The sequence below is a fragment of the Vigna angularis genome, chromosome 1, assembly GCF_016808095.1.
Source record: "Vigna angularis cultivar LongXiaoDou No.4 chromosome 1, ASM1680809v1, whole genome shotgun sequence".
Taxonomy (NCBI): Eukaryota; Viridiplantae; Streptophyta; class Magnoliopsida; order Fabales; family Fabaceae; genus Vigna; species Vigna angularis.
Window position 1 is genome coordinate 6,573,553 of NC_068970.1, and position 141,857 is coordinate 6,715,409.

A 141,857-nucleotide genomic window follows, 5' to 3' on the forward strand; every position below is an offset into this window, starting at 1 on the left:
TATAGTTTAGTAATAAATCTTATCAATAAATTTTATTAGCAAATTAATTATCGCTAAAAATATCCATCAATAATTAAATCCTAAAATTTGTTGGTAAATGTAATGGTCTGAAGATCTTATAAAGCCATTGGGCCCTAATTTGACAAGCCAGACCCATTGACCCAAGGACACTTGAACCTTGGGATGGGCTCTTTCCTTGCAAGTCAGATTTCATTTCACAGATTCCTCTCTCTCTAGAACAGAAACCTTGCCCTAACTCAAGTGCTCTGACTTCTCTCTAGGTTTCCAGCCATTTCCACCGATTGAATCCTAATTTGGTGGTGTTTTCTTGTTCCTGGAGTCAAGAGCTACGAAACCATCCGATTGGTTTTGCGTTCCAGCGGGTAAGTAGATTTTCCCTCTTTCCCTTCACTGTTCTTGTCCTAGGTTGTACCATTTTCTGATTTCCTGTGCCCTGTGTGATTTTGTCTTTCATTCTCGGTTTATTCCGACTCAAAGAGCTAAAGTCTAGCACCTATTTGGTGATTTATAGGTTCTGTACAGTTTCGCACGGTGTAGGGGGTACTGTTAGAGCATCTGTGAACTGTGTTGAGCAACCCACCAGGTGAGGGGAGCTAATTATTTTTCTTTGAATTTATTGCTTGAATCTGATTTGTAAATGTATGCATGTTGAATTTTGGACTGTCGTGCGATTTTGTACGGTATTTTGGATTTTTAGTATATAGGATGGTTTGAATTGAACTGGTGTACTCTTGTGAAACTGTGTTATAACTTTTATTGTATTGGGTGTTATAATTGAAACTGTGGAATTGTGCATGTTGTGATTGTTGGAACAATCGGTACCGTTATAGAGTCGCGCAGCGGAATAAAATACTTAGAAAACGTGTTACGGTCACAAATCAAGTTTAATGGTCCGTTTTAGAAAAACAATTTTCTTAGAGAAAATTTATCAAACAGTTGATGTACGTACAATAAAATGAGTGTAGGGAATAAGAAGATCAACACATAATTTTTATCCTGGTTCGAATCAAAAGATTCTACGTCCAGTCGTTAATCACTATAAATAGTGATTAACCTTTTTCACTAAAAATGGTTTCACAGATTACAACAAATAGTGAATAAAGCAGATAAATAAACCTTCCTTCGACGAACGAACCGGAAGAAGAACACTCTGCCAACTCGAAGAGAACCGCTCCGACTATCGACAAACGAAACGCGAGCTTCTCCTATTCACGAGACCAGGCAAAGCACCTTGCTAACTCGAAGAGAGCTTGCTCCGACTATCGACACACGACACACGAGCCTCTCCTGTTCACGAGACCAAGCAAGGGAACTTGAACTATAGCTTCTGAGAACTTCCTCTGACAAACAGTATTCTGCAAGAGCTTCTGTTCAACAACTTTTTTTCCTGATTTCTCCAAATCAAAATATATAGCCAAGTACACTGAATGCCAAAGGTCAGCTCCCAACTGCCATGAATAATCGATTATTGTAAGTGATAATCGATTATTCAAGTCCGTTACAGGGTTTTCAAAATGTGATAATCGATTATATGAAGAGATAATCGATTATTCCTGTATGACTTTGTGATAATCGATTATTGTCATTCCATAATCGATTATTTCAGTTAAAAATGCAAGTTTACAAGGTTTACAAGAATTTCCTACTACATTTAATTTCTACAAATTGCTTTTAACTAATTCTAATATCTTCTTCAACTAAAACTTCTTGTAGCATCATCAAAACAAATTTCTTCAAGATTTACCAATACTCCTTATTGGTAACAATCTCCCCCTTTTTGATGATGATCAAAAATTCAATTTTAAAAGCAAGTTTGGCTTACCTGCAAAACATACAAGCTAACAAACAACAACAAGGTTAGCAATACCTGTAATAATTTATACTTCTCCCCTTGTATTATTCTTCTCCCCATTTTTGATCAGAAGCAAAAAGATCGGATGTTGAAGGCTCCCCCTAAATATGATCTCCCCCTCAATTAATCAAAGGATGCATATAATCAAGAGATCATTTTATTTATGAAAATAAATATTACATTATAAGAAGAATGGACAAACTAGCCGTTTATGGTCGTTTATAGCCGTTATGGGATGCTCCAACGGCTCTATTTTTGAACCTGTCAGTGTGATAATCGATTATGGCTTGTGATAATCGATTATCAGTTCAATAATTACTGCCCAGAATTGCATGATAATCGATTATGCATAATGATAATCGATTATCTGCTCAAGATTTTCCAGAATTGATTTTAATGCATGAATAATCGATTATAACTTAGAGATAATCGATTATGAAGCGTTAAGTTTACGAAAAATGCAAAAATTTGCATAGATTTTGATTCTAAGATATGTCTAACACTCCTAACTCTCTTCTAAGCTCAAAAAATCTATCTCCAGGTTTAACAAGAAAGCATTTCAGCTAGCACAATCAGTTCAGAAACTAATTTTGACAACACAAATTTCAACTTCCCAAACACCAACTATGATTCATGCACTCTCATATCCCAATTTGTTCAACTTCATATATTCAACTATGCATATCAAAACAACATATGAAAAAATTCAATCACAAGAGCTGATTCAGGTGCTATCTTTCAACATTTTTTAAACAAAATAATTTACATCAAAATTATGCAAATTTGATAAGTTCATTTTCTGCATCCAGGCTCTCAATGTATATTATCATAGCTCATTCGTTATGCATTTGAACTTAAAAATAAATCTCCACAGAACCAACTTTGAAATAGAAATGACAATTTAATTTTCACATATCTTAATCATTAAAAATTGCTAATGAAAATCTATCGGCCAACTCATTTAAATGACTTTTTCATAGTTTTTGATGCTTGACAGAGATTACACCAAAGTAACTTCAAAGTACTCATGAAATTGAATACTAAGCCAGTTAAACACAAATTCAATAGATAATTATCAACAAAGCACTGAAATAACAATGCACATGGCTTTACATGACATGAATGAAATTCAACACCTGAATATTTTAAATAAATGAATTCACTTGATCAAAATGTGTAAACAGACACGAACATACCACAGGATGAATGAAACAGTGATCAACATATCATTTTCTCAACCAGGCATGAATATAACAGTAACTAAATAATGGAAGATCAAGTAAATACAGGATGCAACACCACAGTTTAAACAACACTTAGCTCAATTACTTGGTGCTTGAATGAAGGCTTTTGGATACCACTTGATGGAGTTACATCCTGGTTTGTAGCATCACTTCAAAGAGCATAATACCATAGAGCTCTCTTATCCTTTTGAAAACTTAACCTGCAAAGTAAAAACAATAGAGTTTTGGTCCCCATAATCTCATTTGGGTCCTTTGAGGTTAGAGACAATTTACTTTATAACAGGAATCCAAGCATATTTTCCATTTGGAACATCAAAATGTTTAATTTTACATTTGTTAGAAGTATGTCCCTTTTTCATACAATAAAAACAACAAACATCATGCACCTTGTTTTTCACAAAAGTCCCTTTCTCAACCCAAACTCTACGAGTTCTCTTAACTTTAGACTTTTTATGAAGATGCATGTTTATATTTCTAAGATTGCTCTTCCTAAAAACATTTTGAACATGTGAGATAGGCTTGATTTCTTTAGAAAGTAAATTTTCCAATATGTCAATGTCAAACATGTGACTTTTACAAGATAAACACTCAACAGGTTTTTCATTTGAATTAGATTCAGACAATTTTGTTTCAAGATTACTAACTTTGTTTCTTAATATGACTTCCTCATCTAATGCATTATCATACTTAATTTGCAATTGTTTAAATTCCTTTTTCAAATTTTTATGATCAACATTCAATTTTTCAGATTCATCAAGCAATTCAAGAAAAGCCTTTTGTACATCAAATTCACTAGATTCAAAGCTGGAATCACTTACTTGGCTTCCAGTATCTTCTGATTCAGCCATTAGACAAATATTGGCTTCTTCATCTGAATCACTTGAGCTTGTTGAGCTAGATGCATTGTCTTCCCAAGCTATGTAAGCTTTCTTCTTCTTTGGGAATTTCCTTTCTTTCTTTTCTTCACTTTTCTTGTTCTTTGGACATTTAGTTTTCATGTGTCCTTTTTCTCCACATCCATAGCATTTAACACTTGAAGAAGATTCTTGATTTTCTCTCCTTTCTTTATGAAATTTGTCCTTACCTTTTGCCTTCATAAACTTGGCAAATTTCTTTATCATGAGGCTCATGTTCTCCTCATCATCAAAATCATCATCTTCAATCCTATTAGATTTCTTTACTTTGGAGATTTCGGACTTGAAGGCTAGTGTCTTTCTTTTGCCTTGATCTTCTTCAGCCGTCAATCTTCTCAACTCAAGCTCATGCTCACGGAGTTTCCCAAACAAAATTGGCATTGACATTTGAGTGAGATTTTGAGACTCAAAGATGGAAGTTACCTTTGGTTGCCACGACCTGTCCAATGATTTCAAAATTTTTACATTCAATTCATCAGTATCAAAAGTCTTACCCAACCCTGTCAAGTGGTTCACTATGTGAGTGAAACGCTTTTGGACATCAGAAATTGTTTCTCCAGGTTGCATTCTGAACATCTCATATTCCTGAATGAGAGTGTTCTTCCTTGCACGTTTCACATCCTCTGTTCCTTCATGTGTGACTCTCAGAACTTCCCACATTTCCTGTGCTGTCTTACACACAGAAATTCTATAAAATTCATCAAGCACAACAGCAGATGAAATAATATTACGAGCCTTAATATCAAATTGAGCTCTTCTATTTTCCTCTGGAGTCCAGTTAAAGTATGGTTTTTCTACTTCTACACCATCAATAGTTCTTTTTGGAATATAGGGACCATTTAGTACAGCTTCCCAGATGCCTCTGTCAACAGACCCCATAAAAATTTCCATTCTGACTTTCCAGAATGCATAGTTATCACCAGTAAAGAGTGGTGGTCTGTTGATGGAAGCACCCTCGGCATATACTTGAGTTTGATGACCGGCCATTTTCGAAAAAAATTTGAAAAAATATCAAAGCAAGCTCTGATACCAATAGTTGGAACAATCGGTACCGTTATAGAGTCGCGCAGCGGAATAAAATACTTAGAAAACGTGTTACGGTCACAAATCAAGTTTAATGGTCCGTTTTAGAAAAACAATTTTCTTAGAGAAAATTTATCAAACAGTTGATGTACGTACAATAAAATGAGTGTAGGGAATAAGAAGATCAACACATAATTTTTATCCTGGTTCGAATCAAAAGATTCTACGTCCAGTCGTTAATCACTATAAATAGTGATTAACCTTTTTCACTAAAAATGGTTTCACAGATTACAACAAATAGTGAATAAAGCAGATAAATAAACCTTCCTTCGACGAACGAACCGGAAGAAGAACACTCTGCCAACTCGAAGAGAACCGCTCCGACTATCGACAAACGAAACGCGAGCTTCTCCTATTCACGAGACCAGGCAAAGCACCTTGCTAACTCGAAGAGAGCTTGCTCCGACTATCGACACACGACACACGAGCCTCTCCTGTTCACGAGACCAAGCAAGGGAACTTGAACTATAGCTTCTGAGAACTTCCTCTGACAAACAGTATTCTGCAAGAGCTTCTGTTCAACAACTTTTTTTCCTGATTTCTCCAAATCAAAATATATAGCCAAGTACACTGAATGCCAAAGGTCAGCTCCCAACTGCCATGAATAATCGATTATTGTAAGTGATAATCGATTATTCAAGTCCGTTACAGGGTTTTCAAAATGTGATAATCGATTATATGAAGAGATAATCGATTATTCCTGTATGACTTTGTGATAATCGATTATTGCCATTCCATAATCGATTATTTCAGTTAAAAATGCAAGTTTACAAGGTTTACAAGAATTTCCTACTACATTTAATTTCTACAAATTGCTTTTAACTAATTCTAATATCTTCTTCAACTAAAACTTCTTGTAGCATCATCAAAACAAATTTCTTCAAGATTTACCAATACTCCTTATTGGTAACAGTGATATGATTATTTTAATCTGTTTCGAATGAGTTGGTTGGCTGAAATTGTTCTGGTTTGAGGGTTTGGAGTAAGATTCTGTAATGGCATTGATATGGGTAGTAAGTAGGTATACAAACATTGTTTTAGATTACCGTGAGAGGAAATAATATATATATATATATATATATATAATTGGCAATTGAGGTTTAGAGCACAACAGATTAGTTTAGGTAACTTAAATAAATTAATTAAAATTGGTTGAGAGTCTTTCTTTGTTGGTAGGATAGAGGGGACTTAAAAACCTGAGTTGGCACATCCCTGATCATAGAGCAGCCTTGGCCTGACCCAGTCAGTTGTGACTAGTCATATGTGCTAGCACCGAAGGTGAGTCTGATGCGTTCAGACATCTGAACCCTCTCCGGTGACCAATTGGGTAGCGATGTGAAGTGGAGAACAAGTATTTTGTGGTAATGAAAAATTTAGCAAGCAGTTTCATAATTAAGGGAACATTGTAAATTATTTAGAGATAATACGTATGATATTATATTATATTATTAATGTATAGATTATATATATATAAATATATATATATATATGTATATATATTAGTTTAATATTATAAATATAAATATTTATAGTAACGTAATATATATATAATATAGATAGGTAACGTTATATATATAATGTATTATAACTAACATAATATATATAATATATATAGGTAACTTAATATATATATATATATATATATATATATTATATTTTTATGAATCTATCAAAAGAATAAGATGCAAGCCGTTTTCTTTTTTTTATTTATTATTTCATTCAGTATATTAAATTTGCAGTGATAAAATTGTTTTAGTTTTCAGAGATTATGCTATTATTATTTTTACATATAATTCATAATTTTTATCTTACTGTTTGGTATATATTACTGTTTGGTAATAACATGACAATATCGTCTATTAGAGATGATTGAAATTGGTTGTGGAGCATGTTTTGTTATATATGATTTGATATTTAAGGCTTAAATATGTGGTTTGATTATAATTCAAAGGTGTGTGAATTGGGAAAGACTGAAACATGATTTCATGGTTGCTTATGATAGTTTCAAATGTAGAATCTCTTGGTGAGATTCTTAGTGTTTTAAAATGAAAAGTAGGGGCTCAGCCTTGGGAGTCATTTTGACGCTCCAATGGTCAATCATACTCACTTAGAGAGGTTGAACCATGTGGTGAGGAGTAGCAGGAGGTCCTTAGTCTTGGGGGCTCTCAGTATGCCTCAAGGCGCGGAACGAACTAACCTCGTGAGTGTGGCAGGGTGGGGAACCCAAGTTTCATAAGTCACCACGGGTGCAAGACTCGCCATAGCCCGACTATCATTTTAAAGTTCGGACGAGTCAAGTCTAGAAATTAACATGCTTAGGTTGTATTTCTGAAATTATTTGGTGTGAGTTATTTCTTGTATGTATATGCTTAAATTGAGTTGCATGATTTTATATAATTAGCTCACCCTTGCTTGTTTGTGTTTGTGTTTGTTGCATGCTTTTTCTTTTGCAATGATCATCCACTTGGATGTGAGCAGAGGAGAATGAGGCCTCAGTGGAGAATGTCCTGGAGGGGAAGGAGGAAGCAACTTCTTAGTCTCTCTAGGAATTCCATAGCTTTCCATGTATCTGAACAATTCCAGTTCTTGTATTTTGAAGTACTTTGGTATTCCACGTTTTAAAATTTCTTCTACATTCCGGATTACTGTAATCCTTAAATTTTAATTTCTTAGAACCTTATTTGCTATTTTATTATTCTAACTGTTTTCTATTATCATCTATGTTGACGTCTTAATTTTTATACCTGCATGAAGTATAATATTGGAATGTCACAGTAAATACTGTCAACAAATTTATATTTGTCAAAAAAATCTACTTGCATGGTAAAAATTAGTTAATAATTATAAAAATTTATGTAATCTTAATTTATAAAAAAAGCTCTATTTTTTTTTTAATTTTTTTATAAAAAAAACAAAGAGATCTTAAATAACAAGTACCTAACAAATATCAAGATATGATATATGCTAATAAGTAAAAGAAAATATAGCAATAGTTATTTTCTTAAAATTAGAAATATACAAGTGTGGAAACTACTATTTTTTATATTTCTGGATCAGATAGATAATTATGATATTTAAGTATGTTATCAAAATGCTTGATTCCAACTATATATAAATAAGATTTTATTGATAGAAACAAAACATCTTTCACTTTAAAAAGATCACTTAGCTTTAAATTATATTCCAATAGAAACAGTCTTAATGTTTGTGCATATAATGTGACTCTTTTTTCTATATCAATTAAACACATTTGACAATATGACACCAAATTAACAACTGGTGAGTGGGAAACATCGATAACAAGACTAGCCTTATGTTATTGTTAATTTTACGGGAAATTAAATTAAATTAAATTTATAATTCACAAAAATTGTTAATTTTTTAAAGGGAATTAAATTATATTTAATTTAATTTATAATTCATATTGAAATTAAAAGTATTTTTAATAATTATAATTTTGACACGTTTTTGATAAATTCAAATGCAAAAATCTAACCCTTTACTAGTGTTCACCGTGTGAGTTGGTAGAATACCATTTCAGTGTCTAAAATTTAAATGATCTTCATCGGCCATCTGTATCCAGCTCTTCTAATGATGTCAAGAACCCCACATTAATTTGGAAACTACCTTTCATCTCTTTCTCTAGAATATTCTCATGCTTACCTACAGAAGTCTTCAAAAATATATCTATTCATAATAAATTAAATTAAATATAATTTATGGAATTAAATTAAATAGAATTATTTGAATTAAACTAGATAATATAATTTATGGAATTAAAAATATATTATTAATTGATAATAACTTATATTAAAATAATTTAAATTTAATTAATTTCATTTGTATGTTTTCGACCTAGTTTTAATCTATCTGCACATTATGCTGGGTGTTTGGGATTGCGATATCGCTGTTTGAATTCTCTATAGCTGTCAAAATAAAATTATGCTCACTGTTTTGGGAATGGAGTATTGTCAAAATAGATTTGGTAAAAAATGAATTTTAAAACAGATCAAGTTGAGGTAAGGAAGATTATAATAAACTGAATCAAGTATTTTTATTTAATTCATTTCACCCGCAATTTAAATTTGATTTAAGTAGGACTGATTCATACATTTATGAACCAATTTACTTTTATAAAATAATAATTCTATTTTAAAAATATTAAAATTGAAGTTGTATCTTTTAAATACATACATGCATTATTATTTATATCAATTTATTATACCTAATTTCTAATTTAATAACATAACTTCAATTTTAAAAATGTATGTTTTTTTATTTTTATTTATTTATTTTTTCTTTTAAATTTTAATTTTAAAGTTAGTTGAAGTGACCTCACCCTTAGACTAAAAGAAGGAGTTCAACAAACCCTGTATAAAATTGTTAGGTAAGTTGGTCTGGAGACTGGGTTGGTTTTACCAGCTCTGTTTCTATTCAACAAAAAATAAAATAGAATAGAAAACATTTTTTTTTCTTAAAACCAAATAATTCATAAACCACTAACATAGGGGTACCTTATTATTATTTTTTTCTTTATAATGGAGTGTATGGTTAAAAATAATGAGGAAAGGTAATATAAATATATGCCATTTTTTATTAGTAAAATTCATCACTGCATTTTTTTTTTGTAATTATATTTTATCTACTATCTTAGCAATTTATATATTCTTTAAAAGATGTATATAATCTAAATCAGTATCAAAGTTTTCTGTTAAAAGATCAAAGTAAATAAATACTCAAAACGAACTCAAAATCCAAATAGGTAAAGTCCTTATTTAAAATTTTAAAAAAATCTCAAAGTTTATGTTAGTATTAATTACATTAAACATAAAAAAATGTCTTAAAAAATTTAAAAAGAAATTTTAAATAAGATCATGATAAAAAAGTTTTTCATTTTCAAATTTATTTTAGATCTCTCGATAGTTCTAGAAAGAGTGTCAAATTTAGTTTTAGTTTCATTTGCTATTAATTTTTATTTTATTTTTCAGTTTTATGAATTAAGTTATTGTCAACAATAACTTCTCAGATAATATGTTGATTATATAATTGAAATTGGTATAACTACTCCTAGTGTTAGAATTCAGAAAATAATTATACTAAATGTTCTAGAAGCAGGAAACTAAAATAGCCCAGGAAATCGAGAATCGAGAAATGAGAATTTCCAGGTCACCAACCTGTGAAAATTGTTTTTGATCTTCGATAAAAGTATTAGTTAATTAAAAAAACACAAGATTGTTGAAAATATTAAATAATAGAAACCATGTACTGTGTATGGCGGTGTCTCCTTATATAAATTTCATGCAGAAACGCGTGAAATGATTGGTGTGGGCGTCCATTTACAACAACAAAACTTACTACTTTTTCATTCTTCACCAGCTGTCTACAACTAATTCAAAAGTTCACAACCTACCTTTTTCTCACTTTCCTCTTATCTACCAATCTCTCTTTTTTTCTCCTATAAATACCATTCTTTGCAGTATCAACCAACATTCTCACAAATAACCAAAAACAATTTCACTCAGTTTCACACAAAACAATTCTGCATGGCATTTTCAAGACTTTTACTGTTAACATGCATTGTTGGGTATTTTCTGATTGCCTCTGCATCCAATTTCTATCAAGATTTTGAAATAACCTGGGGAGATGGTCGTGCCAAGACACTAAACAATGGCGACCTTCTTACTTTGTCTCTTGACAAAGCCTCTGGCTCCGGCTTTCAGTCAAAGAATGAATACCTTTTTGGCAAAATTGACATGCAACTCAAACTAGTCCCCGGCAACTCTGCTGGCACCGTCACTGCCTACTATGTAATAAGCCTACGATTTATCATTCATATTGTTTCTAAGTTTTATCTTTTTAGAAATGCTAATGGGAAATACTTGTGGTGCTTAATTTCAGCTGTCTTCAAAAGGAGCAACGTGGGATGAGATTGACTTTGAATTCTTGGGGAATTTGAGCGGTGATCCTTACATTCTCCACACCAACGTGTTTAGCCAAGGCAAGGGTAATAGGGAGCAACAATTCTACCTCTGGTTTGACCCAACTGCTGATTTTCACACCTATTCCATCCTCTGGAACCCTCAACGTATTGTGTAAGTTTTTTTTCTAGATGGTTTCACCCAACTACATGTTTTGTTCTGTTTTGCTTTGGTTTCAAACTTGTGATAAAAGCAACGCGTTGAGTCTGTTTGTCAATTTTGTTCGATTTCAGATTCTCTGTGGATGGAACTCCAATAAGGGAGTTCAAGAACATGGAGTCAAAGGGTGTTCCATTCCCCAAAAACCAAGCAATGAGGATATACTCAAGCCTTTGGAATGCAGATGATTGGGCCACAAGGGGAGGGCTTGTTAAAACCGATTGGAGCCAAGCTCCATTCACGGCTTCATACAGAAACTTCAATGCCAATGCTTGCACTGTGTCCTCTGGAACTTCTTCTTGTTCAAACTCTGTCTCTTCTCCCAATGCTTGGCTCTCGGAAGAATTGGACTCTACTAACCAGGAGAGGCTGAAGTGGGTACAGAAGAATTACATGATCTACAACTATTGCACCGACGCCAAAAGATTTCCACAGGGCCTTCCTACAGAGTGCAACACTGCCTAATTTTTCTTATCAATCCTTTCCATGCTCCACTTTCTTTTTTATTTCTTCTGTTGTACTTTCCATCATGATCAATTCTTTTATTCATTGTAAAACATTGCTATCATGATAAGTTTTCTTAAATATTTGCATAAGAAACTTGCCATATAAATCGTCTATTTAAAAACGTTATATCTTTATAGAAGTCATGTTAAAATACAATTAATTACTATAAAACGTTCAATAATTAGAATTAATGTTGTTAAGATGGGTTACAACCTCTACATCAATTTGGTCTATCACAAGTTCGGGTCAGGTTTGAAAAAAATGAATTTTTTTATACGGATTAATTTTCAATCCGGTTCACTTAGAACTCGACTCGCCTGGAGAACTAGGTTGACTCACCAACTCACTTAATTTAATTAACACTTATTTTCATTGTATTATAGATGGTAATAAAGAAAAAGATGTTTCAAGAGAACAAAATATTATGAATTTATCCATTATTCAATATTATGTACAAGTGACACAAAAATAATCAAACTTATTTGTTTGTTTTTTGTTTTTGCTTTTGAATTATATTTGGATTGTATGATAATTTTTTTTGAATTGTTTTTCAAGTTTCACATATGAAATTTATTTATATTTAAATTACAAAAAAAATGTAAATTTTTTATTAAAAAAATTGTAATTAATGAGTCAATAAACGAAGTTTAACCCACCAATCCATGATAGATATGGTAGTGTTTATATTTTTTTAACTCGCTATAAGTAAATCAGATTGAGTTTGACTCACTAGGTGACCAACTTATGGTGAATCGGGTCGAATTGAACTGAGTTACCAGTTTTAACAAATAATTAATCACCTTAACACAGGTTAATGTATAATTTGCACACATTACCTTATTAAAACATAATTAATATGTTTTTCGTTATCTCTTTAGATTTTAAGTTTATTGAGATAATATGAGTAGATTAATTTTACATTATTCAGACTTTTATACAATGTGACTATTCAAATACCAAGTTTTCGATCAAAAGCTATTACACACGGTGTTAATTGAATAATATTATTAAGATTAATATTTAAGATATTTATAAAAATGTTGTTGAACATTGACTGAATACTAATATTCTTTGAACTTTTATCGAATTATATATTATTATAAAATAAAAACTGGTTAGAGGGAGTTCTAAGTGTTGACATATTCTTTTTCCAAATTAAAATGCATGGAACCTATATTAAGTAGACATAAAGTCAGTTTTTCGATAAATTGACATCGAAAAAGGATATAAAGTTTTACCTTATATAATTCCATTATGTAAAATTGAATTAAGTTTTAAATTTATCTTAAGACTATAAAAAATTGTCTTTATGAAACATTTGATATATTTTTTTTTATGTAAGAGAATGTGTTAAATATTTCATATTAATTAAATATAATATCAATTTATGGTATATAAATAAATAAATTTTTTATTTTAAGAATCAATTTTATAAAATTAATTTAAACTTAAATCTATTTTATAAAATTATATTCCGAAGAGTTGTTCAAATAAAACACATTTTCTATCTGTCAAAAGCTTATTGTATTACTAGGAAAATTTCTGAATAGTTTCCAAACAATATTATTACAATCCTTTATTTATGATAAGGGATAATAAGAAAATAATAATAATAATAATATAATAATAATGAAATAATACACGAGAATCAACGCAAAATCTAAAATTTAAAGTATTGATACTTGTATTTGTGATTGCTAATAACTTTTAACACACGAGAATCAATGCAAAATCTAAAATTTAATGTAAAACTAATTAATTGTGGTAGTTAAAAATTATCACGAGGTTAAAGATAATTTACTTTAAACACTTTGTCATATTTAAAAAAGAAAAAATTAATATCTTTTATAACTTAAAAAGTTTTTTATTTCTCTCAATATTTAAAAGGTTTATTTGATGTTATTTAATATTTTAATTTTTTTCTTACTCACTTCCTATTTTATTTAGGAAAAGTCAATATAGTGTTAAATTAGTATTGACACACATATTTAAGTAATTTTAAGCTTCTTTAACTTTAATGTTTTTACTTTTATTTATGTATTTATTTTTTACTTCCTTCAAAGATATTATAAAATACAATAAATAAAAATAAAAATAACGGTAGAATGACACACATTTATATTCATTTAATATATATTATAAAAAAAGTTATTTTTTGTATTTAAAAAATAAATAAAATGTTAAAAAGAATAGTATCAAAGAAAAAAAAATATAGTATCAAAATATTACTTCTAGTAAAAATAAGAAAACAAGAGTTAAAATATCCAAAATTATTGACACATGTCATGATCTAAACAATATAAATATTAATTTAATAAGTTTATCACCACTCATTTTAAATAAAATGATAATTAAACTAAAGAAAAAAATGATGAAATCAGATTGAATAATCCTATAATGTTTAATGATCCTCAAATATTGAAAAAAAAAGTATTATTTATGCAATTGAAATAAAAGATTAAAAAGGGGAAGTGATTAACACAAATCAACGCAAGGGCTTGGTGGCGGTGCTGGGAACATTCTGTGGAAACCCACATGCCCACTTTACACCAACTTTGCAAGCTGGTGACTCCTTATAAAACCAAAAGCGCGTCCTATGATGCAACCAAACCACTCCACTTTCTCACACAAAACGAGTATGACACTCCATTTCTAATACTTTAATGTTTTCTTTCAACTATTCTTTTAATGCTTGCACCTTCCTCTGTTGCTTCCACATCTTTCAACTTATAAATACCAATCCCACTTCTCTTCTCTGCCACAGACATTCCTTCATCCTTCCCTCATTCTTATTTTCAAATCAACCATGTCATCTTCAACAATAATTATCCTTTCTGCATTCCTATTCTCCTTTTCCATTGCAGCTTCTGCTGCCAACTTCTATCAGGATTTTGAAATAACATGGGGAGATGGCCGAGCCAAGATACTCAACAACGGCGACCTTCTCACTCTTTCTCTTGACCAAGCCTCTGGCTCAGGCTTTCAGTCCAAAAACGAATATCTGTTTGGCAAGATTGATATGCAACTCAAGCTTGTACCTGGAAACTCTGCTGGAACTGTTACTGCCTATTATGTAAGTACACATCCAAAAACATGTTGAAGTTTTGTGCTAATGCATTCCTTCATGCTAGTCCTCTTAAAATCCCATGATTTTTATTCTAATTTGGTTTTGTGTGATGTAATACAGTTATCATCAAAAGGGTCAACCTGGGATGAGATCGACTTTGAATTCTTGGGGAATCTGAGTGGTGACCCATACATCCTTCACACCAATGTGTTTAGTCAGGGAAAAGGCAACAGGGAGCAACAGTTCTATCTTTGGTTTGACCCAACAGCAGATTTCCATACATATTCCATTCTCTGGAATCCTCAGCGCATAATGTAAGCATTTCTCAATGATCATACATCCCTGACAACGTCATATTTTAGTTTCTCAAAAGGTTTGCCTTGAATTATGTTACTGAATGTATGGTGGTTGACACATGTTTCAGCTTCTCGGTAGATGGGACTCCCATAAGAGAATTCAAGAACATGGAATCAAAAGGAGTTGCATTCCCTAAGAATCAACCGATGAGGATATACTCTAGCCTTTGGAATGCTGATGACTGGGCAACGAGAGGTGGTCTTGTGAAAACTGATTGGAGCCAAGCTCCTTTCACAGCTTCTTACAGGAATTTCAATGCAGATGCCTGTGTCCATTGGGGATCATCATCTTCTTGCAGTTCCAATTCTGGCTCCTCCAATACCTGGTATTCGCAAGAACTGGATTCAACAAACCAAGATAGACTGAGTTGGGTGCAGAAGAATTACATGATTTACAATTATTGCACTGACACCAACAGATTTCCTCAAGGCCTTCCCCCAGAGTGCCAATCATCATGATTTCCTACTAATAATTCTGCTGCAAACAAGTACCACCACACAGTTCTTCATTCTTCCTAAGCCTATTATTGAATTCATTTTCACTTGTATGAACGTTGATTCTTTGATTCTTTGGTACATGTCCATTCTTTTACAAGAATAGGAAAGAAGCATCAATAATACTTTTCTTCAATCCTTTACACTCTGCAAATTCTAAAGTAACACGTTTGTCCTAGTTAATATTCTTTTGTCGATTCTTTAATGGAGTAATTGTCAACTGACTTGAAAACGGCCAACAAATTAACCAACAACTGCCTAACTATACATAACCATGAAATAAGATATTAATGTCAAAATTTTAGACGTATTCCTTAAGTGCTACTGTAAGCATACAAATAGTTTTAAAAGTTGAAACAATAATTATTTTGAATACCATCTTCAATTTCTTATGTTATTTATTTTTCCCTTATAGTTATTGTATTTTTTTAATAATATTTTTTTACTTCATCATTAGTTCCTGTTTGCGACTTCTTCTTTTCACTCTTCAATGATATCTTTTTCATCTGTACCCTTAGACATATGTTTAGTGAAAATATTGCACAAAAAATTGATTTAGGAGGAGCATGGCAATGTTGACTATGTTGTGACAAATTTGGTGGAGATCATTTACAATCCAAGGATCAATTTATGACTCAAAGAAATCATAGGTTAAAAGGGAATGAGTCAATAATCAAATATCTAGGTCTTAAATTTGTTGAAATGCCTAGATATTAAAAAAGTTCTTTTTAGAAAGATGGAGTGACACACTTTTTGTAATCAGCATAAAATCTTGTGAACCATTCTAAAAAAGCCAAAATATTTAATCAACTATTGAATATGGCGAGAGGAAATGTTTAACCACTATAAATTCAAATATAGAGTAAAGAATTCATCCCATATTAAATAGAGATAAGTGTGATAAATAACAAGCAAAAGAAAATTTCACAAACTCATTTTGAATTGAAGATGATATTATATCTCTTATACGTGAGGTAATTCACGACTCGAATCATTGTTCACAACACTTAATTTATTTAGATTGGAAAAATCATAGGATTTTATGAAATTGTATAGTGTTACTTAAATTCATGGTCTATCGTATTTATGAAGAAGCAAATAAAAATTGAATCCCAACTCTTTGCAAAATTTGTGTAAGTCAACAGTGTGAAAAGAAGTAACGACTAAATTGTTAAAGAATATTAAGTGGTAAAAATATCATTAATTATATATGTAAAATCATTTTACTTGACAATGCTTTAATTAAAACTCCAAATTTATTTTCTTAAAAAATTTTATCATCTAATCAAAAAGTGAACTTGACTTACTTGTTATCTAACCCCTTTTTACAGTACCAGGAACCAACCCATGTGAAAATTTTATTGTTCCATAATACATTATCCTTGTGCACATTAACTCTTTAAAAACTATAAACTAAAGATAAAGAAATGAAGAGATGTTACGCTCACTATAACAAAACCGTTATTTTATTGTAGATATTTTTACATCATAAAAGAGCACGAACGGCGAAGAAACATAGAGATATGAAGAAAAAAGTAATAAAAGAATGGTTTTTTTTGTATCACTTGTTGTGGGTATTGGAAGATCGAAATCCAGTTCTAGGAGTGTGTGCATTCAAGTGGAAGGCCTTGAGGGAATCTCTTCCTATCCTTACAGTAATTGTAAATCATGTAATTGTTCTGCACCCAGTTCATCCTCTTCTGGGCAGTTGAATCCAGCTCTTGTGATAGCCATGCATTAGTGGCAGGAGCAGCAGAGGAAGGAGAATTTGATTTACATGAGGATTTTCCTGCATTCCAAACACAAGCATTGGCATTGAAGTTCCTGTAGGAAGCAGTGAAAGGAGCTTTCGACCAATCAGTTTTGATGAGTCCACCCCTTGTGGCCCAATCATCAGCGTTCCAAAGGCTCGAGTATATCCTCATGGGTTGGCTCTTCGGAAAAGGAATCCCAATTGATTCCAAATTCTTGTACTCTCTGATGGGGGTTCCATCCACAGAAAATCTGCAACACACAGTTATAGGAGACAGAAATTAGTGACTGAAACAAATGATGTGCATCGAAGAATTGTAGTAGCTTGCAATTTTATATGTGAAGAAGATTTGTGTTTTTTTTTTTTTTTCCATCGGCTTGTAGAAGATTGGATTGGGTGCTGAGTGCTTACACAATGCGCTGGGGATTCCAGAGAATCGAATATGTGTGGAAATCTGCAGTTGGGTCAAACCAGAGATAGAATTGCTGCTCTCTGTTACCCTTGCCTTGTGTGAACACATTAGTATGAACAATGTAAGGATCACCGCTCAGATTTCCCAGGAACTCAAAGTCTATCTCATCCCAAGATGACCCTTCTGAACGCAACTGAAAAGAGAAAAACAAACAATATTATAAGTCTCTGTCATTGTTAGGTAAGAACAAATCATGCAAATGCGGTCTCCATGATTTATGAAATGGAACTTACATAATAAGCAGTGACAGTGCCAGCAGAGTTTCCAGGAACGAGCTTGAGCTGCATGTCGATCTTTCCAAACAAGTATTCGTTCTTGGACTGGAAGCCAGAGCCAGAGGCTCTGTCAAGAGACAGAGTGAGAAGATTGGCGTTGTTGAGAATTTTGGCACGACCATCTCCCCACGTAATCTGAAAGTCTTGGTTGAAGTTAGCAGCAGCACTGAGAAGAAAGTAAGCACTTAGAAGGATAGGAAGAAGTGGTAGGCTAGGAGAATTGGTTGAAGCCATTTGAGAAATGAACAGGGAAGGTTTGCAATGTTTAGTGGGAAATGAAGCGTTGATGTTTGCGGTGTGATGAGACGATGGAAGAGAGAAGAAGGTATATATAGTGAGTGAAAGTGAGGGTGGTTGAGATTTGGAGCAAGTGGGAGAGGAAAAGGACACGTGGATAGATAGTTGTATTATGGTAAGAAGAAAGCTGTGAAAAGGTTGTTATGAAAGCAAGTTGTGTCGTGTTTTGATTAATTTAATAATTTGAGAAGGTGATATTGGTGGCAGGGGATCACGCGGGTTTACGTTGCTTTTCCCGAGAGTTGATAAAGTAAGTGTAAAATAATAAGATAGGGTCTGACCCTAAACCCAACACACGCACATCTTTAAGGAACCGCCATCATGCTTCATTTATTTTTTTATTCTTTTGTTTGCATATATCAAATGTCACTCACCTAATCCGAATACCACCGGATTAGCTTCCCAGGTGCTCACTGCTAACCAGATTTACATTTTATTTTCCTTACATGGATTCTTCTTTAACTTTATTTTCTGGATTATAGGGCAATCGACTCATTGGTATCTTCACCCACAACTAACAAATTTTGAAATTTGCCATGAATTTAGATTCTTCCTCTGTCTCACAAGATGAATAAAATTTGAAATATTGAGAGAAAAAAATAATGAAAACTCAAGAAATATAATTTATATTAACGTACTTTGTATCAAAAAAGTATTTTAATTTATTATGAATGTGAATAATTTTTATTTATTACGTTGAATTTGATATATTTTTTGTTAACAGTAATTTAAATAATAATATACTAACTATTATTTAAAAAATATATTTCAAATTTATTCCTACAAATTAATTTTAAAAATTTAATTTTCATTTTCATTTTAATATAATTTTCACTATTTAAATTTATATTTATATCAAATTTTTACAAAAATAAATTAATAATCATTTATTTTATTAATTAAAACATTTTTTAACATACCTATTACATCATTTTCAAAGTATTAAAAAAAAATCTTTAAAATTTTTCAAATCCTAATCCAAACAATACCAAAATTCCATTTCCATTTCCATCTCCAAAGTCCATTCACTCAATTTCTCTCACATTCACTCTCGGATCTAAACACAAGTTTTCATTTGGATTAAGATGTTAGCAATTGGTGGTTAGATTTTGGAAGAGTTCAAATGGCGGTGGAGAGTGTATGATCCTTAAAATTTAGGACACTGTTATTATTATTAGTTTAGCTGTAAAAGCGTTTGCCTTGGCTGTCACTTGGCGGTGTCTCTCTTCCAAAAGGAAACAACAAAATGAGATAGGGTTTGTGCAGCTAACTCTGTCAAGTGCAATGTTTCAGACTCTCTCTCACCATGTCCCAAACTTAGGGGAGAGGGACCAACCGCGTCTCTTCCAACAATATCTAATCTTTTTGTTTCTGGATAATAGCGAGCACCATCTGTGAACTTTCTTATTCACAAAAGCTACCCAACTGTGTCCAGCTTTGCTTTACAAATTGCATTTTGGCATGCAGTGCCTCACATTGTCCTCACCTCACCAACCAACATACTTATAAATAACATCATCAACCATTTTTCATACACATACTTATCCATTCAATCACTACCAATTGCTGAACATCTTTCACTCACTACACACTATAACTGCTTTTGGAGATGGCTTTAACTTCTTCTTACATGCTTTTATTCCCCCTTCTAGTGATGATTGCCTTTGCTGGTGACTTCAACAAAGACTTTGATCTCACTTGGGGAGATGGCCGAGCCAAGATACTAAACAATGGAGAGTTGCTCACTCTGACACTGGACCAAGCGTCTGGTTCGGGATTCCAATCAAAGAATGAGTATCTCTTTGGGAAGATTGACATGCAGCTCAAGCTTGTCCCTGGAAACTCTGCTGGCACTGTCACCGCCTATTATGTAAGTTCTTCCTTTCACTTTGTTATATCATGCAACAATAATAGAAATAATAATTCGTTTATACACTCAGAGTTAATGATCTGAGTTTGCCTTTTTGTTTTGCAGTTATCTTCAAAAGGATCAACTTGGGATGAGATAGATTATGAATTTCTGGGGAATCTAAGCGGTGACCCCTACATTCTTCACACAAACGTTTTCAGCCAAGGCAAAGGGAACAGGGAACAACAATTCTATCTATGGTTTGATCCAACTGCTGATTTCCATACTTACTCTATCACGTGGAACCCCCAGCGGATTATGTAATTCTCACCACTTTGTTTCCTTTTTCTTCTCTATCCTATGGTCCTGTCCTTAACATGATTTCTTATGTTCATTATTCAGATTCTCCGTTGATGGCACTCCCATTAGAGAGTTCAAGAACTCAGAGGCTATTGGGGTCCCCTTCCCAAAGAATCAGCCCATGAGGATATACTCGAGTTTGTGGAATGCTGATGACTGGGCAACAAGAGGTGGACTTGTGAAGACAGATTGGACACAAGCTCCATTCACAGCTTCCTACAGAAACTTCAATGCTCAAGCTTGCATATGGTCTTCTGGAGCATCGTCTTGTGGTTCGAGTGCTTCTGAATCCACCAGTGGTTCTTCGTGGCTTTCGCAGGAGCTGGACTCTGCAGGCCAACAGAGGTTGAAATGGGTGCAGAGGAACTACATGATATACAACTATTGCACAGATGCGAAGCGTTTTCCACTGGGTTTTCCTCCCGAATGCAACATCTCTTGAGAGAAACACAAAGCGATGCATACTTTTATCTTATGTTCTTCTAGGATCAGAGTGTCATTCCTATATTTGTGTATTTATGTAGCTATTATACCTAAATTCTTTCATTTGTTCGTTCCCCTGGTGGTCTTCACTGTATTAACAGCCATTTTTATAATAGAAAATACGTTCTTTTCTATAATACTTTAGAGCTCGTATCGTGGTAGCTACTAAAATCAGCATAGCATCTTCTAGAAGTTCAAATTTGTTTTCATTAAATTTTCATTCAATAAAAAGGTTAATATGAATATAGATAATCTTTTTTACTTCTACATAATTTTAGAAATAAATGTTGAATTTAATCGACTTACAAAAACTATCAAATTGCACTACCGATAGGTTATATAGTAAGAAGAATGATAAATTTAGTTCTGAATGGTTATCATAACTAGAATGTTTGACTGGATTAATCTCAAATATAAATTTCAAATTAGTGATTTTTTTTATAAAGTAAGCAAAATTAACTTAATGAAATTATAAACCATCACCAGTAACCAAGTAGATATAATTAAATTGGTTTCAACTGTTAAGTTACATTAAAATATAATTCTCATTATAGAAATAGTTTCCATTGCCAAATTAATGGTGTGGGGATGAAGTTATCCAAGCCTCAATTCCGCTACCGGTGCAACGAATCAAAGAAAGACTGGATACGGATATGGTTGGATGAAACGATAAACATGCATAACTAAGGTGATACGTGCCCGTGGATATACTGTAAGAATCTCTAGATGCCCAATCAACTTAAAGTAAAAGGAGCACCCAATGCAACAGCACAATAAGATAATAAGTGATAATACAACCAGAAATCAAGTTGCTCAAAAATATACAATGATCAGTCTTAGTTATCGTCTCAAATATGAGGTATTGCGTAAATACATCATCCCTAAAAACCCAAAGCCAATAGAAAGTCAAGAGCATAAACATAAAATGAAAAACAAATGACAATCACGGTTTTTCCTAAGCATCAACAAACTGTACAAGATACCGGGACAGACGTACGGTCAAATCAGATACAGAGGTGCATAAATTAAATATTAACACCGTGGACTGCACAACTTGGTTGGCAACTGATAAAGACTACTAAATCTGCAGAATATCAGTATGATCTTAAGGCTAACTGTTAAGCCTGCAACCATTGTCCAAACAACCTATTCATCTAACTCCTCTATCTGTGCCCGTTTCTCAGCTGCTATCTTCCTGATAAAGAACCCCCACCTCATTGCTGCCTTGATCTTCAACCATCCCACAACAGCTCTGCCTGGGCGAGAACGGTCCTCATCATAGTTTGGTATATTGGGAGATGGCATATATGTTGGGAATGAAAAGCCATCCTCCGCACTCATGGACCCATGGCCTCCCATGCTGAAGAGCCGAAGCAAGTGCTGCATATCTTCATTCTCTAACATTTCGTGACTTCTGAGGCGGATTTCTTCTTCTGAAAAGAATTCATCAACCCCCTTGTCCCTGTTGTGTGACCAATCATCAAAAGGGTTTAGAGTAGATGGCTGAATAGAAGAGCTACCAGCATGGAACCCTGACGTCGATGATTGAGGAGGTCCTAGAGCTAACCCAACTGTCCCATGATCGTTTCTAGCGTTTGGGGAGTGGTGAGTATTGGTAATTAATTGGTCATTAGACAGATATAATGAGCTATCGAACTGACTCCGGGAGCTTGAGTTTGAAATCAATGACTGGGTTGGATATCGTGTTACCTCATTATCGTTATAACCTGAAAAGAGATTGAATAAGCATACATTTGCATCCCAAGATTACCATTGCACAGTTGCAGCCTCAACATTTTCTTATTAACAGAATTATAGAAAAGATCTCATTTGAATAATTATTATCGCTGAAAGTTGTATTCAGAATCATGAGACACAAAAGTAACTGAATATGACAACCCCAGTTCAAACGAAAAGGAAGAGCGGTTAGGAACAGAAAAAGAGGATATCATTTGAGAGTTAAGGAAACAGCAATCCTTACCCCCAACTGACATCCCAGAATTCATTTGATGTTCAGAAGGAACGGACACTGGAAGTCCCGGCAGTTGCAGCTGATGATCTAAACCAGAACCATAATCAATTGACTCAACACGAAGTTCATTTTCAGATGCAATAGAACTGGTATTTTGGTTGCCATTAACAAGTGATTTGCCATCATAATCTACAACCTGTTCCCAATTTTCGTATGCTTTCTTCACCAACGAATCTACATAAACCTGGATTTGCAAAAGCATTTTAAAGATACCATAAGCTTATACTACTCCCAACAGAAACTTTGGAGAAAACTGCTAACTCTAAGCTTTAGCAAATTTTTAATGCTAAGTCTGATCATATGCTCAACTTTTGAAGAAGGACAACCAACTATCGTACATAACATAACTACAAAATCTCATCAAACCTTAAAGTAGTAACTTTCTGCCTATTAATATCAGTAGAAGAAACACATGCCGTAGACTAACCTTCTGGGTATCAGTGAGAGAATCCGCAGAAAAGAATTGTTCTCCTGATATAAGACCACGCAGCTCATAGATATTGTTAAAAATAACACCAACATTTCTTGCATCTTCTGGATAATAAACATGGAGCTTCCCACTTAGAACACATGTTTTTGCATGCTCTAAAAGAGCCTCCCACATCTTGTTCGACATACCACTTCCAAGGATCTACAGTTGAATGGTATAAGAAAATAAACCGTAAAAAGACCTAACCTAAAGATTAAGACGCAAAACCCAAACTTACATTCCGCAATTTCTGTTGATCTTTAACCACGAGCCGAAGAAAGTCTTCAACTGTGACTATTCCTGCATTATTCAGCTTCTTGTGAAATGATCCATCCTTGCCTATCTTCTCCAATCTCCACACTTCATCAGTCAATGCAGGAGGGTAGTGCTTCTTATATACTGAGAAAAAGGACAAAATATTGAATAAAAAAGATGGTGTTACACAGTAGGAGAAGGGAGAGCACTAGTGCTAGAGAAAGACAATGATGCAGAAGCATAACCCTACATTCTCCTCTATGATCTTTAACATTAAAAGCCACTGTCTTAGCTTCACGAATGCGTACGGACTCACAAAAGCCTGAGGCAACCTTCAGGCCAAGCCGGAATTTGCGGCTCCGTATCCAGCTTGAATTATCAGTAAAGGTCAGTTCCCCTAATGTTCCAACTCCTTCCTTGAGTGTTACTTGCAGGTCCCCAGTTAATAAAGGTCTCTTTCCTTCACGTTCTTTTACCACATGGCTTTCAAAATGCTCTTGGGTCCAATCTTCATCATCTTCATTGTTAAAATCACCTTCAAGGACAACAACATCAAGCTTAACAGAGGATTCAGGTCCAGATGTTACAACGCTTCCACTGTTGGCATCAATCAGAACAACATGTATTGGAGCCCCCCGCTCGCCTTCTACTTTTCCTCCTGTGAAGAGGGGAAGAGACAGCCGGGACTTAAATTGCAGCTGCAAGTTTCTACCTTCAGGGCCTTCAATCATTTTAGGTGGAGACCTGGAAATATTAGACTGTTAAAAGAAATACTAATCGAACTGAGGTAGAAAATTTAAATATAACAAATGTTATGTTGCCATTGAAGTTGTTACACGTATATTTGAAAGAATGGACATAGTACAGCACTAAAACGGGAAAACAGGCAAAATGGCATTGCTATCATGCAACTTAATGATTAAAAACACCAAATCACACAACAGTAACCATTCTCCAATTTGAAGTACTTGCCTACTTCAAGGGGCAACGTAAGTCAATATTATTTATGTTAAGAAACTTGGTCAGTATCTCAATGCACATACTGTTTACAAATTAATGCCTATATGCAAGAACCTAATTTAGACAATTAACTATATTTCTATTTTCAACCCAAGAAAGAGGCTTTACCTCTGAATTTTAAATCACGATAGTTCACGTCAGTACCTTGATTACTCAAAATGCTTACTACAAATAGGAGTCAATGAAAGAACCACAACGTAAAAGCTAGTCATTGTAGCTGGATATAAACCATAAAATAGAATCTCATACTTCAAATGTGAATAGTATTTTATTAGAGTTTAACACTAGGATCTTTAGCAATATACTCCCTGCCACATCATATCTTGAGATAAGTTTACTTTCATAGTTTTATATTTAATCGGTTTCCTTGAGAGAATTCTTAATCCTCTGACATATTTTCTTTTCTTTTCCACTCATTAGTCATCCTACCTAAACAAAAAACAAAACAATCTTCCTTATTTTCAAAACACCAACCAGAAGAAAAAAATACTTCTGAAATGAGTTTAATCATATACACAGCCATGTTCTTTCTTATGGCATACCAACACCAGTCTTATGGAATGCAGTCATCTGTCACAAGATAACTTCCAGAGAGCATATCTTTTTCACCCAAAAACCAAGAAAATTGTTACATAAAAAGCACCCAATTTATACTGCAAAATCCAAATCTGCTAAAAAGAATGCCTCAAAACTAAAAAGTGAACAATGAAATGATAATTATTATGTCCCCATTATCTGATTATAGTTATAATTCAAGGGATATAATGAAAACTACATGTTCAAATTAATTTCCAAAATTTATAAAGAATTTCTTATACCTTCCACCAATTCTTGCAGGACCTAACTTTGCCAAAGCACGCTCCACCTCTTCACTCACCTGTTCACATCAGCACTACTGAATCAAGAACCAAATGCGGAAACTTACAGGTAAAACAAAATAAGTCTTAACAGCATAATTTCTTCTATGAATACAAAGTTGTCAATTTTTTCAATCATGAGCCAAACACATACGTTCGAACTAATATGGCATACCAAAAAAAGAAGAATACTGATGGAACATTGAAATCAAATGTTTGTGAGGTATACTATATATTGTCATTCTGTAAACAACATAGTTATTGATCTTTACAGGAAGAAACATAAATCAAAACGGAGGTGACCTTTTGAGGAATGACCAAAAAAGAGGGATTTCAAAGTGTTATGTTTCTGAAGAAAAAAATACCATAAAGTAGGGGAGAGATCACAATTATACAGTAGCACTAAACAGGGTTGTTTGAAGGGTAAAAAAGAATTATTGAAGCCTATATTACAGTAGCACTGCTAGCACCCAAAAAGGTAATAGTTTTGCCACAATGACTTGTTGAGATATTTTAGGAAGTTTTAGATTTTATTCTGTCAAGATATTTTAGGAAGTTTAAGATTTTATTCCTATTGGTTTTTTAATTTTGTATATTGGCACTATCTTGGATTTATTACTAGCATATTCCCAAATCTCAGGGAGTTATTTCCTAGAATAGGCTGTGCTAGTTTCCTAAATTATGCAATCAATGTATGTATATATATATATATATATATATCAAATGTATGTAATGTAATGAGACTGAATAAGACAACTTATTCTCTTCTAATTTTGATATGACTGCTGTTGAAAACTAAAATGCCATAGCAGCTCAGACCCCTCCTATCTGCTACACCACTGTAGTATGACGAGCAATAGGTCTTCTTAGGCAAGCAAGAATAGTATACATTTTAATTCTTTCATTAAAGAATAAGACATTTTGATGGGTAGAAGAATGTCCACAGTCAAGTAGAAATAATCCATTCTCAAAAAGCATATCAGATGACACAAATTTGAAGAATAGCTGTAATGTGTACAAAATGGCTTGTAGTTGGAGTAAAAGGAAAAATAACTTCGTAGAACGTATAGCCACTGTGCCCCCAACCAAACAATAAACATGTCAAAAAGAAAAGTATATAACAAAATTAGGGTGAGAAAGTAGTATGAAGCCAACTGTCTTACAACTCTACGTAGAATAGGCTCTAAAGATGAGCAAAGCTTCTGCAAACTGTCCACCTTAAGAGCTTCAACAATTACACTGCATAGTATATAACAACCAATTATAGGAAACTAACAAAAAATATGATATAAATTACAAAAATGTAGCATATGAATTATGATTAACAAAATCTTGTTTTGCTTAAAAGATAAGTGTGTATATATTGATTTACTTGAAATAAACACACATTTCATTTGTTATTAAGAATTTACTGAATACTCGTTTAATCATCTCATCTTAAGTCCCAAAAAGCTGTGAGTGTGCATTTGAGCAAACAAAAAAACAAACAATTGAAAACATGGAAGATAAGCAAAAAGTGAGGAAATTTCTATAGACAGAGTCTAGATTGTGCAGTGAGAGATACTTCCCTCTTATGCCCTTCATAATATCAAGCCAACAATCTCCACTGCGAAGGAAGCAAGTTTAACAGTTTTTGAAGAGTTTAATATACATTTTATAGACCATAAGAAAATTTATACAATCTCAGAAGTCACAATTTTGACTATTTTTCATGTGAAAACCTTTTACAAGAGAATTTTGAATAAAGAAGAGAGAATTTTAGTGAAGAAAAATTCTGAGATACACAATCAAATATTAAGGATTCCTCCTGACAGAAAAAGAGTAGAAAAAAACAGAAAGCATAAAAAATAAAATAACTAACTGTTTAAACCTTAGTGGCTTGGCCATTCAAATAACTGTTTTGACCACTAGGACGATTTGGAAATTTCAGAAAGAATCTTTCAAATATATGACACAATGATACCCAAAATGGAATCAAAACGATCAAGAAGAAAACTTTCGCATGAGCCACTATAATGAAAAGATGAAACCGAGCTATCTCAAACACTGGTAACAAGTAATATTCCATCCCAAAACGACAATTGATGACAAAAAGTTCAATTACAACAGCACTTTAAGAAATATCCACACTTATCCAACTCGAGTAGCAAAATAAAGTTAAGGGTAGAAAATTAGGAATAGTGTGACATAATTAGCCAACATGAAAAATATCTTCCGAAGTAAGCACATAGTACGATTAGAGTGACATCGACATTCCTTTCACTTGCTTCCAACTGGGAATCAGTACTAAAACGCCTTGCATGTTTAATTAGTACTAGCACTCACCCCGCACCCCAAAAATATGACCAAGTAAGAATTAAAATCCCCCATCCCCAAACTTATAAGGTGGTTTACATAGGAATTCAAGAAAGCAAACGAATGAAATCAATGAGCAATTAATTTACCTGGCGAGAGCAGGCCTCTTTCGTTCAGGCTGATCATCTTCTCCACCCTCCAGGCTCCTTTTTCCCATACTAATTGCGTCGGTAGATGGTTTCTGCATTTACACTCTCTCCTCCAACAATAGCCTAAATCACCCAATCTACAAACACTCCAAAACCACAAAAAGTCGTCGCCATCATCTACTCTAAAAAATTAACAAGCAGCAAAACCCTAGATGCTACAGTACCCAAAAAGAAGAAACTCGCAACAGATCTCGAATACAACAACGAAACAAATTGAACTCGAATTCCATGAAACACCAACAAATTGCACATGGTGCGTACCTCAAATATCAACCTCTACCAGCGAATTTTCGAAGAACGGATGAAAACGAATAGAACACACTGGAGTGAGAGAAAACGTAATTGGTTCTTGGAGCTGAAAAATTGAATAAGAGATATATAGCAGAGTGAAAAACAAAACAAGAAAACGAAGGTTTCAGTACCTGAGAGAGAAAAGTTGAGAGTGTTTGGTGAGAGAGAGAAAGAGAGATTGAATTACACGAAACTAGCTTTGGTTTGGCCTTAGTTGCAAGTCCAACAGTGTCAGTTCATTAGTTACGGTCTACTCTGGCGACTTTCAACTTGAGAGAGAGAGGATTAATCGCCTACTTTGCGGAACAATGTTCCTTACTATTTAACGGTTATGATGATCCTGATGTTTTATTTAATAACGATGTCCTTTTTGCATGGTTTTGATGGATTTTAGTAGAATTGTTAAGTTTGAGACAGTACCATGTTTGTGTGTTTTTATTGCTCGTAGTTATTTATGTAAGACGACCCTTGTCGTTTAATGGAAAACCAAAGATTCAATCGTGACCGTGTGTTTGGTGATGAGATTAGAAAAGAAGAGGAAAAGGGCAATTGCTGCGTCACTGTATACAGCGTGTACTCTCCCCGATCACGTCACTGCCTGACCAACACCTAACATCATCACTCCTTTTGTTGTGGTTAACAGCATGCCACAACAACACTAACATCTAAGTGTATTAAGGAGTTCAAATATCATGTTTTTACTATTATTTTAATAAAAGTTGCTAATGATGAAATTAATGCCTTAGGCAATTTCTATTTGAACTATATCTGTCATAACATTCGAACTATATTTTAATAAAAAATATCATATTTTTTTCTATTTTCTATGTTTTTAATTGATAAATTTTAATCCTTTTAGAAAATATCTAAATTTATGGCATGTTTGACATATTTTCACCAACTTCATTTGTTTTGAAGAAAAAACTGTTTATAAAATAGTTTATACATTTTATGAAAAAAGGAAAAAAAATAAATTAGAGAAGTCAACATAAATTTAGATATATATATATATATATATAAATGTTTTCGTTAATTTGGAAATTTGTGAGTAATAATTATTTAAATAGGTTTTTATTTCGGTTTCTTACATTCTTTTAGTTTAAAAGCTTATTTTTTATTTAAAAAAAATTAATTATTTTGTAATCACTTCACAACAAAGTTGTAAAAATCATTATAATTTAAATAATTTAATTGTCACAATTATCCGAAACTCATCTCTTAAGTTGCCTTTCAACTTTATAAATTAGAGCAAAAAAATTAGTCCCTAAATATCATGTGTGTATTGTGTAAAATTACATATTTTTAAGTCAAAAGATATATTTATCAATGAAAAAAATATAAGAGGTGGAAATAAATTTGACTAAAAGTACTAGTTTCATTATCTAAATTATAATGTTACTAGTTAGTGTGTTCAAGATACTGGTTAAAAAAATTATTAGAAAGCCTTTATTTGGTGTTTTAATTAAAGCTTTTTAATTCCTGTCAGAGATTAAAACTTTGACTTTTTGTTATTGAAATTGAAACGATAAACATGCGGCTGGCGGGGAGCACAGGAGAATATGGATTTTTTGCACTGTAAGGATACAATAATTTAATAATTCATTACCATGCTGATAGTGTCACCACCAGCAAAGGATTCGGTTATACAGATAAATTGAGAGACTTTGGTTTTGCAATTAATGAATCCTTATTAAGAAATTTCAAATCCTAAATTGAGAGGTGAGAAACTAGATTAGTCAACATATTTAGGTTTATTTCAATTAAAAAGGAAATGATAAGAAAAGTGAGCTGGCAAGTTTGAAAGCTGTTGACTGGGAGTCAATGTGAGTTTGCCAACTCCAGCAAGATTGTGAAACTTATTTCAATAAGTAAACAATTAATTCCCATGTTGTTCCTATTTTCGATTTACTACTGGATGCTTATTTGCTTTTCTAAAAAGATAATTTCATTAAATAATTAGATGTTACTTGAATAATTTTTCATGAATACTAGTATACAAACATAAAAACAAACAAAAAATCAAGTTTCTCTTTTAATCTAAAATCAATTGTTAAAAACTTCGTAAAATAAAATCATCGATCTGCTGTAAAAATGAATATCAATTGAGAGGTAAACTACACATCACACATGATGTTTAGAATATAATGTTAAAAAATAAAACTCCATCAATTTATTGATGCTCTAATTAAAAGGATCTGGGCCTATATTGACATCAGTTGTGGAAAATAGTCCCCCTGATTACGAAATTTGAAAACAACCATTATTACTTTTACTGGTAATAATTATCCGATGATAAAACAACACGGTGCCAAAATCTATTTGGGATGGAAACTAAACTATCTTATCATTCGACGCGTCATGGTTATTCTTGCAAACAAAAAGATACCTACTTATATTTCTTTAGTCCAAAATAATATCAGAAAGTATTTATTTATTTTTTTAAAAAAAATCTGGAATTGAGGAACCTTTTCATTCAGATCTCCCCATAACTGACCTTAACCATTTTATTCATAAGATCGTAGAAATAAGAGGGGAGTTGATAAGAAGATGGTATTTTTGTATTCATAAATAAAATACAACTGAAAATTGAAAAACCAAGCCAATTGCAACTCTTACCCCGTCTCTGCTTCTTTGTGTTAGTGTTCGTTAACTCCCCCGTCCCCAAACAGGAATAAACTTACCTAAACTTCGTAGCAGGAATCTTAGACTTGTCCGTTTGGCAACTCATTATTCTCAATTCTTATATCCGTCAAATTCGTCAAGCTGCCGATGAAGTTTGGCCAGCAATTTATTGCAAACTTCCGGAGATGTGCAGGGTCCACACAAGAGATAAATGACGTTACCGAGAGGCCTCATGTATATACCATCTTCCCTAAGCTTCTCAAGTAATGGTCTTGCATATAACGATCCATACCTGTGTAAAACTTTATTTAGAAGAAAACCTCGTGAAGAATCAAATGCACGTTGTTTCCTTCTCTCTCTAATTAGGTAAGTGCTCAAAATTAATGATTTATTTGAAACTTTTACGAATAAAAAGTTACAAGTTTTCGTAACAAAACAATAACTTGAAAATAAGAAACTACAGGTAACAGAAGGATGGATGACCAATTACTATAAACACAATGGGCTGTAGTTCACAGCCCACGTTAAGTCTGGCATATCTTAGCACCAAGACATTTTGACTATCTATACACGTTAAAATCAAACCCATTTTTTTCGTGAACTTCTTATTACCTCCTGTAATAATATTTTGGGGCAAGTCAATGTCATAGCTACTAAAACTACACTGGTAGAAAAGCAGAATCTACACTTTCAGATACCACTTGCAACTTCATCCGAAACATACCAACTTTTGTATGACACATATATGATGCTCATTAAGCTTTTCGAACAAAGGAATTCTAGAACATAAGGTGCACAAAAATATTAAAAAGGGGAAAGGATGAAGTTGAAAAATGTATACCCGGCACTAGTGCCTTCTGCTTTTAATTCCACAGCACACAATGTTCCCAACGTCACTACTCTTTGAATTGCAGGGTGTGATGAAATCCGGCGAACCATTTTATCATCCCATAACTGCAAATGCACAATTAATGTTTGATCAAATGAACATTAAACATTAATCTATAATGAACAATTAAGGAAGCCGGTAGCCATGAAGAATTTAATATGAAAACTTCCAACGCTAATTTGGCCAAGTCCCATAATTATTGCAAAAACCAAGTCAAATGTCCATTGAAACTAAAATATGAAAACTAATAAAACTTAAAAAACTGGTGAGCAGACCAAGGCTGTTAGGAATCTCAGTGAAAAATCCTAACAGACTCTCTCACTCACTGTTATAAACTCTCCACCGAAAAGATGAATCAAAGAATGGGTATATTATTTACAGTATTGACATGTGTAAAACAGTGTCTATCGAGAGCCTAACCTCCCTCCACCGAGTCTAATACCGGCCTATACAAAGTATGTAATTCTCTGAATCAAAACAATACAATGCTTATTTCCTTTTATACCCATATTCCCCGCATATTCCTAACTGCTGATGCAGTTAAGAATTCTACTCCTCTACTCTCTCTTCTTCCTTCTCACATAAACCTTCCCGCCTCTAACATTACTCCACCCCTCAAAATCAACCTTGTCCTCAAGGTTGAAGTCAAGGAACTGTTATTTGATGTAATGCTCCTCTTCAAAGGTGGCGCCCTCGAATTCAGGTCTGGAGGCTTGGGTGGTGGCAAATCCTCCTCTAATGTCTTCCATTCTTCCTGGATTCTCTTAACTTCCAGCATTCTGCACATCAAATCCTCCACAGATATCTTCCATTCTTCCTGCTCAATCTTCATGCTCAACTGCCACCAATCTACTTTCATTTTTCCCAGGGATGCCAAACAGGTAACTCCTAATATCACATCCACACCTCCCAACTCAAAGAGATAAAGTTTATCTCTGATTTTATGCTCCATCCCACATTCTGAAGGTAACCCGTGAGGCTCTTGGAACACCTGCTGGAATTCTGACAGCGTCTCTTCCAACTCTTCTCGCTGCCTCACCGTCAACTCTTGTTCCTTTTCTCCTCTTTCAGCCACATCCAACTGTCTTAATCCCCACATTACTGCCACTGTCTCAACTTCAGTTATCTTGAGCATGGCCGCAGGGGCTATCACTTCCCGTGCTAATGTTGGATCTCCTCTAATTATTACTTCCCTTCCTCCCTGTTTAAAGGACATGGTTAGCTTGCCCCAATTGGTCACTACTTCTCCCAACCTTGCCAGCCAATCCACTCCCAGAATCCCGTCGATACCTCCCAATTCGAACACGTGATACTGCTATGCAATCTCAACTCCACCCAGCTGTAACACTACCCCTTGGCAGCATCCTTGTGTCTGTTTCGTTGTCCATCACCCAAGCAAACTGGATGTGTCTGGCCTTTGTTCACCTCCAGTTGGAGCTCCTCAACCAACGCCTTTGATATAAAGTTGTGGTTGGCACCACTGTCAACCATGATCAACACCACCTTGTCCCCTAAGCTCCCTTGAAGTTTCATGGTTCTCGGTTGAGTCATCCCTCCCGCAGAGAGCGATGATAATTCTAATCGCTCATTCTCCAACTCCTCCTTGGTTTCTCCATTGTCTTCCTCCTCATCTTCCCCTAAAACCATCACTCGCAAACTCCGTTCCGGACAACGATGTCCAGGTCTGAACTGGCCGCCACATCTGAAACAACGGCCTTGTTCACATCTCTTGAGATACTCGTGATAGGGAAGGTTTCGCACCCCTCTGTCTATAGTTTTGTTCCCCACTGCACTCGCACCTCTTCCCGCACCATTCCCCGAGTTACCTTCTCTTCCCCCAGATCCCACACTCTCTGTACTCGTCGTCCGCCCTCCTTGGTTACGTATCGGGTCAACTCGAACTATCGTCCCCGCAGTTTGCCCCCCGATATTTTTGGCCGACTGGCACTACAACCCCCGGTCTTCGCTCCTCCCGGTATGATCTCCACATCTCTTGCGATTCGCATCGCTGCCAGCAGTTCTTGCGGATCGTGTGGGCGTACTCGATCTGTAATCCGGCCAGGAAATAGCCCAGAAGTTGCTCGTCCGTCACTCCCCTCATTTGCCCCACCAGGATTTCGAAGTCGTGGATATACTCCTCAACCGTATCGGTTTGACGGTTCGCCGCCAGCCTTTCGAAAATCGTACCTTTGCTCCGCTCCCCAAACCTTCCGATCATCGCACATTTGAGCCCTTCCCATGTGCGGTCTCTCGCCTTCTCTCTCCAAAATCGATACCAATAGCCAGCGCTCCCTTCCATGCTTACGTATGCGATTCGAACTTTCTCTTCCTCCGTCACTCCCTGTAGTTCGAAAAAACGTTCCGCTCTGTTGATCCAGTTCAGTGGATCCACCCCTTCGAATACGAGAAGTTCTACTCTCTTTCGCCAATTAAACTGTCCCTCTGATCGTTCCGTCTCTCGTCCTCCATTCTCCTCCTCTCGCCTCCCTCTCCGATCACCATTCACAGACGATTGGCTCCCGTCTGATGCCCCCTCGTGGTCGCGATTGCGACCTCCTAACATGCGCATGACTTCTTGAAGGTCTTGGCGAATGGCCGCTGAGTCTTGTCTCATCGCTGCCGTTTCGGCCTTCAACCCATATACTGTAATCCCCAAAGCTTCGAGTTGGTTCTCCACCACTTTAAGGCGTCCTTCATTTTTTCCCTCCATAACTCCGATCACTCGCCACCCGAATCCGGCAGGTCGGACCACTTGTTAGGAATCTCAGTGAAAAATCCTAACAGACTCTCTCACTCACTGTTATAAACTCTCCACCGAAAAGATGAATCAAAGAATGGGTATATTATTTACTGTATTGACATGTGTAAAACAGTGTCTATCGTAATTCTCTGAATCAAAACAATACAATGCTTATTTCCTTTTATACCCATATTCCCCGCATATTCCTAACTGCATCAGCAGTTAGGAATTCTACTCCTCTACTCTCTCTTCTTCCTTCTCACACAAACCTTCCAGCCTCTAACAAAGGCTCTAAGTCCGGCCCTGGCCATTTTTGGAGGACAATGGCAGGGTGATACAAAGACGGCTCAGCTGTTTTGTCACCCCTAATTACGATTATCATATCTTTTTCATTTAAATGCTGGATTATTTCAATTTATTTTGTTTACTTATATGTTCCTCCTGTCTTGATAAGATTAGTATATCACTAGTTTATTTGTTGGCTCATTTCTATAATTAACAAAAACATAGACACACTCACGCAAATGCAGAATTACATGATAGACAATAATAACAAGTCAACAACATATTTCACATTCCTCCTTGTTTTCTTTGGATCACAAGAAATGCATTAGGAATACGATTTGTGTATTTCACTGATAGACATATACCCTTGAAAATATTACAATTAAATATACGCTTTTTTTCGTTTTTTTTATTACGTGGAGCAAGAAGCAAATATAATAAGTTCAGGGGGGAAAATCAAAGTAATCATACCTCCCTTAGTAATCTTCCTTCAGAAGTGATATTAGGGTTGGAACAAGGGTCTTTAAACCATTGGATTGACTTAACAGCAGCAGCGCAGCCCATAGCATGTGCAGAGTAAGAATGTCCATGCAAAAGGGCCTTGAGCTAACCAAAGCAAGAGTATATTTGTATTATGTCATCAAAATACTATCCAGGAACTTTGGTTCGTAAGAACACAATACCAGTAGGACAAAAAATTATGAACAGACTAATAGGAACTAGGCATTTTATTAGAAAGAGTAAGGGACCTCCCACTTGTGCCTAGCTTATAGAACTTGTAAGTAATATCAATATGATAATCAATCCATTCCATCGGTACTAAAACCAAATATAACAGAAATTTCAGACTGCCAGTGTCTACCCAACCCATAAAAGAAAGTCTTCCAAAAAAATGACAATACCTTTGAGTCTCCAATAAATGAATCAAAAACAGCACTTGTTGCCAAGGTGACAGCCAATGGTATAATTCCGCCAGTCAACAGCTTCCCAAAGCAGGCTATGTCTGGTACACAATGGATTAGCTCCGCTGCAGTCTGTGGGAAAAAAATATAAACTGCTAATCAAACATGTGAACTAATGAAGAATATGAAATACAATTTTGAAAATAAGAGAATAGCCTTCATTCAGAGGAATCACCTCCACTCCCAAACGCCAAAAACCAGTGAAAACCTCATCAAAGATCACTGGAATTTTTCTACTCCGACACTCATTAACAAGCACACGCTGAAAAAGTGGATCAACCATGTGCATTCCACCAGCGCCTTGTATAACTAAATAACAATTCAGGCCCCAAATGAGATGATCAATATTGAGAAAAGGTTAAAATAAGTTAAATTAAAATTTCTAGAGGGCCACTAAAACAATTTTAGAGGAACCTAGAAAAATAAGCTTTTGTGTGAAAGACCAAGAACCACTAAAATGCAGTATTTCATTCAAACTGCACACAAGTAATTGTCCTACTATGGGCATAATTTAGATATACAATTTGATGTATTATCATTTTGACGTGTCTAAATTAAGAAACTTTTTTCTTCTAAATATCATGTACCGGACAAATATATGATCAACATAATTACTTCATTGGGTACAGGAGAAGGTAGCAAAAATAAAATGGAACTATAATCTTCTAAAGAAAAATCTCAAATATCTTGCCTGGTTCCATTATCAAGGCTCCAACATTTTTTGACCCTTTAAATCGAGATAATACTTCTGATATATAAGACGAATAAACTGTAGCAAGCTCGGACTTATCCCTGCCCTTGTGAAATACTTCATCGCATGAGGAAAAGGCTGTCAAAGCACCAACAAGTAAAACAATTATATTCTAAACAGTGACCAATAAAAGAATTGAAGTTGGAAATTTTGAACTTACCGATACTTTCACCTTTCAAATTCTCCCAATTGTACCCTTCAGGTATGGAAATATTCCATGTATTGTTGTGCATAAACACAGAAGGAGGATCCAGAAAAAGACCTCTTCCAGTGTACCTGTGAAACTGAATTCAAACTTAGACGGGTGTCATGAGTATTTATCTAGGTTAGTAAACTAACATCAATTCACAGGCAGTAATATGGAAAATAGGCTTCAAAAAACAAAGACGAACAACATCAAGCTATTAAACTATCAAAACACACGAACAAAATAGAACATTGCTTCTTACAAGGCTTTTAAACAAAAGTATACTATGCATGAAGAATATGTTTTTTAAAATAAAATAAAACTACTAATCTGACTTATGCTGAACAGAAACTCACAAACCAAAACTTTTTTGTCTGTTCTTTGTCTATCTTCCAACACCTTTTTGTTATAATGTTTTACATGGAGAGATTATAAACTCTAGTGTTGGCTAAATCCCAATTCAAATCTTACCAATTGAATGGGAGCACTTTTAGAAAATATTAATCGCGTATTACTTTGATTGCAATATATTGCTAAATTGCATTATTCAAAAGATTAAACAAATCAGAAAAATTCTGTTGGGAAGTCCCACATAACAGATTCAATTTCACAAGTATGCACTAGAGGGCAATGTCTATAACCATGGTTGCTGAAGGAAGCCTGTATAAGAAGATGGTGCCTGTGCTTCCATGGCACCCAGTGTATCACCATGGTAAGATCTCTGAAGTGCAAGGACCTGAAATAATGAAATCCACAAGTATTAAGTTACATGTGAATTTCAAAGGAAGAAATGCAATTAAATAAAAAGGATTAAATATTTTACATGTTTGAAGAATGTAAAGTTACACAAACAACTACATGAAAAACAAAGTTTAAATTCTAACAAGTGCCATTACGGGATTGGTTAAGGAATCAAAAGTGGAAAATTATTTATGGAAAGTGTCACTAGCATGACTTTCTATTTGTTTAATTCCTTAACCAATTCCTTTAGGATGTTTGTTAGCAGAACCCTGTTACAGAAAACGAATTCGTAGGTTTATAGTTTAGGAATAAATAACCACTTGACTAATTAACAACGTAGGAAAAGTGGTGAAAAAGAAACTGCCTAATAACTTAATCAACAACTTGAACAGTTAGCTGTTCTTGAAATACAAATGTTCTTTTTGCATCTTCCATAAAAAAATAATAAAGAAAATCAATGCATATTATCCTCCTCCAAAAAGGTAACACATAAAACAAGATTTTGAAAACACAGAGGGAATGCGGTAAAATTTTGAAAACAAGACCTTTTACTCAAAGTACTTATAGAAAAATGCATAATAAAAATTGCTAGATATGTTGCATATCCTAGCTGTACTGTCCAAACTTCTGACACTTCGTGCATACAATACAAAATATTCAATAAAAATTGAAACAGTCCTGACAACATTGTGGTTTTTGCTTTCTAGCAGTTACTTTGCTTTACCCAAGAATAAAAAAGATTTGACTGATATTAATTGCCAATATGCCCCCACCCCCGCCAGCCTTTCTACTTTGAACAGCAAATTATAGCATTAGTTTTACAGAATTCAATCTTCATAAGTCAAAATTGAACATTATACACAAAGAGAAAAAGAATATCACAGATTGATTAAAAGGACTGAGGGAGCTAACCATAAGCTCAGTGGGCCTTTCATTTGTGGTATCCTCATGACAATCCACAATAATCCCATGATCAACAGAAAATTTACGAAATGCCATCTTGAGAGCTATTTCAATTGCTGTAGATCCATTGTCCGAAAAATATGTTCGTGAAGCCCAGCCTGCACGACAAATGAGTCAGCAACTGTACAGAGAACTGAAAGCTACTTATCCGTGGATAACAATGACCATTGGCAAACATCTCTAAAAATCAGTGTTATCAAACTGAAACGTATATTTTTAACTAAAGTATCAAATAGCACTGAGATCAGAATTCAGATATGTTAAATACAATACTACAAATAGCCAGTAGGAAATTTTTATTAGTTTTTATGAGAATTTAGGCTTAAGTCCTAACTCAATCCAATAAAACCAACTTTTAAATAAAGAATTGCTCAAGCCTTATAAGGCTTACATTGGTCACATATAGACTCTAGTCAATGTGAGATCCTAGCATGACCACTCATCCTGAACAGAACTGGACATTTCAAGTGTGGATAAATACAAGCAGTCCAATAACAATACCCCTTCATGGCTAGTAGTATTCATCTAGAGCATAAACAAAACAAATATAGGTTTCCCAATAACAAATAGGCTTTGATCATATATTAGAGTTTGGGATTAGGGTTTAATTTAACCACATAAAACCAGATTTTAAAATGAGGCCAACTCTGACCTTATAAGAACTGCATGGATCATATTTCTTGTTGATGTAGAATTTTGATAGTTTAATACACACGTGCATATAATGTGAAATTAATAAAAGAACATACTAACCTTTCCCCACGCCTTGAAGCAAGAGTTCAGCACAATTTAAGGCTGGCTCATGAACATTCTCAGGGAACATTACATGCCCAAATCTAGCAGCAGTATACCCCATTTCCCTAGCAAGCTCAGCCTGAAATCACCTAAATGGAAAGATGGCATTAAAGCAAAACTAGGTATGATAGCTTGAAGGGGCGTAAGTTTAAATATGCCAAACACGATTGGTATCAAATAACAATATGCTAAATTGTATAGTAGCTCCATGTCAAGAAGATTCTTTAACACTAAAAGTTATTCAAGTCTGCTTTTTATTTGGGTTTCGAATTGACTATGCAAAGTCCAGAGCCTTGAGGAATTAGAATTCAAAAAGATTGAGAGAACACTTTTTCATAAGCATAAATATTCAACAGTAAAAGACAGGAAGAACAGTGTCAGAGGCAGAATTGTTTTAGAATGGTGACCAATAGGGTGCCAAAAAGTACTTTTACATACAAAATTTAAGAAAAAAAAATTAAAACTTTTGGGGCTGACCATGGCATCCCCAATCGCCCAGCTGGGCTTCGGGAAGAATGGGATATGTAAGTAAATGTAGTGCTGTCCCTGGGACATGCATTTGATATTACTAGTTTGATTAACAGAACTAATAACTTAAAAAAGTTATGAGAATGACCTGCATTATAGCATCAGGTCCTTGAGTCCACCAACTAGCACATGCATCAAATTGTGGTGCTATGACTTCTGTCTTCTGAACCTTACAAAAAATATCGTGATGTCAAATCTAGGTATCATCAATATGTTAAAAAAAAGGAAGTAATCCCAAAAAATTATTCCAAAGTAAGCAATAAGGTTGTTTGGATAAGTGTTTCTAAAAACACTTATAAGAGAAGAAAAAATTTAAAAAAAAAATGAAATAAGTTTTTCTATAAGCTAAAATAAGCTTATGCATCACAAGTTAATTTGTTTTCTCACATGTATAAGCTAATTTTAGTTTATATAAACTTAGTTCACGTTTCCTTCTCATATTTGTTTTTCCTTACAATTATTCATGAAGAAGTTTATCCAAACAGATCTAGATGCAGTAAGTTAAGCTCAACAAAGTGCATCAACCCACTAAAGTTTGTATTGCAAAGCTTAACAAATCAAAAAATTAATAATATAAATAAAGATTTCACAGAAACAAACCTTGAAGATAGAAAAATTCTCACCACAGCGTGAATCAATTACTGTGACCCCTCCATCAGGAACAAGTTGGTGTTGAGTGAAAGGCCACCAGATGATATCCCTTGCTTCTCTTGGCATGTCTTGCAGCTTTTTAATTCTCTCAAAATAAGCTGATAGCATTATTTCCTTAAGATTACTAAATATATGATGAGAATTTTCAAACCATTCAATCAAGTCATTTGATAGATCTCTTGGAATGGGTGGTAGCACTAGGACAGGGACCCTGAATGAAGAAGGCAACAGTTGTATATAGAGCAACAATAATACCGCAAAATGGCAGAAAAATCAATAAAAAAAACAACTGATTAAGTTAAATAGTAAATACAACTACCAAGGAGTATGCAAATAAAATTTAGACGGTGGGCTGGCCTTTCTATAAAGCTCAATACAGAGCAGAAAATTCCAGTTTCAAACCCATATTTAGCGACCTATTGGCAGAATGATTCTGTATTGGAACTTGAAAGCCTCAAACCCACATTAGCGCAGGTGATAGGTTGTTACTTTTGTAAAGAATATTATTCTGAAATATAACTGAATATTGATTTTACCAAATTATGACCACCAACATTATTCAAGAAACACATGCAGTTTAAGTTAATTCTATTGAAAATACAATCTAATGTTCTACCCGTTGGTAAAGTTGTGTAAATTGTCCAAACAATATTTTAGTGGTGCTCGTTCAATATCTACCACAAATGAACTAAAGTTAAATATAAATAAGGCTGAAACCATTCAGCATGCTTGAGGCCATTAATGCATTCACCAAAAAACCCTAACCATTTTCTTGTTTAACCAACTAAATTACATCCATTTCCTTTCTTGTAGAGACTGATTTGTTTAACTAATTTCCAACACATGGCTTTACCTTTGCTGAAGACTAGTCTGCTCAATAAGAAATTAGTGCTTAAAAAATGTTTTTAAAAATCAAGATCGAGTGCTCACTGCTCAGTGCTTAACCTTCTCAATCTAAATTTTGCAGTTTTACAAAAACAAGCTGGGAAAGAGGAAGAGCAACAAAAATTCTCTGGTTTTCGAGTTACAATAGAAAGGGAATGTAATTACAATAATCAGGCTTACTTGTTTCGCATATAAGACATCAGTGGACCCTCATTTAGAAGACCATGATCTTCGAAAGCAACAGCAACAACATCATAACCTCGAAGAGTCAAGCTTTCATAAGCTGAGATTGTTCCAGAAATACCTCCTAGCCGCCCATCCCCAACAAGAACTGCAGGAATACGGAATGGCCTGACAGGAAATGAAAGAACAAACATATTTAACCAAAAGATAATAAGAACAGCATATATATATATATATATATATATATATATATATATATATATATATATATATATATATATATATATATATATATATATATATATATATATATAATCTAACGATGCATACAACATATTTACTTGTTATCCACAGAATTCATGTGACTAAGCTCCTACTAAGAGTAGTAGCAAGGATCAAACAGTGCATGAATTGTTATCATTAAAATTAAATGCGACCTTAACCTGCAATTGTAATTACCAAACCTAACAAAATCTGAGCCACTTAGATACACATCTACTCATATAAATTAGAATACAAAACTTGCATGACGAGACTCTCGTTTTCTCTAGTCTCAGAGTCCAAAACTATCCAGAGCTTTTATCTTTTCTCTTTGAAATAGTATTTTCACACTATCTCCACAACTAAAAGAATCTCTCTCAACCATCTCAAACTACTATCTTTTTATTTTTGTATATTATATACTAAATCATCTTAACAATCCAGTTATTATATACTAAACCACCTTTTATCTTTACTTCAAAAAAAGTTTTTCTTAGAAAGTGGACTTTAAATTTAACCTAACCTTAGAAAAATAATTTAAAGTCCTCTTTCTAAAATGAGATTGGAACATATCAAAACCTATTTTGGAGAGATTTGTTGTATCTATCCAGTGATCCACTATTGGGACCCTTCTATTCCAACACTAGATGTCTTCTATGAGAGGGACTATGTTGGACCTCACGTTGACTAGAGATATACCGAAACTATACTATATAGATGGTGTAAATCTCACCTTATTAAACTAATATTGTAAAATTCAGGCTTAAAGTCCACTTTCTAATATTTATCAAGGTTTATTAGGCCTCCACCACACACTTCCTACAAATATTTAGTCTCAAGTATCTAAAATTTGATTAACAGTTATCACTGTAAACTGATTGTATAACCATTAAACTCTTCAAAATATTTATTAATTATGAATTTTATTCATATAAACGTATGCAATAATCAACCTGCTAAAACACTAGTGGTAAATAAAATTTACCCTGAAAATTGAATCCGCACAGGATTTTCTCAAGATTAAACCACGCACCTATACAAGTCACATTGAAGTGTCCCAGAAGGACCTGGACTGGCAACTCCACCAGCTGTCTCCACCACGCACAGAACATCCGATCTCTCCCTACCAGCCCCGCGTTCCACTACCTCCTCGAAACACTCGCCCAGAGTTTCCAACACAACCGAGTCTTTTACAGCTAAACCCTCCCTCTCCGCGGCCAAGTGTGGCGACACGGCCTCTTCCCACGCGTACAGAGTCTTGCAATGCAGTTCCGAGGGGCCACGTCCTTCCTCTCCGACGAGCGGATTTGTCTCCAGTACGGCGGGGGAGACGTTGAGAACACGGTGCGAGGTGGAGAGATGGACGCTAGGGTTGCGGAGGACGGAGAGTTGGCGGAGCTTGTTGAGGACGAAGCGGGAGTCTGAGTCGGCGGGGAAGCCGGTTTGGAGGGGCTTGAGGTAATGGAATTGGGAGGAAGTGGTGGCGGAGGAGAGGAGGGAGGCGGCAGCGATGCCGGCGGAGACTAGGGTTTTGCCGACGCCGGTATTGGAGCCCCAAATGAGATATATCGGGTGGGATAGAGGGAGGGAGGGAGGACGCGAGGGGGTGGTGGAGAGTTTGCGGCGGTGAAGGCGGCAGTAGAGAAGCCCGGAGGGGAAACGGAACATAGCTTTTGGAGGGTGGAGAGTGAACGGTAAGAGGGTCACTGTCAGAGTAGCGAAGTGGGAAGGAGGGAAGAAAAGGAGGGAAATGAAGATGAGTCACTGTTTGAACAAGTTGGAATGTCAACAAAAACTAACTACTCCTAACAAACCGTTAAATTTGGGTTTATAAGCATTTGTCCGGGTCTTGATTACTCCATGAAAGATACTACTCTATGCTATACACTGAAACATATTTATCTACTTTCGGTTGGGAGCAAACAGAAAAACAGGTGTTATAAAATAGAAAGGGAAACTACAACAAACATTAATAAAAGCCTAAAATGTTTTAGGGTTTAAGTAGTCATAATATCTCAATTAGTAGAAATATTTCAAATTAGTTTTTTTAATTTTTATAGTCGTCAATTTTTTAAAATTTAATACAATTTGGTCTTTTATATCAATATTGTATCAAAGGAGGAGATAGGTCTCATTTTATTTTCTTTTTTAACATTTATTTCATTTTAAAAAAGATTATCATATTCCACACATGATATATATATATATATATATATGACATTGTTAGTGTTATGTAATAATAATTGTCACGCATAAATGTGAAATGTAATGTAACTTTTATATTTATTATTTTGATTTAATTCAGTCTTAATTATTTAAAAATAAAATAATTATATATTTTTTAAAATTAAAGTTAAATTAAATTTTTATATAAATATTGGAAGAATTAAAAAATATAGTATTTGAGTTGATGGGTATTTTAAATTAATAAGACCATAAAAATAATATTAAAATAATTCGATAATATAAATAGAATTTTATAAATATGTCTTGTTATCTAAAACAATTATTATCTTTCTAAAATATTTTCTCTAGACTTTCTCTTCCTTCTTTCTAAGTTTTCTAGTTCCAGATTATCTCATTGACAATCAAAATGTGCTTAATAAGATCTACAACTTCATCCGATCAATTTCTTTAATATAGTAAATTAGTTTCTATTATTTTCTTTGGTCGTATTTGTTTTTCTTTTATGCTAGCTCTGTTTGTTTTATTATTTTATGTTTCTTATAGATAGAAATGTAATGATAATGTGAGGCTTGTTTAGTAACATCAATAAAGTTTGTATGAGGTTTTTTTTTGCATGAAGTTATGTATATTTTCAAGTATCGTTTAGAAAGAAATTTCAAGGAGGAAATTCTTAATGGTTGTTTCAAGTAGTAGTGTATGTATTATATAGAAGCTCACTTTTGGAGGTTTTTTGACACTTTAATGGTCATCAATTCTCAAGTAGAGACGGGTCATGTGGCGAGAGTAGTATGAGGTCTTAGTTTGGGGGCCAATACCATTGGCAAAGGGCGTTGATTAATAAATTAATCTTGTGTGGTAGCTTCAGTTAAACAACTATTCTGTCACTACAAGTGTGCAACTAGTCATAACTCGACAATAACACATGTATATAGATATTTGAGTCTATATGTTATATTATATTTAGGTATTGTGCTTAAGTTTTAAAGTAAAATATAATATATGATAGTTTCATGAATTCCATTTTATTCTTTTGATATTAGCATACTCTTTTGTATTTGTCTATTTGTGTGTTTTTTTTTTCAATGATCACTTTAAATGGTATGAACTTTGAGACGTCTTTCGAGTTGATCCAATGTGAGGTTGAGAGTGAAACAGTCTCATAATTAGATATTAACTATCCTAATGGTGTAAGTCTTCTTTTGTAGAAACTTTCATATTTTCTTATAATTATGATGTCTTGTAACACCTTATTCTAGTAGTTTTGTACTAGTAAAATAGAATGTTGCAAATACTATATTGATATTATTATTAAAATGAAAATATATTTATAAATTAATGTTCACTATATTATTAAATATAATAATTAAATTTATGTTTGATTTTTCTTTGTCTCACAGTGACTTGATTTTATTGTCCTACTTATTATTAATTAACACATCCCATTAAAAAAAGTAATAAAAGTATTCGAATCACAAAAAAAAGTGATAAATAAATAATGCACTTTGTAAATTTATATTTTTATTTAAATTTATGAATCTTTTATTAGCAATTTTATAAATTTAAAAGTATTTTTAAGAAGATCAAATTTATTTAAATTTATATTTTACAATAAACTTTATTTAAATTTAGTTTTAAAGTTTTAAATTTATTTGTATTGTTACTTTATTACATCATACTCTACTATTGTTTTTTATTTAAAGTTATATTTAAAATAATTAAATATCAATTTATAAAAAAGAATCTATTAATATAACATATAATAATTTTTATATAAATGTTAAAATTGGTTTAAAAATAATTTTAGAAGCATTTAATAAAAATGTCAAATTTAACAAAATTAGAGTATAACATTTATATTAATATTAAATTTTATTTCAATATGGAAAAAACAAAATTTCTCGATTTAAAAAAAATTGAATTTAATTAAAATAATAAATATAGAGATTAAATTGAATATAAGAGAAGTGACGCTAATATGTGGTATTGATATTATGTAAACTTCATGTGTGAATAATGTTTTTAAAACTAAATTAAAATTAGAAAAAAAAAATAAAGTAACCATAAAGTGATATCTAACATATATTTAACGTTATTAATATAATACTAATAAAAAACTAAATTGTATTGAATTTTATAATTATGAAATTAAAAAAAATTGAAGACCAATTTAAAATATTTTGATAAAAATTAAAAGTAAATAAACATTTAAACCAAGTTTTAGTTAAAAAAAAAGAAAACATGTTTGTCATGGCCAAAAAGAAAATAATATAAAATACGGAAGAACTCACCAGGAATGAATTACAATGAATTTCTTCCTCGTAAATGCATAAATTCACAGTATTAAAGGTATTAGAAGGTTTCACTATCCAATTGTAATAGTGATTAGTATATCAAACTTGTATGTATATTTTTAGTAGAAGTGTAATTGTTGTTTTAATATTTACATTCATTTTGCTTTTATAGAGCTATTTTTGTCTTAACATAGTTAAGTAATTGTAATAAGGTTTTCCATCATTTTTGAGATGCATAATTACCTGTTTCACACATATATTACAAAATTAAATAAATGAAAAAAAAAATCTCTTTCTTACTGTTTTTTCTCAATGGTTTTTACTTTCATCTTTCTTTTTCTTTTTACTTTGTATGGTTGAAATATTTTTTGGATTTTTAACATATATTTTTAGGCTTAATTAAATATTAAATTACATATATAAACTGTGTAAAGTGTGTAATCAGCTATTTAAAAACATCTGTTCTAAATGAAAAAAAAGTTGATAATAAAAGTTACAGTAAAAGAAAGACTTATGAAAATTTATTATGTATTATTTGAAGTGAAATAAGATTTTTATTTAAAGTAAAATAAAAATTTCAATATATTATTTATAGAAGGACGTTAATAGATTTATTATATATTTTTTTACAATTCAACTTTTTTTTTGTTAATGAGGAATTTAATCATGGTATCAATATATTTAATAAATACATCTTATTTTTTATTAAAGTCTCATGTTCGGGTAATCACAGATGTTCCAGGAACTCACAGATGATTGAATTTTGCTTGTGTAAAAAGTTGAAATAATTAGAGGATTTTTGATAAATTAAAACTACTATACGCATTATTAAAAAAAGTTACAACATTGTTATAAATTTAAAATATTATATTAAATTGTTATAAAATAAGTCGTTAATGATTTTAGTAAATAAATCAAATTGATTTTTAAATTAAAGAAATTAAAAAAAAAAAAAACAAAAGTTTATAAGAAAAAAATGTGAAAAGGTTATTTTAGACTGTTTCTTACCGCTGTCCAATCTGCGACCATACCGCGGAGGAGATTACTCGTAATCAGAACCAGTGATGATCCATGAATGCTGACAATCGATATTCGAAATATCTGACAAGGAAAGAAGGCAAATCAGAACAAAGATAAATAGAGACAAAGATAAAGCTATCTATAAATCCGGCACAAGAAGGGTTTCTTCCTAGACACAATATCTCCCCTTAGAAATGGCCGCTGCTTCCTCTCCCGACAAGCCTTCTCGTTCGGTATTCCTCGGCGTCGACGTTGGCACCGGCAGCGCTCGTGCAGGTTCGCTTCCACCACACACGTCGCGAATTTTTTTCTTGGAATTTTATGTTGAAATGAATTGTGAATTATAATGTTTTGACGCATTGGATGTTTGACGATGTTCTTTTCTCAACTTGCACGTTACTATCTGTTCAGTTGCTAAACAGTGACGGGTGGCTACTGAGGATGAAACTAGCAATAGGAGCAATGAGCACTTAAACCCTGTACTCTTATTGTCCTTTTCTTTAACGCGTCCACTTACTTGATTGAAATTTTGACAAAGTAGAAAAAATGAAATTAGCTTCTTCATAACTTAAAATAATTAGTTTATGTATGTAAGCTCTTTTATAACTAACTTCTCGAAATTTTAATTTTAGGTTATAGAGAAACTCATTTAATTATTTTTCTTTCTATTTTTCTCTCTTAAAAAGTATTTATGAAAAAGCTTGTCCAGATCTCTAGAAGTGGGGTAGTTCTGTTACTTCAAATGGTCATTCAGTTCAGAACTTTTGATCATAAATAACTTAATCCTCATTTTATTGGTGTACAGCTCTATCGAGATTGGAACCCAGGATTCCATGCAAATTAACCATTTTCAATTTTTAATTATTTCTTGTTGGAAGTTACGTTCACGTAGATGACCTCACCGATCGGGCAGGGCTTTGGCTGTTGTTGTATTTTTGAAAGTTATATCACTCCTGCCTTTTCATTTTCCTGTTGTTTGCAACTTTCATATGATTAGCTACCAATTTACATGTTTACCTTCATCATTTGAATAAAAGTGGTAGCTTTTGTTAAGTCCGCCATGCTTATGTAGTTTTGTGCTGCAAGCATATGTGTATGGTAATAAACTATTAAGTCGTTTGATATGACAAGATAGTATAAATGACCCGGTCATTTTACTGGTGATGCTATTGCTAATACAGGTCTTTTTGACAAGAAAGGAAAGCTTCTTGGTTTGTCAAGCAGTCCGATTCAGATATGGAAAGATGGTGCCTTTGTTGAGGTAATTGTTTTTCGGAAAATAGACTCAGTCGATCCAATTACCTGAAGGCTGAAGCCAGTGTAATAGTAGTTGTTAAAAGAACTAGTGGCAAAACAAGTCACAGAAAATGGTACCGCTATGTTACCATGTTGAGAAGAGATAGAAAAGGATATAATGAATACCTTGTTTTGGGTACACACATGGGTTTTCTTATAGGTAATGAAAAAGATATACAATAGTTAGGGACAAAATCAATATCTAATAATGATAAATATTAGGTAAGATATTTCCCTATTAAATCATATCATATCTTCCTATTTAATGTAATCAGATCATATCTCTAACATAATCATTTCATATTTAACACTCCCCCTTTGGTTGGAGTATATGTAAATCATATGAGACAAACTTATTACAAATATCATCAACATAAGACCCCTTGAGAGACTTGGTAAATGTATTAGCCAGGTGGTTGCTGAAGCTGAGACAAAGTAATAACGATAAACCTAGTATATATTTTCCGGAACTGACCTATCTGTCAAGGTGACAATCAATATTCAATAAATTTCATTCTTTCAATCATATATTTAACAGTAATCAATTACAGCCTTTGAAAGAAATAGCATGGCATATTTGCTTCATAAATATAGGACAGGAATTCTCTTCCCTACCTTGTTTAGTTGGTTGTGAAAATCTAAGGGAAAGTGCTCAAGGATTTGTTTACTCTTACTTATTGGCCAATTGCAAGGATGCTTATTAACAGTCCCAAATTTGTGTATCTGGTGTTCAGTGCTCTTGAGGCTATATTTTATACTAACGTTTCTGGATCACTTGAGTTTCACATTGGAACCTTGTTTCTCTAAGTTATAATCAACCGTATTCACCTTTCACTTAATTTCTATTAGAGGAGCTGCTTATATGTTATGTTGATTTTGGAAGTGGGGAAGAGATGATCTATAAGTTTACACTTAGTTCCTGTTGAATTGGATATGTATAGGTTGTTTCCACTTTCAATGATTTAATGTATATATATTTTATAATGTAGATTCATCTTTTTGTTCTAAACAGCAATCCTCTACAGATATATGGCTTGCGGTTTGTGCAGCTGTAAAAGCAGCTTGCTCTAAAGCTAAAGTTGCACCAACAGAAGTACAGGGTCTGGGATTTGCAGCTACCTGTTCTCTTGGTATGATATAGTTTTGAAATTGTTGCCCCCTCTCCCTTTTACAGAACGGGTTATTTTGTTTAATTTTGAATGTAACACTGTTCATATATTACAACAGTTGCTGTGGATTCTGACAGCTCACCTGTTTCGGTTTCTTTGAGTGGTGATTCAAGAAGAAATGTTATTGTATGGATGGATCATAGAGCCGTGGAACAAGCTGAAAGGATCAATTCCTCTAAATCACCTGTATTGGAGTATTGTGGTGGAGCTGTTTCACCAGAAATGGAGCCTCCAAAGGTACTATCTGAACCAGTTCCATAATTTCACTACTGGTCACTGTACACAATATATGTCTAGTAAGTTTTATTTTAAGCATTCTTTGGCTTACATGGTGTCTCGCTGTAAAAAAAAATTAACTGCAGACTATGGGAATGAATGCATATTTGTTGATGGCAATGATTTCTGAAAGTGTTAAATGGAACTTCTGAAACTGGGATAGGTCCTTTGTATTCCACACTGGATTAAGTTTAGGAACATCATAATTAATTTGAGTGGGTCGCCTGCCAGACAAAATTTATAAGCTTATTTTTAACAATTTCTTTTGCTCTTCAAACTTTTTGTTTTGTTAATTCCCTGACATAAACTTGTATAGTCGAGTTATTGTTTTAACTTTTGGACTTTAATGTTTAAATAAACTTGTCTGGAAAAAGTTGTATTGCATATAATTTACCTTTTGAAAGTTGAAACGACTAAACTGTTTCGTCGAGCAAAATCCAGCTTGTTCATATAATATATTATTTCTCTTAAAATTTAAATTCTTTATTGATTCAATTATGGCTTTATTAAATCTTGGTTGTATTTTCTCACATCGTAAGTTGTTAATTGGAACATAGTTACGTGACTTAGGACACCAAAAATATTATGAAAGGTCTGTAGCATTTTTCTCGTGATGGCATTTTTTCATCAACATAGTTCACTTGAATGCCTTAGATTTGCTAGATTCGTAAGATATGATCCTTCCTTCCTCTTTTTAAACTTCATTGGTAAGTGTATGTAGATCATAAGTCTCTACCATATGTGCCAAGACATTTATATATAGAGAAAGTGGAGAGTGGACCTTCCTTTTCTTGAGGGCTTCCACTGGTCCGTTTAGGACTTTTCATCCAGAGACATGTCCATTTAAATAACACTTTTTCATTAAGAGTTGAAGGTGTTTCAACCTTCACGATTCCATTCAATTATAGACTACACCATTCAACTACACTCACCATGTGATGTCTAATATTCATTGATCTCATTATGAATATTGCAAGACACATCAAAAACCACTCAACCAATGTTTTAATAAATTAATGGATGGCCAACAGTTAGAAATGTAATTTTCTAACAAATTTTATTTATTACTAATATAATTTAACTTTTCAGCTTCTATGGGTTAAAGAAAATTTGCAAGAATCCTGGTCAATGGTTTTCAGGTGGATGGACTTGAGTGATTGGTTGTCATACAGGTAATCTGTGTGGTTGAATCTTCTCTATGTCGAAGATCAGTTTGTATTGAGTGTAGTGGTTCTTCACTTGGATTAATTTTTAGAATTCTTTAGGGCCACCGGGGATGATACTCGCAGTCTATGCACCACTGTTTGTAAATGGACTTATCTGGGTCATGCACACATGCAGCATGTCAATGATAACAACTCTCGAGATATGGAAGCATGTGGATGGGATGACGACTTTTGGGAGGAAATTGGTTTGGGTGATCTTATTGAAGGACATCATGCTAAGATAGGTATTCATTTTATTAACATTGGCCTTTTCAAGAATAAACTCTCAAAAGATTAAGTTGCTTGACCAAAGTGCGTAAAATGATTTAATATCACATGTCTCTACGCTCCCCATGCATGTTCTTTTTGGTCTTGAAGACCCACACACACTGTGGCCTTTACAGTGTGTAAATAGAGACAACTCACTATCTCAAAAAGTTTAGCCTATTTGGTGAAAGTATATGAAAATTTAGAGGAAGGAAGGAGTTCACTGTAGGTGTAAGTTTTGGACATTTTGCTCAATTTTATATAACATGAGTTTAACAAATATAGAGATTAAATAATTTAATTTATCTTAATGATCATCCATGCCGATTTATAGATAAAATTATTTGGTATATAATTTCATACTCAATGTTTACTTATACTTTAAAAAGTACACAATACATTGGAATAAAGTTTATTTTTGAATTAACTAATTTTCAATTTGTAAATTTTTTTAAGACTTTTGATGTACTTAAGAAATTTTAATTTAGTAGATGGATTAATGAATTCAATATTCAGAAAATATTATAAACAGAGTGAGTTAATTGAAAGCTTTTTTTCTTTCGTAAATGGATTCTCATACTCTGGAGTAAGTGCAACATAATTTTGTATTCCCTATCTGTAAATGAATTTTTCCGTCTAAAATTTAAATATAAAGTTTTCGTACAATTACTAACCTTAGACCTGGATTATATTTATATCAACTATTTGGTACATGTCTAGCAATTTTTATATTTCAGGAAATAATCTTGTCATTTTGTGCAACTGCAAACTCTGTCAGTCCACCATAGCTTTATATTGAACTCAACGTTGGATCAACTTGATTATTTATGATTAAATTTGCATGTTGTTGATTGCTCATTTATTAAAGAGTTCTCATGTTTATGCTTGATCAGTTGATCTGATGAAAACTGGTATCACTACGTTTATGATTGATCGTCTATGTTTGTCCATTCATTTCTGCTTCTGTCTTCTCACTGCCTAACTTGATATGAATCATAATGACAGGGCGAAGTGTTGCTTTCCCTGGCCATCCTCTGGGTTCTGGTCTTACTCCAACTGCAGCAAAGGCAATAACTTATGTATTTAATTTTTTGTATTATTTTGAAATTTGAACTGGTGCTTCCTTGAGGTTCACTGACAAAACTAACATACAGTGCTTAGTTGGAAGAGTGAACACAACCTTCCTCCACCTACAGGGATTGGTTCAGGTTGATGTAACGAGCTTCTTTGGCTTGGCTGTTTTTTTAATACTTTTAATGGATTGAAAATTTCAGGAGTTGGGTCTGGTACCGGGAATTGCTGTTGGGACATCACTAATAGATGCTCATGCTGGTGGCGTGGGGGTAATTGAAAGTGTGCTACCATCAGAAACTGAAGGTTTTCATCCCATACTTTACACTTGTGATTTAAGATTTGGATAAAGCAGTTGTGTTTCTTAGCTAAAAGAATTTCTGTATCCTTAGAACATGACAAGGAAGCTATTTGCAATCGTATGGTGTTAGTTTGTGGAACTTCTACATGCCATATGGCAGTATCTCAGAAGAAATTGTTCATTCCAGGGGTTTGGGGTCCATTTTGGTCAGGTACTCTACTATTTCTCTAATTATGAATTAAATCTCAATTGTGGATGACATCGTACCTTTCTCCTTTGGATTGGACACATTTGAAACAGTCATGGTTTGTTGATATCTATTGGGGTATCTACAGTGGCAATTCATGGAGTTTAAACATTTTTAATTTTAATATGGTTGAGAATTTCCTTTTTTTATGATAATAAAATTGTAAATTTCTTGGTTATGGTTGAAAATTCATTGTTAAAATTTACTCTGGTCGGAACATGGATATGAAATTTATTATTCATTTGGGTTTAATGCTTGTCTCATTCTATTATTGATATTATATTTTTGTGACCGTGTTCATGTTAAAACTAAGTATTTGTCTTTGTAAAGATATTGACTGGATACTTGTGACTAGTTCCTTTTCGTGATTGATATTGGCATAAAAAGTAAGCATTAAGTTAGTCTACATTTGACAGGATCACCCTGAAGGATATCCAGTTTAATTTTCTCCCTATTCTATTTTATTTTAGTACTCATCATTGCTTCTGTTGCCACTTCTATGTTGTGGTGCTTTTTTTCTTTATCCGAAATTTTCAGCAATGGTACCAGAATATTGGCTAACTGAAGGTGGGCAGAGTGCTACTGGTGCATTATTGGATCATATAATCGAAAGTCATGCTGCTTCTACACTCCTTGCAAATCGAGCTGCTTCCCAAGGTAAGTTTTTTTTTTTTTTTTTCTTAATTTGGTTGGAACATACTAAATATTTATATTAACAAGTTTGATTTTGAGAGATGTCTTAAGACTAATTCTTTATGCATTAATATTCCAGATATTTCAGTGTTTGAGCTTCTGAACAAGATGTTGGAAACAATGACAGTTGAGCAGAACCTATCCTTTGTTGCTGCCTTGACTGAAGATGTACACGTGCTTCCTGACTTCCATGGGAATAGGTATTTGGTGACAAACAACGGCTTTCCCACCTGTCATGCCATAGTGGCTTCTAAAGTAGTAGGCTGATATACATATATATTATGGCCCAGGTCTCCCATTGCAGATCCAAAAGCAAAAGGTGTCATCTATGGTTTGACACTTGACACAAGTGAGAAACAGTTAGCTCTCCTTTACCTGGCAGCTGTGCAGGGCATTGCATATGGCACACGTCACATTGTAGAGCATTGCAATGCTAATGGTCACAAAGTAAGGATTACAATGCTATGACTTTTTTTGAGTTTATCGCTTGTTTTTTGGGTTGGTATGTTTTTAACATCCATTTCGTGTTTACACTGTCAGAATCAAATTGCAAGGTATGCGACTTGAGTGTCATTTTAAGCATGAAATTCTAGTGTGGGGTTTATAAGGCCTTGAATTCAACTACAATAACTTGTTTTTGTAGTACGGTTCTCTGATGTTCTTATCACATGCTCACATCCGTGAAGATACACCTTGCTACAATGTTGTTTTGCTTGCATCACACATCCTTTAAGGCGAGCACGTGCATATTAGAGCCCAAAGAAAGAAAAAAAAACTGATGATGAAGTTAACAAGCAAGAGATGACTATATTTAGTTTCCTCTGTATTTTTTAAGCATGAAGCATGAGCCTGGGAATTGATTCTAATTTACACTTATAAAACCTATTCTGCTATGTGAGAGAAATCCTCAGATCTACAATTTTTTGTAGCTTACTGCTCAGATTACAGTGGAGGCAAGGAAGTTAATCTTTGGTGCTCAATTTTGTGTATCCCATTTGATGGGAACCCGAAAATTATTATAAAAACCAAAATATATTCTGTTTGTTTTATATGTACCTCAAAGCATAAAGGGATTACAGAAGAAGAAAAAAGAACAGAAAGGTAGAATAGCTACTGTTAACATTTTCCGAGATTACCTCCTTTTTTTCAGAAATCCACTCAAATTCATTTTCTCAATTCCATGTTCAATTCCAAAGACAGCCTAAGAAAGCACATCTCTATCATCAGCTTACTGATGAATTATCATTTACACTCTCTCCTCTAGCCAACCTCTCCTAAAATTATCATTCTCATTTCACTATACCTGGTGAATGCTACTCAGGACTTCCACTTGGCTTTCCACCTTAACCACTGTCTTCAACCTTGTGTATAACTTCCAAACCTCTGGTCCGTGAGATACTGGATCAACTATCGGACGTGTAAGGATCATATTTTATGATTTGGTTAAGATCATTTTAGTAGCATCCTTACAAGTAGGTACAAATTATTTGTATAATTGTTGTATATCCTTGTTATGTTCCCAAGTCATTACTCCTGTCTGTTCATGCAAAGTTGATGAATACTATTACCATAATTGTTCTGCCCTTGCCTGCAGATCAACACACTACTTGCGTGTGGTGGCCTTTCAAAGAATTCTATCTTCATGCAAGAACATGCTGATATTATTGGTATGTGATGAGGAGTGGGGTGCGAAGCATATTTGCACAATCTCAGATACTATTATTCTTGTGTTACATACTATGGATCTTATTCTACGTAAAAAGGGATACCAGGTGTACTCCAATTTAAATTTTTAACAAAGTTTTGCTAGTTTAAGGTTTGGTTGATGACCAACCCAGAAAAAAAAAGCATACTTCACTCTTCTATGTATTCTACAAACCAATCCACAGTTCAGTGTTTGGTCTGTTTCCAAACATGTGGTGTTGTTGGTGTTTCAAGTGAATAGAAACTAACAGCTAAAACTAACAATTGTAATAGCTGTGATATTTCAAATTTTATTTTATTTACTGATTACTAGTTTAGGACCTATACAATTCATGGGGTCCAAACCATCAGCTGTGTCATGGGCCCTAAGTTTGGAAAGTTGTACTAGGAGGAATAGAGGGAGAGTGCAAGAAATTACTAAGATGGCCGGGCAGAAAGAAAAAAAAAAAGGAAAGTTAGTTTGAAGGGAGGCTGATAACAAATAGGTGTATGTGGGTGAGAAGGAGTATCTTCTTTTGGGGAATTATGACATTTGTAAATAATGTAGGCTTAGCTTTGGCAGTAGGAGAGTTTCTTCCTTCCGCAATTTCCCCCTCGTAAATATACTTCATTGTTTTGTTTACTATTCTATTACTTCCTTCTTAGTTATTATCTGGGGTTGCTCTGATTTTGTAACATAACAAAATGAAATGCAATAAATTCACAATAGGAAAACATGATAATGAATCAATAGCTTCAATCTTGTGTGATATATGTAAAATCTAAGTGTTTGAGCATGATTTTATGTCCTATACATGTCTACATGGTGGGTTTAAATTGTACTGAACTGAACCTTAATTTTTTTTAAACCAAATCCTGTAGTTAGGATGAATTTGAACCAATCTATACTTTGGTTGGTCTACCCAATTCAGAATTTTGAACGCCGATGCTAATATTACAAACTGTCAGTGACAGTAGTTTTGGGATCGTATGCTCCTATAAATGATAAGGAGTGACATGGATGATAGTTAAAGCTTTATTTGATGTTTACTTTTCTTAGTAATAATGAATCCTTTCTATAGCCTTCAGTATGTTAGTTTTTAATAAGTCTTGTTTCTAATTTTCCCAGGTTGCCCCATAATTCTTCCGAGGGAAAGTGAATCTGTGCTCTTAGGTGCGGCTATTCTGGGTGCTGTTGCTACCAGGAAATATCATAACCTTAGGGAGGCCATGCAAGCCATGAATGCACCTGGCGAGGTGTGGATTTTTCGGTTTTGAAATACTGAAAAATAGAAAAATTACAATTTTTTTATTAATTTCAGATTAGAATTCAAGGTCAATTGCATTAAATTACATTAGTGGTAGTACTTTTCATTTAGTTCCGAATGCTGTCATCAACATTTGCTGAATTTGATACTAAAGTTGGAAGTGTTAGGAGCTGAAATTTGGTGTTAAATTAGAAAAAATGATGTAGTATTAGTTCAAATTTATAATATATATATATTTCCATGGTATAAAAAATATTTAATAGTTTACCGCAGGCTCTGTACATACAATAGATTAGTTCGTTGTGAAACTAATACGGAATTTACATTTTCTGTGTGCGGAATATTTACTACATAGTTTGGATGGTATTCTTTCTAGTTTCTAGTTAGAAAAAAAATATACCTATGATTTGTTATAGAAGTACAGAGATCAATGGATGAGTCTAGATGTTAACTTTCAATTGCCTGTGGTGGATGATCAGATGTTCTACTCTCAGTCCTTGCTGTCTATAGGTGTTTTTGTAAAAGAAATAAAACCGATGCCCTTAGTTTTTTCTTGAGCGGCTAACAGTTTTCATGAATTTTTGCAGGTCATTCATCCATCTAAGGATCCAAAGGTCAAAAAGTACCATGATGCCAAATACAAGATCTTCCGTGGCCTTTATGAACAGCAGCTGTCTTATCGTTCCATGATTGCCCAAGCCTTATCATAGCATTGCAGAATATTTTATTCAAAGCGCCAATTGAGGTGCTCCTCGCGAAGTTTTCATATTCGTGCCTCGAGAATGAATGTTTTAGGATAGAGAAAGAAATTATGGCCAGAATATTACCAATTAGACGAATATTTTCATGGTTGTATTTCTGTGGTAGGTTAGACATTGAAAAATTCAGAAATACAACGAAAAATAATCCCCGATATCGACGTTAAAATTCTAAAAAAAATTTTATGTCCAGACCCACTGATAGCTTGTAGGTTACTGTACAAATACAGCCAGTTTGATACTTTACTAACATTATTTGTCTGTATAATGTACCATATGATTTTTTAGAATTCTTGGAACCCTCATCATGGTTTCATAACTTAGACATGGTTTTACATTTGAATATTACGAAATAATGTCGGGCTGAATTAAGTTTTATACTATTCGACCCGCCCTATTTACTCTTTGCATTGTGCCACATTCGTTTAATGAAAATGTTTTGACAAGACCTAATTTTTAATGTGCAACAGATGCACAATGGAAACGTAGGGAAACTAATTTTAGGCCTTTTCTTTTAACCCTCTGAAGATCTCGTTCTAAACCTTCCAAAAAGTATGAAATGGCTAAATTGTTGTCAAGTGTTTTTTAAATTTTGTTGCATTCTCGTAAGAAAATTATCTTATTTGAAAGATAATCATAGAAGGAATTAATACTCTTTCAGAAAAATCATTTTCGAAGAATGTAATATGCTTACGAAAATACATTTTGAAACTCGAGATTTTTTATGCTTCTTTGTTACCCAAGGAAGAGTGACCTACAAAATAATTCAATGTGGTGTACTGCGGAGATTCGATCTTGCTGGGAATCCAAAAAGAAGAGCACCTTGGTTGACTAAAGCAGGAAGAAGGTAAAAAAGCATCCAACATGAAGGTGGGGATAACAAAGAAGCTCTATTCATCACGTGACCAATTAATAAAGGTTAAAAGAGGCTTAAGCATCATCACGTCATCCTAAAAACAAGATGTAGGAAGAGAAACAAAAGAAGAAGAACCTAATACCCAAGAACACTCCTAATCTCGAAAGAAAGAACGAAGACGCAAAACGAAAATAAGGAAGTGATCAGTTCCTAAAATAATGATCTAGACCAGAATAAACTTGGAACGGTAGGCAAACTTCTTTACGATTTGTCCTATTCAAGATGTATACACGTATTACTTTGATTACTTTTTAAGATAATTAGGTTTATCTCAGACAAGATCAGTGAAATCCAATCTTTATTTGGTCTGTAGACATCATATTTTTTGAAACTGAATCAATCTACACCAAAGCAATTCATGTATCTTATAATGTTTTATTCTTAAGATTTCAGACATTTACCTCCTCCTACTATATCTAATAAAATCCGTAATCTAAATTTAAAGACAATAAAGTTTATTAGTAGATAGATTGGTGACTAATGGTGGTTGCTTGCTCATTTTATGTGGAAAGAGTTTCTTCAATGTTGAGAGGGAGAGATCTACTAGAAAAATTCTTTCACGCGAGATCTTTGTATAATAAGTATATCAAATATGAAGATGTATATTCTTTTAAAAATATTAATTATATTTATATGATTATATATGTTTTTATTAGAATAATATCTACTTGAAAAATATAATAATATTATAATAAATAATAACAGAATATAAATAATAACTAAAAGATTAAATAATTCTATTTAATTATAACACGTAAATATAATCTAAATATTTAAGTAGTTCCATAATAAAAATATATCTTATTGGGTTTGACTCTTTAATGTGTTTATTGATAAAACAATAATAAATTTATAATTTTCTAGATTTTTAAATAAAAACTGAAAACTATTTACAAGTATATAAATAAAAAATTGTCCATTCATTAAAATTAAAAAGAAGTCCTGTCAAATTCAAATAATTTTTCTCTCCCCCCAAAACAAAACCAAATTGATGACATCCACTCTTACTTCCACGACTTCTAAATTCATTAATTAGAGAGAAAAAAAAAATCATGAAAACGTATAATTAACATAATTTGTGGGTGGTGTGAAGAAATTGAGTGAATCGACGAAGGAGAATAAAATAAAATAAATGAAAAATCGAAAAAAAATTGAAGGTGTGTGTGGTGGTCACATGCAGAAGGGAGCGTAGAAAGAAAGGGCATATGCGAGGGAGATAAATAATATGCCAAGAAATACCGTTAAGAGAGAGTGCCACGTGGGACTCTACATGGCAATCACCCATCGCATCTTGCAATTGCAACCTTCAACCTCTGCCCCAACTCTCTTCCTCCCATATGCCCATGGCGTTCCTTCTCATCACCACCTTCTCCTTCTCCTCCTTCTCTTCCTCCTTCTTCCACCCTTTCAATTCCACCTTCCTTTTTTTCCCAATCTCTCTCTGTCTTCTCAATTCTAACCCTAACCTCACCTCTTTCGAAATCTCCAAACTTCAAAAACCGCAAAATATAGTCTGAGAGAACCATCACCCCTGTTCAAACCCATCAATTATTTTCCACTGGGTCACGCTTTCACTCCCAAATTTCCGATTTTTCTATCTGTTTATCGCCTTATTCGCCGTCTCAGGTATTGCTGATGGTTCTCTCTGAATACGGATCTGCACAAGTCGCGGCCTTGGATTCTTGTTTTTGCTTATATTCTTTTAATTCTATTTCTGCCATCGCCTCGAGGCTCTGTTTCTAGAAATGTGATCGGCCTTCTGTTATTTATTATTTATCATTTATTTATTTATTTATCCTAATCTTCAACTTAATTCCAAATCATTGACTCACCTATTGGGTGGGGCTACCCTGTTTAAGGCTGTGAAAGTTTGGAGTTTTAAGATGTATCGTGAGTTGTGATGATGTGAGTGGTGCTCATGTGTAATAAAGGGTTTCAATGCTTGAACGAGTGTGAGAGTGAAGTTGATCAAAGGCAAGAATTCTTCGTCATGGATAGTCCAATTCGATCGCCAGCTGCCGGTTCAGGCTCCGGCGAAGACAGCCGGCGTGTTAAGTTTTTGTGCAGCTTTCTGGGGAGCATAATGCCCCGTCCCCAAGATGGGAAGCTGCGTTACGTCGGTGGCGAGACACGAATTGTGAGTGTTTGTAGAGATATTAGCTACGAGGAGTTGATGGTGAAGATGAGAGAGCTGTATGATGGGGCTGCTGTGTTGAAGTACCAGCAGCCCGACGAGGATCTTGATGCTCTTGTTTCTGTTGTCAATGATGATGATGTGGTTAACATGATGGAAGAGTATGACAAGTTGGGGTCAGGGGATGGATTCACTAGGCTCAGGATATTTTTGTTTTCACAATCCGAGCAGGATGGTTCCTCACATTTCATTGATGGGGATGATTCTGAGAGGAGGTATGTTGATGCATTGAATAGTTTAAATGATGTTGCTGACTTTAGGAGGTTGCAACAAGGAGAGTTTCCAATGATTAGCCCTGTTGAGGATATCCATGTGGCTGGTGAACAGTTTTTCAATCCAATGAGTGTGGAAAGTGGGATTCATACTCACAGAAGTGGGGACCTATCTATGCCACCGTATAATATGCATCATCTCTCGATCCAGCACCCGCAAACCGTGGGCCCAAGGTATACTGAAATGGATTCTCCTTGGAATCCTGCTTATTACTCTCCTAGACACCATGCTCTCCACGACTCCAGATCATTAGTTGAATTTCCATCATCGCCGTCTGGTAGGTACCGAATGCCATTTCCAGAGTTACCAGATAAGTGCATTGATCGAGGGCCGGAAGACTATGCTCGACATCATGTAAACCACCATCCTGTGTATGATAATCAACAGCAGTATGCTGATAATGTTTTGTGGGTGCCGACTGGAGCAGCACATTCTGAAAAGACAGGTTTTCCAGGCAATATTCTTCATGGTTCCCATGTTGTTGATGGGAACAACATATGTGAGCAGTGTCGCATGGGTTTTCAGAGAGGTCAACCACATCTGGAACATTCTAATATAAGTAATGGACTTCTACCGGTTGCTAATCCATGTGGAGAATGCCCCCTGCCAAATAGGGATGCTTTCCCCATGAATGTTGATGCAAAGTTACATCCCGCAATGTATCCCAATGAACCTAATGGTGATCACAGGTCTGTTTATAATGATACTCAAAATCATGAGAGAGGTTGGGGTTTGCAGCATCCAACAACTGCTCGGGTTGAGGAATCAAGAGGACATTTATCTGTATCTGGAAGAGTGGGTGATGTTCCAGTTGCAAATATCTCTCTTGGGCATGGTAGTGTGACCGATGGACACGCCCTGTCGTCCAATTATCTTCATCAGCCGGTTGGACCTGAATTGGGTACTGAACTTTTCCCTGACCAAACCCTGACTGCATCACCACACGTACAAATTGCTCCACTAGAAGAATGCAATGTGCGGTACGGAAATCCATCTTCTCCTTATGGAGTAGACAGTAATTATGCTGTGCCCCGTGGACATCCACCTGGTTTATGGAGGAATACTCCAATTCCTGTTCATTTGGGACCATCTTATGAGGCAAATACCTCACCTCCGCAGGTGAATGGTATGATAAATGCGGCATTAGTCAGGGGAGAAGGCAGTCCAGGGTTTTACATTGGACCAGATACTCAAAATCAATGGGTTGATTCCTCACAGAAATTGACAGGACATGATTGTAAAGCCATCCCAGAATATTCACATGCACATGCTCTGAACTTGAATCCAACACTCCTTGGTCCAGAGAATCAGCACCCAGTTACTGTAGATACCATTCACCCTCCACAGGACGTGAGTACTGGTACCTGCTTGGAACCTTTGCAGGTTCCAAAATCATCTTTTAATATGGTTCATAATCAGGAGGTTTTAAGAAATGACACCCATTTGGCTACAGCAAAGACTTTTGAATCAAATACTTTGCTTGGAGAAGGAATAGTGGTAAAAATTGAGGACAAGGTTAAAGGCCCTGACACGCAGACTGTATACTATTCAGAGCAAAATAAAGTTGCTGAGAATGCATGTCCAGCTGCTGCTTCTGTTGATTCTAATAATTCAAAGTCTAAACCTGAAGGAGACTGCAGGCATGTTGAGAAACTGGCTGATGAGGACCATTCTGTTCCACAAGATTATAAGCATTTAGGTAATCAATTAAGCCTCTTGCCTGAGTTGATTGCTTCTGTGAAAAGGGATGCAGTAGAAGTTGCTGAAGTGGTGAAAACTGCTGCTAAGGATGACCCAGCCAATTCTCATAATCAAAATTTAGACACCAAGGGACAGACAATAAATGAAGTAGAGCCAGAGGTAACAATTGAGTGATTTTAATTTCGTCTTTCAAAAATTTAAATTAAATTTGTTCTCTTTTATTGAGGTTTGGTTGTGTTGCTTCATTTTATGATGTGTATTTATTTGTCTTGTAGAATGCTCATGGTGATTTAGAATTGAACTCTGAAAGTGACCATGTAGATACTTCTAAAATTGAGCCTACGAAGGCTGAGGAAGAAGCAATTGCCAGGGGATTGCAGGTTTTCTTTCTTACTCAAGTTCGTCATGTTCTCATCGTATCATGTTTTGAGGTCTTTTCTGGCTTTCCTTTTCCCACATCCTAGGGTTTGATAGTATGCTGATAATTTTTCAGACTATTAAAAATGATGATTTGGAGGAGATCCGCGAGCTTGGTTCTGGAACCTATGGAGCTGTTTATCATGGGAAATGGAAAGGCTCTGACGTTGCCATTAAGAGAATAAAAGCCAGTTGTTTCGCTGGAAGGCCATCTGAAAGAGCAAGATTGGTATTATTAGTGTTTGATGGTTTTCCCTTCGTTTAAGTAACTGTAGATTTAAACCTTGTAGAATAAGAATTTTCTAATCTCTGTCACAATTTTTCAATCTATTGCCCGAAAACGACTTCCTTGAAAAGGCTGAAATTTGCTCTACAAGAAATATTTGAATGTATTAGATGTGCATAATATAGAATATAGAATTGCTTTTGGATTCATGTCAAGGGTCACTCCATTGTTCTACATAGAAATTCACTCATAGCACATATTGAAACGTTTATTTGATACCCAACCCTATATAGTGATTTCATTCTGCTTCTTGCTCCAGATTACAGATTTCTGGAAGGAGGCATTGATGTTGAGTTCATTGCATCATCCAAATGTTGTCTCCTTTTATGGCATTGTTCGTGATGGCCCTGACAGTTCTTTAGCAACAGTCACAGAATTCATGATTAATGGATCTTTGAAACAGTTCTTGCATAAGAAAGATAGGTAATTTGTTGCATTCATGGGTTTATATTTCATCAATATTTAATGTTTTGAGTAGCCTCCCATTGGAATACCTTCATGGATCTTGTGATGTATTACTTATGCTGTTTATTCTGAGCAATTTAACAGAACAATTGATCGTCGTAAGAGACTCATTATAGCCATGGATGCTGCATTTGGGATGGAGTATTTGCATGGAAAAAATATTGTGCATTTTGATTTGAAATGTGAGAATCTATTGGTCAATATGAGAGATCCTCAACGCCCTGTCTGCAAGGTACTAATAAGAATACACTCACTGATGCACACAAAAGCAACCTGCAAGGGGAGACTGAAATGAGGCTTGTGTATTTTTTCAGATTGGTGATTTGGGTTTATCAAAGGTTAAACAGAACACTCTAGTGTCTGGTGGAGTACGTGGGACTTTGCCATGGATGGCACCTGAGCTTCTTAGTGGGAAAAGCAATATGGTATCGGAGAAGGTATTGGCATAGCTGGTTTTGGCTTCACACACCTAATACTCTTTTCATTTTTTATGATGATCAGCGTCTATACTTGCTTGTGATGTAGATTGATGTGTACTCATTCGGAGTAGTTATGTGGGAGTTGCTCACAGGGGATGAACCCTATGCTGATATGCATTGTGCTTCAATAATAGGTGAGAGCCAAGTAACAAGCAAAATGCATACGAGCACTTTGTGTCTTCCTACATATCACACTTCTATATAATGTTGCAAAATCATCCCAACAGTTTATATTGTTAGAAATTTTCTTGTAAGCGTATTGGTACACTCTTCTATTATATTTATCTCAGGAAGTCACCAACTAACTGCGTTTAAATTTGAGTTTATACTTTCTGTAAGTAAATTTGTCAGTTCTGGTTGGAGTGAATCTGACTATAATTTTTCAAGCAAAATAACACTGACATGAATTGTTTCAATTTTTTTTTTGGTAGTCCTACTTAGTTAACTGTAGTTCTTGCATAATATTTCTCTGAATCGTCTTCTGTGTCTGTCTCTGTATGGAGTATTTAGTATCTTTGAGTTGTTCCAGAACAGCACATCTCATTCCTCTACAGAGTAGGTGCAGTCGGGTTTCTAAATATTTCTCCCGCGTCACAGTTGCTTATTGCATACTTGGCCCAGGGGGAGTGGGGCTTCAGCATTACAAGATTGCCTGACTTTTCTGTTACAACAGTTTTTTTTTTTGGTGATTTTCGGTTGTAGCTTCGCAGATGAGAGAACCATAGTATATGACTTCCAATGCTGTTATTGAATCCTTATTAAGATGTAGACTGAGAATTGATCTTGAAGACATTCCCTTGATGAAAAAAGAACAGAAATGAAAGCACTGTTATATATTATTTGTAAAATTGAAATTCAGGTGCCAGTGATGATATTTTGGTCAGTTTATGACTATATTTTTTACTAGTGCTTACTTGAACTACCTGATGTACTGCTGTAATATCATTCTACTATTAGTAAGGAACTTAATTTTTTAGAACCGGAAGGTAACAGGTTGTGTATAACTTGTCCCGAAGTATCCTTGCGACAAAGTCGTAGGTAACAGATAATTTGACTGGAAAATGAATAAAAACTTGGCTATTTCTAGACAAAAGGATGGAGTGTCTTGATCTTTGGCCATATCTAGCATCAATTGGGTTCTGAATATTCTGGTAGAATTGGCCATATATCAACTTTCACCATTGTTGTACTTTGTTTTGCAGGAGGTATCGTGAACAACAGTTTACGTCCTCAAATACCATCATGGTGTGATCCTGAGTGGAAGTCTCTAATGGAAAGTTGTTGGGCTTCTGATCCTGCAGAAAGACCATCATTTTCAGAAATTTCCAAGAAGCTAAGGAGTATGGCTGCTTCAATGAATGTGAAATAGTCAATTGATCTTGAGTCAGTTAATTGAACTTCTCAAGTTGTATGTAGCCTAGAATTGGTTAAAGGGAAATAAGGTGAAGCATGGTTCTTCCGGTTCAAGGCACCATCAAGCATAGCTTTATAAAGGGGAAAAATAATTGAAAGGAGTATTCAAGCTTGCCTAGCTTGTATCGAGATATCATGCCTTGGTTTAGTCTAGAAAGTCTTTTGTAATGTTACCTTTAATGATATTATCCTTGGTGCAGTAACTTGCACTACAACATGGTTTCTCTCCCAGAAGCAGCATGGTGTTCTGAAAAATGCTACTTGTGGTGGAACATCAATATATCACAGTGTGAGTTATTTTATTATTATGTGGATACCAGACACAAAAATATTTTCTTCTCTTAACGTGTAATTTATCAGTTCTCTACTTTGTTTTTGCAGTTTTACAGGTGATGAGGGTGATGGTAGCAATAGTTGTGGCTTTACTATCACTAAGGAACCATGCCTTCTGGAGGGATGTGTATATAAACCAACCACCAACATGTCTCCTGTGCTTTCACATGGAGAGGATAATGACGAATTCTGCTTCCCATTTTGATGGAACAAATTCAATTTCTCGTCGATATTTTTGTTTAAATTGCTTATTATATTGATATCATATATTCTTAATGACATGAATGTGCATACTTAATGACATAAATAAAGTTTACTTTTTTGTATGAATAATGTCAAATATTTTTTTTTTTGCAGATTGTGTGCTAATGTCTAGGAAGAACATGTATTGGGACTATTTTTTTATGAGAATAATTTTGCTGCATATTTCTGTTAGAACGAGTTTCACTCTGCAGTTCGGTTGATATCTCAGTATGAATTATTATAAAGCACAACATATTTCTGTTGCGATTTAATTGAAAAACTTACTATGGACATGGTCACCGATATTTCAAGACTTCGTTTTCACACAAATCGGAACATCTGATAACGTACTAATCACTCGTTTGATTGAAAAGGATTAGTTTCTAATGTGTAATACTAATTAAGTTTTTATTTTGTGTTTAATGTTATAAATTTAACAATTTTTACGAGTTTAATAATTTGATAAACAGAATGAAACATAAAAAATTGACTTTCTCATTCAGCACAAGCAAAAAACAAGAGGCAAAATGACGATGATGAAATACTCTAAATTAAGTAAACCGTCATTTGATCTGAACTCTGAATTTGCAAGTTGTGGCATTAGTTGCTGAATTAAAAGCGATTACAAATTTATATCACAAACTTTCCACGTTAAGTATTCTTATGAATTAGGAAAATGTCATGTTAATGGAAAATATCAGCGGAGTTTAAAAAAGATAATTAAATTCAATAAAAAAAAGCTAAACTCTTTACTTAAAATAATATTAAATTTTCAATTTAAGTTTATGACTAAATGACATTTTTTAGGTGGAGTTATTCGTATTTTTAATAAGATAGAACTTGTTGAGAATATGTTTATGTTGATAACTCCCCAAGTGACGAACCAATACGAAAAAACGTCATTTTGAGAGTTTTTCCATTTTTTTTCTTCTTTTGGAAAGAGGGACTGACGTAAATGACAAAATGAGAAATTTAACATGGTTGACTCCATTAATTCCCTGTACCTATACCAAATGCATCTGATATATATGATTTGAATTTAGAGGATGATGGGTTTCCAATGATTATATATAATGAAGTTTTATAAGAAAAGAAAAAAATGGTGCAACACCAACTCTGAATGCGAAGAAAATCCAGAAGGTCAATTTGTGTGACAACATCAACATCTACTCCTTCTATTCACTACCTAACACACGGGTTAGACTTCTCCATAAAAGTCAAACTACTCTCACTTCTTACACTTGTCTCTATTCTACCCCATCAATCACCACCAAAAGCATTACGTAACATTTTCATTTTACAACTTTACTTAAATCACCACCTTTTTAATTACTTACAACTTCTCTATAAATAAATATGCCTCACAAAATATCATATTCCCCTCATGTTCAATAATTCACATTGCTGTTCACTCTACAGTACTTTAACCGGTTCAATATTACCTACTCAGTAAATCATAGTAACTTCTTATACTCAGTATTTTAGGTCATATTACTTATAAAAACTTAGATTATATGATCCAAGCATATGGGTTTAGAAGCATTACTAAAACAATTAACCTAACTGCTATAGCATTTGACATTTCTATGGGGCGTGACTCGAGAAAGGGATGAACTCGGTAACGTAACTATTGTATTAACGTGTGTTGTGTAATATTTTACAAAAAGTGCATGAAACGGGGATAATAACAGTTTGAACTTGATTTAATGATTTATACTTATTTATTAGCACAAGTATAACACGTATACGTATTTCTGCAATTGTGATTAGTGTGATTTTAAAGAAGAATTGATACTGGTGGATTGTGTTGGTATAAATAAATGTTTAGCGTCCAAGTCTACTAACAGCATCTTTGTCAACCCTAGTGACGACATATACAACACTGTGATCTTTGTACCAATCAATGTTTTTTTTTATACTAAAACGACTTTTTTCGATCTCGCGCTTATCTTAACTCTACTAATTAAAACACTAAAATAAACTAAGTGAATCACAGGTGTCATGATAGCAAAGTTATATTTCCTCGGATCAACATCAAAGCTAATCAATCATCTACCAAAAGCATAACCAATTACGAAAAGTTCATCTGTTAAAATTTAACTGCGAGTTTTACTCTCTTGAAATGAAAAGTTCAGCACTATATAACAGAAGATTTTGAATATCTTATGTAGGCTTCAAATTATATTTATATAATTTTTTCTTAATAAATTCACTAATTTGTTTTAGTGACGGATACCTTTCTAAGATGAGCTAGATACAGATAGGAATACGTAATATTACCCTTATTTAAAATATGTATGAATAAATTAGGCAGAAAACCGATAATTAGAAGGATAATTTTGGATTGGTGTTCCATTTTTATCCTCATACCAAAACTGTACTGAGCAGTTGTTACAATAGATTGGTCTTCCGGATGATGAAATGTACTGTTCTTCCTCCCATTTGGCTTCAGCTTTTTCATGAAAAAGAAACAGAGCGTCAATTTAAAGATTCTTAGTTAAGGAGAAAGACAAGCATAAGGATGTTTTCTTGGTCCCAAAGATCCGAGACTATTTGATGATAAAGATATGAATATTTATAAATTTTGGTAGCTATAAGTGCTTTTTGAATTTGATGGTTTCCCCTTGTTATATTTCTAAGTGAGTGCGGTTCTCGACCTTTATTTTCCTTCTTAGTGATTAAAAAATGACTAGATGAAGTATTAAATTATAAAACCAAGGTCAATGAGTGGTTCTTTCTTCTCAAAAATATTGAATTGCGATGACCTTTCTGTTTGGTTTTACATCTTTTCTTCTTTTCATACAGTTTCCTATTGTCTTTTAACGTCTCCTATCCAACTTGTCAAACAGGAACAAAAAAGAAAAATAAAATGAAATGGGATTTTGTTTGATATTAACCCCAATAATTCCTATAACCAAAAATTAAAGAAAGGACTACAAAAAATATAGCAATTAATTTAACAAATGTTTGACTTTTTCATTTTCTTATTTTTTTAATCTCATAGCTACATTATTGCCCTATCAAACCCGATCTCCAACTCCAAGGCTGGTGAAAGAGCCTTTCTTTGAATTATAATAATAAGCTACTTTGAGAGCTATAACGTGTCTTCATCTTCTAACTTTGGATAAACTAGTAAGCTATACAATTTTATATATTAATTAAAATTATTAAAAATCACAAAATTTTATAGATGCTTTTAATGAATCTCCCATATAAATTGTAATCTTCAATATATTTTCACCCTACCCACATGTTAATTGTCACTTGGTGTGTTGTTTTTAAATCTCTTTATATAATAGTTAATCAATTCAAAATTTTGAACTTAAAGCTTGTATAAGTTTTTTTTATCCACAAAAAAAAAAATATGTTAAATAAGAATAATAGGATTGTTTCAAGTCTCATACAAGAAACAAATAAAGAAAAAAGATGAAAAAGTTATAACACATTCAGTAACTAAACTATATATGTCTAGAAAAGCATTCCCAACTAAAAAATATAAAGCAATCTATAGAACTATTTTGTTTCCGTAAGTTTCTTTATATGATGTAAAACTCCCTTCACTGCTAAATTGAAACTTCTTCCGAAACTCTCTGTTCCATTAGCATAATTTGAGTTCTTGCTCAAAATATGCATAAGATTGAGTTTACAAAATTGCTTAGAAATAAAAAATAATAATACTCTTTTTTTTAACAAATAATTAACGTATCATTTAAATTAGAAATAAATCTCTATTGCTAGATAACATATTGACATAATGTTGAAATTGTTTAAAATTTTGTTGCTCTCTCCGATCGATGAAGGGTTATGATATAGAACTTTGTCAAGTAACTTAGACCTCTAATTTGTATGATGAGAAGAATTCAAGCTAAATAACTGTGATTTTGACTTCGAGGGATGAAGCACTTGAGAGTGGAATAACATGAACTTGAGTTAGAAATTACTAGCCAATACGACGGAAATACACCAGTTTTATTGGTGTGTGGTTTGACATAAGAATGAGTTGGTTAGGATTTTGTGGTGAAAGCAAAGCAAGGGCACATTTTCAAGATATTTGACTATTTTTTCTAACTTTCATCATCAGCTCGTCAACATCTATATATTGGTTTGACAAACACTTCAATCGCTTTAAACTGTATAGTGCTTATGTTGAGACCTTAAGAAAAACCAATATAACTATGACCTAGTTTCAAGTCCGTACAATCCCATGAAGATGACCCAATTTGTCGCAATATTTATTCAATTTCAATTTAAACGCAACCATCATGGAATATATATATATATATATATATATATATATATATATATATATATATATATATATATATATATATATATATATATATATATATATATATATCTGAAATTCACGGCTGAAGAATTACGAAGGAAAATATTCCATCTTTGATGAGAAATGTGACATTTTCCAAAAATGAAAAAGAAAAGTTCTGTTTTTGATTCGGTACACTGCGACATTTCCATTCTTCATCTGCGTACGCACTTACCTGCTAAAATAATAGACCAGAAGTTAAGCTTATACATATTTTCTCTGCAAATGTATTTGTTTTTTACATGATCACGTTATTGACTGAATCAAAGCAATATGTGTCTCCTTTCCACGAGAATTCCTGAGTTAAATAATATTTACACAGGGGTAATTTTTTTTAAGAAATAATAATTTACCAATAGGAAGGTCGCAGTACATTTCCCACAATAGAAAAAGATGTGTTGGGAAGGCTTGACATGGAACATTTTGAAGGATAATGCCGACAAACTAAGAGGATGGAGACTTCTATTGATCAAATACTTGTAGCATTGGGTTGAAGTATTAAACTAATAGAGCTATGAAAAAGCAGTGCAATTTTTTATGAAAAGGAAGAGGAAATTTATGTTACGTTTGTCCAGTTGCATGCATAATTAAACGCGGGTGACCGAACTAATCCAAAAAGGAAGACAGAGAAAGAAAGAGAGAGAAAGATGGATGAAAAAACCCTAGAAGAAAAAAATGGAGTTGAAAATAGCTAGTGAGGGAATGGAGGGGGTGAGGTGTGTAAGACTTTTTGTCCTTTTAAGAATCACATCAGCCATACTTGGCTACCTATAAATCACAACCTTCCTTCGCCGTAGTTTCCCAACAATCCTAGCTAGCAAAGTTGATATTTGCTTCAACAAAAAACATAAAGAGAAACCTAATTGGAGAGAGACAACAACACAACAACATGGGTAGAGCTCCATGCTGTGACAAGGCCAACGTCAAGAAAGGACCATGGTCTCCTGAAGAGGATGCTGCACTTAAGGCCTACATTGAAAAGAACGGAACTGGTGGCAATTGGATTGCTCTTCCTCAGAAAATTGGTACACTCCTTTCTTATATGTTTATTTATTTTCTATTGAGAGTTTTATGAGACCAAGAGAGATCTTATTGATGGATACAAATAATTCCCAGGGCTCAAGAGATGTGGAAAGAGTTGCAGACTTAGGTGGTTAAATTACTTGAGACCTAATATCAAACATGGTGGATTTACTGAAGAAGAAGACAACATCATCTGCAATCTTTACATTAGCATTGGTAGCAGGTCATTCTCTCTCTCAAAAACCCCAATCTCTATCTTCGCGCCTGTGCTGTTGTTTCTCGACATAACTGTTTGTCCTTTTTCTTTGTCACTAGAATATGTCTAGCTACCTCCACATGTTATTTCTTTGGTTGTTCCTAGAAATTAACCGAACATGTTCCAACATAATCTGTATAGGTGGTCCATAATTGCTGCTCAGTTACCTGGAAGGACAGATAACGACATCAAGAACTATTGGAACACTAGATTGAAGAAGAAACTGCTTGGGAGGCGCAAACAATCTAACTTCAACACAAAGGACACAAATAATGGAATAGAGGAGAACTCTTATTCAAATGCCCTAAGCAGCTCAGCCCTTGAAAGACTCCAACTGCACATGCAACTTCAAAGCCTTCAAAACCCTTTCTCTTTCTACAATAACCCTGCGTTGTGGCCTAAGTTGCATCCTTTCCAAGAAAAGATGATCCAGAGCCTGCAATCTTTGAATGACGGCTCTAACCCTGTGGTGCAAGATGCTTTGCCTACCCCCCATGTCGAACAAGGACAAAAAGATGAGTTCATCTACAAGCCTCAACATGATGGTGCAAAGATCCATAGCCCACAGGTTCATCTTCTGGAGAATATTCCTTCAAGTAACAGTGGAGTTCCCTTTGTTGCTTCTGAGAGCAATAATAATCCAATGCACTCAAGTCTTGCACCAAGAGCTGAGGCTGTTGAACAGACTAATAATGTGGGATTTCAGCAACTCGGTGCACTGCAAACTGAACTAGATGACATTCTGAACAACAGAACAATGGGTTACGTGCCTCAGGAAGATCATCAGATGGCTGAATTTGATTGTTTCAGAGAGATGAATGGCTCCAAGGACAGCCTGATTTGGTGGTCCAATGATTCTGATACCAGATCAGCATCCTCAAATTCCTGGGATTCATCTGCTACTCCAGCTCTTTTAACACAAGGGATGTTCCAAGATTATGAACTGGGTTACAGTCTGTAGTGATTACAAGGATATAACTTTCTGGTTATGCTAATTTGTTGTGTTAGTCATAAGATGTGGAACGAGGAGCATGAGTAGTAGCAGGTCTTGTAAACAACATCGTGAATATAATAATGTAAATCCGATCAATGTCTGAGTAATGTAGAAACTACTAGTTTGTTCTGAACAATAACCAACGTGGTCCTTGATATATATATTTCTTAAACTTTAAAACATTGTTCCATAATTAGTTTGATGCTAACTGAGATTCTAATGCATTTGATCCCATGTCCTTTGACTCTGCCAGAGTATAACAAGAATTTCACTGTACTTGTTGCTGTGTTATACTGGTATAATTTAATATATACCAAATGTTTTAGGGTTGTAAAAGCTGGCTTTTCTGAGCTGTATGGCTGGCTATAGTATTAACAAAAAGAAACCAATTCATAGTATGATTGCGGACCAAAAAGGGATCACTTTCTTCTGTTTGTTTTGCATAGTTAAGATTAGCATACTTAATGTGAATTCTCACAGAAATATCAAAGATAACAAGATTTCATTGACTTCGTTAGCTCTTACACTGGAGATGCCAAGTTAATTGGAACGTGAAATAAGATTCCCATGTACTCTTAGTCAAAACTTGTAGTAACAAAAAGGATATGTTTCATGGATTCAAAACCACCCAATTTTCTCAAAACTCTTTTATATTATAGTTTGCATTTACCTCTATTTTTTGTGAAATCTTTAATAAACTTTTTCATGTCAAAAACTAGTTATCTCAACCATTAGACTAAAAATAATTCCACAGCAGTTGACACAAGATCTAATAAAATTTAAGTGTAATTTAATTCTATAAATTGACTTGCAACTCGAAAATTATATTCACATATATATTATAATTTAATTTTATTTGTGATCTCTGACAATTTTATGATGATTTTCAATATCTTTATTGAGCTTACTCTTGTTATTAAAGAATAAAATTACATTATGTTGAATAAAAAATATATATTTTCTCTTTTGGGATTACAAGAATATTTTTAATGGTTTTATACTATTATTTTATTTTTATTTGATAAAATATAAATTTTATTCGGTGGAGCAAGTGGATAGTACATTAATTATGATTAAAATTATATTTATAGTTTTAATGCAAAGAAATGTGAACACTACGTCAACATCACTATCTCGCCAACTAATTTGTAAGATCCATATAAATGTAAAACTAGAGCATAATTTTAAGAATATGATAACATTTAACCATAGTAAATTAAAAAGTAATATAGGATCATCCGTTTATTTAAATTCAAACTCAAATATATTAGCAATTTTATTTTGATAAAATTATTTTATTACTTTCTTCACTTTATTGTGGTTGTAGGTCTCCATCGCTCTCTCTTTTTAGAAAATGTACCTAAAGCTAATTTTGACAAATTTAAATTTCCTTCTGCTTCATATATAAAATAGGCGTGGGGGAATATTTCTCGGCAGTAAGGAAGTTCAAAGCTTTTTCTATGAAAAAGGAAAATAATAGAGGCAGACCAGGCCCAAGACAAGAAAGCAGATGCAGAAGCCCACCTGAAGAAAATAAGGAAAGATTGCCCATATAGGTTGCAATGGCTTCCTGCACCTCATCAAATTTCTTCTAGCACTCCACAATACAGAGGAAAATATTCAAATACCCTTCACTGTTGCACCACACCACCACTGTCATTGTAGCCGCACCATCACCACCACCAGACCACTACTGCAGAGGAAGAAGAAGAGAAGAAAATACTAAAAGAACTCATTTTGAAGAGCTTTTTCCAAAAAATATTTTATATGTTCCGGAAAGTTCTTTTTAGTATTCTGGAAAATTCATTCCAAAAGATATTATATGTGTTCCAAAAAATTGTTTTGAAAATCCGTTCCAAAAAAATGTATTTCACGCGTTCTGGAAATTTTATTTCGAAAATTTTGTTCCGAATAATTTTGTTTTGAAAATATTATTCCATAAATTCCAAAATTTCAGTTTGGAAAACCCTATTCTGAAATTAATAAATTGAAAGTCACTTTTACAATACAAAATAGTCATTCAGGAAAATTATGAGGTGCAATAAGAAATTGATGGGGTGCATGAAACAATTGTCATAGAAGGTAGCTCTTTTAAATAAGAAGAAAGTTGAAAAGCAGTTTCTTAAGTACTTCGAGAGGCTGTTAGATATTCTAAAAATAATAATAAATTAGTTTTTGGGACCGTGGGGACCCTCCACACTATTCTCCTATCTCTAATTATTTTTCTGTAAGTAATACTTTAAATTGGTAAGAATAAAGTATTATTTTCTCAATCTTGCTTGATTTGTAATAAGAAAGGTCTAGATTAATTTATATAAAATATACATTTTTAGTAACTTGTAGATTAAAAATTATTTTTATAGATATTGTTTCGGTATAGGGTTGAGATCCTTTACTCAAAGCATTTCAAATGGTTGTGAAAATTGGATAAGCTTCCTAATGGTCCTCTATTATCCAAATTGTGAGAAGTACCTGCAAAAGACACTCTCATGCTTAAGTCAATGACTTTGCGTGATAATAGTGATAATATTCAGTAGAGAGTGAATACAGAGAATTAATTTAACCTGCTTACTTTTGCGGCTTAACCTTCTATTTATAAGTTATTTCATGGACTTTAAACTAACATAGATCCAATAAAACGAACTTACCTTTAAATCCGATATGTTACTCATAAACAACTTCCTTATCCTGTAATAAGTTTATCAATATATTTAAGCAATATCTTTAATCATTGTGTTATTAATTTATTAACTGTTTTACTTAAGCGTTGGTCCAACAATTGATCTGTTTTGATCGTTGACAAAAGTAGAAGAGCGATTGCGGATGTTGATAGTTCGATCTATCCCATATACCATACAAATATATTTCTAAAAATGAATATTCATTTTTAATAGCATCTTAATCAAGTATAGATAAATTTCCTCCACTTCCACTAATTAATTTTTCTCAATTTTTAGATGGAAAATTTAAGAATCACTCTGAATTTTTGTAGTTTCAAATATTATATATAACTAATATTATAAGATCAGTGTCCGGAGAAAATGGAAGTCTTCATTATTGTTTACATTAGCAGTAGTTGAATACGATGAGGAACCTTTTAAAAATCTACACCTAGAACCAAGTGTATATTCCTTTAGCTACCATTTGGAAATCAAAATCTAAGGTTCCAACTGCTTTTGATGGATTTCAAACCGCGCAATTGTGGGTGAAAAAAACTTCTTAAACCTTAGTGCTTTTGATGATGGTGGTGGTGGCGGCGTAATTTGTGATGTGCTGCAGCAAATGCACCTGCAATTTTGTGGCGGATACCTCTTAAACCATGTGGTTGATGGTGCGATTTGCCATGGTGCAAACCTGAAAGAATATCTGCAAAAGTGCAGAAATTCTTGGTAGAGTCACCTTCAGGTCCCGCTGCCTCCATTGCCAAATCCTTGAGTTCCAATACTTTCTCCCGCATCATCATCCCTTTCTCACTTGACATTACTGTTTCCAGAACTCTTAGAGTTTCTTCTTTAGTGAAAACATTGTCTTCAAGCCCCACACCAATTTCCCATACATGCTCAAGTGTAGCAGTGTTCAACGACTGATCTCCAAAAAAGGGCCTACAAATCATAGGCACACCACCAACTATGCAATCCAAAACTGAGTTCCATCCACCATGTGTTATGCACACACCAACTGCTGAATGCTTAAGGATCTGCATTTGGGGGGCCCACCCTACAACCTTCCCTTGCTTTTTTGTCCTTTCCATGAACCCATCTGGCAATTGTTTTTCAGGGTTACCTCTGAAAGCCCAAATAAATGGATACTTACCTTCTTCTAGCGCATCTGCCAATGCAGTCAACTCATCTGGTGGAGGCATTATCACACTTCCGAAGCTGATGTACACCACTGACTTGTCCTCTTGCGAGTTCAACCATGGTAAGCACCCTTCATCATCAAGAGTAACAGATTGTGGTGTTGTCAAAATGAATGGACCAACATTCAGAAGCATCTGGAACCTGGTTTCTAGCTCCTGCGCAATAGGAACGTGTACTCCACTGAAGGAGTTTATGGCAACTGCGGTTGCTCGGGGCAAAGCTTCTCCCATTTTCTCTAACATCATTGAAAAAGGGTCTTCTGGCATTTCCACCAATCCTTCAGGCAAGTCACCTGCCTTCAGCCCATTGAAACCAGTGAGGAAATCGATTTCTTTGTTTTCTCCGACTGCAAAACAAGAAAAACATATTTCTCGTTAGTCACCTGAATCTATTGAATATTATTTCGATAACACACACTTGTATAATTCAATCTTTCCTTTTAGCTCAAGTCTCTGGATAATAAACGTTTATCAGAAAAAGAAGATTTTCTTAATTAAAGAATCTATATACGAAATCAAGTTTGAGGGGGGTGGGGGGAACGCCATATACCTCCATCTGGGCCCAGCTTTTCCCTGATTTGTTGGGAGGAAATATGAGCAAGGAGAGGGTGAGGCCCTGCAGTCCACAGAGGAATCCACTTGGCATGCATTTCTTCAGCCATGTCAGCACAAAACCAAAAGAAGGCGTCAGAGACTAAGCAAGTGATCTGCCTCCCCGTTTTCTCGACGGCTTCGTCCATGGCAGTCCTATAGTTAGCGGGCATGGCCTTAACGAAGTAGGCGACGGGGTCTTGGGGGTTCCCCGAGGGCACAAAGTCCTCCGGCAACCCGTCTTCAATGTCATAAGGCCTTATGTTCAAAAGCTGCTCCTCGTTGAGCCCCGCGAAGACAGAGGCATTGGATCTTTTCGTGCTGAAGAACGAGAACGACACTTCAGGTGCCTCGGCCGCAGCCCTACGCACCAGGTTCAGAAGCGGAGCTGCGTGTGTGCCATAGGGAAACGCCAACACGGCCACATGCCTGTCGTCGGTAGGACAAACAGCCATTCTGGACGTTTCTGGTTTAGACACTATGATTCGCTAATTCTACCTTTAAGATTTATGTTCTCTTTTTCTTCTCCCTTTGACAATTTTGTGTAGCTAGATTTATAAGCCATTGGGTTAAGTTGCCTGCAAAAGGTTAGAGAACAGAGAGAGACATGCACGTAGTTTGTTGGAAGATGATAACTAACTCAACTGTTTGCATGCATGTATGAAGACGGTAATAAACAAGTTTTTCTTTTGCACAGCATGTGCTCCGGCGAGACTAGCTGTTGACAGTCAGGTACAACGGCCGGTGAATATATATTTGTTTTCCGGTTAGTGACTTGGGTTGGTTTCGTTGAACCACCGAGTTGCCTTTCCTCTCCGTATGCATTTCGTAGCTGCGCACCTAACTGAAAAACTCTAATCTTAGCTTCCAATAAAATAACAATGGCAATAAAACTGCGGGAATTTATCTCATTCATCTGTTTTCTTCATAAGTTAATAGGATGTCTTTCAATCTTAAAACTTCCTACTATATGTCAGCCATACATTACCATAATATTTGATGGCATGTATTTAAGTTTTATAATTTATAAAAAAGAATAATCATTAATACTTAATGAAGATTAATTTGGGCCATCTCTTTTGCTCTTATACTCCCAAAGAATATTCCATTTAGGTCTACTTTGTTGTAATTAGTTCTTGGATTTACCATTGTTATTGATAAATGTCAAATAATTAAAATTAATTTTTTATTAAGAATATAACAGTTAGTATTTTTAAAGTATTATTATCATCTTTTAGTAATCTCATTTAATGAATTGACAAGTAAAATCAATGTAATATGTGAGCTATTAAATATCAATATCCACCCTAGCTTTTTTGTAACTACTTTTTACTTCATTTCATTTTAATTTGTTTGTGTGTACACCCTTGCACCCATCAATACCTTGAAACTCAAATAATTAAAGATAGAAGTATCAAATAAAATAAATAAGACTATGTGATAAAAAAAATCAAATTATGATGAACATTACAAAAATTGTAATACAAAATTCAAAAAGAAATTACAAGAAAAAAGACTATCTCATTTTCCCTTTATTCTTTCTTTTCTGAGAATGTGCAGAGAGAAATATATTTTCGTATTTTTTTAAAGTTCTGAAAATATATATACTCCTAAGAATATTTTTTCCCAATGTAAAAAGTAATTTTTATATTTTAGAAAACTACACTGTCTTATTTTTTTTTTAGTGATTTCTAGGAGGGTGGATATCTCAATTTCCACTAAAATTGAAATTATTTTATCCATAAATCATCTACTTTTATTACATTCTTCTATTTTTATCAATTTTAATTAAATAAAAAAAATATTTTTTAAATTGCAAATTACTCGTATCTACAAGAATAACATTTTTTTAATATATAACATTCCATTAAATATGATTATTTGAAATACAAAATTAAGTTCTAAAAAGACACGTTTTTTTTTATAAAAACAAAAAATGATAAAATGTGTCTTAAATACATATGTTTTACTTTTTTTACTTAATTTTCATGATGATTATTGAGTACAGAAGAGACTTAATCATATGAATGATATTCAAACATAGTCATAGTCTTTATAGTTAAGTTTCTCTAAGAACTTATATGAATATCATTGTTTTTACACTAAGTCTCATAAGGCAAAAAGGAAAGTAAAGCACAAGTGGATATGAGAATTTGATTTATTATAACGATTAGACCTAAAATTGATATAGAAAATCTTTCACTTAATTACAAGTATATCAACCCACAACTTTGTATACCAATTTTAATGATAACTAGAAAATTTTATCTTAATTATAAAACTGCCAAAACAAAAATTATTACACCGAGTAGATTATAACATGTATAAAAACTTGTTGTAAAAATAGTTTTTTTGCACTAGACTGTGGTACCGTCTGTTGGTAAGTCAGAGTCTATACCAATGATGGTTAATCATAATAATATATGTGTTGTGAATGAATGTTCTTTTGTTTGTTAAGAATCTATATATTTATACTAGTGGCATGCATGTGGAGTTTGATTCCTTGATTGATGTATCTTTTTGGAGGATGTCGCTTCCATAAATAGTTGCAAAATTTACAAATCTAAATTCACCTCATAGTGATTCATAAATAATTTCTAATTCTTGACGTGTAAGGAAACTTATTTTGTGAAGAAATTGAAATTATCTTCTAAAAAGAATAATATATTATATGAGAGATGAAAGATTCTAATACTAAAAATGACTACAATGCGGTTACTTCAAACTATAAGAAAACCTAATAAAGATAAGACAAAAATAAGTTAATATTAAATATTTTAAAACAAAAACTTTTAAAAAAAGTTTAAAGATATTTTTTTAGAAATGAACTAGTTATCTAATGATAAATCTCTTTAACATGCTAAAAATTTTCATTCATATATTTAGTTAACTTTTTCTTCTTAATAGGTTTTTCTTGTTTATATGTCTATTGTAATTTCATCGTAGATCTTATATTGTTTCCTATATTTTTATTTATTTATTTTAATAAAAATTATATTATAACAATAATGTCTAATAGCTTTATTTAGATGATAATATATATGTATATATATCAATAAAAAATATCATAATGTGATACAAAATTTAATTTAGTTCACATTTTATTAAAGATAATTTTGCATTATGAGAAAACTCCAACCAAGAAGAAAGATATGATCTTATCTATAACAAAAAAAATGTTCATCTTAACCAACAATAATAAAATTACAAAAGCTTAACAATAACTTTTGATACAAAATATTAAGATAGTATGTTTATGATTTTTTTTTACATATTACTCAACCTTATCATTTATATGTGTTTTGGGTGAAGGTTAACATCCTTACTCAAAACATTATAAGTTGTTCTGAATACTGGATGAGCTTCCTAACGATCCTTCATCATCCAAATTGCATTGCTAACTCCCTTTTTTATTTGTCCAAGCCATACGGGAGGGTACTTGTCAAATACACTCTGACGCTCAAGTCAGTGACTTTACGTAGTAAGTACTCAGAATTAGTTACCTGACCCTCCTATCAAACATATATATATATATATATATATATATATATATATATATATATATATATATATATATATATATATATATATATATATATATATATTAAAATGAGCTTAACCTTAGGCTTGACCCATTACCAAAAAATGGTTAATATTTTTATTAACTGTCAATCAATTGTAACTACCTTAATCGATTGACTAAGAGTTGTGAATTGTTTGTTTGCCCAGTCCGTTGGCCTGACACATATTCATACTATACACATGCTCCCCAAACCCAAGTAAGCTCTTTATTGGAAGAGGTGCACAAGGATTATTATGAGCTTGAGAAAGTCATTCATGTGGTGTTAGGGAGTCTGTGTTTGATACGCCTTAAGTCTTCATTCCTCCCTGCATTTAGAGGCGGACTCTAGACTTAGAAAGTTCCCTAGGGTGATGAAACTCATGTGAGAATTCACGGAGAACGTTTTTCACTGAATGACGGACACTTAGAATGTTCCCTAGGTCGAAGAGACTCAAGTAAGACTTCACGAAGAATGTTCCTCACCGAGCGGTTGCTCAAAGTTGGCCAAGTGGCTCGTATGCAAGATTTTGTTATCTGCACTAAAGAAAAATAACAATTCGAATTTGAACTGTCAAAAAAGAATGTAGACGATTAGACTAACACATTTGTGACGCTAGCACCTAATATCAAAATAACTTAGGTTATAAGGTCGGACGGCCAAGCAAGCAAGATTGTTCAGTTGAAGAGACTCGAGTGAGAGTTCACAAAGAACGTTCCTCACCGAGCGACGGGCTCTAGGAATTCACTTAGAACATTCCCTAGGTCGAGAGTTCACAGAGAATGTTCCTCACTAAGCGGCAGACTCTAGGAGTTCACTTAAAACGTTCCCTAGGTCGAAGAGACTCAGGTGAGAGTTCACGAAGAACGGTTCCTCACCGAGCGGCGGGCTCTAGGAGTTCACTTAGAAAGTTCCCTAGATCAAAGAGACTCAGGTGAGAGTTCACGAAGAACGTTCCTCACCGAGTGACGGACTCTAGGAGTTCACTTAGAACGTTTTCTAAGTCGAAGAGACTCATATGAGAATTCACGAAGAACGTTTCTCACCGAGCAACGAACTCTAGGAGTTCACTTAGAACGTTCCCTAATCGAAGAGACTTAGGTGAAAGTTCACAAAGAACCATACAACTGTAAAGTAAAAATGATGGGAAAAATAAGAAAATATGAAAAATATTTATCAATCAGTAATATTTAACAAATAATTTGAATTTGCTTAAAAATGTTAAAGATATATTAAATACTTTATAAGTATTTACAGTATACAAAATTACTTTTAGAAATTAATATTATTTTATATAAATTAAAAACTGGATAAATAATTATTCAAATCTATTTACACATAAACTAATTTTATATTATGAATAAGTTCATTTTATTTAGAGCTGTCAAAACGTAACCTGGCTTGCCTATGATAGATTGGTCACTTAGTGAGCTAACCTAGTCCGACTCACTTATTAGCGAGTTGAAAAAATTCAAACCCAGTCCGACCCACCACAGGTTGATGAGTTAAACGGGTTGACTCAGTAACTCACTTAAATTTTACTCTAAAATGATGTTAAACTCATAAGACAATTCAAAATAAAAGAAAAATAGTATACCATCAAAGTGTAATAAAAAAACAAACATAAAAGGCGAACAAATAAGTTTTGAATATTGATAATTTTTTGTATCATTTGTTCATTTATAATATCAGAGTCTTGAATAAATAAATCTATAATAAACATCTTTTTTTTATCCCCATCTACAATATAATAAAAAAATATTAATTAATAATATTAAAACACAAAATAATAAATAATTAAATTAAATTATGTTAGTTGATAAGCCAATTAAACTCACAATGAGTTTAACTCGGATGAACCAGATTCTAAATGAGTCTCGTTAAAACTAATCCATATAAAAAGTTATATTTTTTTAAACTCAACCTGATGTTGTTGACTTGTGAGTTTAAAAAATATTTTAACAACACTGATTTTATTCAAGTGATATTCCACGTATAATATCGATGTCATCAATTACTTATTCAGTATAAAATAACTAAAATAACATGTTCTTTGTAAAATAGTTGTCTCTATGTTTATGTTTTCATATTTATTATTTTTCTCTTTTAAACTAAGTATCTTCGGAAAGTACTTTATTTTATGGGTTTAATGTCTCCGTAGGTCCCTATTTTGGTCATGAATTTCAAATAGGTCCTCTACATTTTCGGCGTATAGTCCTTTTTTTTGTAAAATTGAATCAATTACAGGTCTGCCATTAATTTGGACAAACGGCCGTTACAGTATTGATTACGTGGCATGGTTGAGTGCGTTACTGATCAGACGTGGCATTGGCATTTAAAATTAATTTGGACAAATGTATATTCAGTGGAGGAATTGATCTTCTCGCTCTCCTTGCGGGTTGCGTGAGCGGTGGCAGAACTGAGCTTCTTGGCGGCGATCTTTTTGGCTCTCTCCCTTTTCACCTTCTGACATATGGCCTGGATTTTGGCGTCGACGGAGCTCTTCAAGGCGTTCAATCTGGCGGAATCTCCGAACCCCAGCTTGGTCGGGTCCTTCAAATTGGGGAAGTCTAATTTCGGCGACCCATTTGCCCCAGTGTCTCTGTCTCACTCCCCTGTAGAGCTTTTTCTTGGAAGGGTTGGTCAAAGAAGAAGTCAACGAAGCAGTGTAAAGAGAATTTATAGACGGGTTTGCCAAGGAAGTGGGAAGAAGAGATCCGTTGCCGTTGCCGTTCCCGTTCCCCCGGCTTTCTTGGTAGAACTTTTGGAGGATGTCCTTCTGGCGAAGGTAGACGGAAGAGCCCAAAGGCTCAAACCCGGAAGATCCAAAGGGTTCTAAATAGTCCAACACGGAGTTGCTACTGGCGGCGTTTGTTGGGGGACAATCTGAGAAGATTGAGTCCAGGGTGTTTGAGCCACTGGTTAATATTAGCTTTGATAAGGAGGACCCAATATCAGTTCCAAGCTGTGAGTTTCTTTCTTGCATTCCGTCCATGGTTTTGGCCAAACCTTAATCTCCAGCGTCGTTTTACCGGAAGACTGGCAAGCCAAAAGAGGAGGGTTATGTATACGAAGAAGGTCACTGGAAAAAAACTGGTCTCTCTTCCTAACTGTAGAAGGAAAGAAAAAATAGTGTCCAAATTTAAAAACTGGTCCCTCTTCCTCCAGATTCATACTTTCCCCACCTGCATCATCTACAGTTTCTTCCATTCCCTCACACAGTTCAATGCTGGACTGAGAAATAAAATTACCACTACTTTCTTCAGCCATCATTAACAAAATCGAGCCCAAGCCAAATCAGGATTTCGAACCTCTAAAGGAGTCACGCGTCAGTGACGGTGGTTGGGAACTGCAGCTGCACCGGCGCGAGCGGAATTGAACCACGGAGGCACTAGAGGCGGCCCGATTTGAAGCAGCGGCGGCGTGGCGACTGGATCCGAAGCAGCGCTGGTGGCGGTTGCTGGCGTTGGTTGCGTGTAGCACTGGCAAATCTGAGCCGCGTGCGGAGAAAGAAGAAGCGTCGCGACCGTCTTGATCCTGGTGACGAGCGGCGGCATGGGCAACGTCCTGGGTGGCCGGCGTCAGCCTCGCGCTCGAAGAATAGAAGACAGCGGCGCCGCGGTCGGTCGTGGTTCCGATGGCGCCTGAGGTCACCGTCGAGGTCGTCCCCTTTTTGCGGTGGCTATGTGGGCAGAGGTAAGTGTCTCTGGATTTCTCTCGTTCAGAAGAGAAGATGGAGTCTTCTGCAGATGCCTTTAATTTTTTCAAATTTCCTATTTTGGCCTTACCTAAACTGAATATACATTTGTCCAAATTAATTTTAAATGCCACGTCTGATCAGTAACGCACCACGTAACTAATATTGTAACGGCCGTTTGTCCAAATTAACGGCAGACCTGTAATTGATTCAATTTTATAAAAAAAAGGACTCAATTGATACGCCGAAAATGAAGAGGACCTATTTGAAATTCATGACCAAAATAGGGAATTACGGAGACATTAAACCTATTTTATGTTATACTACGTTTTATTTTCTTCTTACCAAAACAATAAATAATAATTTTACCTTTAGGCGCGTTTTTTTACGCAGAAACGTGTAGTCAAAGGCATTGGTAACTTGCATAAATTATGCTAATCCCCGGGACTCGTGAAGCATGATATAGGTACCTTAGCTGAGTCTTGATAATAAATACTTATAAATAAGTTTTTTATTAAAAATAATAAAGAGATAAACTATAAATTACGATAAAAGTAGACTAACAGAAATACTTTTATCTTTAATTACAAAGTTAATATTTGCGATACACTTGTTAAAATTAACTGTTCAAGTCCATGTTCCATTACCGGAGAACGGGGAATGTTAGTTGATTAATTCACAAGTCACCGTAACAATGATTAGGTGTTTTTTCTTTGTCCGGTAACTCTGGCGGGAATTGAGAGTCCGAAGATCAAGGCGTAAATGTCTATGAACACACACGACAACTCTCTGCTTTACGAAAGTCTTGTCCTCTTTTAGAAAATGTTATACTTATTTTCCTAATATAATCCCTTGTTAAATGCTTAATTTTTTCTTAATCCTAAATCATTGGAATTGCAAATACATGTGGTGTAAAGTAGCACTCATCTTTCGCACATCCCTCCACATTTTGCGTGTCATATTGTTTAGCAGGGTTATTATTACTTTCACACAAAATTAGTTAAAATGCAAACAACCTCTAATCAAACTCAAAAATAATTCCTCAATTTAGGCTGAATTATTGGATGGACATTAGTTTAGTTAGTTAATCATTATATTATTACAGGTTATTTCCAATAAACTCGTGTTATGTATTAGTATGAATTTTGATGATGTTATTCCAAAACTTAACAATAATTCATCATTACAAATTATTACAAATAAAAAATAAAAAAATACAAATATTAGCATCACCTTCTTTGAATATTATAATAAATCACTCAATAAATCAAATAAATCATAACAAACTAAAATAGAATTACTCTTTAATAAAAATAAAAAAATCTTTCCTTCGAGCATCTAAATCTAAAGCATAAATAACTCTTATAAACCTAAAAGTATATAGCTTAAAAAAAGTTAAAAAGAACTTACATCATATTTATTTCGATTTTATTTAAAAATAATAACATATAACTAAATCAGAACAACTTTTAATTATATCCATCTTAACTCAATTAACAGATAAAATTTATCATATTACATCCATAAACTATCATATTTTTCTATATTGAAAAATTTTAATATAAAAAAAATCAAAAACAATATTATTTATATGTTTAAATTTATTTTGAGTCATATGTACAATTTTTAATTTAAAAATATTAAAAATAAAAATAATTAAAATTTAAAATCTATTGTATTTTTCATTCTTCAAATCATCTAGATAAATATAATGACAACAATCACTTCATATTTAAAAAAAAATAACTAGAAGAAGATTTTATGAATTAAACTAAATCTAAATAAATAAAAAATACAAATCTTATAAAAGAGCATTGGATTATTCCCACAGTCATATAACAACCAAATAATATATATTATTCACTAGAAGAAACAATGACCAAACAATAAGTTTCTTTTGGCTTAAGATGAGTTTGATTAGATTACAAGTTTGTCTGTTTAAAATGTAAGTGATACATTCACTTTATTCCAAACAAACAATAAATGTATATAAATATTAATTATTTAATACTTTCATTGTAATTTACTAATATTTGAATACTAATCTCGTATAAATACTATAATTAAATATTTTACAAAATAAATTATTAAATTGATCATTTATAGGTAATATTGAGTTTGATCTCTTATCTTCAAAAGATTAAATTCAGTCTTTAAAAAAAAGTTAAAATTATTATTTTTTTAATTTAAAATGAAAGTTGTTATGTTCTTATCACATTATTTTGTAGTTAATAAATTGATTTAATTTTAATTAAATTATAAGTAAACAATTTATTTTAGTTTTTTTTTATTTAGAATCCAATGATTCAATTTATAAGTTATATATAAAATTATAATTATTCATTAAATATATTTCACAACTTTATTTTTATTTTACTTCAGTATCTTATAAGACTTATAACCACATCAGTATTTGTTTACTTACATATATATATATATATATATATATATATATATATATATATATATATATATATATATATATATATACATATACATGATTTTAATAGTAGTTATGAAATTTTATTTATATATTTTTCAGAAGTAGACTAGTTAAATGACATAGTGTGGAAAGGGTTCATACGAGTGGATGTAATGGAGATGGCTAAAGATTAAACTATCAATAAATGTGAGGAGTGTCGATCTTGTGCCCTGAAAGTCATGATATAGTTTTGGGTGTTCATATTCCATGCATATCCAAAAATGTAGCTTATATCAAGGTAGAAAATTGTTTAATGTATAGGGAAGTCATCCATTTACGTGTGATAATATATACACATGTATTTATTTTATCATTTTCAAAGACAAAAAGAAACAAAAACAAATAATTAAAGGAAGTGATAACAAATATTATGGAGATAAATTAATATGAAATAAAATAACATACGTATTTAAATTTTCCTTTTCTTTCTTCATTTTTATCTAAAGAAAATAATTATAAATTATTTTTATAATAACTATTTGAATAAAAAGATTCACCCTTTATACAATATTATTTCATCTTAATACAATCAAGGACAAGTATTGATGTTAACCTTCTAACACGCAGACTCTTAATAAATATTCCAAAAATTGAATGATTCTTTCACAATATCCATAGGAAATGAAAAATTAAGCTAAGGTGGAATTTTATTTCTAAGGCTTGATGCAAATTTCTCCAAAATTTATAAGTAAACATAAAATCTCTACAGATACAATACTGGAATTTCATGTAATGTTACAATTTCTCTTATGTATAATTTAATCAGTTTTTCTAATAATTTAATGATGTTGATGGGTAAGTGGATAAGAGGTGAACAAACTTCATTAGTCTATCCACGATAATCCATATGGAATCAAACTTTTGAACATTTTGTGGTAAAATATTTACAAAATCTATTTATTTACTATCATATTTTCATTCCAATATATCCAAGGATTATAGTATTTCTAGTGACATTTGGTGTTCTATCTTACCTTTATGACAAACTCAAAACATTGTTATACTGTACTACTTTCTTGTTAATCTTGGAGAAATGAAAACATTTTCTTAAAATTTTGATACATTTTTGTTGTGTCTATATGTATTCTCCTAAATTATCATTTCATGTTTTTTTGAAAATAAATTCTTTGTATTATGTATAGATTTTATATTAAATCTGTATCTGAAATTATTTAATCTAAGATTTATTTGCTTTAATTTTTTTACAACATTTTTTTTTCATATCTCAATTTTTAACGTACTTTGAAATACTTTAATTCCCCCCTACAGATATATACTTATATTTTTCTTTTTAATTTCTTTAAAAGAAAATTATACTTACTAATGTATCAAAATTCATCGATATTACATATATATATATATATATATATATACACAATATTAAAATAGATTAAATAATGCAATCAGATAGCAAAACGTAAATTATGTACGATAATCACACATGTCGCAATGAGTCCCTTTAACTAATCATGTGACTGACATATCATATCACATGTCAGGCCGAAATATATTTGTCAAAAATGATAAACCCACGGGAAATTTAGATCGCTAAATTGAAAAAAAAAAATTATAAAGAACTCCACAAAGAGAGGTAAGAAACCGTAATGAATACCAAAATTTCAGTCAGTCAAGCCCTTTATTTTATTGTACGATTTGAATGAGATGTATTATTTTGGAATTGAAAGTAGTTCCCAACAATGGAGCTCAATTTGCCTAAAATTTAATAAAATTGGTGCACATTATCCAATCACTCAGACCAGAAAAGTATCCCATGTGCAAAAGGAAGGGAATCTCAACTCAACTCAACGTCTTTGGCCTACAAACGTGGAAATTAATGAATAGCTGGCCAATGAAAATTTAGGGAATGAAAAAACAGAGTAACTGACTATGGTTTGAATTAACTACATTTGCTTTAACTAAGAATTAAAAATGGCAATCATTGTGGAACATGGATGCCACCAAGGCCAAAACAGTTGACAACATAACCACTCTCGAACTCTAATCTCAACCCCCACCCCTCTATATAACACCCCTTCCTCCTACCTACAAAACATCCTCAAATCTCCAACACAACATCAAAATGAGGCACTGCATTTCAAGACATTGTTTTTTCACACTAGCTTTGTTTGTGTTGCTAACCACAAGCACCCATGGTATTGTTGTGCCAACCCAAAACCAACCGAGAAGCTTTGCAAACCAATTTCTGATCCCCCAGAATGCAGCACGTGCGTCGGTGAGGCAGCGTCCCTTGGTGTGGGACTACAAACTGGTACGGTACGCCCAGTGGTATGCAAACCAGAGGCGAAGTGATTGTGCCCTGGAGCATTCGAATGGGCCTTATGGTGAGAACATATTCTGGGGCAGTGGGACGGGGTGGAAGCCAGCACAGGCTGTTAGTGCATGGGTTGAAGAGCGTCAATGGTACAATTATTGGCACAATTCTTGTGCGGATGGAGAGATGTGTGGACATTATACTCAGATTGTGTGGAACACTACTAGGAAGGTTGGTTGTGCTAGCGTTGTTTGCTCTGGAGGGAAGGGCACCTTCATGACCTGCAACTACGACCCTCCTGGTAACTACTATGGAGAAAAACCTTACTGAATTTCTCTAATTATAACCACTCAGACAACACATTATCCTGCCCATGTTCTCCTCTGCCATCTGTTTCCCATGTGGCTTTAATTCTGCCTCTGTCTCTTGTCTTCAATCCTGTAGCTACTCTGTATCCTTGTTTTTATTGCTTGTCTAATATCAACACCAAATTTCTAATAGTAATATGCTTTCTTTCCTTTGCTTTTTGGATTTCTTTTCTTAACATTTAAGCAAATTTGGAAATCAGAATAGTTGTTCTTAGGAATCTGTCCAGTCACACGTAGCATTTTAAAGCTTTTTTTTTCTAGCTAGATTTGTGTCGTACTATGATCATCATAAGCTTGTATCCGGTTGGTCTCATCATTTCCTTTCCAAGAGTGTTGCTAATGTAATTTTTGAGGCATATCCAAAAAAATTATATGGTGAGGATGAAACCAGATTATCAAAATAGACAGAATGGTAGCTATGGCCAAGTGGTAGTGGTAAGCCCAGATAAAAATGGAAGATAAAGATGTGACTTGTTATAGTCGTATTTAATTTAATCTATTTTCAGTTGAATTAGTTAGCAATTTAGTACATGATATTTGAATACCCTTGGACTAAACCAACTTTAATGAGGTGACATAAAAGATGATAAAAAAACTAAAGAAACATGCTTCATCAAACGAGAAAAAAAGAAACTACTTTAGGTTGAAATACTCCAAAAACGTTTTACGATTTTAAAAAATAAGAATTGTATAGATTAGCTAAATCCTTCTTTTTTTAAGTTTAAAAAAATATTCTTCTTCCTTATCAATGAAAAAAAAATATTCTTCTTCCTTATCAATGAAAAAAAAAATACATTCAATAAAGATAAATTATTTAAATTAATTAAGCATTTAAAGTAAATTCTCCCAACTCTAATAAACTGATATGTTTAAAGAATTATGATATGTTTAAAGAATTATGCGATCTCTCAAAGTGTATCAAATTTTAGTTGACAAAAGAATCCTTATTCATAAAAAAAAATATACTTTAAATAGAAGATATTTTAATAATTTTTATTTTTAATTTAAAATAAAAAAATTAAAAATTATTCAAATATCCTTAATCTTAAAATTTAGAATCTATAATATATAATGATATTTTTATCAATTAAAATTTGATACCATATATATATATATATATATATATATAATATAGGGGTTTGCTAACTTAATTAATTTTTTAAAGTGTTTCAAATTTTAGTTGATAAAAAAATCTCTATTAATAAAAAAGACATATTTTAAACACATGAATATTTTAATATTTTTTATTTTTATTTTAAAATAAAAAATAAAAAATTATTCAAATAACTTTAACTTTAAAACTTAGCATATGAGGATATTTTTATAATTAAAATTTATCGTATGAGGATATTTTTGTAACTAAAATTTAAAACATTTTAAGAGGTTACATAAATTAACAATATATATATATAATATTTTTAATAAATGATGTTCAGGAAGTTATGTTTTCAATAAAATAATGCTTACCCACTTATTTTCTTTAAACATCACATATTGATTTAAAATAACAAATTGTAACAGTATAAAATTAAAGTTTAAAATATAAAAGTTAAAGATTTTGTTTATAAACAAAAAAAATTAAATGATTTAATTTTGAAGAAATTACAGTAGTCTCTTTTATTATAAAAAATGCTCATACTTCTTATTTTAATTATATTTGTATTTGTATTAAAATTATATGAAAATATAATAATTATTTAATAAATTTAAGTATGTATTTTATAACTATTTATTTTTTATAGTAAAATAATATTCTCCTAAATGATATGACTTTCATAAGATAATTATATTTTTTATACTGTAAATATATAATAATTGCATCGTTTTCTGAATAAAAATCTTTAATTTTAATGTTTTAAAACTATTTTTTATTTTTTATACTTTTTATTTAATATTAAATATGTTAACTTTACAATAATTAAGGAGGTGATACGTGTCATTTTTTCCCATAAAAGAAATTTATATATGCTTAAAGACGAGAGAGTATAAGTATTAGTATGTGAAAAGCATAATAGTGGTAATTTAGATTTTAGTTATTTGTCACACGAATACTTAATTCCTCACACAAATAAGCCCAATTTTGCATAGTTATAAAGATTTTAGGATAAAATATACTTTTGTATCGTATCTTGTTATTTTTTAGTTTCCTAAGTTTTAAAAAAAGAAAGAAATTCATCATATCAGCAGGCAACTCAAGTTTGCAGAGTTGACAATCAGATACACTTCACCTGGAAGGATAAATACTTTATTCCAACCTTGACTCAGATGCTGGGATTTAAGTGTTTCAAGTAACAACGTGTAAAAATAAGTAAATTGAAAAACAAAATGTTTTGGAAAGAATGTTCTCATTCTGATCAAGTTGTTAATGTACAATAACTCTTAGTGACTGTGCAGTGCAACCCCAGCATCGCTGGGTGCACACACTGTATATGTTCTCACTATCAAACCTTTCCCTGTTGAGTTGCTTAGACAAGACTTAAGTTTGGACTAGTTGAGGGAGCATTGGTAGTGTCAATATAGGTCTAACAAAAAAACTATTCAACATACTTATAACTTTTTAATGAAATTTTAAAAAAAAATATCAAAGAAATATAATATAAATGAATCCATATACGAATTAACGTAACCTTCAATTCAAAAAATCTTAAGATAATAACCGTTCAACTCACGCAATAATTAGTATCAGTTTCAACACAAAACCTTAGGATAATGAATTCTCAACCCACACACAAGGTCAACTCACATAAATATTGACAAGTGAAGGTCAATCTAATAAAAATATAACAAAATAAGTTATTGAACATACTTACTTTTAGACTAGTTTTTCAAGAGAGCATAACCGAAAATATATAACATTAATAAAACATGAAATCAATCTACACATAAAATTTAATATCATCTTCAATCCAAAATCTTATAACAATGGGTGTTCAACCAACACATAAAGATTAACACACAAAGGCCTAACAAAATCAGTTAATGAGCATATATACTTTTTGATGGGTCTTTCAAAAAGTACGACGTCAATGAAATATGACGTCAACCTACATAAAGATTGATACCCTAAAACCTTAAACTAATGAGTTTACATGTCTTCATCTCTATATGGTACTCAACTTTATCATATTTACTCAATGTGAGACTTAGACTCATATTTGAATTTTCAATAATTTCTCTTAAGTGTGAATCTTTTGAATTTAGTACTTCCTCCTTAAACAAAAGAATTTCAAGCTACAAGTACGACGTTCATCGTGATGAGACACATTTATTTGATTTTCTATCATAAAAACTTTTAATACACTAATGAGTCATTCCGAGAAATATCACTAAAAAGTTACAACTAAGAAAATACAAACACAAGACATAAATTCAATCTATACATAAATATTAACACAACTTTTAATCCAAAAACTTTAAAACAATAAACTTATAAATTTTCATCAAATTTCTTATCCTTTAATGAGACATTTTTAATACTCTATAATTTATTATGTATTATAAGAAATTTTAATTTATTGAAATATTATTATTTTTTATTTTAAATCTGAAATTTAGGTAAACTAATAAACTTATTGTCAGCCTATAATAGACTAAATTGAACTAATATTTTTACATGTGTACCGTATGGATCGGACAGCCATATACACACTCCACACCAATCAAGTCAGACGATCCTATAGGACAGGAAGCAACTTAGTGAGGGAATGCGACATAATCGATAGCCAAGACTAAACGGCAAAAAATAGAGACGTCCGGCCTTAGTCAATAACCATATTTATCTACAAAGATTAAGGTAAATGGTAATTAGAGACACTAGGCTGAGATTGGACCAAGATTAAGGTTTCACTAATTTCAAGCTCATGTCAAAAACTATAAATATAAAAATTATAAATATTATAAATATAGGTCAAAGGTAAAAGATAAATTATCAGATTTACTGTACATTTATTACCATTATTCTAAACTTTTGCACGGATAACGACATCACAAGAAAAATTTTGTAGATATTTGAAGTGACTTGATCTTATACCCAAAACAACATGTAAAATTAGTTAAAATAACCTTTTTGTAAAATGAATCAAAGGATGTCCAACCCAACAAACCAAGTTATAACCCATGCAATGTACTACAACCCATAAAAAAAATTAAGAATGTTGTGTGACGCTTATTATAAAATGTTTTAATGCTTCCGGTCAATTTAACAAATAGGTTTCTTGAGTTAAAGAATCTTTCGGAGCACGCTGGATGATAAATTACTAGATAGTGCACAACATGTCATGCCGACCAATTTTCATATACATAATTATATTTTTAATTTATAAATAAATTAATAACATGCTACAAAGAGGTCAGTTCAATTTTCAGAATTTTATACCATAGATGTAATCTAACAATTATTTAACCATTCATTTATAATAAAATTGCTAAGAAACTATCTATCTCCACTCATTACTAGCACTTATTTTTATTTAGATATACATATTTTACTAAAGTTTTTCTTCGTATTAGTGAAATTTATACTTTCTCGTTTTTAAATAGATTGACTTTAAAAAAAATTCATATAGATTAACGAAAGCAATTAGTTGAAAGTAATGTGTCTTTTGGTCTCAATTTTATAGTATTGGTAATGGTGAATGACAATTTTGGCCGTGCTCATAATTAACTGGATTGTTAAAAAATATTTGAAATAAACTAAATTGATTCGGAACTTAATTGAAAAATATAAAAGAAGTTATCTTTAAAATAAAAATCACATTCAATTGTTTTATTAATTTAGTTTTTAAAAATTAAATTAGTATATCTTACACTAAATTGAAATATAATTTATAATATTAAAGATATGATTCAAAATAGAATGGCTGGAGATAATAAAATTTTAGTTAAACTATGTTACTAGAAAACTAGCATCTTCTAATAAAAAAATATTAAATGAATATAATTGAAAAACAAATCTCAACCCAACTATGATTTAAAATAGAAAGGCTAGAGATAATTAGTTAAATTATGTTATAGTTGAATTCAAAGTTTAGTTTAATTTCATAATAGTTAAAATAGTTAAATTAAATAATTGCATTTTGCCCACCCCTGTTAACCAGTGGGTTTGTTTCTTTCACTGTGTCACATTTTGTTAAATTTACTGCTCAAACACTGATTCCACTTATATAATAAACTTTTTATTAATTCAATAAATGAACAGAGAATGTCTGACAACTAAGATTGAATATGACATAAACTTGCATACAAAAATTAAAATCAAATTGGTATTAGTAAATTAAGGTTTATGAATAATGGGTTGTGTTGGGTGCCCCGATAAACTAAGAGCAATGGATAATGCAGTGAAGTAAGTCGTGCATATCAGACAACTCAAGCTGCCATAGTTGGCAAATCAGAAGGAATTCACATGGCACTGGATAAATTTAAGAAGAAGCAACACGTACTGGTTAATAATTAATTTAATCAATTCCACAAAATTATTCCACTCAGCAAATGTATATATGAGAAACTCAATTCACATTCACAATAGCAAGCAGTTCAGCAATTACATAATCTAATACTGTTTTTTCATTCTAGCTACATGCATAATCATGCACACATACTTTATATAATTTAATAGGGTCGCTCTCCAACATAATTGCCGACGGGATCATAATTACAAGTCATGAAGACATCTCCATCGTCGCATACAACACGGGCACATCCAATTCTTCTGGTGCTCTTCCACACTATCTGAGTGTAATGGCCACACATCTGACCCGGTACACAGGAATTGGTGGCATAGGTGTAGTACTTCTCTTCATCAGCCCACACTCTCACAGCATCAGACGGTGTCCACGCCGAGCCACTACCCCAGAAAATGTTCTCTCCAAGCTTGAAATCATTTTCTGGGAAAGAATGTTCCAGTTTACAATCTGCTTGCCTTTGACTAGCCCACCACCTCGCGTACTGCTCCAGCTGGAAGTCCCACATCAGTGGAAGCTCCCACTTGGTTGCTCTCACCAAGTTGTGCCTGAACAAGAACTCTAATGACTCCGCCATGCAACCCCAGCATAGTTGCTTTGACACCCTGTATATGGTTTCATTATCAGGCCTTTTCTGTTGGGTCAATTGAGGAATTGAAGATTTAGATTGAGGACTGTCTGGGAGAGTGTTAGCATTGCTGATGAAGGTGACAAGACCGAGAAGCAAGAACAGGAGGGTTTTCATTGTCACTTGGTCTGGTGTGTGTCACAGAGTTTTGAGCTATGCAGCTTTATTTATAAAGTGAACTTGGTTTAAGAATGTGGTTGGAGTTTTGCTAGTGTTTGAGGGGGTTACATCACTTGCCATTTAGGTGCCGTGAGGAATAATCGCCAATTCTTTAAGTGTGTGCTTAATATTTTAGTATTAACTATAACTTGTAAATGTTGTAGAATGTGGAGATATGGAGCGTCAGCTAAACGCATGTGAAGTGTGGGAGTGAGAAATGCACACGAAGATTATGCTGTGTGATCGATGATCGTAGGTTCCCCCGTGAGCCAGGGCTCTGTTCTGCCCGTGAGTTCTCTTGTCCTTATTATGGGACGTTAGTGCCCGCCATAGTATGTTCTAGAATGAACCACGTGACACGTGTCACAACTCAAGTCCCAAAGCACTTCAACATGTCTAATGTAACATGCTGGTAGTTTACAGACTTCTCCAAGGAAACTTTTTGTCACGAGTGAGGTCCTAAATCGGTTCTCCACATCTCTCTGCTGTAAAAAAGCTAGCAGTTCACAAACCAGAACAGCGTTTCATGTCTTCTTTATATTTGTTTGTTGCAATTTGACATCGACATATTTGTTATAAATTTTACATCATAAAGACTGATGATTTTCTTGAGCTAGAGTCATCTCATCTCCCTACGTTACACAAATAAAAAACACCAATGTCCAATTACCATTAGAAAAAATTTAGACATTAAATGATAAAATATAACAACCAAATCTGACTATTTTTTCTTTGTGAAACTTAATTGACCTGCAATATATAAATAGTTGCAAATTTCATGTTATACTTAAAATCAACCTCTTAATATGATTAAAACTTATCCTAATTATATTTATTGTTTGTTAGACATTATCCTAATTATACTTTGTTGGACATGTTTCACTCGAGATGATATTTATACTCGCCCTAAGAACGTTTTTCTTCTTTGAATTAATTATAGCAAGTGAATTAGTTTTACAGGATGTGCTCTGGAAATGCTAATATGCACTTTTCCTTATTTTATAATGAAGAAGAACAAAAGAAAAGAAAACCGAAAAAGAAGAAATTTGCTTCCAAAACAAAAAGATAGATGAAAAGGAGAAAAGAGAAAAAATATTTATTGCTTCCATCAATAAATGAAACACTTTGTTTCATCCTTCTGGTCAAACTTCCATGAACTCACCAAAACAGGAGACATGGATTCACTCCACCTTCAGGAAGATTCGTAGCCACGAAAAAGTTTGACATATTCCCTTTTCGGCTCTTCATAGCTGAAATTGATAATTCAAAATGTCCAATAATAAGCATATATGGTGGCAGTGGACAGTATCATCACCATTGTTATAAGCTATAACTACCATTCAGCGTCGTGTTTTTTTCTATCAGAGGCACATTGATCTACAGAATCTTCGCTTTGTGATGGCACACCAGGTTTTTGCTTCAGCAGATTTGATAAACTTTCACAAAACTGATAATCAAAATTAAAATTAGTAACCAAATTCATGAATTTGCATATTCAGCCAAGAAGAATTTTTCTTACTTTGTTATACGTTCTTATATCTTCAGTAGATTTTGATATTTCTACAACACAGTGAGTTGGAGCAACTTCAATCACCTGATAATTCTCACAAATATATGCAACAATTGAGCTTTCTTTAACAATGAACAAAAAAGAAAGGAAACAAAGGAGATTATGACCTATTTCTGATAAAATTAACTTTTACTCATATTAAAAAAAACCACGTCAGTATTCTGTTCAATTCAAAGTTTCTTTAACTTTTTAAATTATTTATGATGACTTTGAGTTTAGGAAAAATAAAAATAAATCATCAAAATTTGTATACTATTTTAGGGGCAAACAAACTTTTTATTTTTATAAATAGTAAAAACCTTATCTTAATATAATGTCCTCCCCACAAAATTTAATCATTTTAATTGAATATTCCAAAAATTTTGTATACTATTGAATTACCATTAAGCTTATTAATGAAAAAAAAATCTTTTGAAATATTAACTGTGAAATCGTTATTTTAGTGTCTTTATAACTTTAACTTTCATTGCTTAGTTTGTCCTGAGTGTTGGTGAGTTAATTCTGGAGAAATGTTTTTATTACTGGTAGTTATTGACATATAGTAAGGAAAATTGTTCATTCCTCTAATTTTTCAGGCCTATATTTAATGGTGTACCAAACTATGTTAGGAATATATATTACCCATACATATGAATAATTGGATACGAACTAATCCAAATTTATATTTGGATAAAAAATCACTTTCCAAATAATTAAATTATAATTCAATTTCATAATTGTTAACTCTAAAGATACTATATATTCATATATTATATTATGTTTCATATCAGTCACATGTTTCACGTCTTTAATTTAATGCATTGATAAGAAATATAATAATATTTTATTTCATTATATCTTGATATTTAAGAAACACGTGTTAGTTTTATATTTATTTATAAATTTTTATATTACGTTTTAATATATATAAATTATTTATATATATTTATTTATATATATATATATAAATTATTATTATATATATATATATGTTACGTTTTAATATTAAACTCTTAAATAATACACAATTTTCAATAAGTATTTATAATAAATAATGTTTTCTAAATATATATTAATTTTAAATTATTACAAATTTAAAATTAGTTTTTAAATATATGAAATATTTTATTTTGAAAATATATTTAAAATTCAATTTGTTTAGATTTAAGTTTATAAAAGTTTATTTATTTTTTAAAATATAGATTTGGATTTAATTCTACTCCATTTATATAAATTTAGCCTGAATTAATTTCAATCTTTCGAGCACCCTTTATCAAATTGATTGGCTAAAATTAATTGCGACTTTAGCAATAACTCATTCAAAATTTGAGATGCATAATTAAATTTAATTTATACAAGTTTAATTTTTTATGCTCTTATTTCCATTGAGGCCATAAAATAAATGAATTACCTGAGCTGATAAGTATGATCTGAAACTGGTCGTGGCCATTGTCTGTTTCGGTTGCATTTTTATCTGGCATCAGGAATGAAAATTCGTTTTGTTAGGCAACATTTCCAAAAGAGAAGGAACAATTTGACAAGCATTCATTTCAGAATCGAAGTACCATAGTTCATGCATGCATTAAAGAATCAGAGCAGCGTCGTTTATATTATACCTTAAAGTTGCTAATTTTCTCTATCGACAGTCTTGCATCGGTTGCAGCAGCTTCTATTTTTTCTATCGTTTCATTGATAGTGTGTTTGGATCCCATCCTTTTTGTCTGCTTATTTTCATCCTAAACCAGAAACTCACAACATTAGCTTTTTTAATGGCTTAATTAAATTTACAAATAAGGTGAATCCTCTTCCAGATTACCTGTTCGACAAAAAGACCAGATAGATCAAGATCCCGAGACATGGCTATTAGTTGAAACGCATTAATGAAACTTGAGGACTTAGATACCGTTGTCTCTCTGACATTTTCCTGTAGCAGAGATTATTACACAATTAGGTGCGTCAATCCATCCAACTGAGTTTTTCTACAACTACTTTCTAACTTGCTAGTTGCCAACAAATTACCTCAATTGAATTGAAAGCAACATCAACATCCTCCGAGTTAATGTTCTGATCAAATTCAGATGCAAAAACAGGCTTGTAATCTTTTTGAAACCACGGATCTTCAATAATATCTGATATAGTTATCCGCTGAATGAGAGACAGGAATGGTAAGAAACCATTATACATTAATTACACTTTTAAGCAGTGTTGTGGTTGTCCTGAATTTTTACCTTTGCAGGACGTGGTTCAAGTATTTTGGCAATTAGTTTCTTTTGACTCCGAGTAAACCACGTGGGACATTTATATTCTGACTTCCATATCTTTTCACAAAGGAAATTAAATTAGCAGAAAATGTGAAATATTTGTTAGTGACGCAAGTTGTTCTCTCTTTTTCATTATTTTGACTGTTTACCATACCTTTCCATATAAGTTCATCAAGTTCTGGTCGTTAAATGGTAAATAGCCTGCAAGTAATTCAAAAAGAATCACCCCACATGACCAAACATCAGCAGCTGCTCCATTATACCCCTTGCTCAATAGAAGCTGCACATGTAGGAGTTGTAGAATCAATATACACGTGCCCGACACCTTTTCTTCTGATGTTCCAAGGAAAGAGATTAAACCTTACCTCAGGTGCTACATAACATGGGGATCCACACCGCGTGGTCAAGACATCATTACACTGATGATAGATATATAACGTATCAAAATTGTACTCAGTCAAAAAATACTTATGATGGAACTAAGGATAAGATTCAAAGGAACAATTAATTCTACCTTTTGTAATGCACTTAATCCAAAGTCAGACACTTTGAGATTTCCCTTGCTGTCAAGAAGCAGGTTTTCTGGCTACAATAGCATGTCAACATTCATTTACGTTTCAACACTCCATTGCAAAGAAACAAATGCAGGTTCAGGTGAACTTACCTTGAGATCTCGATGATAGACCCCTTTGTTATGGCAGTAGTCCAGGGCATCAATTAGTTGCTGGAACAGTTTTCTTGCCTCACGTTCATTCAACTTCTCTCCATAGGACTGCAAATCATATATCACAGTTGAAAATTGCAGAAAAAAAAAGTGCATATATGTTTCAATTTGAGGAACTGTTGATTCTCACCAACTTGTCTAGTAGTTGTCCTCCTGATACATATTCCATCACGATGTATATCTTCGTTTTTGTGCCAATAACCTGTTTCAAGAAGTTCATTGGAAATAAAGTATTGACAGAGGGATTAATTAAACTTCACTAAAATTCTAACGGCAGATGGTATATATATATATATATAGGCATAATATATATATATACCTCGTGAATGCTAACTATATTGGGATGATGCAGAAGTTTCATTGTTCTGATCTCTCTTTTAACCTGAAACATATGATATCTTTGATTAAGAAAGTTAAATAAAATGTTACTCGATAAAGGGAAAGTGTTAGGGTGAGGTTTTGCCTGAGTCTTAAGATTGTTTTCTAAGATCATATGCTTATCAATGACCTTGACAGCAACCTTCTGACCATTGGTGCCATTGACAGCCAGCTTAACCTTAGAGAAGCTACCTTCTCCAATGGTCCTAACAAGCTGATACTTGTCAATTTTTTTTTCAAACCCCATTGCTATCCTAGCCAAGGACACTGGTTCTTTTGAATTTATTTCTCGCTAAGATGATGTGTGTATAGCAAATTGTATGCTATACCATTTTGCTATGACTTGAATCCAATTTATTGAAAAATGATATTGTTTGAAAAGTATCCTCCGCCATTAGCTGGTCCTTGTTGAACCACAAAAAATGGCGAAGTATATGAGTTTTATTGTAGAAGTTAATTACAGAAATTGTGGTTTCTGAGAGTGTGGTTTGATAGAAACTTGGAAAGGAAGGTACAAGTGTGCGCGGGGGTAGGTTGGCTAGTTGTTTAGAGTAAAGAACGTGATTTGAATGGTAGTTATATAAAATCAGTAAAATCAAGAGAACAATATTCTCCCTCTATGATTGGTAGTGAACTAAAAATTAGAACCATATATTTGGAGACGCGCCCATATTGAATTATATTATTCATTTCCTTACGTTGGCGACCATCAGTGCAATCGTCACCAAATATAATTGACTTATATGAAATGCCCTTTTCTTTGTTAGTTACTCATTCAATTAGTTTGTTACCAATTAATTACTTTCTTCTTTTAGTTTTTTTATTGTAAGTATAAAAAAAACTGCACTTTATAAATATACAAAATATAAAGAGATATACCTTAATACGTTATATTTAAAAATTATATTTAATACACATTTAATAATATCTTCATATCTTAATTATATCTCATTATCTTAGTAAAGACATAGAACTTAACCATTTTAAAATTAATATATATATATATATATATTAATTAGTGTTGTCAAAATAGGTTAGAACATGTGGGTCAATCTAGCCCACTACAAGTTCGGATTAAGTTGGGTTTGAAAAAAATAAATATTTTTATACGAGCCAATTTTTCATCCGGCTCATCTGAGTTGAACTCGTGGTAAGCTGGATTGGACCTCTGGTGAGCTGAGTTGGTCCATTAATCCACCTAGTTTAATTTAATTATTTATTATTTTGTGTTTCGATATTTTTAGTTAACATTTTTTATTGTATTATAAATGAGAATAAAGAAAAAGATGTTTCAAGAGGATAAAATATTATAAATTTATTCATTCAAGACTCAAACCTTATAAATGGATAAGTGAGACAAATATTATCGACATTATAAACTTACTTATTCGTTTTTTGGGTTTGTTTTTTAATTACATTTGAGTGGTATGTTAATGTTTTTTTTTTTTAATTTTCTTTGAGTTTAACATCATAATCATTTAAATTTGAATTACAAAAAAAAATTATTTAAAAGAAATTATAATTTTTTTTTGTTTAAAAAATTGTAATTTTTTGTTTAAAAAAATTGTAACTAAGCGAACCACTAAGACAAATCGTTTAACTCACTAACCCGTGGTGGACCAGACCGAATTTGAATTTTTTTGGCTCGCTAATAAATTAGCTGGACCGGATTAGGTCGGATGACCCGTTTCGACAACTATATATATATATATATATAAAGAATTTATTATTAGCAATGTAAATTACACGAAACATGTAAATATAAATGGTGTGAATGATATTTATCATTACATCAAAAGAAATAAATATAAATTTTTCCAAATTTTTGAATATCTTTTGTGTGTTCAATTGTTTTAATCAATTCAATAAGTTATTTTTTCATACTTTTTATATTTATTTGAATTCTATTTTGTGTTAATATATTAATCAAGGTAACATACATGTCTCATACAATAACAGCTCAAAGGATTTCAGAGATATAAAGTAAATTTAAGAATGAGATGTTTCTTTTTTTAAAACTTAAAACAATTAGTATTTTAAAAAAAAGTTAGCTCTTTTTCTTTCTTAGAAACCTAAAACATTTGTACTAAAAGAATTTTTTTTAGACTTTTTTTCTTTGGAGGCCTAAAATAAGGATTTTACTTGTTTGGTTTATGGGCTGATCTCATATTAAATTTCTAATAATGTGTGTTTTAGAGTGTTTCTTTTTACATCTCTCTGCTTTTCTTCTTGCACCCTCATAAAAGTGGTATTCTCCAAACTTCTCCTCATTAAAAATATAATAAAAATTTCTACACCTCATTATTTTTTATATATTTATTATTGGATGTTTTAGAAGACATCTTTGAATCTAAAAAATAACTTTTGGAATAACAAATCTGAAATAAATTTTCGAAATAAATATTTTGGAAGGTATTTCTAGATTCATAATTACTTTCTAAAGCACTTGTTCATGCATGTGGCGTGTCGCCTAAAACTCATAAATCACCTTCTACACAGATTGAGAGAGAGTTGCGGCAAAACATGGTGAATGAAAATAATAATGAAATGTTAGATATGATGGAGGTGATATAGTGTTGGTGGGAAAAGAGGATTGGAGAAGAATTAGAATTCGCTGCACTATTGATGCAAGGGGGTGCAAGAAGAAAAAATAGGGTGAAAAAAGTAGCAGCCTAGGTTTTAGGTTTAGCAATAGATACGGTGCCTCCATTTAATATGGTAATTTGAGTTTAATTGAAGAGTATACATAAAGCTTTATTTTTTGTAAATCATATACGTATTTACTTTGCGTCATTAACCCCTCCATCACACGAATAATTCAAGGACTTTTTTCTTCAAAAATGATAAATAATATTTAATTCATCAAAATTTATAATAAAATAAGTCCGATTCTACCGTTATAATTAATATTTGGATTAAAATTAATATTAAGATTTTAATAGTATTAAAAAATAAATAATTTTGTATGGTATTATAAATATTATAAAGTATACTAATTTAAGTTATAAATATTATTGTTAAGAAGTGGACTTTAAGTCTAACTTAACCCTACAAAATCGATTTGTAAAGTTTGCATCCATTTATATATTATAAATTAGTCTTATCTATAGTCGGTGTGAGACTTTCAACACACCCCCTCGACATCATCTCGAGGTGGGACTAGACATTAATGGCTGGTTCTATAACAATCTGGTAGCGGGTGGAACTATTTAGAATTCAAGTATGAATCTAGGTTTCGCATTAGATAGAAATGAGAAAGTAGAGTACTGTATAAAAATGAAAGACTCATTAACCCATTGTCTTAAGGTTTTGGGTAAAGAGTGATGTTAATCTCTTATATGGTTGAACTCAAGTCTCATTTTGGTATTGTCTCCCAGGTGAACCTCCTCTTTGATAGACCCAATAGTGGTATCAAAGCCGATAGTTTGTCTTGATGATCGATTCAAATGAGTATAATGGTCCGTATACCGAAAGTCTTCCTGGCAATGGGTATTTAGGTAAGCAAGTCTCGTTAAGATGAACTGCGGTTGGAGGGAGGGACTCACCCTTTAGGGAGAGATTGTTGGAAATTCAAGTGTGAGTCTAAGTCTTACATTGAATAAAAATGAGAAAGTAGAACACTATGTAAAGATAAAATACCCATTAACCCATTTCCTTAAGGTTTAAAATAAAGAGTGATGTCAGTCCTTTATATGGTTGAGCTCGGTTCTTGATAGACTCAACATGAACAAAATGCCTAAGTAACTCAACAAATGATTCATGACACAAAGATCCAAAATTAATATGACAATGACATCATAATTATCTTTAAATTATAAAGATAATAAAAATATTATTATATTGACACAATGCACTTATGATACTATTAAGATAATTAAGTTGAGTTGGTCATTTAAATACTAAGTATTTTATTTAATAACCATCAAATCTGAAGTAGGGTGAAGTATGTGATGAAAGGAGCAGGAGATCCTAGTCTAGGGGCTTTACATTGACATAAGATATTAATGGACTAACCTTGTATGTGATATGGTGAAACTCACCCAAAATAATTTTGCAAAACAATAAAGACTACCACAAGTACATATAACTCATTAGAGTCTGACATTAATACATATATTTGAATGTTAAATTTAAAATTAATGATTATATGCTTTAAGATTGTTTGACATATTTGTTTTTATAAGTTAATATTCATAATTCAGTTACATAAATATTTCTTTAGTAAATTAATTTACCATTTTGTCTTTGTTTAATAATTTCTTTAATTTCTTGCCTACTATAATCACTTCAATAATATGAACAGATAATAATATTTCTGTAAACTAAGTGCATAATAATGACGCAACAAAAACATAGAGTAAGATAATACTTTTATTTATTTATTTATATATATATTATTGTAAAACTTTATTATTTTACTTTTAGTTTCAGTGTAATAGAAACTCTAGTAGAATACAAATTCTTATAAATATATTTTGGTATTATAATTATATACATAACTATAATAGTGTTTTATATATTTTTTTCAATTCTCCATATTAGATGTATGATGATTCTTAGTGTAGTTAAAAATTATTAAAATATAATGTTATAAATATGACACTATAATTCTAAATACTTATTTTTTTTTATTAAGCGAGATATTTCAAAATAAATAATTTAGCAGAAACTAATATGATATAACACCGTTTCAAAATTTCATATAAGATATTTTATAAGATAATTATAACAAAATAAAATAAGTTTAATGTATTTAATATTAGGCTAAAAGTTTAAATATATTTGGTAAAGTGTGAATATTTTATTAATAAATAGTTTTAGTTATTATTTTTTATAGTTTATTAATAAATACTCATGTATATAATGTTGTATATATTTTTTTTTATCACAAAACTAAGTTTTGTAAATTGTGAATAATATAAAATTATGAGTTATGTATATGTTTTTATATAATAAAATATTTAATTTATCTTTTTAATTATGCTATATGAAGTGATATCAATTTTTAGTTTCAAGTTTAAATAAATTAAATCACATACATTTTTTTTTAAATTATATCCCTAAAAAAATCTTAAAGTTTTTTCAAAAAATTCGTGTTTCACGAAAAGGATTGTAACAATATTGAAATATTTTTTAACACTAATATTTCAAATTTATTATTTTTTTAACATCTATTTCATTTAACAATAATAATAATTATTATTATTTCAAACTGATAAATATTAATTAATATTTTTAATTAAATATAATAATACGATACTTTATATAATATCAATACTTTTTTCTTAATATTTTAAAGATACTTTATCTTTTTTCTATAGATATGCTTTCCTAAAAAAAGCATAGAAAAGAATTTGGCTTTTAGGAAATCAATTCTGGTACGATTGAGTATCTTTAAACGTCAATAATGATTAGTTTTAGTTGGAAAAATAATGTTGGGTCGAGTCTTATTTGGAGAAATTTTGTAGGGTCAGGAATTATTAATGTAAAATTCTCACATTTTGTAGTTGGTAAATCCGCTAATTAATAATTTTGAATTACATTTTTTTCTATCTTTGTGGTTAATATTCTCAACCTTCTATCATTATCAATTTACTTTTTTCGTCTCTTCTCTAAACTGAATTTTAATGATTTTTTTTTAAAAATAATTGACAACATTCACAACAACTTTATAATACAATTTAAACGATCAGCTACACTTATAAAATATAATTTTTGTATTTAAATTGTGCATTTAAAATATTTAATTATATTTTGAATTTAAAATAATCTATTTAAATTATGATACAATTTAATTTTAAATTGAAACGGTAAACAATATGTTAGCAGCAATCTTTATTATTGGTTTGTTAAAATCGCTGGTAAATTTTGTATTTTTAATAAATTTAATTTAATTAATAAAAATTATGTTGGATTATTCTGATAACAAACCTAGTTTTAAATATTTTGGAGAATATATTATATATTATTCTGTTAAAATATAAAGTATTTCCAACTTGATCTGCATGCTTATCCAAACAGGAAAATAAACAACAATTTCAAAACTGCGGATATCTCTTACTTCTTTATGTAAAACAGTCTTCTCCTAGCTTCTCTATAAAAATAAAACACCTCTTCTCCTCCCGTTCATCCTATCGAAATCGGTGAAGAACAAGTTTGGGTCGGTAAGCTTATTCTTTGACACCTTCACTCTTTACTTGCTGTTCTACATTATTATGGTCCATGTGTTTTGTCTTTAGATTAAAGCTTGCAGCTTTTCCTTCTGTGTCGTCTAAAGTTGTTGCTACGTGATCTCTGTTTATAGATTATCTATGACGTTATTATCTTCAGTAATTCTTATACATCGATTGAGTGACGTTTCCTGATCTGCTGATCGATTCCCTCTCTCTCTCTCTCTGTGTTGCGCAGGTATTGACGTCAAGATGAAAATGAAATTGGGGAGAACATTACTACTTTTTCTTTGTTTCAAAGTCTTCTGTTACGCAGTGGTACTTTTTCTGTGTTCCTCCGTTTGTGCATTATCATTTGGGATTCTGGATCATGGTATTCAAATACGATTTATTTTGTATGTTGCAAGCAGGTTGCTACTCCTCAGACTTGTCCTGCTAGCAATGTGGATCAATGCGGCGATTCAGATGGATGGGAAGGGGAGTTTTTCCCTGAAATTGCAAAGATTAAATACGAGGTAGACTTGATTATTTCAATCTATCTGTGTATGCCATACAAGATAACCATGGCATATATTCTTTTCTAAATAGAAGGGAAGGTAAAGAGGCCAATGAAATGAAATGAAAGGGTTTATTCGATTATTAACTTGTTTGGAAGCCTAAGATTATTCCTAAATCCTCCTAAATTATCGAACTTTAAAATTGGAATAAAGTATCAATTTGTTTCATGAAGTATCCAAAAACTAGTGGAACTATATGCTGTCTCTAAACTAATTGTGCCACATCGGCAAGTATCGAAGAACTCTTCAAATTAGGCCTTCAATGCTAGTAATATATATCAATTAAAGGACTAGATTGATGGATATTCAGTACTTTAGGGACTACTTATACAATTTCATTAGTTTAACGACTATTTAAAAGAGAGGATGATATTTGGGTAACTAAATAATATGTTTATTGCATGGTCATACCCTTTGCACAAAAGAATACTCTTTTGGAAAAAGAGGTTGACCTTTAGCAACTGAATTAGTTTTAATATTTTGTTTTGCAGCTATATCTGAGAATTCTTTATGGGGGCTGTTTCTTCTTTTATGTTCATGTGTATTCTAGAATTATATATTGTGTGAATACTCATTACTGCCTGTTTGTATTTAATTTTCAGGGTCCGTCCAGTAAGAATCCACTTTCTTTTAAATGGTATAATCCGGAGGAGGAAATTCATGGAAAGAAAATGAAGGTGGGTTTTCATCTATATTCCAAGAAGTTGCCATTTTTATCTATACCTTATTGTCCACCAACATTAACAGGATTTTGACTTAAATTTGTTCTATAATAACTGCAGGATTGGTTCAGATTTAGTGTTGCATTTTGGCATACATTCCGTGGAACAGGTGCTGATCCATTTGGCGCACCTACTAAGTATTGGCCATGGGAGGATGGTACCAACTCATTAAACATGGCCAAAAGAAGAAGTATGTTAGTTTTTGACTCTCCAGATTTGCTTTACATTTACAGATTTGTTTGTCTCACAATAAAATTCTCTTAATTAACAGTGAGAGCTAACTTTGAGTTCATAAGCAAGCTTGGTGTCGATTTTTGGTGCTTCCACGACAGGGATATTGCCCCTGATGGAAAAACTCTTGATGTGAGTCAATGTTTCTCCACTTAATTGCAATTCTTAGAGATGATAAAAATGGAGATGCAGTGGCATATGCTTACTAATGTTTTATTTCTGGAATATTCAGATACGATCATAGTTGGTGGAATGTGCTTTCTTGATTAAAACACTTTGCTTCATTTTATAAATTTTCTTTCTGAGCTGTTAGACTGCTATTGTTGTCTTTATCATAGGAATCTAATGCAAACTTGGATGAAGTGGTTGCCCTAGCTCAAGAGCTCCAGACCAAGGTATATTACTTTTCACCTACATTATTTGGAAGTAGGAAAAAACACTAACAATTTGTACCAAAGCCCAAATGATTGCTGAGTTCCTTGTATTTCCAGTTAGTCATTTCACATGAATGAATGATGTACATTGTTTTGGAGCTTGGAGAATGCAGAAATATAAGATTTGCTTAGCCAAATCTGGTTTTAACATGTACCCATACCCCGTTGATTTTTCAAGTGTGGAATGCAATGAATATATTTAGAGTTGGTAAATAAGGAAGAAATGATACGAGCAGTCTCTTCTTCTTTTCCTTTGTCTGTCTAGTTCACGAAGTACCTTTTTGTTCTTTCCATTCCTGTGATCCTGTTTATTCAGTACTCTGCTAGAGCACTGTTGTACACACATTTTTTTTTATGTCTTGAGTTAAACAACCATATTACATGTAATGGTTTTGTTGTGTTATCATATAGGCTAAAAAAAGAGTATTATGGGGAACAGCTCAGTTGTTCATGCATCCTCGTTACATGCATGGTGCTGCTACTAGGTAACATATAATACAATTTCCTCCTGAATTGTCTTTATGGTCCTTATGCATATTGGGTTCATTGCTGACTAAATGAACTGCTTTACAGCTCTGAATTAGGGGTCTATGCATATGCTGCTGCTCAAGTGAAGAAAGCCATGGAGGTAAGGTTTTATGTGCGTGTAAGGTTCATTGTATCTGAAGAACCATTCTTCTTTTACTGATTTAAACATATATATATTGCAGGTGACTCATTATTTGGGAGGAGAAAATTATGTTTTCTGGGGTGGTCGTGAGGGTTATCAATCTCTTTTGAACACAGATATGGAGCGAGAGCTTAATCATATGGTACGTGAATCATTCTTGCTTTGAATTAATTATTTTGCTTTACTGCTTTCTTTTATTTCTTGTATTACTGAACAAATTTATAAGGAATCTCCTTGAAATTAATGAAACATTAGTTCTATGTGCATGCTACAACAACAACCACTTTTTAATGTGGATAAGAAAGAAATATACGCAAGCAAGGGCATAAAGCCTTAAGGAAAAAATTGACCTTATGAGATGTATCTCTTGAATGAAGTAAATTTTTCTCTCCTTCATAGTGACAGACATGAATCACGAGCTTATGACAATCCATTGCCTACTCCGACAAAAATCAAATAAGCTTGTTTTTTTTAGCCTCTGCTGACTTTCTTAATTAGATTTATTACCTTATTACAGGCTAGGTTTTTTGAAGCTGCGGTAGCACACAAAAAGAAGATTGGATTCAATGGTAACATTCTGTAGAATGCCTACTATTTATCATTTTTATAGCGCTAAATTGTGAAATATGGATGCTTAGAAGGTTTTATAAGTTTAAAAAAATTTCTGGTTTGTGCACTGCACTAAAATTTGAATGAAAATTTTATTTTTTCACTTATAAAGGTTTTTTCCTTTTGTAAGTCCTTTTCCTTGTGCCATTTTAGGGACATTGCTAATTGAGCCTAAGCCACAAGAACCTACGAAACACCAGTAAGAATCTTACCTGTTCAGTCAATACTTTTGCAGCACCTGTTACCCGTACTAAACTTATGTTTCTACAGGTATGATTGGGATGCTGCAACCTCAGCAAATTTCTTGCGAAAATATGGACTTGAAGGTAAATTATATACCTGTCCTTTTCACCCAATGCCAAACTAACAAAGCAGGACGAGTATCTTCATCATATATATATACACCTAAAATGTTGCTCTAATTTTCTTTGTTAAGAACAATGTTATTACAATTTACAAATTTCTGTCATTTCTTTTCCTTCTCTAGGCGAATTCAAACTCAACATAGAGTGCAACCATGCCACCCTCTCTGGCCACAGGTGAATTGATCATTATATATTGTGTTTACATGGGCCGTCCTTGATCTTACTTTCCCTTTCAAATTTGACAATCATAAATCTTAACTGAAGCTGGACATGATATTTGTACTTTCAATTTCTGCCGAAATATGTAGTTGTCATCATGAACTCGAAACTGCAAGGATTAACGGATTGCTGGGTAATATTGATGCTAACACCGGCGATCCTCAAGTTGGTATGTGTGCATTTTCTCATTCAATAAATATTGTAACACTTAGCATCGAGACAGGAACAATAACATGTCACATGAATGAATGTTGTAACGTGAAGCTGTTATCATTACTGCAGGCTGGGACACTGATCAGTTTCTGGTAGATATTCAAGAGGCAACGCTGATTATGCTCAGTGTGATCAGAAATGTAAGAAAATGTTTCAGTGAGTTTGCATCATGAAATGCAACACACCTAGAAATGCAATCTCATCCGACCGGGTTCTTTTTGTTTTGTTTTTTGTCTTTTCCAGGGAGGACTTTCACCAGGTGGATTCAACTTCGATGCGAAATTGTCAGTCCTTCTTTATCTTAATGTACTCACATTCCTGTTTGTTTGTTTATTTTTTTTCCTCTCAATTTCTTTACTGAACTATATACAGGCGGAGAGAGAGCACGGATGTTGAAGACTTGTTCATAGCCCACATTGTTGGAATGGATACCCTGGCCCGTGGACTGAGAAATGCTGTCAAGCTAATTGAGGTAACACAAGGACCCTTCATTTACATCTATTTATGCCCTCATAATTCAAATGCGCAAATTCAATGAAAGCCTTTAAATCTCTTTTGAGAATCAAACTGAACTTTTTTCATTATGCTGGCTCGAAGGATGGTTCTCTGTCTGAGCTTGTCCGTAAACGATACCAGAGTTTTGACACTGAAATTGGGGCTCAAATAGAGGTAAAATTCTTCCAACATTTTTATTTTCTCTTTTATAGTGTTCCTTTTGATTAACTTTATCGAAATGGATGTTAACGTAGGCTGGTAAAGCTGACTTTGAATATCTGGAGAAGAAAGTCAAGGAATGGGGAGAACCAAAGGTTGCTTCTGCGAAACAGGTAACACGAAATATAGTTTTTCTGTTAGAAAGGGCAAGCATTAAATTTTTTGCTACAGAGTAAATTTTATTCCCCAATGTGTAATGAACAAATACAAATTTGATTATTCAGCTTGAAAAATAGAGCAAGTCCCTAAATTTGTAGTTAACACCACGATCCAAACACCTGAATTATCAGGAAAGCATCCCCGCAGCCAGTTGTAAACCCCAAATAACCTGAAATCTACTCTTCTTTTTGTTTAAGAAAATAGACAATATTATCCTTTTGAGGATAATGCTACCTATATACCACCATTTCAGCAGTTAAGAGCTTTTTATGAAACCATATTCTTCCTTATACATGTTTTCCTCGAGCCTAATTAACTGAGATTAAGAAAATACATTTGATTCTCTGCTGTACACACACACACACACACGATGAAATGGAACAATTCTCTTTCAAGATATGTTACTAGTTATGGTTATAAGTATGAAAATATGTCTTGTATATCCATGCTGATTGACTAAATTTGCTTTAGCCCAAGCTGTTTTATTCTATACTTGTTAAAATAGTGGAGCTCTCTGTGTGTTTACGTATCGACAAAATAGATTCTAATAAAGGTCTTTTGCCTTATGTTACAGGAGCTAGCCGAGATGATCTTCCAATCTGCTTTGTAGAAATATGAATCTAGACTTATATAGCGACTTTTTTCGTTTTATTATATTAGGAACAGTTCAATATGTTAGGTTCACAGTTCAATATGTTAAGTTTACGAATAAAAGGAAATTCAGACTGGCTTATATTTTATTTATTATGTAAAACGTACACATTTTACTATATATATATATATAAAACGTACACATTTTTACTTTCTATTTTGTCTCTATTACGTTTTTTTATTCTCTAATTTATCTCTATAAGTACATTCTTTAAATTATTCATAATTGTATTCCACAATCCACTCACTCTATTATTTTTTACTTCTTACTAAGAGAAATGGAGCGCTTCTTTTTCCCTACTAGTTCTTAAACACAATGCCTGATCTGACTGGTCATACTGAGATCACTGATAGCGCAACCAGAATGCAATAGTATAAGGATGTTGCTAGGTGGAAGTATTATAATCAGGGAACTTAGGAAGGTTCTTACGAACATTATTTAAAGATGTGAATTTTTTCAATTTTTTTTTATTTCAATAAATTTCGTACAGGAGATATTCAGAGGAATTATTTTAGCTTTTTTAATAAATATCATAATTGAGTCTATGAAAGTTATTTTATTAGTTTATTTATCGTCCTATATTCAAAATTACCACTTTTAAATTGGGTGTGTAATATTTATATTTTTAGTGCAAATTCTATGAATATATCACTTAAATTCCAAAATATAAAAATACATTTTAGAATTGACATTTTAATTTTAATATACTAGTAAAAATACGTTTGTAATTTTTTTATAATTGTTAAAACAAAAACAGTAATTGGTACAACAGTTTTCATAAAAGATATTAAAATTTTGTGAAAGTAAATGAAAAGTTGTACAAAAATTATGTACACTAAAAAGGTTAAAAAAAATTGTATCTCCTTTCTATATTAGTATATATTAAAAATACATTCGAGAATGAAAGTGCCCAACAGTAGTTTTAGATAATTTTTTAAAACTAAAAAATTGCAGGAACGTATTTGTGAGATGTAGGAAAGAGACCACTTTGACACTTTTTCTTTCTTTAACCCATGTTTTTGTTTTACAGGAGTCTTTGGACTAGAAAATGAAAAATATATTTTTAGATTTACACTGTTAGTCTCAAATAAATTTTAAATTACAAAATGTAAAATATAATTTTAAATTTTATGATCAGAATAAATTTATAGATTATACTATTTATAATCATGGACATTTTTTTTGGAGAGATACAAGAAAAAGAGGGTTGTCAAAGAAATTGTCCCAATATCAATTCTGGAAATGGAACAGAAAGGCCGAGGCCCAACTTTGTCTGTGACAGGCTAATTCTAATTCTAAATGCAGGAAATGACAGTTGAGTTGAAAACGGGGTTGCTATAGGTGCGAGATCCCAAAACCGAAAGGTGGAGGACGAGGGAATCGAAACCATCTACTATTTATCTTCGTTTTCTTCGTCTCCGTTCTTTCTGTTTCCATTCGTCTTCGTTTCATCCCTCACAGGAATCTCGCCAAACCTAATCGATCCTTCTACTTTCTTCGCGTTTCCAATGTATCGTCCTCGTTCCCTTCCTTCCACCATGGACGCCATTTAGATTCACACTCACATGCACTTCTCCTCAGCTTCACCCTTTCTGCTTCGAGATCTGATCTCATTCTCATTCCTTTTGTTTCCAGAAATAAAAATTCATTCCGTTACTGATTGATGTGCTAGTTGCAATTGCACTGTGTGAGCGTCCCTCTGCCGAATCGGAAGATGGGATTAGTGTTTACAAAATTGTTTTCCTCTATTTTCGGTAACAAGGAAGCTCGAATCCTCGTTCTCGGCCTCGACAATGCCGGGAAAACCACTATCCTTTGTATGCTTCTTACTTCTTCGCTTCTCCCTCACTGTCCATTTTGAATCTGTTGTTTCTTGATTTGATTCGTTTGAATTGTTACCTTCCTTTTCAGATCGGCTTCAGATGGGCGAAGTTGTCTCCACCATTCCAAGTTCGTACTCCATCTTGTTTTATACCCAAATCTTAATGTCTGTCTTTTCTATCTGGTTTTATTTTTGTAATTTTTTATTCGTTTCGCTGCTGACAATATTTTGGTTTTGGAAATTATAGAACGATGAGCAGTCTTGTTTAAATTTTAGGTTCCTTTTATATTTATATATAAGCTCGCTCACATTTCTTATTTAATTTTATTGTTTGCGTTTACTATATTAAATTGTTAAAGATTTTCCGTACGTTCCTTGGTAGCAAAATGTAGACCAATTTTTGAATGCTGTTATTTTAGTTATTTTATCTCTATATGTATTGGTTGCTGCTAGTAAACGTTTCCACTGCTTTTATGGTATTGTATATTGATTGATTAAATTATTTGATGCAGCTATTGGGTTTAATGTCGAAACTGTGCAGTATAACAACATCAAATTTCAAGTTTGGGATTTAGGTAAACGACCTTTGTCATCTTGATTCAGCAAGTTCTGTATATTTTGGTACTTGTTATGTTTTCTTCTTTTCACCACTCCCTATGTTGAACTAAACAAATCTAGAACCACTATTGGAATCATAGAGATTACCATAGTATAGTTAGAATTTACAAACAAGCACGAATATGTTTGAACATATATTAATTTAAAGTGTTTAAATGTTCTTTTAGCCTTTCTAAATACTATCAGTTTCATTTGACCCATTGCTTTTAAAATGTTGGTATCTAGTCTATGTCACCCCCCTTCCACGGTCCCTATGTAAGTTTTCTGTTTTGTTCTCTTCATGATATTCTTCTATCTCATGCTAAATACAAACAAACGTGCATAGCCGTGTTTTAGACTTGAACTTTGTTAGTTCTATTACTGAGTGAGTGCAATAGATTACAAATTAGATTTTGCTAAATACAAATGACGCTACTAAAGCTAGAGCTAGAACTAGCACTGCTATCATACAAAGATAAATTACGGATTCTCTCTAAATACATCGTATTCCTTCTCTACTTTAGCAACACAAACGTGCATAGCCGTGTTTCATGCCCTCCTTTGGCCATAGATATTTTTATTAATGGTTTTTTTGAATGTTGATACAGTCAAGTGAAGATAAAAGAAAAACCTAGACTATAACTTACTTTTTTTCTTTTTTCATGTTTCGTTCTATACATATCTACTTTGTATGTGTTGTTGGTTAAAGATTACTCTTTGGCTTCCATGTTTACGTTGTTTATAAATTACAAGCATGCGAATTTATTTCCTGAGACTTAATATGCAATGGCATATGATGGATTATTTTAAATGCTAATTCAAATGTGAAACTTTTGTTTATACAGGTGGGCAAACAAGTATCAGGTAAACACTCTGGCTTCATTCTTACTTCATTTGACTAGGTGTAGGTGTATGATCTTTTTTTGTTTCTGCTAATATTTACTTTTAGCTCCTAGTACTTACCGTGAATTTTGATATCCTATAATGTCACTAGTTTATAAATTTTATCACTCCTACTCCTACATGATATGAAGTTTCACTACTGTAGTTTGGCACTTTGGCTCAATTATAATGTGCCATTGAAATTTGATCTTTCTATTCTTTTAAGGGCTGTTTTGTAATCATATAGCGATGTACATGTCTTTTCTGTCCATGTTATCTTAAAATGCATCTCAGGAGCATATGCAGCGTGAAAATGCACTGTTTCAAGGAGTTTCTATGCCCAATGACAACCTCATTTTTTTTCCTATATTACTTGTGTCACATGATATGATGAAAAAAAGTATGTGTAGATATCATCATAATGGATAAAAACTACTTGCATATTGAAAACTAAGTGGGTCAAACCATAAAATGGGATAATAAATATAACCTTGATTGACATGTTTAAGTATTCAAGGTTACTACAAGTTTTAAATTGGTTGTTGAGTGCCTAACATAACCCTCCTCCTTTACTTAGGCTTAGGGCTGACTGACTATGAAGCCGTAGGCAGAGTTACTTAGTAGTCACAGTTGAAGGGAAAACAATGTAATTGTGGCATTGCTGTGCTTTCAGAGTATGTTAAGCTGTCACACAAGAAGGCACATGATACCAAATGATTGTATCAGGTTTTTTAAATTGCGAGCTGTAGTGGGTAGTTACTCTCTGCTACAGGGAGGAATATATTTTTGGATTTCATCAAAATTTGAAATCTAATACTGATGAATACTGAACATTCTAAAAAAGACTTGGACATTGATGAGTATTCATGGTTCCTATAGGAAACTTGAATTTGATTTTTGCTGGTATTAATTTGTATGTTTTGTTTGAAACATCTGTGACTTTTTATTGTTAACTGTGAAAGTCATTGATTTTGAAGCACTTGTACAATTTTTGAGAGTTTATATGTATATATTGCAACCTATATAAAAATTTGAAAATAGTTGCTATCCCTCTAGAGTGTTTTTGGGTTTAGGCTTAGCGCTGCTATTTGGGATTTGAAACAATGGATTGTATGAGTTATTGGTAAGACATCCATCGAGCAAAAGATAACATGAAATTAGATAAGATGGTTTAGATGTGTAAATAAAGGTATTGGGAACACTGGTGTGGAGAGTGGTTCACATTGTTCTGTGTCTTGTAAAAAGTGGTTGAGACAAGCTAAGTACATTGGAGGAAATTATTAGTTTAATCTCTTATTGAATAGTGTTGTTGAGAATTTGGTATTTAGCTAAGCTTATTGGTTTTTGTGTAATCCATATGATTGATCTCATCGAGTAAGGCTATATTAATAGAAGGAGCAGGTTGAATAGAAAATGGGAAAAGTTGGATCACTAACTGTTTGAAGTTGAAGGGAAAAACTATGAAAAAAAAAGAAACCGTACCCAGATATGTTGCATTGCCTTTATATATACTATAGCTGAAATGTCAATTTATATCTCCAACCTTCTGTTATTTGATTATTTTTAATTTTTGTTTTCATAGGCCATATTGGAGGTGTTATTTTCCAAATACTCAGGCAATAATATATGTTGTTGATTCAAGTGACGTTGATAGGCTTGTGATTGCTAAGGAGGAGTTCCATGCAATTCTGGAGGTATATGTCATTCTTGATTTTTGTTGTGTATATTTATATTGACACACTCACAACACACACATCACGATCATTGTATCAAGAAGAATTAGGAAGAAAAATGGTGTGCATGTGAACATGGCACATACAACTTGTTCAGAATAAATCTAGGTTTGGAGTGTAAAAGTGTTTAATTACCCTTAGATAAATGAGATGAATAAGAAAAGGTATATATTTTCATTAAATACATCAAGAAAATTCATCAATAAAGGTTACAAAATAATTAAAACCAAAAGAAGTAAAAGAAGTGACAACACGACTTAGTCTCCAAATATTAAAACTAATAGTAGAACAAACAAAATTACAATGTATTTCAAACTTTTTAGGAAAGGAAGACCTAACATGTTTTCCTAATTGACAAGATTTGCAATCTAAAGCTATCATCTTCAACTTAGGCAAACTTGGGTGGCCCAAATGATCATGCAAAAGTTTTGGGACTGAAATTGCAAAATAGGATACTGAGGAACTTGGTTTTGGGAAATAAAGACGACTCTTACCACATTCTTGTATAGCAAAGGAATTATGGATAAAGGTCACAAAACAATTCAAAGAACGAGTCAATTGACTCACATTAAATTGTAAGGATAATTGGGAATGTACAAAAGATAATTTAAATTTAGTGAAAGACGTAAAGAAATCTTGTCAATTCCTTGAGATGCTACTTTGGACCCATTACTGACAATATACAATGAGGAATTTTTGGGGAGGAAATGGAGGAAAATGAAGAAATATTGCCAATGACATGGTATGAGGCACCTAAGTCAAGAATCCTTGGACTATATGACCTTCCATAGATTGAGAAATGCATTTGACATTGAAGAGGATTGACCAAGATTGATAGATTTTCTAGATTTGTACCTTAAACTTTTTTGGTACTTTTCATTAGAAACTTTAGATTCTGAATTATCATCATATATAGACAGAGGAGCAACTTTAATAGTTTTCTTGGGTATAACTCATTCTCTTACAGAATGAGCATTGAGATGCCCACTTTAGCCGTCTTTCTTGATTGCTACGACCTCCTCTTCTTCCTCGTGGTCCTACCATTGCTGATGTTTCAATAACATTAGCAGGATTTTCATCTTTTAACAAGGTACACTCGAAGCAGTCTATTGACTTAACTTGCCCTTGAAGGGATCGAATCACCAACTTAAATTTAGTCACATACATTTTCAAAGTCCGTGATCAAAAGTCCGAGTGTAGGCATCTCAGATTTAGGACCATAGCTTATCAATTTTTTTTGTTGATATCCTCCGGTGAATCAGCCACCAAAAATCTCTTCAATTCTTCTATTGCAGCCCGAGCCTTTGCTACATGAGAGACCATATCATGATTGGTCTGTGCGAGAGGCTACTCTTTGAGTTACACCATGTAGATGTTGAATTTCATTGGCAAAAATATCTTGCGTGCTTTCCAAAGAAGAACATGTCTTATATGGTCTCAAAAATTCAGACTTTTTATTCGACTGATTGCCAAAAAACAACACAACTGGAAGTCCAATTTCTGCCATTGAGACCTTTCTTCATCCAAAACAATAAAAGGCATGGAATTATTTTTCCAATTGAGCTTTGTTGTGGTGATAGTAGGTGTAGCAGAAAAAGGAGAAGCCATTCCAAAGACTTGAGCAGGGAAGGAAAAAACCTAGCATTGATAGGAAAACTCTAGGTGAGAGCTACTACCATTGGAATAGAAGGTCAAGGGCATAAACAAGTTTAGGAGTCTCCGAATAGACGAATAACAACAGTTCGGTGTGATTTTGACACCGGAAAGGTAGCGCATGGGAGACACACACTTGGTGCTGTGCGTGGCGGCACGTTAGACAGATTTTGAGGCAGCGACCACCAAAGATGGGTTGTGCTCCTCGACGCGCACCTAACCCTAACTTCACCAGAAGAGATAAGACGGTGGACAGCGGTAGTGACGACAACTATTAGAGATCATTGTTGAATCCCGAATCGTTTTGTCTATCGCGAATCGTTTCGTCATAAGATTCATAAACATTTAAAAATCGCAACATACAAGACAAGAAAACATGTAAAGATGTAATTAATAATAGCAACAGCATTAAAAAAGAGTGGTTGTATAGTGGGTAAATTAAGTTAATGTTAGATTGGGCTAGGTTGTATTACCCAACTCCTTTGGTACATGAAAAAAAATGCATGGGGTGATAAATATATGACCCAAAGAGAATAAGAAAGAAATATGACAGTTTTGAGTGCAGTGGTAGTTTTCAGAGAGTCACTTTTTTTAATTTTTTTTGGTTGCAGTGACAGTTTCCAGAGTCAACTTTCTTTTTGGGTGGAGTAGCAGTGGATTCACCATTTACTAATTGGGCTTTAAAATGTTTTAAACTAAATGGGCTAAAATTTTAGGTTAAATATGAGTGGGCATTTATCTCTGGGGTGTTGCTCCCTGTACCACCACAAATTTTTTCCTGCACCACCCCATTCCACAATTGCCCTTAAGTGAAAATTGAATTACCGTAATTAAAACGTTAAAAAAAAACCGAAATGAAAGATCCAACATCCGTAGGCCAAGCCAAACGGATATGAATATCCGTTTAGGCCTTCATATCTGTCGTCTACTTGTATGTTTTCTTCGCCAACTGAGTTTTTTTTTTTATGTTTTTCATGAGACAGTATACAGGGTTGGTGTTTGTTGGAACGAGGGTTTTTAATTAAAAATATAAAAAGTTAATTTAAAAGTAAAAAGAAAAATTAACTTAAAGGGTAATTTTGGAAAAAAAGTAAATTGAGGAGGTGCTGGAAGAAGGCAAGGCAGTGGGGTGGAGGGAGCATCTTTCTTATCTCTGTACCTCCAAATTTTTTAAAAATCCCAAAACTATTCTCTGTAAAAAAAATTTAACATAAAGTAACTTTTTTAAAGTTTCTCTCTTTGCAATTCAAAACAATTCTACACCCCATCTTTTGTCAAAGAATTATAAAATCCGTTAAAATATTTTCTAAAGATTTTAATAGACTTCAAAATCCGTTAAAGGATTTTTTTGAAAATTTTAACAGATTTCAAAAATTTTTTGAAAATTTTTCTAAAAAGGCCTAAATAGATTTTGAAATTGGTCCAGGTCTTCAGCAGATCTCAAAATCTGTCAAAATTTTTAATAGATTTCGAAATTTATAGGTTTCATGCACCTGTTTTTCATGAAGAGAAACGTAACCTCATTTACTGAGGGTTATTTTCGGAAATTAGAGGTGCAGGAAGAAACATTTGGAAGTGCAGAGAGAAACGCCCAAAATGGGTCCCAATTCCAATCCACTAAAATGCCTGAGAGCGGTCTGTCCTTACTCACGAACGCACACAAGGCCAGCGTCGAGGTTGTGCCACTGCGAGGTACGTTGAGGCCGTGAGAGTAGCCACCGTGAGAGATGTTGTTGAGGCGAGGTCTATCGACTTCTTCTCCTTCATTGCTGGGAGGGATTGCACCGCGAGGCACCACTTCAACCAGCATTGTCGTGAGAGTCACCGCGGTAAAAGGTGCCACCCCAAGTAACATCTTTGCCCATGGATGTTACGATTCAAGCTACGATTCAGGGTGATTCGGAGATCGAATTGTACGATACTAACATGATATGGGAACAAAACGAGTCTTCAAGCTATTCGTATTGTGGAGGTGGAGAATCGTATCGTGTATTGTGGGATACTTCCTACCATGTTAGAGATAATTACAAGATACATAGAAGAGGCAAGGCACTTCCTAAAACCCTAACCCTAAAATTGGGTTCACATATATGAAAAATAATAAAAGAAAACATAACATTTCTTCAATTACATGTCATTTTGAATACTGATCTAAGAACTTGGTTCGCAAACTTGTAATATTCCTGTACTCATAAGTAATTGGTATTGTAGGAGAGTGGTGATACTAAGTTGCATTTCTAAGCTTTATTAGTTTAGTGAACCTTCAACAATGCCTTAGAATGTAATAGAGTAATGCTTCATGTATTATATGGAATAAGCTAATAGGAATTTTTTTCCGATAGCCATAAGAACATCAATGATTGATATATGGTATTGAATATTAAGAAATAAAGTGAACAAGAGCATTGCTTAATATTTTGCGCATATGAGAATGTTGAGTTGATTCATGGATAAATGATCATTCAAGAAAAGAAGATCATCAATGAATGAATGTTTCGAGAAAGTAGGAGTTGAACCTATTGTGGATCAGATGGTACAAACAAGCCTTCGAGACGGTTTAGATATATGAAAAAAAGACTAATGGATGTTTCACTTAGACAGCATGATCAGATGGATTTAGAGGAACACCTAGACAAACTTAGAATGAATCCGATACAAATGATTTATATCTAAATGGTTTTTTTTGTGAAGAATTGGGATTTAATTGATCTGCGTAGCATCATTCCATGTAACCGCTTACTCCTAGTTGGGAAGAGTTTGTTGTTGTTCAAGGTTTAGCAACTATAATAGGGTTCTGAAGTGGTTTCCACAACTCAAAGTTCATACAATTATACACGTTGAATCTCAATTTCATTCAAGTTATTCTATAATTGATTGTTTTATTTGATATATCATTTTAAATTAGCACATTTTCAATTTTGGGTTTTAGATGTAGTTTTCAAGTTGTTGAACACTTGTTGATTTATTCTGTTCTCTTTTCTTCCGTAGACCTGGATATTGCCTGGGATTGTGATTTCAGGTTTTAATAAATAATACTTAATACTAAATTGTCTCTGAACCGTTGCAACAGGAGGAAGAACTAAAAGGTGCTGTTGTTCTCCTTTTTGCAAACAAACAGGTAGAATTTTATCTATATTTTTTGGATTCTCGTATTTCCCCAGGTAAATAAGAAGGAAATAATGAATATGTAAAAAAGTTAGGAAGCTGACATTCTCAGTAGGAGGAAAATGGCTAGCAACGAACTTTCCAGCGCATTCTTTATTTATTATTGGCTGAAATTTATTGCAAACTACAATTTTGTGATGCAAAAGGATAGTTTTAAGTTGTGCCTAATTACTATATGCATACCATATGCCTTGTGTGTAAAACTGAAAATTTGAAAAATAAATGTATCAATTCTCTTTTCTCCGTATACAGGACCTTCCTGGTGCACTTGATGATGCTGCAGTGACGGAGGCTCTAGAGTTACACAAGATAAAAAATCGTCAATGGGCTATTTTTAAAACTTCTGCAATAAAAGGAGAAGGACTTTTTGAGGGCCTGGACTGGTAAGTCAAATTAAATTAAAGGTTGTTTCAAGGGAATTACGATTTGAAATATCCATAGATTTTAGGTACTTTGCTATATAATTGTTTTTTAGTTTTCATTTCTTTTCTATATTTTTGGATTTTTTTTGTCTCCGTATATCCCCTTCCTTTTGCTCTTTTATTTTTTGTGACAAAAAAGGAAAAACTATTACAATTTGTATGTATCTCTTATCTCCATAGAATAAAGTGCAGATAATTGTTATTTTCTAATAGATGACTGTCGAGCTACTAATGTCATTTGACCTGAATGGAAGTCTAATGAGAGAAATATGTAAGGTTGAAAGTACATATGTTTCCTGACAGAGAACCCTATCTAATAATATAGTATAATTGACCTGGCGTGAGGTCTTCCTTTTTCGTCATTCCTGAAAATATGAAGCTACTAAGGTTTAGAAAATATGAATGGTATGCTTATATTAGTTTTTGGAAAATCTGAATTTGAATTTCTTTTGTGGTTCTTATCTGCAGATGTTAAATATTGTGCACAATGTTAACACAGTACCTTCTTTGAAATATTACGCTGCCTCTAACTACAATACATCATACCTTTTACAAATCCTGGTTACTATTTTGGGCAATATTAATGTGAGCTTGTTATATAGGTTGAGCAACACACTCAAATCTGGGGGTGGCTAAAGCTGTCCAGGTTCAGTGAAATGATTGAATTCAGAAGAAAGGTTGACATGCGTATTTTTGGTATCTCTTTCACTGTGAATTATGTTACAATAATAGATTAAAGTTCGCACATGCGTTTGATTCCGCTTTGTATTTACAGTTAAAGGTGTGAATGATGGTCATCGGTTGTCTTTTCGTTATTTTTTTTTATTATTTTTAAGCCAGTCTCTTGATTCCCGTAATAGCAGTAGCTGAATGGTTTCTAAGGAAATTTTTCTCGTCTAATCTTGTGTAATCGAGCTACATGGGTTTACACTTAATGTGCTTGACGTAAAGATGAATCCATGAGGTAGTTTTGTCAATGATACCGGCTGATGATGACAAACCTTCAAAGCTCTCTGGTTGCGGTGAGGACCGAAAAGCTATTAAAGCTATTGTTGACAAGGCGAATCATGGTAGCAAATTTTTACTTAGTGTAAAATGTTTTAGGTTGATATGACAATTCTCTTTGGATTTCGGATTTAAAATACCTGTTATCGAAAAGTAACTTTTGGTTCAAACTATAAGTCGGATTGGAGACCTAATTTGTGGCAAAAGTTTCTTAATGCCTGTTTTTATATAGTTCACAGGATTAAATGCGTAATTTTGTTTGGGGAAGAGTCTTAACTGGCACAAAAAGTTTGGAGAAAAGAAACCCTATATACTAGGGGAATAAAATTTAATATTTTTTCATGAAAAAAAAAACATCACCATCGAATACCTAAGACGAGTGATAGATCTCCTGTCGTATGTCACGAAGTGCTTAACTTCCCCTTTTCGTTTGGCCCCTAATCCCATTCACCTTCGAGAACTCTATATGGTTACCTTATTGTACTATTAAAAGTATTAATGAATACCTATTCTTTTGGATCATGAATAATAATTTAAAATATTCAATCTTATCGTCACTGATTCTATGTTGACGTGTACTACATTTTTATTTAATAATTAGACATGTGTTTATTGTAGATATCTAACTTTTATAAAATTGATGTTTTAATTAGGTTTAAATACTAATTTAAACCCTATTTTTATCAGTTTATTTAATGATGTTCTCTTCTTTTCTTTGTCTGGTCAATATGGTTTCATTTTTCATCAGATCAATTTTGTTTAATTTGATAATTTCTGATAGATAAATAATTAAAATTTGTGGATGTTTTTGTTTTTTGATTTTTTTTTTTAATTTAAAAAAGTTATTAACATGTTAAGTTAGAATTGTATCATGTATTAATATTTTATATGTAATTTAAATTTTATATTTGTTATTTTAATTTTATTCTGTCTTAATTATTTTTATAATTGAGTATGATATTTTTATTAAATATTCTTAGAATTATGTTTAAATTAATTATAATTATACTATTATAATATAATTATTAGATCCATCTTTGATTTTTGTTATATGAAGAGTGTTTCTTATAACTAATTTTAATCCTATTTTCTTAAGTTTAATTCTATTTTTTAAATTATAAGTAAATTTTTTGTATTTTTAAATCAATTTGAATCCTAATTTATACATGTAGCAAAAATAAAAAATAAATATAATAAATATATTTTAATAATATATTTAGAGTTTGTTTAAAAATTATTTAAAAAAAAATTAATAAAAATATGAATTTTAATATAAATATTAATAAAACCTTTAATATAAAAATTAAATTTGGTCTCAATTTAAAGACAGATAAAATTGATGATTTAAAAGAAATTAGAATTGAATTGAATCAAAACATCAGGATTGAATTCAATCAAAATAATAAATACTATGACGAAATTAAATATAAGATAATGATATGTGATATTAATATAAACACTAACATGTGACGCTGTTATTATTATGTAACACAATGTTAATTAAATAAGTGGACAATTTTTTTAAATTAAGAATTTTTAAATAAATAAATAAATTAATTAATTAACAAAAAAATACGAACTAACATGTAATCTACATTATTCATGTCATTAACTATTTAAGCATAGTTGACAGAAACGACAAACTGAATAAAATTAGAATTTTTTGACTAGAAAAAAACCTCATTAAATATTTTGAAAATATTAGTTTTAGTTATATAGTTTTTGAAAATATAATAATTATTAAACTTTTAAGAATAAAAGGTTTAATGCCATAGATAAAAACATTGTACTATTTTTCATTAGAATAATGATACTTTGACAACATTTTAATATCATCTACGTGTCGTTTTGCGATTGGTCTAAAATTACTCCACAATCAATAATAATAATCATAAACACCAATATGGACCAATCACAAAATGATAGGTAGATGATGTTAAAACATTGTAAAAAAAATGTAGTCAAAGTATCATTATCCTTTTCATTATTATGGTCAAAATTTATAACAATAAAAAATTATACAATTAAGTTGATTACTATGAACTTAATAAGACTATATTTATTATTATTATTATTATTAATTTTTTATAAAATCATCTAATAAATTTAATTATTTATTCATTCCTAAGAATAATTTTTATTTGTAAAAAATACAAATAATAATTAAATTAATTTCATTAATAATGGTAATTATTATTACATTAATAAAAATTTCAAAGAAAAAAGATACTAGAAGAATAAAATAATGAATAATATGTAAGTTTATATACAAAAATCATGCCTTAATTTATATATATAAAAAATAATTCTTGCAAGACATAATCTTATAGGCCACTTGCAAATTATGTTTATACATTTTTTCTTTAAATTAAATTTATAATTTAAATTAAAATTAATTAATCTTGTGATGATGATAATAATAATAATAATAATTAAATATAAATATAAATAATAATTAAATATTCATTATTTTGTAATAATTATAAAACAATAAAGTTTAAAATCTAGTAGTTATTTTTTTCGTTCAACTTCCACTATTGCTTTTTTTTATTGTGTGATTATTTTCACTATTATTGCATCTTGACAAAACAACTTATAATTGTAAGATGTAACGAACCAAGAAAATAAATTATATTACTTCCTTACATTTTTACAATTTTGTATTAAACACTACCTAGTCATATGGTTAACAAAAGACACAGATCAAACTCACAATAATAATTACATTTTTTTCATAAATAGAGTTTTCCAAAAATACATAGACTTCCAAAGTTTTTTAAATCGATCCTCCAGATTTTTTAAATTGATCCTCGAAACTAATAATAATTACACTAATATATATATATATATATATATATATATATATATATATATATAATTGTTTTAAAAATAACTTTAAAGACAGTCCTTTGTTTAATGATGAGTATGATCACCATCCATAACTCCATATGTAACATCCCGATTATATAATAACCAATATTATATAATAAAGACATTAACATCCAAATATAGAGAACAGTCGGAGTATGACGTGTAATTAAATGTGAAATTACAGTCATCCAGAAATAAAAGAAACTGAAAATTTAAACTTGAACAGTTGAAAGGATTAAACACTACAAGTGTTCAATCAGGAAACTCTAAGAAGACTAATCTGCAATATCAGCAACCTCCAGCTCTTGCTCCAAGGGAAACTCCGCGACAACATCTGCTCCCATCCAAGTGGATGATCATCGCCAAAGAAACATACCCAAACAGCACACAACATAAAACAATGCAAGGGTGAGCTAGATATAAAAGCATGTTATACATATAGCACAGTTAATTCAATGTTATCATACTTAGATTCGTATAAAAGAACAATTAGAGCATACTTATTAAATCACAATTCATCCACTCATACGACATGCAAAAGTCATCCAAACATGATCAACTGACATCACAAGACTTGTTACTTTATATCCCGACTCGTCCAGACTAGAATGATTACCGAGCTATGGCGGGTCTTGCACTCGTGGTGGCTTTATGGAACTTGAGCACTACCGCTCTGGCACTACCGCCTGGTGGAACTTTGGGCACTACCGCCCGGCCACAGTCACGAGGTTAATCCGTTATAACTCACCTTGGATCATATGGAAACACCCAAGACTAGGACCTCCTGCTACTCCTCACCACATGATTCAATCCTCTCTACATGAGAAGAAAGACCATTGGAGTTTCAGGATGACCCCCAAAACTGAGCTACCATGTAATCATTCTATACAACCCCAAAACACCACCATGTATTCTCTCCTTGAGGATCATGGAATTACGTCCATGAATCATGCTGTTACATTAAACCTCATCCCAAATCATAAATAAACAGATACCACCATATTATCACAGTAAAATCAACATACCTCATAGATTCACATATTTTCAAATAAATCATGTCACAAACAATATTCAACCCATTGGTACACATAATCCAACTCAAGACGAAAGGAACTTAGAATCCAACATTATACAGAATACTATTCATCCGAACACTATTCATCCGAACACTATTCATCCGAACACTATTCATCCGAACACTATTCATCCAAACACTATTTCGTCGAACGTCAGCAAAATGCTTTGGACGAACGTCATCTAAACCATTTGGACGGATGCTTCTGGACGGACGCTATCTGAACGAACACTAACACCCTTAGAACGAACGTTATACACCTAACACCATTGGACGAACGCTAATTAACAAACAACAGGCCGAACACTGTTTGGACGAACGTTATCAAATCCTACACCATCAGGCCGAACGCTAAACCATCGATTACCCTATTGAATTAAACACTGTTTGACCGAGCGCTCAAGGATCAAGTCCGAACACTATTTGAACGAACGCTCACTATATGGACGGACGTTCACTATATCACTTTATGGACGAACGCTCACTATATCACTTATGGACGAACGCTCACTATATGGACGAATGTTCACTTTATCACTTATGGACGAACGCTCAAGATATCACTTGTGGACGAACGCTCACTATATCACTTATGGACGAACGCTCACTATATCACTTATGGACGAACGCTCACTATATCACTTATGGACGAACGCTCACTATATCACTTATGGACGAACGCTCACTAATAGTCAAAAGCCGAACGCTTACTAACACTAAAAAGCCGAACGTTCACTAAAACTCAAAGGTCGAACGCTATACTTACAACCTATGGACGTTCGTCTTGAGACCAAGGCCGAACGTTCAAGAACGTCCCACTAAAATACTAAGTTTAGGATTAACGCTCACGACCACCGAACAATTTGGATGAACGTCCAATTTCACCTTGACGAACGTTCAGCCATTTTGGACGAACGTTAGCTATTTTGGACGAACGTCCAATTTGAAATCAAATTGGACGAACGGCGTTTCTGCAGAATTCTGCAGAATTGCAAACAGTTTTCCAGAAAACGCAGAAACCCATTTTCATCCCCAAAATTCCCAGTTTTGCATCAAACACAGCATAATTCAACAATCAAAACGAAAAAAATCTAATTCCCCTTACCTCTTGAAGACTTCCATTAAGAACTTGATCTTCCCCCACAGGTTCCGATCCTTCTCCAGTGGAATCCTCCTTCTCCTCTGGCTCCATTTTTCTCTTTTTCTTTCTCCCTTTCTCTTTCTGATTGTTGCTTCCTCCTAGTCTTCCTCTCACCTCCTGTAAAATTTGAATTGCTTCCCTTGGGTGCTCTTTGGGCGGCTGGAAATAGGAGAAGAGTTCCTTCCCTCCGCTGCTCTCCCTCTCTCCCTCTCACATGCCCATAATGAAAACCTCCCCCCCACCTTGCTAAGCTCCCTGCAATCAGCACCTCCAATAATTGTACCCCAATAATGAAAAAGGTGGGTAACCACCATGTCCCCACCACTCCTAAAATCACGGTCCTTACACCATATGCTCACGAATCAAAGCAATCATAATAAAATAAACACAACAACCAACATGAAAAAGAGTAAGTTAATGAAATTTCATACAATTACATGAATTCAAACTTAATAAAATTACTCACAAAATTCTACAATTTAAACCATACTCATTAATAGATAACTCTATATTTGATTTATCTAGATTTACGCATTGATTTTGATTTCAAAAACCTTGCACCTGTCATCCAAAATTTTATTTAAACCCTTAAAATCTCCGATGTTAATACGATAGTAGTACTTTGTTTTCCTCCTCATGACAAATTAGCACTTAAAAACAAATTAAAAATAAATTAAGAAAAAAAATACATAAAAAGAAAGAAACACACGACAATTTGTTATGCCGTTTTATTCAGGTGAAAATTTTTTTGGATGATGGATTGTTGTAAAAAATGTCGTGCTGCGAGTTGTATGTAAGTGAAAATCCATTGATAGTGTTGTTAAAATTGATGGTAACCTGCGAGGCAACCTGACCTATCACGGGTTGAACCCATAGTTGAGTTGGGTTAGTTCATCAATCTACTTAATTTAATTTAATTATTGATTATTTTGTGTTTCAATATTATCAGTTAATATTTTTTTTATTATATTATAGATGAGGATAATAAAAAGATGTTTTAAGAGAAAAAAATATTATAGATTTATCTTTTCAAGACTCTAATATTATAAATGAACAAGTGATACAAAAATTATCAATATTAAAAACTTATTTGTTTAACTTTTGTGCTTGTTTTTTGTATTACGCTTGGATTATGATATTTATTTATTTATTTTGAATTATCTTTGGAGTTTAACATCATTCTAGAGTAAAATTTATTTAGATTTGAATTTAAAAAAATTATAATTTTTTATTTAAAAAAAACTTATAATTAAGTGAACCAGTGAGTTAACCCCTTTAACCCACCAACCCATGATGGGTCGAATTAGGTTCAAATTTTTTCAGCTTGCTAATAAGTGAGCCGGATTGGGTTGACTCACTAAGTGACCAACCCGTGATGGCCGAATCAGATCGAGTCGGATTATTTGTTTTGTAGATTCAATATTCATTAATTTTAAATATTATTAAATTAAATTAACTGTATTATAGATGAAAAGTTTTGTTAAATATTAAATTATTCATCTATATATCTAAAACGATTATAATAATGTTTGAAATTTACGCATTAGGAAAAATGGAAGTTTCCTTTAAATATAGAGATAAATAAATAAATAAATATATATATATATATATATATATATATATATATATATATATATATATATATATTCCTTATCACGTATTACTTTCTATATTCCTTAGCATATTTGGGTTTTGAATTGTGTGTTTCTAAATCAATTGGAAGAATAAGATTTTTATGCTAGATAAGCTAGCAGTGATGTTTTCAGTTTACAGATTTTTATAATGAAACTTTTGGATGATTAATTTATTGTGGGAGCTTGCAATTTCTAATCTTGAATTTTCTTAGCTATAAAATAAATAAAGTTATCATTTGAAATTTTGAGGTAAGTTAGTATTATTAGTTTTGTTGATGAAGATATGTTACTTGGAGTTGTGGAACCAAAACTGAGAAAGCCAAATATAATTGAGCAGGTACATATGAATAAACTTATCAATGGAAGTTATGTACTTGTCGTCATGTTTATCGGTTTTCTGTCTAAAGTGGTTGAATCATAGATTTTATAAATCATTATTAAGACAGAGTACTGTTATTGTTCAAGTAATATTTTCCATCCTTATAGCTTAAACTACGACTTAGCAAGAAATAATACCACTGCCACTTCCTCAAAAGTACAAATTATTTATACAGTAAGTTTTGTTTTGTTTTATGAAATTAATTGTATTAGGCATATGCAATAATTAAACATGATATGGCTAAAGATGAATTAGACTTATCATAGAGAAATTATCTAGATGTTAATTTGATCTGAGAAATAATGGATTAATATTAATATAACTTATAGAAATTATTTGAGATATCTAATTTTTCCAACGTCAAATTTATTAAAATAAGATTGTTTAAATCAGTTATTACATTTGAATTATTATTTATTCTATGATTTAAATTTCTTATTAAAATTTTGTTTTTAAAAATATATCAAAATTTTTAAAATAGTCAACTTGATTTTCATATTAGAAAAGATGGACACAAACATTTTTGTTTAAAATTCTAAAAATTTATAAGTTTAACACGGGTATTTTTTAAAATTAAAAAATAAAAATAATTTCAATATTTGATATATAAGTTTTAGAAAAATATTTTAATATCAATATATAAGTTGTAATTATTTAATTACTAATTTAGTTTTGGTTTAGAAAAAAAGAACATTGTTTAATTAAAAAAATTCAATTAAGTTAAAAAAATAAATATATGAATTGAATGAAATAATTATTAATTTGATTTCGTTTTAGAGAGGAAGAACATTGCTCAAATAGAGACTCAATAACATTGCTCAAATAGAGACTCAATTGAGTCAACAAATAAATATAAGTATTGAATAAAATATAAGACAATCACCGTGAATGTTTTAAAGACTTAAAATAAATAAAAATGAGACATTTGTCTCATAATTTTATTTTAAAAATATTTTTTGAATTTATTATACTTTATTTCTTAGAGACCTACAACAATTAGAAAAAAGAAACATGTTTTAGCCTCTCTTTTTCTTGAAAGTCTAAAATAATTAGTACTAAAATTATTTGGTTTGAAATTATTTAAGTCTAAAACAATGGCTTTACTTGCTTAGACCTTAAGTGGTCCTATTATGTTATACTGATGTATGACATTGACAATAACATGTGTCAATACTCAGATTTAATATGTAAAAAAATAATACAATCTGACACGAGATATACAAAAAATGATAGTAATACCGTTTATATAAATCTAACTAAAAATATTTAATTGAATATTTGAACAAAAATTAAAATTTAATTAAAATATGAAAAGAAAAAAAAACACTAAAATAGTATTCAAATCAAACCTATATTTAAACTATTTTTAATTTCAAGTGTTAAAAAATGTGACACTTTAAAACCTATAAAAAACAATAAAAAGAGTAAGCTGAAACGATGATGATTGGTTGGTTGGTAGCGGGGAAAGCAAGTAGCGTAGAGGTGTGTGGTAGTTGGCACGTGACAGTATAGCCATGTGACAATTATATGGAGCAGGGTCCTCTCCATTTCCATCACAATTTTATTTACACGTGTCACTTTTCTATTCACTAAATAAGACAGGTATCATTACAGCCACTCAAAACATCACAAGAAGAGACCATCATCTTAAACATCCAATATCTACCATTTATGGAATAATGTCTCTTCGTTAAAATCATTACTAAACAGATATTACCAAAATAGATGTGAATGGGTGCCCTCAATATATATAAACCACTACTACCAACACATGCATGTTTTTCTGTCTGAATTTTTTATGAAATCTTTCTTTACTTCTGAGGTTTGCTGTTTAGATTTATTATATTTATATTGAATCAATTGAATGTGAGAATAGTCGATGGTTGATGGTAGGAACTTCCTCTGCCTCACTGCTCACGAAATACTCCTCGCTGTTGCCTTCAGCCTCTTTATATACATCTTCTCGTAAATGTTTTCAGTAACAGGTTTTCAAAAATTCGGTATGATTTTCTCATTTCTCTTTCTTTTTCTATTTCTATTTGCATATACATCTCTCGGTATAATAACAAATTACAATTTTGAATTAAAATCTAGAAAAAGATTGTTTCGGTGCATACTTTTGGGGACCGAGAAACTAACCTGCTGACGTGTCTGGGCCGCTCGCTCGCTTCCAAACTCCTCCTGTTGGCCGATCAGTGTTGGCGCAAACCGATCGGTCTCCTTCTTGACGAGGGGGATGTACCTGTAAAAGGTACTCTGACGCCCAAGTTAGGCGTGTGATTTGAAGAGCCTCGGCTCTTGGTTGAATATTTAGCGAATGGTTATCACTATTGAGTATTTGAGAGTCATACAGAGTAAATAATGCGTAAGTGGAACGTACCTGGCCTTTGACCCTGACTTTGTATTTATAATTTACCTCATGGATCCTAAGCTGATATAAGCCCAATAAAATATAAACAGAATAAGATATAAACAGATTACCTGAATATCCGGTTGGTTGTTTGTAACCGCTTGGTTAATATTTTATACTATACATTATGCCCCCGAAGTCCGAGTTAAGCGGTCGGCTTTAGCCGTGGTTAACTATAGGACTGATGAGTTTGAGGGAGGCTGCGTTGGCGGAACTGAAAGCGTTTTACCGCTCGACCTTCAATAGTAACCGAGCGGAATTTACCGCTCGGTCTTCGACATTTGTCGAGAGGGTTTTACCTCTCGACCTTCGACAGTAACCGAGCGGGATTTACCGCTCGTCCTTCCACAGGAACCGAGAGGAATTTACCTCTCGGTCTTCGACATTTGTCGAGAGGGTTTTGCCTCTCGACCTTCGACATTAACCGAGCGGGATTTACCGCTCGTCCTTCAATAGGAACCGAGAGGAATTTACCTCTCGGTCTTCGGCATTTGTCGAGAGGGTTTTACCTCTCGACCTTCGACAGTAACCGAGCGGGATTTACCGCTCGTCCTTCAACAGGAACCGAGAGGAATTTACCTCTCGGTCTTCGACATTTGTCGAGAAGGTTTTACCTCTCGACCTTCGACATTAACCGAGCGGGATTTACCGCTCGTCCTTCAATAGGAACCGAGAGGAATTTACCTCTCGGTCTTCGACATTTGTCGAGAGGGTTTTACCTCTCGACCTTCGACAGTAACCGAGCGGGATTTACCGCTCGTCCTTCAACAGGAACCGAGAGGAATTTACCTCTCGGTCTTCGACATTTGTCGAGAGGGTTTTACCTCTCGACCTTCAACATTTAACCGAGCGGGATTTACCGCTCGTCCTTCAAGAGGAACCGAGAGGAATTTACCTCTCGGTCTTCGGCATTTGTCGAGAGGGTTTTACCTCTCGACCTTCGACAGTAACCGAGCGGGATTTACCGCTCGTCCTTCCACAGGAACCGAGAGGAATTTACCTCTGCTTTGAGCTAGGAGTGTTTCCTAGTGAACGGGATTTACCGTTCGTCGTGGAGAGGGCTTTACCTCTTGTCCGAGGGGGATTTACCGCTCGGTCTTCGACCTAGGAGTGCTTCCTAGGGAACGGGCTTTACCGTTCGACTTTGAGAGGGTTTTACCTCTGCTTTGAGCTAGGAGTGTTTCCTAGTGAACGAGATTTACCGTTCGTCGTTGAGAGGGCTTTACCTCTTGCCCGAGGGGGATTTACCGCTCGGTCTTCGACCTAGGAGTGCTTCCTAGGGAACGGGCTTTACCGTTCGACTTTGAGAGGGTTTTACCTCTGCTTTGAGCTAGGAGTGTTTCCTAGTGAACGGGATTTACCGTTCGTCGTGGAGAGGGCTTTACCTCTTGTCCGAGGGGGATTTACCGCTCGGTCTTCGACCTAGGAGTGCTTCCTAGGGAACGGGCTTTACCGTTCGACTTTGAGAGGGTTTTACCTCTGCTTTGAGCTAGGAGTGTTTCCTAGTGAACGGGATTTACCGTTCGTCGTTGAGAGGGCTTTACCTCTTGCCCGAGGGGGATTTACCGCTCGGTCTTCGACCTAGGAGTGCTTCCTAGGGAACGGGCTTTACCGTTCGACTTTGAGAGGGTTTTACCTCTGCTTTGAGCTAGGAGTGTTTCCTAGTGAACGAGATTTACCGTTCGTCGTGGAGAGGGCTTTACCTCTTGTCCGAGGGGGATTTACCGCTCGGTCTTCGACCTAGGAGTGCTTCCTAGGGAACGGGCTTTACCGTTCGACTTTGAGAGGGTTTTACCTCTGCTTTGAGCTAGGAGTGTTTCCTAGTGAACGGGATTTACCGTTCGTCGTTGAGAGGGCTTTACCTCTTGCCCGAGGGGGATTTACCGCTCGGTCTTCGACCTAGGAGTGCTTCCTAGGGAACGGGCTTTACCGTTCGACTTTGAGAGGGTTTTACCTCTGCTTTGAGCTAGGAGTGTTTCCTAGTGAACGGGATTTACCGTTCGTCGTTGAGAGGGCTTTACCTCTTGCCCGAGGGGGATTTACCGCTCGGTCTTCGACCTAGGAGTGCTTCCTAGGGAACGGGCTTTACCGTTCGACTTTGAGAGGGTTTTACCTCTGCTTTGAGCTAGGAGTGTTTCCTAGTGAACGGGATTTACCGTTCGTCGTTGAGAGGGCTTTACCTCTTGCCCGAGGGGGATTTACCGCTCGGTCTTCGACCTAGGAGTGCTTCCTAGGGAACGGGCTTTACCGTTCGACTTTGAGAGGGTTTTACCTCTGCTTTGAGCTAAGAGTGTTTCCTAGTGAACGGGATTTACCGTTCGTCGTTGAGAGGGCTTTACCTCTTGCCCGAGGGGGATTTACCGCTCGGTCTTCGACCTAGGAGTGCTTCCTAGGGAACGGGCTTTACCGTTCGACTTTGAGATTCTGGTTTGAAATTGGTAACCGATGGTCGAGCGTGAATTGCTCGATTTTATTCATTGCATAACGAAAGTTTAGTAAAATAACAAAAGTCTAAATCAAGAATTTAAACATGACATTAAATAGAGATGGGAATTCCTATCTTCAGTTTATAACTCCGCGAACCGACCGTTCACGATGGCGAGCAGGACTGCGACTATAGTCTCGCCTTCGTTCGTTCTTCCGATACGCTCGTTCGGGACTTCTTCTTGCTTCCTGTATGTACTTACGGAGGTGTCCTGCCCGAACGAGACGTTCTATTTCGTTTTTGAGCGTAATGCATTCTTCTGTAGTATGTCCACGATTCTGATGGAAATGACAACTCTTCCTTTCATCTGCGTATCTTGGAGATGGTTTCGTTTGGAGTGTGAGAAGTTCAGCGTTTAGAGCTTCTTCAAGAACTTTTGCCCTAGGTGTGTTGAGGGGTGTATAGTGATTAAATTTAAATGTTCGGGAAAACTCCCCGCTTTTACCATTATTGCCGAACGGTCGTTTACCGTCCTTTCTACCTCCACTTGCCTCATCTTCTTGTTGTCGCTTTCTTTGTGAAATTCGCATGTCCTCCATGCGGATGAATTCGGTTATCCGTTCTTGGAGCTCCTCCATTGTTTTTGGCGGTCGTGCATACAATTTCTCAGCAAAATACCCTGGTTTTAGACAGGAAGGCAAAGTGGTGATGATAAAAGATTGACTTACCTCTTTAACTCGTCGTGCAGTTTCCATATACCTTTTCATAAAGGCCTTCAAAGTTTCTCCCTTTTCCTGTTTAGTGTTTACCAATTCCGCTGGCGTTACTTCCTGATTACGATTGGAGGCGTATTGCCTTTTAAAAAGGTTTTCCACAGTGGTGAAACAATCCACTGTGTTTGGGGGAAGAGTGTTATACCACTCTAATGCTTCGTCCTTGAGTGATAAGGAGAAGGCTCTGCACATAACCGGATCATTGTCCGTGTAGAACACCATTGCGTTGGTGAAAATTCTGAGATGATTGTCGGGATCCGTCGAACCATCATACTTATCCAATACAGGAGGGTTCTTCTCTGGCATTGGAGTTTGCATGATGATCGCAGTGAAAGGGAGCAGATTTGAGGGCCGATCGGTCCGTAAGGGGGATGGTTCCCTTCTTTCCCGATCGTTCGGGTCAGTATGTCGAGATGGCTGCTGATTACGACTTCCAGCGTTATCATTGTATTGGTTGTTATCCCGATCGGCTGTGGACTCCGAGTGTTGAGCTAACCGTTCGGCACGACCTCGCTCTGCTCTCAACATTGTAATTTCTTCTGCGTGCCTCCGCTGCATCTCTTGTTGTGCTTGCGTTTGTGCTTGTATGGTTTTGGCCTGTGCCTGTATTTGCGCCTGCATCTGCGCTATCAAATCTCTGGTGTGTTGTTCTTCCTCCATGCTCCTCGTGGTCACCATTTGGGTTTGCCGCTCGGCCCCACGGTGGGCGCCAAAATGTTTCGGTGGATACTTTTGGGGACCGAGAAACTAACCTGCTGACGTGTCTGGGCCGCTCGCTCGCTTCCAAACTCCTCCTGTTGGCCGATCAGTGTTGGCGCAAACCGATCGGTCTCCTTCTTGACGAGGGGGATGTACCTGCAAAAGGTACTCCGACGCCCAAGTTAGGCGTGTGATTTGAAGAGCCTCGGCTCTTGGTTGAATATTTAGCGAATGGTTATCACTATTGAGTATTTGAGAGTCATACAGAGTAAATAATGCGTAAGTGGAACGTACCTGGCCTTTGACCCTGGCTTTGTATTTATAATTTACCTCATGGATCCTAAGCTGATATAAGCCCAATAAAATATAAACAGAATAAGATATAAACAGATTACCTGAATATCCGGTTGGTTGTTTGTAACCGCTCGGTTAATATTTTATACTATACAAAGATGAATTACAATTTTATGCTAAAATTTAAAAGACTAAAATTGCTTTTATTTTGATCATAATAACTAATATTTATTGATAAAAAAGAATTTTTTAATTTTAAGTTTTTTTCTTAACATTTTGGATTTTATTTGAATGAAAATAAAATCTAAATTAGTTAATTTTTAATAGTTTGGAATGGGTTTAAATTTTAAAAATGTCAAAATTTGAATTAAATGATTTTGTTAATAATGGGAAAACAATGAGTTGAATAAAATAAGTAATTCCATTGTAAAAAAAAGGAATTTAGTTTTAATACAAAACAAAACTTAACTGTATTAATTTTTTTAAAATTTCATGTAATTAAATACATATGTAATATTTGTTACATTGTTACATTTTAATTTTAATAACTGATAAAAATAAGATATTATAAGATTGATAAACAAAAACAAATCGTCTCTAACATATAAATATATGATACTAATATATTTATCAAAAATAAATAACAATAATAATAAAATATATTTAAAACTATTAAGAAAATTTCTAGATGAAAAGAAAGAACACTCTGCAATATCATCATCATTCACTATGTATGTTTTAACACATACCTATTATTCGTTCACACCAATAAAGTGATCACTGCAAAAGGAACAAACAAACACACAAGAACTCACAAACTAAACATTTTCTAAATATCAACTCACTTAGCAAAGTACTTGAAAGGCCACTCGCCTAAGGACCAAATATCTCGTTTAGTGAAATAATTACTAGAATTCAAAAACCTAATTTTTTTTCAAAATTCATCCAACGACACTTGTCTCACTCAATTAGTGTCAAGTCAGTCATCTCTCTAACTTTGGTTTCACCTAGCGAATATATTCTCGCCCAACAACCACAAAGTCAACAACTCTTTGACTTTGACTTTGCTTGACGAGTATATTCTCGCCAAACGACTATCAAATCAATAGATCTCTGACTTTGGTTTCGCCTTTGAGTATATTCTTGCCCAATAAGTTTGCATAACTTTGTAGATTTATGTCATTCTAGTTTTGAAAATTCAATCCAACGAAAATTACAAATCCTAAAACATACCAAATTTGATTTATACATCCTTCACAAATTCAAACAGTATCATGTAATATCAATCAAGCAACAATCCCAATTTCATCGTACAATTCAAGTAAGTCAAATCAAAACCCTAATATCAATTCAACCTATCATATTCATCACACAGCTCAAACATGCAAGCAAATCATCGTACAATCATACAATTGGCACTTACAAGGTATCAATCACATAAAAATTATGCAATTAGTTTCCCTTACCTAATAGACATATCTTCAAGCTCATAGGATGTTCTACCTATACCTAAGAACAACACAAAAACAATCAGGACACATTATTAAAATCACTAATCGACAGAAACTCATATAGAAGACTCAAATACTACATACGAACCAAGATGATTGACATGTATGCACAGGAAGAACACACAAACCAAAAAAATTGGCAAAAAACTAACTTACTCTATTGGAGAAATTGATCGATCCAAATTGAAGAACTCGCCACAATAATCAATCATACGATTCTTCAATCAAGCAAGCATAGAGGAAGAACTTTTGAAGAGAAATCATAGAACTCTAAAAAAGTTATTTTTAAAGAAACAATGTATTTTAAAATAATGAAACTCATTTGTAAGAAAACAATTTATATTAAAACATTTTAATATTATAATAATTGAGTCTTACTATTTTTAAACCACCTGTCACTTCTAAAATATGATTTTCTGAGTCTTTACATTATTTAGTACTCATCACATGTTTAATTAAAAAAATAAAATTATCATGAACCTTATATATTTACATTAATTTTCATGTGTGACAAGTAATAAAAACCCAACACATTAATTATCTTCATTATTAATAAAGTTAAAACAAAATTAATGAAATTAAATTATTTTATCAACAACGATTTTTTTGCCATACTAAAAACAAAATACATTAATACTTACTATGTTGAATTAATTAATTATTTTTTAAAAACTTTATATATATATATATATATATATAATAAAGGGTTTTATAATATTTTAAGAGTATTCATATTCTCATCTTATTTCTTTTCGAGAATAGTTAAGATTCTCTTCTTCCATTCATGAACTTAGTGTAGGATGTGTCACCCATATCTTTATTCTTGCTATCACGCATCCTCGACGACCAAGTCTTTTTTGGTGCCACCATGCATCATCTTCCTTTTGTCGTGGTGTTTCAAAGTTCTTATTTTTCTTTAACATAAACTAAATGTTATTATTTTTAGAGGTAAAACAAACAAGTATTTGAATTATTATTTTTTTATGAATATGAACATATAACTTCTACAACTAAAAATGAGAAGAATAATAACAACAAAAAATGTCAAAGTATGTAACAGAAATAATTGTCCTAAACTTGTAAGAATATATGAAAAGTAACAACAATAGAAAAAAAGACAATAATAATCACAAAAGAAAACACAAATACTTTTAGCATAATAAAATTCTTTTAATGTGAGAAATAAAAATACATGCACCCAAACTAACAAATCAAATTCTACTAAGATAAGTTTTAAATCCATGATAAATTTAATTCACTCGAGTTCCTAATAAATTTGTATAGTTTATTGCGTATGAAATAAATTCATATTTTTCAATTTAGTCACTGTTATTTAATTTCCCTGCTAATTAGGTGATATGGATGTTAAATAGCTAACATGACCGATAAAATTATAAATTAAATGGAACAACGTTAAAATGATAAAGATAACAATCATATAAACTACTTAATAACTACATCACCTAATTTAGTCACTCTATTTTATTGACACTTATCCCAAACAATAATTGTTTTTATCATTTGCATTCTTTATACACAGGTTACAATTTTATCTTTCCCTTAACTCTTCACTTGAATGGATTCTCTTCTAGTGGGAGATATTTAAGAAGATAGAAATAGAAAACTTTTTTTGTTTGTTTGAGATAAAATGCGAGTGATGAAATTGCGGGATTTGGTATCTACTCTCATCTCTCATAATAAGAGAGATATGAAGGGAATTAGTAAATTACACAATATCACTCTTGTAACAATGACAATAACAATAATAATAATTAATAATAATAACAATAATAATAATTAATGTTAATTTTTTACTCTTTATAAATATTTTTTCAATTAAATATAACATTAACAATTATCATTTTATATTAATTTAATAACTAGGGGTATTTTGGTAATCTTTAATTTCTACAAATCAAACAATTTTTTTATGTGTCACATCAATCAAATCCTACACTAATTCTCACAAACTTTACTTTCAAATTCACTCTTACTTATCTCCAAATTCACTTAAATAAACAACAAAAAATATATCCTCAAATTCATCCACTCACTCTCCCCAAATCATCTCCTCTAAGTGAACAAAGTCTTAATCTTTTTCTTGTTTTGCATTTCAATGTTATTTTTGAATTACCAATTCTTTCACGTTTGATGAACAGGAAGAATGGATTGATAGACTTATATCACTTAAATTTATCACTTGATTTTTCACTTAAATTTTATGTTCTCTCTTCATCTTCATCAGAGATGACTATATTGTTTAAACTTTAGTTTTTCTTCAACTTGCGTTACTTTTTCGGTTATTTATCTCTTTATTTTGGACACGATGACTTTAAAGTTTAAGTGTTGTTGAATATGCATTAATAGCCTCAACTCTCTTTTTTTTTAATTTGTTACTCTACTTTTTTAAGTATCAATTTAAAGTTAGATCTTCTTTAATCACATTTATGTTTGTCTTATTCTTACAAATTCTTTGATATGTAGTTTCAAATTTAAGCAATAAAAAGAATTAAAATTAACTACGGCAAATCTTTACACTACATAATGATTTGGAATACGTACATAATGTAAAACAA

General features: G+C 32.9%; 16 protein-coding genes, 2 long non-coding RNA genes and 1 pseudogene across 36 annotated transcripts; 11 read left to right on the forward strand and 8 right to left on the reverse strand.

The window, feature by feature from the left end:
* The first annotated feature begins 187 nt into the window (after positions 1–187).
* LOC128194022 (uncharacterized) lies at positions 188–7,815 on the forward strand. The gene is made up of 3 exons (XR_008245295.1): positions 188–383; positions 533–604; positions 7,593–7,815. It is a non-coding gene; the product is annotated as an uncharacterized LOC128194022 (long non-coding RNA).
* A 2,650-nt stretch (positions 7,816–10,465) lies between these two features.
* LOC108322194 (probable xyloglucan endotransglucosylase/hydrolase protein 23) lies at positions 10,466–11,851 on the forward strand. Its single transcript, XM_017554210.2, has 3 exons — positions 10,466–10,921; positions 11,013–11,206; positions 11,326–11,851. Exons 1-3 carry the CDS (start codon positions 10,658–10,660, stop codon positions 11,714–11,716), a joined length of 849 nt encoding a protein of 282 aa, XP_017409699.1. The 5' UTR covers positions 10,466–10,657; the 3' UTR covers positions 11,717–11,851.
* Positions 11,852–14,272: 2,421 nt separating this feature from the next.
* Positions 14,273–15,821, forward strand: LOC108322127 (probable xyloglucan endotransglucosylase/hydrolase protein 23). The gene is made up of 3 exons (XM_017554115.2): positions 14,273–14,831; positions 14,946–15,139; positions 15,250–15,821. Exons 1-3 carry the CDS (start codon positions 14,565–14,567, stop codon positions 15,638–15,640), a joined length of 852 nt encoding a protein of 283 aa, XP_017409604.1. The 5' UTR covers positions 14,273–14,564; the 3' UTR covers positions 15,641–15,821.
* A 1,305-nt stretch (positions 15,822–17,126) lies between these two features.
* On the reverse strand, positions 17,127–18,586 carry LOC108322125 (probable xyloglucan endotransglucosylase/hydrolase protein 23). The gene is made up of 3 exons (XM_017554113.2): positions 18,135–18,586; positions 17,841–18,034; positions 17,127–17,680 (listed from the first exon to the last, which is right to left on the reverse strand). The coding sequence occupies exons 1-3, from the start codon at positions 18,408–18,410 to the stop codon at positions 17,275–17,277; spliced, it is 876 nt and encodes a 291-aa protein (XP_017409602.1). The 5' UTR covers positions 18,411–18,586; the 3' UTR covers positions 17,127–17,274.
* Positions 18,587–18,773: 187 nt separating this feature from the next.
* Positions 18,774–21,302, forward strand: LOC108322126 (xyloglucan endotransglucosylase/hydrolase protein 22). Its single transcript, XM_017554114.2, has 3 exons — positions 18,774–20,343; positions 20,449–20,642; positions 20,725–21,302. Exons 1-3 carry the CDS (start codon positions 20,083–20,085, stop codon positions 21,122–21,124), a joined length of 855 nt encoding a protein of 284 aa, XP_017409603.1. The 5' UTR covers positions 18,774–20,082; the 3' UTR covers positions 21,125–21,302.
* Positions 21,303–21,939: 637 nt separating this feature from the next.
* LOC108322124 (calmodulin-binding protein 60 B) lies at positions 21,940–28,870 on the reverse strand. Of its 6 annotated transcripts, none has more exons than XM_017554108.2 (10): positions 28,725–28,870; positions 28,564–28,623; positions 28,243–28,379; positions 26,962–27,037; positions 25,760–25,818; positions 24,172–24,665; positions 23,905–24,065; positions 23,625–23,828; positions 23,147–23,381; positions 21,940–22,892 (listed from the first exon to the last, which is right to left on the reverse strand). In XM_017554108.2, exons 3-10 carry the CDS (start codon positions 28,338–28,340, stop codon positions 22,312–22,314), a joined length of 1,908 nt encoding a protein of 635 aa, XP_017409597.1. In that variant the 5' UTR covers positions 28,341–28,379; positions 28,564–28,623; positions 28,725–28,870; the 3' UTR covers positions 21,940–22,311. The 6 variants fall into 6 exon arrangements, with proteins under 6 accessions (XP_017409597.1, XP_017409601.1, XP_017409598.1 ...); XM_017554112.2 differs by having other exon boundaries at positions 28,243–28,388; XM_017554109.2 differs by having other exon boundaries at positions 28,564–28,657; positions 28,725–28,861.
* LOC128194030 (uncharacterized) lies at positions 25,779–41,778 on the forward strand. The gene is made up of 3 exons (XR_008245318.1): positions 25,779–25,868; positions 26,073–26,276; positions 41,675–41,778. It is a non-coding gene; the product is annotated as an uncharacterized LOC128194030 (long non-coding RNA).
* On the reverse strand, positions 31,005–47,664 carry LOC108322165 (bifunctional dethiobiotin synthetase/7,8-diamino-pelargonic acid aminotransferase, mitochondrial). 2 transcript variants are annotated; one of them, XM_017554159.2, is made up of 15 exons: positions 47,523–47,664; positions 43,070–43,742; positions 41,773–41,943; positions 40,657–40,918; positions 40,145–40,219; positions 39,487–39,607; positions 38,683–38,831; positions 37,671–37,765; positions 37,003–37,118; positions 36,783–36,920; positions 36,267–36,400; positions 36,032–36,163; positions 35,601–35,735; positions 32,057–32,169; positions 31,005–31,507 (listed from the first exon to the last, which is right to left on the reverse strand). In XM_017554159.2, exons 2-15 carry the CDS (start codon positions 43,702–43,704, stop codon positions 31,327–31,329), a joined length of 2,457 nt encoding a protein of 818 aa, XP_017409648.1. In that variant the 5' UTR covers positions 43,705–43,742; positions 47,523–47,664; the 3' UTR covers positions 31,005–31,326. The 2 variants fall into 2 exon arrangements, with proteins under 2 accessions (XP_017409648.1, XP_017409647.1); XM_017554158.2 differs by having other exon boundaries at positions 40,145–40,225.
* Positions 47,665–47,669: 5 nt separating this feature from the next.
* On the forward strand, positions 47,670–58,091 carry LOC108322166 (uncharacterized). Of its 10 annotated transcripts, none has more exons than XM_052868540.1 (17): positions 47,670–47,810; positions 47,946–48,013; positions 48,716–48,795; positions 49,843–49,960; positions 50,058–50,236; positions 51,365–51,447; positions 51,541–51,725; positions 52,753–52,814; positions 52,902–52,955; positions 53,022–53,124; positions 53,211–53,330; positions 53,904–54,023; positions 54,139–54,259; positions 54,350–54,506; positions 55,654–55,726; positions 56,872–56,999; positions 57,598–58,091. In XM_052868540.1, exons 5-17 carry the CDS (start codon positions 50,132–50,134, stop codon positions 57,718–57,720), a joined length of 1,434 nt encoding a protein of 477 aa, XP_052724500.1. In that variant the 5' UTR covers positions 47,670–47,810; positions 47,946–48,013; positions 48,716–48,795; positions 49,843–49,960; positions 50,058–50,131; the 3' UTR covers positions 57,721–58,091. The 10 variants fall into 10 exon arrangements, 8 of the variants coding, with proteins under 8 accessions (XP_052724500.1, XP_052724512.1, XP_052724497.1 ...); XM_052868552.1 differs by having other exon boundaries at positions 50,077–50,236; XM_052868537.1 differs by having other exon boundaries at positions 49,856–49,960.
* A 1,817-nt stretch (positions 58,092–59,908) lies between these two features.
* Positions 59,909–66,578, forward strand: LOC108322172 (uncharacterized). Of its 2 annotated transcripts, none has more exons than XM_052868565.1 (9): positions 59,909–63,011; positions 63,128–63,250; positions 63,346–63,498; positions 63,815–63,978; positions 64,105–64,252; positions 64,335–64,457; positions 64,546–64,633; positions 65,702–66,201; positions 66,294–66,578. In XM_052868565.1, the coding sequence occupies exons 1-8, from the start codon at positions 60,603–60,605 to the stop codon at positions 65,866–65,868; spliced, it is 3,375 nt and encodes a 1,124-aa protein (XP_052724525.1). In that variant the 5' UTR covers positions 59,909–60,602; the 3' UTR covers positions 65,869–66,201; positions 66,294–66,578. The 2 variants fall into 2 exon arrangements, with proteins under 2 accessions (XP_052724525.1, XP_017409667.1); XM_017554178.2 differs by having other exon boundaries at positions 59,911–63,011; positions 63,128–63,232.
* A 5,033-nt stretch (positions 66,579–71,611) lies between these two features.
* LOC108322155 (transcription factor MYB36) lies at positions 71,612–73,262 on the forward strand. The gene is made up of 3 exons (XM_017554149.2): positions 71,612–71,840; positions 71,932–72,061; positions 72,236–73,262. The coding sequence occupies exons 1-3, from the start codon at positions 71,705–71,707 to the stop codon at positions 73,053–73,055; spliced, it is 1,086 nt and encodes a 361-aa protein (XP_017409638.1). The 5' UTR covers positions 71,612–71,704; the 3' UTR covers positions 73,056–73,262.
* A 2,948-nt stretch (positions 73,263–76,210) lies between these two features.
* Positions 76,211–78,310, reverse strand: LOC108322117 (flavonoid 3-O-glucosyltransferase). The gene is made up of 2 exons (XM_017554099.2): positions 77,498–78,310; positions 76,211–77,294 (listed from the first exon to the last, which is right to left on the reverse strand). The coding sequence occupies exons 1-2, from the start codon at positions 77,991–77,993 to the stop codon at positions 76,315–76,317; spliced, it is 1,476 nt and encodes a 491-aa protein (XP_017409588.1). The 5' UTR covers positions 77,994–78,310; the 3' UTR covers positions 76,211–76,314.
* Positions 78,311–83,187: 4,877 nt separating this feature from the next.
* On the reverse strand, positions 83,188–84,906 carry LOC128194031 (ethylene-responsive transcription factor ERF061-like; annotated as a pseudogene).
* Positions 84,907–89,302: 4,396 nt separating this feature from the next.
* On the forward strand, positions 89,303–90,072 carry LOC108322152 (pathogenesis-related protein PR-1). Its single transcript, XM_017554146.2, has one exon. The coding sequence runs from the start codon at positions 89,358–89,360 to the stop codon at positions 89,877–89,879; it is 522 nt and encodes a 173-aa protein (XP_017409635.1). The 5' UTR covers positions 89,303–89,357; the 3' UTR covers positions 89,880–90,072.
* Positions 90,073–95,431: 5,359 nt separating this feature from the next.
* On the reverse strand, positions 95,432–96,165 carry LOC108322146 (pathogenesis-related protein PR-1). Its single transcript, XM_017554139.2, has one exon. It carries the CDS (start codon positions 96,119–96,121, stop codon positions 95,525–95,527), a length of 597 nt encoding a protein of 198 aa, XP_017409628.1. The 5' UTR covers positions 96,122–96,165; the 3' UTR covers positions 95,432–95,524.
* A 1,068-nt stretch (positions 96,166–97,233) lies between these two features.
* LOC108322134 (CBL-interacting serine/threonine-protein kinase 21) lies at positions 97,234–101,503 on the reverse strand. Its single transcript, XM_052868583.1, has 15 exons — positions 101,161–101,503; positions 101,017–101,079; positions 100,828–100,899; positions 100,638–100,745; positions 100,488–100,559; positions 100,339–100,392; positions 100,128–100,253; positions 99,941–100,030; positions 99,732–99,857; positions 99,529–99,636; positions 99,329–99,448; positions 99,124–99,186; positions 97,683–97,757; positions 97,501–97,610; positions 97,234–97,413 (listed from the first exon to the last, which is right to left on the reverse strand). Exons 1-15 carry the CDS (start codon positions 101,320–101,322, stop codon positions 97,356–97,358), a joined length of 1,407 nt encoding a protein of 468 aa, XP_052724543.1. The 5' UTR covers positions 101,323–101,503; the 3' UTR covers positions 97,234–97,355.
* A 5,598-nt stretch (positions 101,504–107,101) lies between these two features.
* On the forward strand, positions 107,102–112,944 carry LOC108322105 (xylose isomerase). Of its 2 annotated transcripts, none has more exons than XM_017554083.2 (21): positions 107,102–107,239; positions 107,484–107,563; positions 107,656–107,760; positions 108,405–108,479; positions 108,585–108,714; positions 108,796–108,887; positions 109,094–109,150; positions 109,601–109,674; positions 109,763–109,817; positions 109,900–110,001; positions 110,377–110,428; positions 110,622–110,667; positions 110,739–110,794; positions 110,956–111,007; positions 111,142–111,221; positions 111,335–111,405; positions 111,509–111,549; positions 111,638–111,737; positions 111,863–111,934; positions 112,015–112,092; positions 112,713–112,944. In XM_017554083.2, exons 2-21 carry the CDS (start codon positions 107,498–107,500, stop codon positions 112,746–112,748), a joined length of 1,440 nt encoding a protein of 479 aa, XP_017409572.1. In that variant the 5' UTR covers positions 107,102–107,239; positions 107,484–107,497; the 3' UTR covers positions 112,749–112,944. The 2 variants fall into 2 exon arrangements, with proteins under 2 accessions (XP_017409572.1, XP_017409573.1); XM_017554084.2 differs by having other exon boundaries at positions 107,126–107,235.
* A 1,099-nt stretch (positions 112,945–114,043) lies between these two features.
* Positions 114,044–123,879, forward strand: LOC108322173 (ADP-ribosylation factor 1). 2 transcript variants are annotated; one of them, XM_017554180.2, is made up of 9 exons: positions 114,045–114,300; positions 114,426–114,607; positions 114,702–114,740; positions 115,125–115,187; positions 116,055–116,073; positions 117,674–117,785; positions 122,548–122,595; positions 122,895–123,025; positions 123,667–123,879. In XM_017554180.2, the coding sequence occupies exons 2-9, from the start codon at positions 114,505–114,507 to the stop codon at positions 123,698–123,700; spliced, it is 549 nt and encodes a 182-aa protein (XP_017409669.1). In that variant the 5' UTR covers positions 114,045–114,300; positions 114,426–114,504; the 3' UTR covers positions 123,701–123,879. The 2 variants fall into 2 exon arrangements, with proteins under 2 accessions (XP_017409668.1, XP_017409669.1); XM_017554179.2 differs by having other exon boundaries at positions 114,044–114,607.
* A 12,262-nt stretch (positions 123,880–136,141) lies between these two features.
* Positions 136,142–137,455, reverse strand: LOC108322118 (uncharacterized). The gene has a single exon (XM_017554101.1). It carries the CDS (start codon positions 137,453–137,455, stop codon positions 136,142–136,144), a length of 1,314 nt encoding a protein of 437 aa, XP_017409590.1.
* Positions 137,456–141,857: the final 4,402 nt, after the last annotated feature.

Excerpts from the sequence above, each read along its gene's own strand:
- LOC108322194 (XM_017554210.2), top strand. The coding sequence starts at position 10,658 with ATGGCATTTTCAAGACTTTTACTGTTAACATGCATTGTTGGGTATTTT. Across the intron at positions 10,922-11,012 it reads GCACCGTCACTGCCTACTAT|CTGTCTTCAAAAGGAGCAAC; the intron begins GTAATAAGCCTA and ends GCTTAATTTCAG. Across the intron at positions 11,207-11,325 it reads TGGAACCCTCAACGTATTGT|ATTCTCTGTGGATGGAACTC; the intron begins GTAAGTTTTTTT and ends GTTCGATTTCAG.
- LOC108322127 (XM_017554115.2), top strand. The coding sequence starts at position 14,565 with ATGTCATCTTCAACAATAATTATCCTTTCTGCATTCCTATTCTCCTTT. Across the intron at positions 14,832-14,945 it reads GAACTGTTACTGCCTATTAT|TTATCATCAAAAGGGTCAAC; the intron begins GTAAGTACACAT and ends GATGTAATACAG. Across the intron at positions 15,140-15,249 it reads TGGAATCCTCAGCGCATAAT|CTTCTCGGTAGATGGGACTC; the intron begins GTAAGCATTTCT and ends CACATGTTTCAG.
- LOC108322125 (XM_017554113.2), bottom strand. The coding sequence starts at position 18,410 with ATGGCTTCAACCAATTCTCCTAGCCTACCACTTCTTCCTATCCTTCTA. Across the intron at positions 18,035-18,134 it reads GCACTGTCACTGCTTATTAT|TTGCGTTCAGAAGGGTCATC; the intron begins GTAAGTTCCATT and ends TTCTCTTTTCAG. Across the intron at positions 17,681-17,840 it reads TGGAATCCCCAGCGCATTGT|ATTTTCTGTGGATGGAACCC; the intron begins GTAAGCACTCAG and ends TGTGTGTTGCAG.
- LOC108322126 (XM_017554114.2), top strand. The coding sequence starts at position 20,083 with ATGGCTTTAACTTCTTCTTACATGCTTTTATTCCCCCTTCTAGTGATG. Across the intron at positions 20,344-20,448 it reads GCACTGTCACCGCCTATTAT|TTATCTTCAAAAGGATCAAC; the intron begins GTAAGTTCTTCC and ends TTTGTTTTGCAG. Across the intron at positions 20,643-20,724 it reads TGGAACCCCCAGCGGATTAT|ATTCTCCGTTGATGGCACTC; the intron begins GTAATTCTCACC and ends TTCATTATTCAG.
- LOC108322124 (XM_017554108.2), bottom strand. The coding sequence starts at position 28,340 with ATGCAGAAACCATCTACCGACGCAATTAGTATGGGAAAAAGGAGCCTG. Across the intron at positions 27,038-28,242 it reads AAGAGGCCTGCTCTCGCCAG|TGTAATTGTTGAAGCTCTTA; the intron begins GTAAATTAATTG and ends TATACTATGCAG. Across the intron at positions 24,066-24,171 it reads TAAAGATCATAGAGGAGAAT|TATATAAGAAGCACTACCCT; the intron begins GTAGGGTTATGC and ends CCTTTTTCTCAG.
- LOC108322165 (XM_017554158.2), bottom strand. The coding sequence starts at position 43,704 with ATGTTCCGTTTCCCCTCCGGGCTTCTCTACTGCCGCCTTCACCGCCGC. Across the intron at positions 37,119-37,670 it reads GGCTTCCTTCAGCAACCATG|GTACACTGGAAGAGGTCTTT; the intron begins GTTATAGACATT and ends TCAGTTTCACAG. Across the intron at positions 36,164-36,266 it reads TTTGGCGTTTGGGAGTGGAG|ACTGCAGCGGAGCTAATCCA; the intron begins GTGATTCCTCTG and ends TTTTTCCCACAG.
- LOC108322166 (XM_052868519.1), top strand. The coding sequence starts at position 47,729 with ATGGCCGCTGCTTCCTCTCCCGACAAGCCTTCTCGTTCGGTATTCCTC. Across the intron at positions 48,796-49,842 it reads AAGATGGTGCCTTTGTTGAG|CAATCCTCTACAGATATATG; the intron begins GTAATTGTTTTT and ends TGTTCTAAACAG. Across the intron at positions 54,024-54,138 it reads AAATCGAGCTGCTTCCCAAG|ATATTTCAGTGTTTGAGCTT; the intron begins GTAAGTTTTTTT and ends TTAATATTCCAG.
- LOC108322172 (XM_052868565.1), top strand. The coding sequence starts at position 60,603 with ATGTGTAATAAAGGGTTTCAATGCTTGAACGAGTGTGAGAGTGAAGTT. Across the intron at positions 63,979-64,104 it reads TTCTTGCATAAGAAAGATAG|AACAATTGATCGTCGTAAGA; the intron begins GTAATTTGTTGC and ends GCAATTTAACAG. Across the intron at positions 64,458-64,545 it reads GCAATATGGTATCGGAGAAG|ATTGATGTGTACTCATTCGG; the intron begins GTATTGGCATAG and ends CTTGTGATGTAG.
- LOC108322155 (XM_017554149.2), top strand. The coding sequence starts at position 71,705 with ATGGGTAGAGCTCCATGCTGTGACAAGGCCAACGTCAAGAAAGGACCA. Across the intron at positions 71,841-71,931 it reads TGCTCTTCCTCAGAAAATTG|GGCTCAAGAGATGTGGAAAG; the intron begins GTACACTCCTTT and ends AATAATTCCCAG. Across the intron at positions 72,062-72,235 it reads TACATTAGCATTGGTAGCAG|GTGGTCCATAATTGCTGCTC; the intron begins GTCATTCTCTCT and ends TAATCTGTATAG.
- LOC108322117 (XM_017554099.2), bottom strand. The coding sequence starts at position 77,993 with ATGGCTGTTTGTCCTACCGACGACAGGCATGTGGCCGTGTTGGCGTTT. Across the intron at positions 77,295-77,497 it reads AAAGCTGGGCCCAGATGGAG|TCGGAGAAAACAAAGAAATC; the intron begins GTATATGGCGTT and ends CTTGTTTTGCAG.
- LOC108322152 (XM_017554146.2), top strand. The coding sequence starts at position 89,358 with ATGAGGCACTGCATTTCAAGACATTGTTTTTTCACACTAGCTTTGTTT.
- LOC108322146 (XM_017554139.2), bottom strand. The coding sequence starts at position 96,121 with ATGAAAACCCTCCTGTTCTTGCTTCTCGGTCTTGTCACCTTCATCAGC.
- LOC108322134 (XM_052868583.1), bottom strand. The coding sequence starts at position 101,322 with ATGGGGTTTGAAAAAAAAATTGACAAGTATCAGCTTGTTAGGACCATT. Across the intron at positions 99,187-99,328 it reads AGAAAATTAGCAACTTTAAG|ATAAAAATGCAACCGAAACA; the intron begins GTATAATATAAA and ends TCCTGATGCCAG. Across the intron at positions 97,758-99,123 it reads GATCATACTTATCAGCTCAG|GTGATTGAAGTTGCTCCAAC; the intron begins GTAATTCATTTA and ends GAGAATTATCAG.
- LOC108322105 (XM_017554083.2), top strand. The coding sequence starts at position 107,498 with ATGAAAATGAAATTGGGGAGAACATTACTACTTTTTCTTTGTTTCAAA. Across the intron at positions 108,715-108,795 it reads AAACATGGCCAAAAGAAGAA|TGAGAGCTAACTTTGAGTTC; the intron begins GTATGTTAGTTT and ends CTTAATTAACAG. Across the intron at positions 110,429-110,621 it reads AAAGAAGATTGGATTCAATG|GGACATTGCTAATTGAGCCT; the intron begins GTAACATTCTGT and ends GTGCCATTTTAG.
- LOC108322173 (XM_017554179.2), top strand. The coding sequence starts at position 114,505 with ATGGGATTAGTGTTTACAAAATTGTTTTCCTCTATTTTCGGTAACAAG. Across the intron at positions 114,608-114,701 it reads CGGGAAAACCACTATCCTTT|ATCGGCTTCAGATGGGCGAA; the intron begins GTATGCTTCTTA and ends CTTCCTTTTCAG. Across the intron at positions 114,741-115,124 it reads AGTTGTCTCCACCATTCCAA|CTATTGGGTTTAATGTCGAA; the intron begins GTTCGTACTCCA and ends TATTTGATGCAG.
- LOC108322118 (XM_017554101.1), bottom strand. The coding sequence starts at position 137,455 with ATGGTGACCACGAGGAGCATGGAGGAAGAACAACACACCAGAGATTTG.